The sequence below is a fragment of the Cynocephalus volans genome, chromosome 3 (assembly GCF_027409185.1).
Source record: "Cynocephalus volans isolate mCynVol1 chromosome 3, mCynVol1.pri, whole genome shotgun sequence".
NCBI classification, from domain to species: domain Eukaryota; kingdom Metazoa; phylum Chordata; class Mammalia; order Dermoptera; family Cynocephalidae; genus Cynocephalus; species Cynocephalus volans.
Genome location: NC_084462.1, coordinates 169,775,039 through 169,919,217, shown reverse-complemented (window position 1 = coordinate 169,919,217; position 144,179 = coordinate 169,775,039). Strand labels below are relative to the sequence as shown.

Here is a 144,179-nt window from a genome sequence, read left to right as displayed (position 1 = left end):
TCCTTAGACACAGAAAATGTTTAGCCTCTAAAACTGAGAGAATAAGTTTCTGTTTTAAGTCACCTAGTTTGTGGTAATTTGTGACAGCTTTAGGAGACTAACACAGAGAGGTTAAGTAAGTTGCCCAAAGCCACGCAACTAAGAAGCAGACCCCCTGGGATTCCAAAGCAGAGTCTGATTCCAGAGCCCCAGCGATGAGCAATGACTCTATATTAAATGAGTCAGTCGTGTTAGTCAGTGCCTGGCACATAGCAAGAGCTAAAGAGGTGCTGCTGCTATTATTGTTGCTGTTATTAGTTGTGTATTATCATAAGCTTTCTCCCTCCTCTGCAGACTTCACAGGGTTGATGTGAAGATCAGTAAGATAATGAATACTTTGTAATCTTTCAAGATCCAGACAACTGTAAATTATATTGTCATCAATATCATCATCAGAGACAATGAAGGAAAGAAAAATTATAGTTAATATTTTTTCACGATCTATTGAAGTGTGTTTCGTCAAACCAACAGCGATTCATCTTAATGAGGGGGAGGTGGGAAGTTAGCAAATCTGTTGTCCTCTGGGAAGAATAGAGATTTTCCTGTGCTTCATTTATGTCACCAAAATGCTGCCAGGTAAGAGGGAAGTGGGAGAGAGAATGACCACAAATCTCCACTCCTCCCTGAAGCCACACCTTCTGCATGTGACTTTGCAGCCCCCTGACTTCCATGGGTGGCATGTATTTCCCTGCTCTTGACTTTGGATTGGTCATGAGGCTTGCGTTGGTCAACAGAAAGTGATGGAAGTGACGGTGTGCTTAGTTCTTTTGTGTTTCTACCTGCCCTCTTGTGCCTCTGCTTTCACCATGAGAGAATGTTCCAGGCAGCTTGCTGATTCCAGGAGGAGGTTGAGAGATACCTGGTGCAGAGCCACCTCCAGCTGGCTCCAGAAGGACCAGCCAGTCCCCAGCTGCAGACATGTGAGCTAAATCAATGCTCATTGCTCTGTGCCACTGAGGTTTTGAGATTGTTTGCTGGGCAGTACAACTGTAGCAAAAGCAAACGGATACACACCTGTAAGGACTTCCTCCTTTAAATCCAGGTCTGCAAATGACCCTGTAGTCACCTGGAGCTATGACACACAATGAGAGTCAAATAACAGTGAGGATGTTCCCTTGAGCATCCATGGGGACTTGTGTGTTGAGAGGATGGTCATATGAATGGCACCTAATGACTGGGTGACCTTAGATGGTTCTCTGCCTTAGCTTTTCATCTGTAATATGGGAATAAAAGTATGTTCCCTTTAGGACTGCTTTGAGTACTAAATTAAATAAAAAACATAAAAGGGTCTAGCATGGTCTAGCACACAGTAGATCTCAATAAATGTTAGTTCTTTAGCAAACAGAATGGTTGGAAGCTTCACATGGATATGACTTCCGCGTGTGGGTATGGGGGTGTGTCATTTTATCCATCTTCAAGATGTGGAAACTGAGGCTCAGTGCCAGGCCCCACAGAAAACTGAGGGAAGAGGGAGGGGGAATGCGAGGAGGTCACTTCTGGTTAACGGTGGCGGTGGTGGGTGGGGCTGGGTAAGCCTCAGGAAAGAGAAGATTTAAAGACAGAAGATGTTTGAGAACGAGAGACAGAGGATGCATGCAGGTGTCCCAGGAGATCCCTGTCAGCAGGAAGAAGAATGACACAGGGATGGCTCTTATGAGCCATGGCTCCAAATGGGATTTTGCAGCTGATACAGGAAAAGCTGTCCTTATGCTGTTCAGCTAAAAAGAGAGATTCCTCTGGGCTGTGTAGTAACTCAACAATTTATGAAGTACCCTTTCGTTAATAATAATTACAATAGTAATTATGATGGCAGCTGGCTCTGCTGAGTGCTTTGTTCCAGGCACTGCTGGGTGCTTCCGGTTGTCTGTGTCTAATCCCTCAGCCACTTGGGAGTTACGTCTTCTCCTGCCCATTCTACAGATGAGGAAACTGAAGCACAGATGATCGTATAATTGGCAGTGAGTGGCAGCATCGGGACTTGAACTCAGGTTCAAGGGTGACACTCTGAGAAGGATGACAAACGATGGTTAGAGTTTGAGCAGGCAGAGGCCACGCCCACCACCTCCACTCCCCCAACCATCCCTTCTTGGAGGCCCGGGCCAGGCTCCCATCAGCATTGTCTGGGTGGGTTGCAGGCTCCCCAGAGTTAGGTCTGGCTGATGTCAAAGCTTAAACACCTAACAGTGTAATGCATTTAACCACCGTGCTATACTCTAGTCTTTCCCAGTAAAACAAGCAGTGTTTAGTATTTGGCGCTATGATCCATGGCCTCCCCAAACCAGTGTCCCCTCTAGCCTGTCTGCTGGTTTTGGTCCCCCTTCCTGGGCACCCCTCCTCCAGGGCTCTGCTTCCTTGCCCAGCCTGTAAACCTTCTCCAGGGCTTGCTCTCATTCACTGCCATGGCTGAGGATGCTATCCCCGTGGTCACTCCTGCGCTGTGGGACACTACTTAGCTCCGTCGATGTCATTCACTCTTCCTGCTGGTTGTGGACCAAAAGGCAAAGCAGGTTTCACCCCGTGCATGGGGTGCTTTCTTTGCAGACACCTGTCTCCTGTCGTATTATAAATGCTTCAGTATAAGTGTGCTGGGTCAGGGTGCGTGCACAGGTTAATCCCAGCCGAGAACAGTGCCTCGGGGCTGGTTAATCTGCATAAGGAAAGACAGAAGCAGCCTTTGATGGGTGGAATCACAGGCGAAGTATCAGAACCCACTGTGTGGTGAAGTAGGAACATCAGAAAACCTCTGAGGTCTTGTTGGACCACGGGGCTTGCCCTCTGGCCATAAGGACATTGTTGTGAAGCATTTGTGCATGGGGTACATTTGTGTCCCCGACACAGACACCTTTTCTGAAATTCTAACTGTATATTAATAAATGTCTGCATGTTTGGCAGAATTTAGAGTCTTTCTTTCATTATGGCACAACACCTGATAGCAAGATTGTGGGGCTGAAGCCATGTAGTTTCTCTCTGACCCAAAACACCAGATCTGCCCAGATTCATCCAAAGAACCTGACATTCAATGAATTAAAAAATTAGCTTTTGGTTTACAACGCTCCCTTTGGGAAGGATAAAATCTGAGGTTGTAAAATTATCCACCAGTAAATTTTTTAAAAAATTTTTTAAATACATTATTTCACTCGGGTATAATTTTAGATTTACAGAAAAGTTGTAAAGATAGTACAGAATTCCCACATGCCCTTCACCCAGCTTTGCTGAATGCTTATGTCTTACACAGCCATGGTGCTAATGTCAAAACTGAGAAGTTAACATCCATTCATTACTATTAACTAAACTACAGGCTTTACTTGGATTTCACCGCTTTTTCCACTACCGTTCTTTTTCTGTTTCAGACTTTGGGTTGTATAATATTGAAAGTTGCCCTCCAATTTGTGAAGCATTTCAAGCCAAACCATACCCACAGCCATATTTTCCTCTTGGAAGAATTCCGAATAGTGCATGTAGATACCCTTCTGTCTAGGAGGTGGAACTTAATTCCCCTCCCCCTGTGTGTTGGCTGGACTTAGTGATTCCCTCCCAAAGAACAGGGTATGGAAAATGAAAAGTAGTAACTTCACAGGGCAGAGACATGGCAGACACTGTCTTATCCGAGGGACCATGGTTATCAGCGGCAGTGACAGGCCATGTTGATATCATGCACCCCATGATATGATGCCACGAGAAGCATGTATCACCTCTGTGGTCTTCTTCTCCCAAACCCATAACCCCAGTCTAATCCTGAGAAAACATCAGGCAAACGCAGAGACATTCTGCCAATACCTGAAGAGTAGTCTAAAAAACGGTCAAGGTCATGAAAGCAGAGAAAGACTGAGAATCTGTCATAGGTCAGAGGAGACTAAGGGGACATGAATACTAAATGCTGTGATGTAGCTTCAATTTACCATTTTAACCCAGAGGTTCTAAACCTATTTAGGCAGATTTTCATTTTTTTAAAAAAGTCAAAAATTTTATTGTACCTTGAAAGGAAGATGTGTGTACAAGGGTATTCGTTGAAGCATTATTTATAATAGTGAAAAATTGGTTCCCATCTATGTGTAGATCTATAGAAACCTAGTTCAATAAATAATACTATATTCACATGAGGAACACTTTACAGCCATTAAAAAGGAGAGCTAATCCTATATTTCTTATTTTGAAACGATCCCCACAGAATACTAGTGAGTTAAATAAAACACATTTAACAGAACAGCACCTAAGTATGATGTATGATTTCTTCTTTTTTTTTAATTCGGTGGCTGGCCATTGCAGGGATCTGCACCCTTGACCATTAAGTATGATTTCATCTTTTGAAATTAATGTGTGTTTGAGTGTGCATGTGAGCATTCCTAGCGAAGTACTTGGAAAGATGTTTGCCAGAAGGTTTTACGATGATTACCTCTTGATGGGGGGATTGGGGGAGATTTTTAGTTTTCCTCTTTATAATTGAATTGCTTAAAGTTTTAAAAATAGACACTTTATTATTAAACCAAAAAATATAGGCATTTTCATTTTGGAGAAATAGCACGTAAAGGGTTAAGCTTCATTTAGCTTAGGAGATTCACTCATGAAGAGCATATCGTTTTTTACCGATGACAGATAAATGAGGCATCATATAGATTTGATTTGATTTTGGATGCACTGGTGGGTGTCTGTCCTTGGATAGCCAATATGTGGACTATTTTGGTGTATTTTCACTCCAAAGGACACCAAACGAACAATTAAACTGTTAACAAGCATTTACTGAGCTTGTGTTTTGTGCCCAGCACTGTGGACACATGTGAAAAAATCCAGATCCTCTTTCTTTAATACAAAAGGGAAATGTTTGGCCCATGTAGCTACAAAATCAGCAATGTCACCGTGATGCCAGCAGCAATAGGGTGTGGGGACATCCTCTCAAGCAGCATGTGGGTAGCAGGCATTTATAGGGAGGCCACAGCAGGTGGACATGGGTGGATACGCTCATGAGCACCTGTGAGGCACTCCCTACAGGTGTCCAGAAATAACCAAGTGATTGGATAGATGAGGAAGAGGCTGGGATCCTGCAACCGGGCAATTGGGAGCTAACGAACCAATCAAATCTGAGGATCACCATTATCAGGGCTTCTTTAATACCCATAGGCTGGCAAGTCCTGAAGATGACTGGGTTACATGTATATGTAGATATAGGTATCTGTATATATGTGTACGCACATGTGTCTCTATGTTTGATATACACACATATGTGTAAAGCTATAGGAAAAGATTTTTTAAAAAAGTTATCATGAGCCTTTGGAAAGCAAAAAATCTTTTTATTATGGGGACAATCTTTTTTCTTCCCCCCACTCTCACCTTAATCCCCTACTACTTATCCGTTTTGTAGGTTTTATAGCTTGGATTTTCTGCAAGTGAGTCACAGCTTTTGTTATTTACACTGGAACTGAGATTACTCAGCTCATTTTCACATTGACTGCTTATCTCCCATCCCCCTAACAAAGTTATAGCACCTCTCACATAAATGAATGACATTTTCAGAAGTTTGTGTAGCCCAGTACCTTGGGTGGCAAAGGGCAGAAGTAACGCTATGCGAGGCACCCAGGGTGGGCCACTGACATATGGCAGGCAGCCCCCACAGCTGAGCTTAGACAAACTTCAGACACCCCAATTCACACATATCCTGCCTTGTCAATCCTCACCCCCAAATACTTACAGCCAGCCTCACACTCACTGGCACCTGTGCACATACTGTCTCCTCTTGCCTTCTAGTTACTGTGGATTGGGTATTTTGCCCTCTTTATAAAAGACTTGCTAATGGAATAGGAGTCAATATGCTAAGGCTACAAGGTACATTTTACCATTGATTTCATTCTATGCTTCTAACCCTTCTGATATTGTTGTACCCCAGTATTTTTTTTTAATATAGACATACCATTGAAATATACTATCTTGAATTTTTTTGCCTTGACATTGTTTTCTATACATTTTGTTATTTTCAATGGCTATGTAATATGTCATTGCATTGCTGTTACACCACTGATAGATTTTACTCATTATAGAGAAGATAGTCATGTTTTTGTACAATTCCATCATTTTTTCTTTTGATTATCTCTTTGGAAATACACCACAGAATAGAATTTTCAGGTTGGAGGGAGAGAGAATTTTCATGACTCATATCTGCTTGTCTTCATGCCAGAACCACACTGTTTTGACTCCTGTAGCTCTGTAGTAAGTTTTGAGATCAGGAAGTGTGAGACCTCCAATTTTTTTTTTCAATATTGTTTTGTCTATTCAGGGTCCCTTGAGATTCCATATGAATTTTAGAAATAATTTTTACATATCTGCTAAAAAAGTTGGGAGTTTTGAGGGGGATTGCTTTGAATCTGTAGATCCCTTTGGATACTATTGACATCTTACTGATATTAAGTTTTCAGATCCACGAACATGGAATGTCTTTCTATTTATTTGTGTCTTTAATTTCTTTCAGCAACATTTTGTACTTTTAAGTATACAAGACTTTTGCCTCCTTGGTTAAGTCTATTCCTAAGTATTTTATTCTATTTGATGTTATGAAATGCAATTGTTTTCTTAATTTGCTTTTTCAGATCATTCATTGTTAGTGTACAGAGAAGCAACAAATTTTTGTATGCTGATTTTGTATCTGGCAACTTTGCTGAATTTATTAGTTCTGACAATTTTGGTGTGTGTGGAATCTTTAGGGTTTTCTACATATATGTTCATGTTATCTGTAAACAGAGATAATTTTACTTCTTCCTCTCCAATATGGATGCCTTTTATTTCTTCTTCTGGCCTAATTGCTCTGGCTAGAACTTCCAAGACTAGGGTGAATAGAAGTGACAAAAGTGAGCATCCCTGTCTTATTCCTGATTTTAGAGAAAAAGCTTTTGGTCTTTCACCATTTAGTATGATATTAGCTGTGGGTTTTTCCATATATGGACTTTATTGTGTTGAAGTAGTTCCCTTTCATTTTTTTTTTTCAGTGATGAAAGGGTTTTAGAATTTTGTCAAATGCTTTTTCTGCATCAATTGAGATGATCATGAATTTTTTTTCCTCCCTTAATTCTGTTAATGTGGTATATTATAGTGATTGATCTTCGTATGTTCAACCATCCTTGCATTTCACAAATATTCATAAGTCCCACTTGGTCATTGTGTATAGTACTTTTAATAAGCTGTTGAATTCTGTTTGCTAGTATTTTGTTGAGGATTTTTGCATCAAGGTTCATAAGGGATATCAGCCTGTAGTTTTGTTTTCTTGTATGTCCTTGTCTGGTTTTGGTGTCAGGGTAATGCTGGCCTCATAGAGTGAGTTAGAAAGTATTCCGTTCTGCCTGCCTGACTGACAGCAGCATACCTGGGGACCTCACTGGTTGCAGGAAGCCACCACCCACCTGGCTGATGGCAGCAGCAGCCACCACTGCCTTATAGGCAGCCTGCTAACTATTCAACAGCATTGACAGGAAGATAGTCACCAGTGGAGCCTGGGGAAAGAGGTAAGCAAGAGCAGACCTGTGACTCAGTGGCCCAAAATCCCACTGGCTCATTGAAGCTGAAGGATTCATTCAATGAAATAAAAAAGCAGGTTAGAGCAAGCAGAAGAAAGAATTTATTCCACAGAGGGAATTATGCTGCCACATGTGGTAACACACCTGGGGGTGGGAGGTAAGTGCACAGCCCATGAGAGTGCTTTGATCTGGGGAGAGACACACATGGGGGTACAGAAACCCAGGATACTTGTTTTAGTCTGTTTTGTGTTGCTATAACAGAAATACCTGAGACTGGGTGATTTATAAAGAAGAGAGTTTTATTTGGTTTATGATTCTGGGACAGCTGCATCTGGCATGGGCCTCAGGATGTTTCTACTCATGGCGGAAAAGTGGCAGGCAGCCAGCAGGTACAAGCAGATCACATGGCACGAGTAAGCAAGAGAGAGAGAGAAGGTGCCAGGGTCTTTTTAAGCAATGAGCTCTCACAGGAACTGACAGAGCGAAAACTCATTCATTAATCCCCCCTCCCCCAGGGAGAGCATTAATCCATTCATGAGGGATCTGCCCCCATGACTCAATCAGTTTCCAACACTGCCACATTGGAGATCAAATTTCCACATGAGTTTTGGAGGGGGCAACACATCCAAACTCCATCATTCTGCCCCTGCCCCCACAAAACTCATGTCACTCTCACATACAAAATACAATCATTCTATCCCAACAGTCCCAAAAGTCTTAGCTTGCTCTGGCACCAACTTAAAAGTGCAAAGTCCAAAGTCTCCTCTGAGACCAAAAGCAAAAGTCCTTCCAGCTGTGAACCTGAAAAACAAAACCAAATTTATCTACTGCCAAGATACAATGGTGGAACAGACATTGGGTATACACTCCCATTCCAAAAGGGAGGAATAGGCCAAAAGAAAGGAAAAACAGGCCCCAAACAAGTCCAAAACCCAGCAGGGCAGGCATTAAATCTCAAGGCTGGCAAATCAGGTACCTTGATTCCATGTTCGACTGCCTCTGCACACTGGTGTGGGGGTCGGGTCCCCAAGTCCTATGGCTTTCCTGGTCTCAGGCCACACTTCACCTCTCCCAGGCTGGTGTTCCACTCTGGTAGCTCCACAGGTCTGAGGTCTCCATGGTGGTCCCGCTCTCACGGCTCCACTAGGCATGCGCTGTTTGGGTTTCTCTGCTGCAACTCTGACCTCACATTTCTGCTCGGAATTGCTTTAGCGAAGCCTGTCTGCGGTGACTCCACCCCCGTGACAGATCTCTTCCTGGGCCCCCAGACTTTTCCATACATACTTTGAAATCCGGGTGGAGGTTCCTAAGCCTTCCCAGCTCTGGCATTCTGTGAGCCTGCAGACCTACCACCACATGGATGCTGCCAAGACTTCTGGCTTGTATTTTCCAAAGCTGCAGGTCCAGCCACACCTGGGGCCAATTTAGCCACAGCTGGAGCAGCCAAAGCAGCTGGGGTGCTGGTGCTGGAAGCAGCTTCTTGAGGTGGCCCTGGGCATTGAGCCCATGGAGGGTGCCTTGAGCCTGTTCCCCAAGACCATTCTGTCTCCCTAGGCCTTTGGGCCTGAAATGGAAGGATTGGCCCCAGAGCCTTCTGCAATGCCTTCAGGGCCTTTTTCTTCTTCTCTTCATAATCCCTTTCCTTTGTACTGACCTTTTTAGCTAATGGTTGCTGAGCTGCACCGTTGCATGCTCTCTGCTTTTTTACCACATGGCCATGCTGCAAATTTTCCAAATCTTTACACTCTACTCCCTTTTAAAATTCTGGCTTCACATCATGCTTTTTCTGCCATAACTCAGCATAGGCTGTTAGAAATAACCATGCATCCTTAATGCTTTGCTGCTTGGAAATTTCTTCTGCCAGATACTCTGGTTCACAACTCTTAAGTTCCACCTTCCACAAAGTCCAAGGGCATGGACACAATGCAGCCAATTTCCTTGCTATGGCATAGCAAGGGTGATTTTCTGTCCAATTCCCAATAAGTTCCTCATTTCTATCTGAGACCTCATCATCCACATGGCCTTTACTGTCCACATTTCTATGAGCATTCTGCTCGCCACCACATAAGTCTCTAAGACATTCCAAGCTTTCCCTCATCTTTTTCTCTTCTTCTAAGTCCTCCAAGCTCCTCCAACCTTTGCCCATTACCCAGTTCCAAAGCTGCATCCACATTTTCAGGAATCTGTTTAGCAACACCCCACTCCTTGGTACCAATTATCTGTTTTAGTCCGTTTTGTGTTGCTATAACAGAAATACCTGAGATTGGGTGATTTATAAAGAAGAGAGGTTTATTTGGCTTATGATTCTGGGACAGTTGCATCTGGCACGGGCCTCAGGCTGTTTCTACTCAATGGTGGAAAAGTGGCAGGCAGCCAGCAGGTACAAGCAGATCACATGGCGAGAGTAAGCAAGAGAGAGAGAAGGTGCCAGGGTCTTTTTAAGCAATGAGCTCTCGCAGGAACTGATAGAGTGAGAACTCACTCACTAATCCCCCCTCCCCCAGGGAGAGCATTAATCCACTCATGAGGGATCTGCCCCCATGACTCAATCAGTTTCCAACACTGCCACACTGAGGATCAAATTTCCACATGAGTTTTGGAGGGGACAACACATCCAATCTCTATCAATACTCAAATAAGTAAGGAAGAAAAATCCCCATCACTACCAATCCATCCCACAAGCAGAGGAAACAAGGTTCCAGGAAGAGCCTCTTCCTATAGGGAAGAGGAAAGAGAAACCCATTCAAGGTCACCCATTCAAACTGAGGAGCTCCAGCATACCACAGTGCACCCATCAGGGTCATGGGACACTAGCCAGAGTGCCAAAAAGCCCACGCAGGGTCACTCACCCCAGCTGAAGAGGAACAGTGCACTCAGGCGTTTCTCTCGAGAACTCAAGAGCTTGCCCATGTCCTTGATGAACAAACACAGTGTCACTAACCTCAGCACGGAATCACTAAGTGCCCCAGTGAGTAGGCCATGGAGGCACTCACATGCAATTACAACACTGAATATGGCCAAAATACCCACACAGAGACTACACTATTGCATCTACTTGGAACCAATACTAAAACACCCCACACAATGGTCAATATAAAATATCTCCACAAGAGGAAATCCCTAACTTGAAAGCCCACTCCAGAGTAATAGAAGAAGCAACTGCTCTACCAGGTGACCAGACATCAACATAGGGATACTAGAAAAATGATAAAACAAGGAAATGTGACACTACCAAAGGAATACAATAATTCTCAAGTATCAGACCCCACAGAACAGTAAGCCCATTAAATGACTGAAAAGGAATTCTGAGCAACAATCTTAAGGAAATGCAATGAGATACAAGAAGACTCCATTAGATGACACAACAAAATGAGAAAAAGTATCCAGGATCTTAAGGAGGAAATTAAGAGATAAATACCATAAAAAAGAATGTTGCAGAACTCCTGAAGCAGAAGTATTTATTCAACAAAATAAAAAACATGACTGAGAGTTTAAGCAGCAGGTTAGAGCAAGCAGAAGAATGAATTTATGATCTTGAAGATGGTCTTGTCAAAATAACCCAGGCAGACAAAAAAAAAAAAAAAAAAGAATTTTAAAAAATGAGGAAAATCTAAGAGAGCTAGCAGACAACTTTAAGCACACAAAATCTGAATCATAGGTGTTCAGAAGGGGAGGAGAAAGGAAAAGGCATTGAAAACCTATTCAATGAAATGATAGTGAAAATTTCCCCAGATATAGGGGGAGCCATGGACCCACAGATCCAGGAGGCTTAAAGATCCTTGAACAGATTTGATCCAAAAGGTCCTCTCTGAGACACATTATAGTCAAACTGGCAAAGCTCGAAGACAAAGAGAGAATTTTAAAAACAGCAAGAGAAAAGCATCAAGTCCCCTATAAGGGAATCCTCATCAGACTAACAGCAAACTTCTCAACAGAAACCTTACAGGCCAAAAGAGAATGGGATGATATTTTCAAAATACTAAAATTAAAAAACTGCCAGTCAAGAAAGATAGCCAGGCTGTCCTTCAGAAAGGAGGGTGAAATGGTATATTTCCCAGACAAACAAAAACTGATGGAATTCACTACCACACGACCAGCCCTACAAGAAATCCTCAAGGGAGTCCTGCATCTGGAATTCAAAAAATGATAATCACTACCATGAATACACCACAAAGAGCAAAACCTTCTGGTAGAACAAAAATGCAAATGAGAAAGAAAAATAAATTGTATCTTACCACCTCAGAAAAACAACAAATACTGAAGTTAAACAGTAAAAGGGAAAGAAAGGAACAAAAGCTATTTAAATCAACCATAGGAAAAGCAATTAAATGACAGGAGTAAGACAGTACCTCTCAATAACAACCTTAAATGTAAATGGATTAAATTCCCCACTTAAAAGACACAGACTGACTGATTGGGTTAAAATACTAGACCCAACTATATGCTTTCTTCAAGAGACTCACCTCACCTGTAAAGATACACACAGACTAATAATGAAGGGATGGAAAAAGATACGCCACACAAATGGAAACAAAAAGGAGCAGGGGTAGCTATTCTTATATCAGATAAAATAGACTTTAAACCAAAAACCATAAAAAGAGACAAAGAAGGCCAATCTTTGACTAAGAAGGGATCTATCCAGCAAGAAGACATAACAATCATAAATATACATACACCCAACACTGGAACACCCAGATATGTAAAGCCAACACTATTAGACCTAAAAAAAGAGATAGACCCCAACACGATAATAGTTGGGTATCTGAATACCTCTTTTTTGGGTATTGGATAGATCATCAAGGCAACAAATCAACAGAGAAACACAGTATTTTAACTATACTTTAGATCAATTGGACCTGGCAGACAGCTACAGAACATTTCATCCATCAACTATAGAATACACTTTCTTCTCATCAGCACATGGGACATTCTCCAGGCTAGACTCCATGTTAAGTCACAAATCAAGTCTCAGTGAATTTTAAAAAATTGAAATCATTTCAAATATCTTTTCAGACCACAAGAAATTAAAACTAGAAATCAATGTCAAATGAAACTCTGGGTACTATACAAATACATGGAAATTAACCAACCTGCTCCTGAATGACCTATGGGTCCAAGAAGAAATGAAACAGGAAATCAAAAAATGTCTTGAAACTAATGAAAATGACACATCATACCAAAACCTGTGGGATACTGCAAAAACAGTACTAAGAGGGAAGTTTATTGCAATAAAAACTTACATCAAAAGAATAGAGAGATTTCAGATAAACAACCTAATGCTACACCTCAAGGAACTAGAAAAACAAGAATGATCCAACCCCAAAATTGGTAGACAGAAAGAAATAAAGATCAGAGCAGATCTGAATGAAAGAGACCCAAAAAATGATACAAAAGGTCAATGAGCCAAAAAGTGGTTTTTTTGAGAAGATACACAAAATAGACAAACCATTATGTAGGCTAACTAAACAAAAAAAAAAAAAGAAGAGAGAAGGCTTAAATAATAAAAATCAGAAATGAAAAAGGATACACTACAACTGATACCACAGAAATACAGAGAATCGTTAGAGACTATTATAAACAACTATAAGCCAAAAAACTTGAAAACCTGGAGAAAATGGATAAATTTCTGGACACATACAAACTACTAAGACTGAACCAAGAAGAAATAAAAAACTTGAACAGACCAATAACAAGCAATGAGATCAAAGCAGTAATCAGCAGTCTTCCAACAAAGAAAAGCCCGGGACTGGATGGCTTTACTGCTGAATTCTACCAAACCTTTAAAAGGAAATTGATACTAATTCTCTTCAAACAATTCCAAAAAGTTGAAACAGAGGCCATTCTCTGAAACTCATTCTATGAGTCCAGCATCACCCTGATACCAAAATCAGACAGAGATACAACAAAAAAAGAAAACTACAGGCCAAAATCTCTGATGAACATGGATGCAAAAATCCTCAACAAAATATTAGCAGCACATCAAAAAAGTTATACACCATGATCAAGTGGGATTCATCTCAGGGAGGCAAGGATGGTTCAAAATATGCAAGTCAATAAATGTGATACACCATATTAGCAAAATCAAGTACTAAAACCATATGATTATTTCAATAGATGCAGAAAAAGCATTTGACAAAATTCAACATCCCTTTATGATAAAGACTCTCAGCTAATTAGGCATTGAAAGAAAATTTCTCAAAAGCTATGTATGACAAACCCACTGCCAATATTATCCTGAATGGGGAAAAGCTAAAGCTTTTCTCTTAAGATCAGGAACAAGACGAGGATGCCTGCTCTCACCACTCCTATTTAACATAGTATTGGAAGTATTAGCCAGAGCAATCAGGCAAAAGAAGGAAACAAAGGACATCCAGATTGGAAAACACAAAGTCAAACTGTCCCTGTTTGCAGATGACATGATCCTATATATAGAAAAACCTAAAGATTCTACCAAAAAACTCTTAGAGCTGATAAATGATTTTGGTAAAGCTGAAGGATATGAAATCAACACGCAAAAATCAGTAGCGTTTTTATACTCCAATAACGAAGTAGCAGAAAAAGAAATCAAGATAGCAAGCCCATTTACAATAGTCACTAAAAAAATAAAATATCTAGGAATCAATTTAACCAAAGAAATGAAAGATCTCTACAATGAGAACTACAAATCACTGCTGAAAGAAATTAAAGAGGACACAAAAAGATGGAAAGACATTCCATGTTCTTGGATCGGAAGAATTAACATTGTGAATTAACATACCACCCAAAGCAATCTACTGATGCAATTATAATCCCTATTGAAATACCAATGACATTCTTCACAGAAATGGAAAACAAAAACAAAAACAAAAACCAATGCTAACATTCATATGGAACAGCAAAAGATCCCAAATAGCCAAAACAATCCTGAGTGAAATAAAATAAAATAAAGCCAGAGGCATAACACTACCTAACTTCAAATTACACTACAAAGCTATAGTAACTGTATTAGTCCATTTCTACTGCTTATAATAAAATACACAGAACTGGGTAATTTGTAAGAAAATGAAATTTACTGCTTACGGTTTTGGAGGCTAGGAAGTCCAAAGTCCATACAACACATCTGGTGAGGGTCTTGGTGGTGGAAACAGGGACCCAGGGGTCTCACATGGAAGAAAATGGCAGAGCAGAAAAAGACTAACTTCTCATGTGCTCTCCTTTTAAAGCCCTCAGAGCCATGCCACTGACTGCCATTATTAATCAATTCACTATGGCATGGTCCTTGTATCTTATCACCTATTCTAGGCCCTACCCTTCAACCACTGCAATAGGATTTCCCACCTTCAACAGTTACAGTGGGGATTTAGGCTTCAATGAAGTTGGTGGGGGAGGTATCCAATGTATAGCAGTAACCAAAATAGCATGTTACTGGCATAAATCAGACACTTGGACCAATGGAACAGAACAGAGAACCCAGAAATCAACCCACATACATACAACCCACTGATCTTTGGCAAAGGCAACAAGAACATACATTGGGGAAAAGAATGCCTCTTCAATAAACAGGACTGGGAAAACTAGATATCATATGTAGAAGGATGAAACTAGACCCATACCTCTCACCATATACCACAAAGAACTCAAAATGGATTAAAGACTTAAGTGTAAGATGTGAAACTATAAAACTCCTGAAAGAAAATAGGGGAAACACTTCAAGAGGTAGGATTGGGCAAAGACTTTATGAATAAGACTCCAAAAGCAAAGACAACAAAATAAAAAAATAAACAAATGGGATTATATCAAACTAAAAAGCTTCTGCACAGCAAAAGTAACAATCAACAGAGCGAAAAGAGAACCTACAGAATGGGAGAAAATATTTGCAAACTATGCATCTGACAAGGGATTAATATACAGAATATACAAGGAACTCAAACAACTTAATAGTAACAAAACAAGTGACCTGATTAAAAAATGGGCAGTGGAGCTGAAGAGGCATTTCTCAGAGGAAGAAACACAAATGGCCAACAGACATGAAAAAATGCTCAACATCAATCACTAAGCATCAGAGACATGCAAATCAAAACCACACTGAGATTATTGTCTCACCCCACTTAGACTGGCCATTATCAAAAAGACAGAATAACAAATGCTGGAGAGTCTGTGGAGAAAGGAGAACACTCCTGTACTGTTGGTGGGACTGTAAATTAGTGAAGTCATTATGGAAAGCAGTTTGGAGATTCCTCAAACAACTACAGATAGAACTGCCATACGACCCATCAATCCTACCACTGGGTATTCCCAAAGGAATGGAAATCATCACGCTGAAGGGATACCTGCACTCCCATGTTTAGTTCAGCTCTACTTACGATAGCCAGCAGTTGGAACCAACCTAAATGTCTATCAGTGGACGACTGGATAAGGAAAATGTGGTATATTTACACAATGGAATACTACTCTGCCATAAAAAAGAATGAAATTCTGAAATTTGCAGTAACATGGATGAACTTAGAGATAATTATGTTGAGTGAAATAAGCCAGTCACAGAAAGAGAAATACCACATGTCTTCACTCATAAGCAGCAGTTAAAAAATAAACAAATAAATAAAATTAAAAAAGAAAGAAAGGAAGATACAACAATCACCATAATTCATTGGACTTTCAAAAGGAGAGAATAGATCTGAGGCCATCAGAGGTTGGAAAGGGGGATTAGCAAGAAATTGGTAAAGGGCAACAAGAAATGATTTTATAGTGCAATGTTAAACCTACTAATTATCCTGACTTGAGCATCTCGTTGCGCAGAGGTATTGATATTCAATACTGTACCCCACAGATATGAACCATCAGTTGTGTTTCAATAAAGAAAAAGTATTCCTCTCTCTTCAATTTTTTGAAACAGTTGGAAAGGACTGGTGGTAATTCTTCTTTAAGTATTTGATAGAATTCACCAGTGGAGCCACGGTCCAGGGCTTTTCTTTGTTGGGAAGTTTTTGGTTACTAATTCAATCTCCGTACTAGTTATAGGTCTACACAGATTTTCTGTTTCTTCATGATTCAGTCTTGGTACGTGTTTGTTTCTAGGAATTTGCACGTGACATCTAAGATATCCAATTTGTTGGCATTCATAGTACTACCTTTTAATCCTTTTTCTGTCTATAAAATTGATAGTAATTTTCCAAATTTATTTTCTGATTTTAGTTATTTTAGTCTTCTATTTTTCTTACTCAATCCAGCTAAAGATTTGTCAATTTTACTGATCTTTTTCAAATAACCAACTTTTGGTTTAGTTGATTTTTCTCTATTGTTTTTCCATTCTCTATTTTGTTTACTTATTTATGTATTTAATTTATTTATTTTATTTGCTTTTATCCCAGTTATTCCCTTTCTTTTGCTAGCTTTGGGTTTAGTTTGCTCTTTTTGTAGTTCCCTAATGTATAAACTTAGGTTGTTGATTTGAGATCTTTCTTCCTTCTTATTGTAAGCATTCACAGCTATCAATTTCCCTTGTAGCACTGCTTCTGCTGCATCCCATAAGTTCTGGTAAGTCATGTTTTGATTTTAATTTATCTCAATATGTTTTCTAATTTCCCTTGTGATTTCTCCTTTGACCCACTGGTTGTTCAGAAGCATGCTCTTTAATTTCCACATATTCACGAATTTTTATTTTCCTTCTACTATTGCTTTCTAGTTTCATTCCATTGTGATTGGAAAAGATATTTTGTACAATTTCAGTCTTTTTAAATTTATTAAAACTTGTTTTGTGACCCACCATGTGGTCTATCCTGGAGAGTGCTCCTTCTGCACTTGAGAATAATTTACACTCCGCTGTTGTTAGGTGGAGTATTCTGTATATGTCTGTTAGGATTAACAAGTTTTGTACCTAATTTAGCAATCTTATTCCGACAGCCTTTCTTTCACTGTTTGTGTGTTTGTGTTATGTACCTTATATCACCCTTTGAACCAGCTTCATTATCCTGACAGTTCCCTCACTGAGTTAAATAAATCCTTTTTTTCTCACTATATATTTGTATTGGAGTTACGACCTTAATTTTTGAAAATTATGCTTTGACACATGAACTGAGAAGGGTGTGTAAGGGGTCTCTCCAGGAGATAGGGGTGGATGTCTAATCTGAATCTCTTACTGATGCCCCTCTCTAGGCTGAGTGAGGACAAAACCACCTCTCTCCTGAGCCAGGCTACAATTTTTGAAAGAAATCTCACTAAAATAGAACTCAGGAAAAAATTTTTAAAAATATGTAAATACAATATATGGTATGTTTTAGAATGTAAATTTAGAACTTCATGTAAATTTCTCTTGTAACAATTTTGCAAGCTGATGGAGTTTGGATGTGTTGTTCCTTCCAAAACTCATGTGGAAATCTGATCCCCAATGTGGCAGTGTTGGAAACTGATTGAGTCATGGGGGTAGATCCCTCATGAATGGATTAATGCTCTCCCTGGGGGAGGGGGATTAATGAGTGAGTTCTCGCTCTATTAGTTCCCGAGAGAGCTCGTTACTTAAAAAGACCCTGGCACCTCTCTCTCTCTTGCTTCCTCTTGCCATGTGATCTGCTTGTATCTGCCACTTTCCACCATGAGTAGAAGTAGCCTGAGGCCCATGCCAGATGCAGCTGTCCCAGAATTGTGAGCTAAATAAACCTCTTTTCCTTATAAATTACCCAGTCTCAGGTATTTCTGTTATAGCAACACAAAACGGACTAAAACACAAGCTGTTAAAAAATACTCATGACTGAGGGTCATTTCAGACCGATCGAACCAAAATCTCTGGAGATGGGAATGGGGCATCACATTTTTCAAAGCTTTACATTGATTCTAATGTACATCGAGAGTAGAGAATGCTCCCTTCTAGGGGAAAGGCTGGAGTAGAGTCCTATAGACACCAGCTCCCACTCTTGGCAAAAGGCAGTATTTTCTATTTTCTCTCCTCTTCTTTGGTTTCCCAACTGTATTAGGGAAGGGAAGCATCACTGGCTGTTTTTTCAGGGCTTTTCCTCTGATTTAGTTAGGGTCCAATTCAGCGACAGAAACCTCACCAGCCACTAAAACAGAGAAAATTTTACATAAAGTAATGTTACCTGGTAAAAGGTGTTTAACTACTCAAAGGGGGAAAAGAGGACTCTAAGAGGAACAGAAGTAGCAACTACAGAAAGCAGCCACCACCTGCAGAGCTGAGCACAAGCAAACAAGGGAGGACCTTAGAAACTTAGAGGAGCACTCACCCTTCCCCCAAACCGAGATCCAGACCTCTCCCTTCCTGTCTAAAAGTAGGGCATCAATTTCCCTTTGTAAAGTGTCCTCAATCCCCAACTCACCTTCTGTACCAGAAATAGAAGACAACTCTTATTACTGGAGACAGCATTGGCTTGAACTACACAAACAAACCTTTATGAAATAATCCTTATTTTCCATTAGTTTTCCCCATATATTTCCCTTCTCATAATTTACCACCCCTAGAAGATCAAACCCCTTTTCCTTCATTTTATCACATCTCCACAATTTATTGCTCATTGTTAAAATGGAATATAAGCTCTTGAGCCTAACTGCTTCTTTTCTATGAAGACTCTCATGCCATGTAATAATATTAAATAATTTCATATCAAATATAATTTGTATACCTTTTCTCCTGTTAATCTGTCTTTTGTCCCTTTAATTTGCAGAGCCCCAATTACTGAACATAAGAGAGAAGAGGAAAAAGTCTTTTCCTTCCGTACTGTGAAGATGCAGGCTAGATGCCAGGGACGGGTTTCTTTCCTGTCCTTTATAGCTGATGCTCAGGAGCTCATTCTTTAACAGAAAAGTATCTTTATTTTTTCATCTCCACCCAGTTCTGTGTTAAAGTACAGTCATAACTGAGAAAGCTTCAAGCACAGCTTCCAAAACTCCAGTCTGGGTTTCCTAGATCCTTTCTTCTTAGGTTGAATAAAAGACTACTTACCGGTTCCTACCATGTGCTAGCGGGAGAGAGGTAAAACCCAGTAATAACCTTCAAGGAGCTTAGGGAGTCAAAAACCAAACCCCTGAGATATTAAACAAGAACATTTCAACAAAAGTCAGATACGACAATAAATCAATCATCACAAGGCCATATACGACTAAGGCAGGACGTGCCTTAAGGTAACCACTAGCAGGAGGCCCTGCAGTCTGAAGTGTGCAAGGTTGGTTTAATGGAGAGCAGGCAGGCAGGAAGAGGTTCCGAAGGGCAGACAGGGAGGCTCAGAGCTGGTAACAACACTGCAGTTTGTCAAAGGCTGGTTCTAATTGCTTCTGTGTTGCACATTTGCCTGCATTTAGGTATACCTTCTTTTTTTCTTTATCAGATTCTTTAGTGCGTTTTATCAGTGGTTCTCAAACTTTAGTGCACATCAAAATCACCTGCAGGACTTGTTAAAAAACATTTTGCTGGGCCCTACCCTCAGAGTTTCTGATTCCTTAGGTCAAGTATGGGCCTGAGAGTTTGCATTTCTAACAAGTTCCCAGGTCCGCTGCTGCCACTGGTCTGCAGACCACATTCTCAGAACCACGACTTTAGATCAATGGCCAAGACCTGCTTGGGACGTGAGAATCAAATTGGTGTCTTAGGTATATGCTCAGGTCATGGCCCAAGTTGAGATGTGACTAGCTGTTCAATCCTAAGAAAACCTTGTTTTTTTCTTTCTAACTTTTTATTTTGAGATAATTTTAGACTTACAATCAAGTTGTAAATACAACACAGAGAGTTCCCATATACACTTTATCCAACTTTTCCTTATGTTAACATCTTACATAAGCACAGAACAATTGTCAAAGCTAAGGATTTAACCTCGGTACCACACTATTAACTAGACTACAAAATTTATTAGATTTCACTCCAGTTTTTCCACTAATACCGTTTTTATGTTTTAGTATCCAACCCAGGATCCCACATTGTATTTAGTTGTCATGCTTCCTTAGTCTCCTCTAATCTATACCAGTCCATCAGTCCTTTCACGATCTTGAGACTTTTGAAGAGTGTTAGTTATTCTGTAGAATGTCCCTCACTTTGGGTTTGTTTCATGTTTCCTCATGATTAGGTGGAAGTTACGTGTTACTGAGAAGGATACCACAGAGAGGCTGTGCATCGCACTGGGGCATGTGACGTTGGTATGTACAACTGTGTGATATTAAAACTTGGTCACTCAATTAACGTGGTGTCTGCCAGAATTCTCCACTGTAATCTTACTATTTTTCTCTTTGTAATTACCAAATATTTTGGTGGAGATCCTTTGAGATTGCAAACATCCTATTTTTGCTTAAATGTTTACATCAGTAATTTTAGCATCCATCCATAAGCAATTATTACTTTGGTGTTACACACACACACACGCAAGCACACACACCACTTACACCTAGACAGATCATATTCAAACTGCAGAAAACAAAAGATGAAGAGAAATTCTTGAAGGTAGCTAGGGAAAAAAGGAACGTTCACAGGAACTAGACTAGAATTGTAGCAGACCTCACATCAGAAACCACACAAGTCAAAAGACAACAGTGTGACATCTTTAAAGTACTGCAATTAAAAAAAAACCAACAACCTGTCAATACAGAATTATTATCTGTAAAAAATACCTTTCAAAAATGGAGGAGAAACAAAGACTTTCTTAGACAAACAAACACTGAAGGACTTCACGGCCAGCAAACCTACCCTACAGGAAATGTTAAAGGGGCTGGCTGGTTAGGTCAGCTGGTTAGAGTGTGGTGTTATAGCACCAAGGTCAAGGGTTTGGATGCTCTTACTGGCAGCTGACCGCCCTCCCCCGCCAAAAAAGAAAAAAAAATTGTTAAAGATAATTCTTTTTTAAAACAGTGGGGGAGAAGGAAAAACTCTTCCATAAGAAGAATTCCAATTAATAAATATGGAAGGAATTGGGGAAATAGAGAATTACCAGTAGAACACCAAAACAAATAATTTCAAGTTGATTGTTAAACCACTGTCAAACTGAACCCTGGTTAACTTGTATGTAAAATAAGATCATTATTCCTTTTATTTCAGAAAAGATTAAAGTCAGTGTGAGGATAAGGGCCCTGCACTCTTCACAATGTGGTTATGAAGGTCAAAATATTACAATTATGAATGGGTAAGCCTTGAAACTGTAGGATGCTAAGCAAGATACAAGATATTATTACAGCTTTTCCAAAACATTTTACTACATCAGACAGTTCAGCTGGCTCAGCTGATGCTGATACTGAAATGAAAGGAGTCAGAAGAACAGAACGTTTGGTTTGGTTTACAACTATCAGCAAGAATGACACCATTTAATAATCAAGAAGCACTATTGAAACCCAGCATGGCAAGTGCTGGGCACCTGGTGCAGAAACAAAACAAAATCTTCCTCTGTTGGATGTAGATCTCTCCACCCACCAGCGTGGTGACCATCAGGCCCACTGCCTGTGCAGTTTCCAAGGGTCCCCAGAGCCTTCCCTGAGCATCACCTCATTTCATTCTCTCAACAGCTTTGTGAGGTAGTCGATATTGTTACCATCTCCATATCAGAGATGCAAAGGGCCTGGGGCACAGTGAGGTTGACAGACTCACCCGGCCTCTCCCACATTGGAACTATCGCGACTGGTGTCAAACCCAAGTGCTGATGCTGAGAACTGTTCTTCCCTGTGCAGTTGGCTTGGCCTCGGACACTGTGCTGTACTTTGTTATTTGCATGTTGTTACCCAAAATGTGGGTTGTGTGCCAGTGATTTGGGTGGAACCTGAGATGATCTTAGGGGCCCTCAGGTGTGGAATTAATTAACAATGAATCACATAATGAGAAAGCTATTGCCTTTCCAACTGTCTTCCAGTTCTTTTGGTTTCATCACAGAGAAAGTCTCTGTTTGGTGGTAGTGTGTCTTTAACACCTTCCCTACACTTGCTAATCTGTTTTTAACAGAGAGGGAAAAGACCTCAGGCTTAGAGCCTTACTAGGATACAGGATCTGTCTAGAATTTAATAGCATAGTTTTATCTTCACTTTATTTTTACAATTACTCCATTTTTTACTTATAGCAAGTGATACCAGTCTTCCATTTAGTTACTATGACAAAGTCTCTTTTTAACACAAAACTGAAATGATTAAAATATGAAGAAACAAATATTAAGAAGATACTCTTTCAGGTAGTATGGAGATACAGCAAAGCTTGCCAAGTAGTGTAGGATGATGGTCACATGGGAAACTCTGTGTCTTGGCTTCAAGGCCCCTGCGTTAAAGTCCAGTTTATGTTTACAGCATCACAGAAAACTCCAGGATTGCCTAGCTGTGAGCCCAGCCATGGATAAAGCCTGAAAGCTTCATAGATGTCATGTCAATGGGTCCCTTTATTGCTCCAGAAGACTCCGGGATCCTAAATAGAGGAGCCTGGGCCAACCTCAAAGCTTTCCACAGTCACTTTCTGCTTGGCTTGTAAGCTACCAGGGAAGCAAAACATGATTTCTGATGGGGAGGCCACATGGTGAAAATCAGATGACAGAACAGAGAGAATTGATGAGAAGGGCCAGAGACATGCCGAGTGGAGACAAAGGTGACCAGAGAATACAGCAGTAAATGTTCTTATTCTGGTGAGAATGTGAGGACTCCTTTGGAAACATGATGAAAACCATGACTCCACATGCACACATGTGCACTCTTCCTTTCTCATCCTTGCGTGCATACATGACATTAGGGGACTTGTGGGTGTCAGGTTTTAAACTCAGCTTTGATGTGACTACTTAGAAATCCCCTTGTTGAGCAATTCATACCTAAGAGCAACTGCAGAGAGACTTAACTAAATAAGAAATTCCAGTTTTGCAAAAGTTTTTTGCAGATGTTACTCCTGTCCATCCACCCATCCACCCATCCACCCATCCAACCATCCATCCATCCATCCATCCACCCACCCGTCCATCCGTCCATCCATCCAACCATCCATCCATCCATCCATCCATCCATCCATCCATCCATCCATCCACCCATCCATCCGTCCATCCATCCACTCAACATAAATGTACTACACTTGTCTCCTTACACTTGTTCTCAAATGTTCCCCCCAGGAAACCCCTAACCCAGAGGAGAACAAACTTCTCTGAGACCCTGAGGCAACTCCTCAGGACATAAGCCCCAAATTTGTTTTTCATATTTAACTTAAAAGTTTATGCCAATTTTGGATCCTTCTTAAAGGAAGCCATGTGTTTCAACATAACATCTCTCTGGAAAAATTACTTAGCAAACCTGACCCTCGAGGAAGATGTGCCTTGCTTATACTGATGCTCCTTGGCTTCCTGGCACAACTCCAAGGTCTCCAGGGACTTGGGTTGGAGATGCAAGGACTTGCTTTATATCAGTCCGGGTACCAGGAATATGGAGGTGAAGAAATTCCCCAAGGGCCGGGACCCAGCTGCTCTCCCCATGCCTGCAGCACCTAGTACAGTGTAGAGCCCATGAGGAGCTCTGTTTGTGGTCAGAGATTCCTAACAAGGGTTTTGCAGTAGCTCCAGCATGCTTTCCCTCTGAAAATGGTATAGGTAATAGTTCAAAATCTCTGACTTTGGAGCTGGGCAGCTCTAAGTTCAAAACCCAGTGTAGCTGCTTATTGGACTTCTACTGTCAGGCACTTCTGGTATTTTAAAGAAAATGTTTGGGTTTGACAGCTGGAAGAAAAGGCAACTTAGCCTGAAGAGGGACCTGTTGAGGGAGGGCTCAATGGCTGTGTGGCATAGGGGCCAAGAGCCCCAACCTCGGCATCAGGAGACCTGGGTTCTTCCCCCGGCTGTGTACCATCCAGCCCCAAGACCTCAGACAAGGAGCGATCCTTGTGCCTCTGCTGCCTTGTGTCAAAAACAAGGAGGTTGCAGGAGATGGCTCCTAAGAGTCCCTCCAGTTCTGATGTTTTCTGCTCATCATTTCATTTTGCTAGGGACAAGTTTTTGGCTTCTTTATGGGGTCTGTCTCTCCTCACTTCTGAAAGTTCTGTGTGTACACACCAGTCTCATCTTATAGAAACAAGAGCTATCTCTTTTGATGCTGCTGTCATCCCCCCAAATGTACTTTCTTACATATGCAAAGAAGGTCAACAGACTTCGTTCCAGTATGGAAGTTCCAGCTGCATGGGAAGCTGTGTATTGAGACTTGTTACAGTCCCAGAAGTCAGAAATGGACTAGGAAAAAAAAAAAAAAAGCCAGATTCCATTATCTGGCCTAGAACATTCCTCCAGTCAAGACTCCAAGATGATGTTCATATCCCTAAAGGTCAGTTTCTCATTTCCTTTTTCTCTGAGTGCAATCAATGCCTGTTTAATTAGGTGCTTGCCTTCCACTGTCCATAATGATCACTCATGGAATCTTAATTAATAAGGATTTATTAAGTTTTCAGTTCTAATAAATAGTCCTTATCTTTGCAATGGGCCCTAAGCCCTGGTAGAAATGAAATGGTCTGTGACCATTCAAGGAGAAAATGTTAAGCTATGCTCTTTAGTTACAAAAGGAGTCCCTCCCCTCCCCCACCCCTCCCCCACTCCCTTGCTGCAGTTTAAAGGCCTGAAGTTGAATTTAGTTTTCTTATCACATTGAGGTCCCACAGACAGCTTGGTCAGGCATTAAGATCTTAAAAGAAAGGGAAAACAAGAACCAGAGAAGCAGGTACAGAGTAGAACAGATACTCTCCTTTCCATGGCACCACTGACAAATCCGCTCTGAAAGAAGCCTGATGAAAAGAAAGCCCAGACACATTCATGACCCCCCCCTTTTTTAATTCAGCCATTCAGAGTTCCAGGGAAACATGAGGGTCCTCAGGATTTTCATTTCCAAATGAAGAATAGAGCAGCAGGGAATCAAGGCTTAAGCGAAACCTTTCTCTCTCCCTTAGGCAGTTAAAATGCTGAAGCAACGCCAGTCTAGAGACAATGCCATGTCTGCTGCTGCTTTTGTGATTCATTTTTAAAAGACTGAATTTAAACTTAAGGAATAAAGATAAAGAGAAAGGCCTTGCAGCTTCCGGTTCCCCCAGCCCTGGAAGGTGGCTGTTGGCTGGAGCCGAGATTAGATTTCTAAAGCTGGGCTGGAGAAGACTCACAGGACCAGCTCCAGAATGAACCCAGCCGGGTGCAGAGTTGAGCTTGTCCTTTGCATGCTGGTCCTTCGCCCTCCACTCTGCTCCAGGCCTCCATGCCCGGCATCTGCTCCGCGTGTCTACCTGTCCCCACTCGTCTCTGCCAACCTGTTGTTCATTATTGCAAAGGCTCCTACCCCCGCGGAGAACTCATCCTCCCGGGAGCTGGCCTGGTGGGGACAGCCATTGGCCATTTCTGACAGCTGCTTCTGGAGGATGGCTAGCGAGACCTTGTTGGCTGCCAAGAAGTCCTTCATGGAGATCATCTCCCCCGAGAGACGGCGCCCGTCCGTGTCACTCTCCACCACCCCCTCCGTTTCTATGGAGATGTTGCCCTGCTTCTGGACGTTGCCGGGCATCACCGCGTTCCTCCGGGACGGCCAGAGTCTCCTTTGGCACTGTCGGCAGCACCTGCCATCCATCTTCCTCAGGATCCAGTTCACGGACTGTTTGATAAGGATGGAGATGACGTTGAACAAGGAGTAGATGCAGCAGACACCCATGAGGATGAAGACAAAGTTGGCAAAGCGATAGAGGCCTTGGCTCTCGTACTGGACATTCTGGCTGCTGACGAGGTCCCCGAAGCCGATGGTACTGAAAGCCACAAAACAGAAGTAGAGCGAGTCAAAGTAGCTCCACCCTTCGATGGGGGTGTACATGGCCGAGGCAGAGCAGGAGATGAGGACGGAGGCCGTGCACAGGATCAGCATGACATAGTACACGGACGGCTTCCAGCCAGCCAGGCTGTCGGCCTCGCACTTTCTCGGGTCCTTCAGGCTCTCCCGGGGCAGGGCCCCTCGTCTCCGGAGCTGCCGCTGGTGGCACGATTTCATGAGGTAGGCGATGACGGTGATCAGGCGCTCCAGGAAGAGGTTGAAGAACAAGATGGTGCTTGAGCAGCCGATGAGGCCGTAAAAGATCAGGAAGATCTTTCCTCCTACTGTTGCTGGAGTTGTCATCCCAAATCCTGCAGGAGACAAAAATCAGAGGAGAGAAAGGTGAGAGAGGCCTTTGCTGGGAATGGGGTCTGGAACTTGGCTGTGATGGCAGGCAGAGGACCTAAAGAAAGCTTCATAAGTCACTCATTCCTAGCCTTCCTAGAAAAGAGCTGGAGAATTCCCATCTCCTTTTGAACAAACTAGTTTTTGTTCAGAGTTGGGCTACTGAAAGCCGGTGTGGTGCTATTGTGCAAATGAGAAAAAAACCCACCTTTTTCTGTGGGTGGTTACAGCCAGCAAAAAATGGCTTGGTGTTGAGAATGTAGGCAGAATTGTAACCTCCCTTCTCAAACTCTTGGCTAGATGTCCTTGTACAGTACACAACCTGAACAACTGTATTCAACAGACCTTGTTCAGAGAGATAAGCAAAGGCTCATACAAAGAAAAGGCTTATACAGATTCATCAGAATTCATTTATTTTACAAACACTTATTGAACTGAAGATAGAACTGTGGGAAGGACAGATCTGGTCTCTGCCCTCACGGAGCTCTAGTCCAGTGATATGGTCACGGTATTGTGTGATAAGTGTACTGGAGAAGTACAGGGCTCTCTGGGAGCTGCTAAGAAGGGAACCCATCTCAGACTTGGGGCTCTGGGAAGATTACCCAGGGAGGCCTGAAAGCCAAAGAGGAGTTAGGCAGTAAGGAAAAGAGTGTATGTGAGTGCTGGTAAGGTTGGGGGTGATGGGGGGGGGGGGTGTTCCAGGCAGAGAAACAGTAGATGCCAGCATGTGTACAAATGAGAAGATTTTCCCATCCTTTAAATAAAATCTGTCAGATACATACTATGTGCTTTCGGAATGACAACGGAGGTACTGGATATTACAGTTCGTAAAATGTAAAATGTTTCTCTTGCTTTTGCTTCTTACTGTTCACAGTGTTCGCCTTCTTTCCTTTCTGCCCGTGCACACAGGCATGCTGCTGAGAGTGCACATTATTGGACAATGGATATCACTAAGAAAAACAGAAACAGAAAAGAGAGCAGTGATACACTTGTGTTTCTCACGAAGGGGTAACGAGGCTCAGCCCACCCCCACTGGAGGCAGGTGGACTCCTTCCAAGCAAATGGTTCAGTAAGCAGGAGAAGGCTGGTCTGTGGAGGGGACTGGCATCAGAGCCACTCTGAATGCAAACACCACTAAAAAGTGAGTATGCCTCCCTGGGTTCAGTTTCTTATTCAAATCAAATCACCTTCTTTCCATTACTTCTTTATCTTCAAGTTCAGTTTCTTAACTTGGGTCCCATTGTTGGGATCACAGGACTCACCTGTTATCCTCTTTTCTGATAATACCCCACTTGTTCCCAAGCCAATACTTTTGCTCGTTGCTGCAGCTCAGACAGTGGCAACCTCTCAGTGCACCCCCAGGAAGTGGTCAGATCAGACCTCAAAACGTGTGGGCTTCTGGGATTATGACCTCCTGCCTCTGCTCAGGTCAAGCCACGGGGCCTCCTTTCCCCAACACCTGGATGTGCAGACTGTGTTGCCATTTAGTTTTCCAACTAAATTCAATTTTCCTTTTTTAGCACACAAGGAACCGCATTTCAGTAGAAAATTAATGGCATGTAACCTTGAAACTAGAGGAAAATACTGAGTTTAGGTTTTTGGCTGGATGGGATGGAGTGGAACAGACAGGATGATTTGGTAAGGAAGGATTGAGTGACAGGAAATAATCCCACTGAGAGTTCGTCATTTGGTAGAGAGAAAATCGTACCATCATCTCTTCTCTGGGATCTCTTGTTTTCAAAACTAAAGCCCCTCAGCAAGCCCCTCACTCCTCTTGGCAGTGTGGATTCTAATTTATGAGATATCTTCATTATGTGAAGAACTACTTTGTCTTTGTTGTCTTTTCTCTTTATTAGTACCATTTATCTCCAAGCTGAAGCTGAAATAAGGTAGTTGAAGTAGTGGAGAATGAATTTAATGACTCAAGAGCATTAAGTTTAATGACTGAGCCGAGTTTAGTCCAGCTTGTTTTGAAGTTTAGCTGAACTTCATTGAATTTAATAAAGAACAATGTCTTTTTCTACCCAGTCCAAAAGAACACCAAGTATTAACCAAGATGTCCTGATTATTTAAGGAAGCTGTGGTCACCTCCACTGGCTCAGTCACTTTCTGGAACCAGGAAAGCTTGCAATCAATTGTTTCCCCACTAAGAAGATAGAAAAATGAAAGCTGGAGCCGCCTGCCCCAAAGCTGTAAGACCAGAGAGTATTGCTGCTATAGTCACTGAAAACAGATAACTGAGGCAATTCACAAAAGAATAGGAGAAACATTTACATGGGGCCATTTATTGACCTGATAGTATTCCAGAAACTGGATAAAGTCAGTGCAAATGGGGAAGGCTCAGAAACAATAAGAGGGATGTGTGGGAGGGGGGCACTTCCAAGCAATCTCATGTATGTTCCTCCCCAGTCTCAGAGGTGACTGTTATTTTACTCTGGAAAGCAGAACAACAGCACTTGTTATAATTTACTGAGCATGTGTTAAGTTCACTCTTATGGTCTGAATGTTTATATCCCCCCAAATTCATATGTTGAGATCCTCACCCCCAAGGTGGCGGTATTGGGAGGTGGTGCTTTTGGGAGGTGATTAGGTCAAGGGGGTGGAGTGCTCATGCATGAGATTAGTGCCCTTACAAAAGAGACCCTGGAGAACTCCTTCACCCCTTCCACCATGTGAGGACACAGAAAGAAGGTGGCATCTATGGAGAACAGGCTCTCACCAGAGACCAAATATGCTGGTGCCTCGATCGTGGACTTCCCAGCCTTCAGAACTATGAGAAATAAGTTTCTGTTGTTTATAAGCTGCCCAGTGTGTGTTATTCTGTTATTGCAGCCTGAATGGACTAAGACAGCCTCACAAGATGACCTGGACAAGGTCCTTAACCTCAAGGAGCCCAGTATCCAGGGCTGGAACATGTAAACTGCTGTCTACAAAGCAAGCCACAGTGAGTGAAGGGCCAAAATAAAAGCACGATTAAGTTATCTTGGCCTCAGGGTCCCAACTGCAGCCTCACTTTGGGATGAGTGACAGACAGTACAGGTGCAGCGCTAAAGGCAGCTGACAGGCTTGAGCTGATTTTTCCAATGAATCAGGCTTCTAGTAATTTTGTGACATGTTCCAGTGATTTAAAATTTTTAGATTCTGTCTTTTTCTGTATTTGGTTTTAAAACACTCAACTTTATTAAAGAAGGGATAATTGTGAGTTTTGGTTACCTACTGTATTTGATTGATCACTGCCATCTCTTCAATCAACAAAAACAACAGAAAATGGCACCAGTGGTGGTGTTCACAGAGACAACCACCTAATGTTTGCAGCAGAGATGTTTCGGTAGCTTTTACCACTCTCAGAGCTTGAAATTGTGTAAGCTAATAATACAGACTGTTTCACAGAAAGCTTCTTTTTCTCTGAGTCCCACAATACTGAGCATTAAGGATACCTCTGGCTGTGAATAATAACCCTCAGGGTCCTTCTGGGTGGAGGAAAAGGACACAGGCATTATTATCAAAGGCCTTTCCTCCGCCAGGCTGGGTGTTTATCACCAACTCCTCACACCCACACGGGGGAGCTGGGTATTACTGGTCTACTAGTCTCATTTGACAGATGAGAAAAAGAAGACTACGGAAGCTGAGGAGCTTGCTAAAGCCATAAAGCCAGCAGATAAACCCAGAAAGCTATAAAGCTTGATTGTCTTCCCTCCCAGGCCAGTGCTCTTTTCACCTGACTATGCTAACTGCGTGTAGGCTACCGTCCGGTGTACAAACCATAAGCAGAATTGAGGGAAGGGAATTAACCAAGTGTTCAGAGTTCCATACTTTCTTATAAGATTCCCAGACCACAGCGGCCACCAAATCTGGTATCAAAATCAGGAGGGATTGGCTGGCATCAGAAGCTAAAACCCAACAATTTTCACTTACTAAAACACAGGTTTCTGAATGTGTGTGTGTTTCTTTCAACAAATGATATAATTAAATCAGTTTAAAAGCCTGTTATACCTCATGCACTTCAATCTTCCTATGTTTCATAGGCACGCCAAGGAAACTGATTGTCACAGGTGGAGCTTTTCAAGACATAATTTATTCCATGACCTCAGGCCTGGGGTCATCTGATTTGTGTTCAACACAAGTCTGGGAGCAGATGAGCTGATCGAAGACCCAGGGCACATGAGCCTGGTTTGGAGGCCAATGAAGCTGGCAGTCTTTAAATCATTTCAGACCTTTGTTAATGTGACTGTACCTCTCTCTAGGGCAGCTTCTGGGGCCAAACCAGGTTCCCTGTTGTTCTTGGGGCTAAGAATGAAGCTACCAGGTAGAAACCCAGTAGAACCCTTCATTGAGACCATGAAGAGACAGCAAGCCTGCAGTCTTCCAGCCTTTAATGTGTATGCTTGTCAACTATGTATTCTTTTCTAAAACTCAATCAAGGTAAAAAAATGTGAAAGCTTTGTATCATGATATTTTTCAAGCATACACAAAGGTAGAGAGACATACACATAGGTAGAGAGAAACATACAGAAAGGTAGAGAAAGGTATAATGAACTGTCATTTCCCAGTTTCCACAATTATCAACATTTTGCCAATCATGCTTCTCTTATCCAACCCACCCCCTTTACTTGCTGAAGCATTTTAAAGTAAATCCCAGATAGCACAGTATTCATTAATAAAAATGCACCTGTAACTGCCAAGGAATTTATTTGCCCAACATAACCATTGTACCATTATGACACAATAAAATTAACACTAATTCCTTAACATCGAAAATACCCAGTCCACATTCTAATTTCTCAAAAATATCTTTTTACAGATCATTTGTACGAAGAAGGATCCTAACAAGGTGCACACATTTAATGTATCTCTTAAATTTTTTAACAGTCTCCATTTCTATATTTTTATGCTATTGATTTGTTGGGTAAATGTATCATGAAGACTTTAATAAGAATATTTTCTAGAAATAATTGAGGGGGGAAGAAGCATTGCATATTATAAGAGTGTCCTCATGTGCAGTGGCAACTGTCAGATGCTACATGGGGACAAATAAATTGGCAAAAGCCAGAAAGCAACTGGGAATACATATCAGACATCTTTAAAATATATCCTTTTCTCTTTTTTTTTCCCCCTCTTAGGAATATATCCCCCAAATCATCAAGATTGTGACTAATTATGCACATGGATATGCACCATGTCTTTACTTTTAATAATGAAAATCTCCAACAACCTAAATGTCAGGTAATAGGAAAATGACTGAATAAAATAGCCATTAAAATTGTATATCCAAAGAGTTCTTAATGACTGGAGAAAATGTTAGGTGGAAAAAAGCAGATTCAAAGTATGTCTGCGGAATGACTCGAGCCTGACATGTGGGACATCCTCATTAAATATTTGTTGGATGAAGGAATAAACTTTATAAAATATATTTACATAGCTATATATGTTGCAGCAGTTAAAATTCTTTTGGCTGCCAGTAACAGCAAATCATAAATAGAGGTGGCTCCATTTATGAAGGGGTGTATTATGTTTATGAAGGGCATGTATATTCATGAAGGGGATATATTCATGAAGGGGATATATTATGACATGGAACATGAGGTTTAGAGATAGGGCAGCCCCAGGATTGGTTAATCTGGTAGATTTAGAACTTGATGTATGAACCAAGACCAATTCACCTTTCCAACTCTGGCCCCACTAACATGTCATCTAGCTGCCTTCATGCCAACAGTTTCAGGTGCCCCCTCCTCCAACTCCAGTGTCCACAGACAGAAAATGTTTTTTCTCTACCTGTGTATGTCTTCATGAGAACAGAGAATCCTTTCCAGAAACTCCATGGCAAAATTCCTCTATACCACTGACCAGTACAAGTCACATGCCTACTTCTAAAACCAACTGTCCACAGGAAGAAGGGATTTCCTCAGACTTGTCAGGATTTACCTGAGTCCCCCAGGAGGAAGAGATGGACTCCAGAACTGACAATGTCTGACACAAATATACACACACACACACAAAAAAACATACAGGGAAATACACAAAATTATTAATCAGGTTATTTCAGGGTGGTGATAATATGGGTGATTTAATTGTTTCCTAATGTTTTATATCTTTCATTACTGTTAAACTGAAAAAAATATGTGAAAGTATTCTGGCAGGCCTTGTCAAGTTGTAGGCAAACACCTGCCCAGAAGCAGCAAGCCTTTGGATTCATCTTCTCAGCACACCGGGAAATCAAAGCTTGACTTGCATGTACTTTTGCATAGCTTTTTTGATTCTAAAGTTTTAAGCCTCTTTGTGTGGAATAAAACCACATGGGAATTTCCAGGCCTTTTTTGTAAAAGACCCTTCAATTTCAACTGGGATGGAAAGAAGGAAGCAAGGATGGACCCTATGAATTATTCTTGGGTGGGGGGATTTGTGGGCTGGGGAGTCAGGGTCAGCGGGAGACTCTGGTCCTCACTAGGCACACTGTATTTACTTGGATTATGGAACCACAATTGTTGGAACTGGGAAGGACTTCACAGCTTTCTAGTCCAAGCTGTTCATGTCACAGATGGGGAAAGCAAGGCACCAATATGGCAGGTGACCTTCGCAAGGGGTGGTGACTTGGCTGAATCTGGGTACCCCATTCCCCATGCAGACCTCTCCTCTCCTCTGGTCACCTGTGGTAAATTATTTCCAAAGATGATTTTGAACAAATTGCTCCCATGCCTGTAAGCACTTGCCATTCCTCCCATGAGGAGATGAAGCCTGTTTTCCCTCCCCTTGGTCTTGGATGACCTTGAGACTTGCTCTGACAACAGAACGTGGTGGGAGTGATGCTGTACCAGTTCCAGGCTTAGGCTACAGGCAGCCCAGCCGCATCGGCTTCCTCTCTCTGGACCCCTCATCTGGACAGAGAGGCCCAGCCCACCACCAGCCATTCCAGCCTCCCCGGAGGAAGTGCCAGATATTGAGGAAAGCCACCATGGACATGCCCCACTCAAGCTCACTGCTGAATGCAGTCGCGTCAGTCAGCAGTTGACACTGTGGGGAGCCAAAGACCACCAGCTGTGTCCAGGAAATTCACAGAATTGTGAGAAATGTCCATGCATGTTTAAGCCACCACCCTGGGGAGGTTTGCTACATGGCAATGGGTGATGAAACATCTTCACTCTGGGACTTGCCATTTTTCAACAGGCACCTCTTTCCCTCTGTTTCAGACCCCCCCCCCCATTCTTCCTTGGTAATTGGGTGCAGGGGACGTAAAGGAGCTTCAAGGGGAGGCCTAGGAGGGATGTGGAATGTAATGGAAGTTCAAGTTGCTAACCAAGCAGGTTGGGATCAGCCACCAATGGGGGGAGGAGGCAGAGGAGGTGGAAGGGGGCGTCCCACTGTCCATACACATCTGGGTTGTTTCCAGCGCTGGGCTGTGTGAGTAGTGTTCCCATAAACATTTCTGTACGGGGCTTTTGGAGAGTGTATGTGCACATTTTTCCTGGATACACATACTTAAGAGTGACTCATGAGACAGGAGCAAAGCAGACGTTCCCATTTACACTCCCCGCATCGGTGCTGGAGAGTCTCAGTACATCATCTTCAGATTCTTGCCAACATTCATTTTAACATTCTGGTGGATGCCTGGTGGTTTTAATTTGCATTTCCTTGATGTCCAATGAAGTTGAGCATCTTTTTACATGTTTCAAGGTCATTTTTATATCCTCTTTAGTGCCCGTTCACTTATTTTGGCCATTTCTTTTGTTTTTATTGATTTCTAGGTGGCTGAGAAACAATAAAGCTTTAGGCCCGGAGTGCTGCTTTGAAGGGTCTGCTGGGTGAATTTACTGCCTCAGTCATGCAAGGGCAGTGGGTTTTGTACTCTCTGTTTGGCCAACCTTATACCTTACACAGCACTTATTTCTCTGACTGAGGATTATTTCTAACATTTTTAACCCGGGCCAATACACTCTATGGTGTAGGTTCTCATGACAATATTTATCATGCTTAATAGTAACCTCTTGAGAATAGATTCTAGAAGAGACACTTCCTTTGTTGGCTAATTGCCTCTAGGGTATAAATTGAAGTGAACTTACACAAACACACTCTTACCTGTTTATACTGAAGTGTTTTGTTGTAAGTGATCACTCAGACAATACAGTAACACCAGAAAATGCTCATGTTGACACCCCGTCAGGATATAAATGTGACAAACCAGGGCTCGAAGCCTATAATTAGAAGCTAGAGTTGTGCACCAAGGCTGACATGCTCTGCAGGAAATTTAGTTTCTGTTTGCCTCACACTTGAGTTACTCCTGCACACCTATAAATCTAAGGCAAAGGTACAAGGTGACGACTCAAAATCCTTTTTCAGGTCCTTCTAATCCTTGTTAAAGTAACTCTCTCCCCATCCAGAACACTGTCCACTACTTTCTGCAAGACAGAATGATGCCATAAACAGAAGTTAGTTTTGTCTCCATGGAGCTCACGTTGCACCATGTTTCTGTTCACCATGAACTTCCTTATACAGATACAAAAAGCAGTTGCTAGTACTGATTCAAGTCAAGCTAAGAATGTCTCTCCTTTGGCATAGTTCTTTGCTCATAAACGCCACCAGAAAACTACCCAGAAGGAAAAATGGGGTGTGAGACTAGCCTTCTCTGGCCTCTGTTGGTTTTCCTTCATAGTCCATCAATGTGCCGTGGGGCTCCTGTAGGAGTCTAATAAGTCACAGCCTCAGTCCTGCAAGGAAGAGCCGCCCCAGGTGGGGCTTGGGGTACGGCAAGCCCTTCAATCCCGCCTGCGTGCTGGTGTTCAGCCCGTCTCTTCCTCCCCTAGTTGGAAATGAGCTACAGGCACAGGTGACATGACTAGGCAAGTGAACTTATACTTACTAGATGGTCATAGAGGTAAATTCTGGTCTTACCTCTTTATGTGAAATGTTTGGAAGATTGGATCCACCCACACAGAGAAAGTACAGCATGTTAGTAATTAAAACAAAACACTTTTGGGAATGCCAGGGTTGTCATGAGGGTCCCTTGAAGGAAACGTGAGATGATGAGAAACTGGGACAGGTAAGTACCTAAGGACAGGTGTTCAAGGGGATCTGTGAAGAGGAACACATTCTAGGTAAAGAGGTGGGGAGCTGTGTGTACTGCACGGTCCGCCCACAGCACATCTGTGGGTAAAGTTCTGCAAGTCTCCTAAAGCAAAAGCTTAAAGACAGAGGTTTAACAAACGAGGGTCAAGTGTTCACAGTCAAAACTTACTTCCTCTGGGAACTCATCATTTCTCGCTGTGGAAGAGAGAAAGCCATGGGAAGGCCAAGGTTGCCACGACAGTGAAATAAGTCAGTATTTCAGTACTAGGCTTCAAACAGTGTACTAAGCATGGCGAGGTGGCAGGGTGGTGGTTGGGGGGAGGAATTAAAAGATAATTTGTACCCTCCAGGAGCTTCAAACCCGGTCCAGGAAACAAAGTACATACTAGAAACAACACACAAGATTAAAACCCACAAAAGCTAGTTTATAAAACCAAGTCCCTTCTCTGAGTCACCTGCTGATGACATAAAAGATGGGTAGAAAACTGCTAAGGCCAGAAAGTCTGATTACACATTTATTTACAATATAGAAATAAACTGAGAGGTGAATAAGGTAGAGGGAAACTAAGATGACCTAGGACAGAGGTCCTGAACTTTAGTATGGCTGAAAATTTCCTGAGGAGCTAGTTAAAACTGGTATTTCCAGACTTTTCCCCAGATATCCTGATTCAGGAGGTCAAGTGGGGCCAGAACATCTGCATTTTAAGCCAGTTCCCATAGTGACTCCGAGGCAAGGACTACAGATCCCACTCAGTAACCAGCCGCTAGCTAGGGTCGGTGCCCTGGGGCAGGGAGGGTGGGCTTGTGGAAGGAACAAAACCCATGTCTACCTGGGGAAGATTCTAAAGCAGGGCCCCCCAATTTCCTCACCAAAACCAAGTAAAGATATGATACCTCTGGGGCAAAAGTATCATTTACTTCTTGTGCATTTTAATATACAATGCAGAAAACATTTCAGATGGTACATTATGTCAACATGAGCTCTCTTCAGAAGTTCTGGGTTAACTGTGGGCCTCATGGCAGATGCGATGGTACTTCCTCCTTTCTTCCTCGGATTGAAATGACTTCCAAAGTATTCAAGGACTTTTTACTTCTCACATTATCATGGTGACAGAGGAAATGAATAGAAGGAAGTGGTACGTCCCAGCCAATACATCTTTTGCAGGTGCTGGTCTCAGCTTAATTTTGTAAAATGAGGTTTTAGATTATTGGGGGAGCTGGAAGGAAGGGGAAGGGGGAAGACGCAGGAGTGTGACAGAGGGTTGAGTTGGTCACTGGTTTTCAATCAGCTTTCCACGTGGGCATTACCTGAGCACCTGCCAGCCTGTGGTGAAATAGAGCTCCCTACACCCTCAAAACGTACGCTGTCTGCTTCTGTAGAATTGCTTGCTTAACCTAAGTAACTCCATTTTGCCCCTGTCTGACCTGCAAACTACCCCACCTTCTGCATGAGAAACTGCTGACCTCATAGAAACAAAATACAATTGCATAGAAACAGGAGCCATAACAGTGAACTATTACATGGGAACAGGAACCATACACAATGAAAACTTGTATACTTGATTGCTCTAACGGCTCATTCTCGGCCTCTGTGACCTAGCTCCCTACCTTGCTTTGTGCACCTGGACCAACCCGTGTACCAACGGGATGTAGTTTTTGCCTTTAAAAACCCCACAAGACCAAGGCCTGACGCCTCTCTTCCTTGGTTGCTCTTTGGGAGATGAACGCTGGCCAGCTGGAGTGAATAAACTGTCCTTTTCTGCACGAGTGGCGTGTAAGTGCATTTCTTGTGGGAGGGTGCCTCACAACAGTGGCCCACGTGGTGAATGAATGGGCCTTGATCCTGTGTTCTAGGTGGTATTTTTCCAGTTTGGTACCTGAACCACCGATAGATATCAAAACCACGCGAGGAGTTTGTTGAAATGCAGATCCCTGGACTGGCCCCGTGGCTCACTCGGGAGAGTGCGGCGCTAGTAGCACCGAGGCCACAGGTTCGGATCCTATATAGGGATGGCCGGTGTGCTCACTGGCTGAGTGCGGTGTGGACAACACCGTGTGGAGGGTTGCGATCCCCTTCCTGGTCAGAAAAAAAAAAAAAAAAAAAAGAAATGCAGATCCCTGAGCTTTACCTGCAGGATCAGCATGTCCAGGGCTGAGCCCAGTTCCCTGTGTGGATAATGATTACCCTAGAGCTGGAGAATGGTTCTAGAATTTTCCATTCAAGACAAACTTGCTCAGTGATTTAATAGACCAAAGGAGGACTGGCAATTAAGTGATTAAATAAATTAAACTTTCTGCTTTCAAGAAGCTGATAACTGTACTTTTTATTTCTGCATCATCTAGTGGTGACAAAAGCAATGAAAATAGATTGATTTTAGGAATTTCCTCCTCTGTCCTATGGCTTATTGCTTCACCAGTGCTATACAAGTGTTAAACCTCTCTGGGTCCCTGAGCACAAGGCTGTTGTACTGTTGGTTCCAGCTCCTCGAGGCAGGCAGAACAGTGTCATGCTGGGGGGATAGCCATGCTGACGGCTGACACGCACGGAGCTCTCAGTGCTGAGAGCTTTACACAATCCTCATGCCAACCTTGCCAGGTGGAAACTATTCCCCCCGCCCCCCACACTTATACCTGAAAAATCTGAAGTACGCAGGAGTTAAGTAACTTGCTTGAAGTCACACGGCTATCTAGTTAGGGGCTGGGTTCTGGTCCATACTATTAATAACCTAAGAGTGTCATGGCCACAACTTATGCTGGCTGTCCCTTTGGTAAAATAAGTTAGGGTGGCCCAGATGAGTTCTAAAGACCTTCAAATTCCAATATTCTGTGATTTGGGTGTGCAGGACATGAATCTGAGCTCATGCTGCTCATTCGATCATTCCCGGGTTCTGGGGAGGACTCACCTGGGGCATCTGCAGCTCTCCTTCCACAGACCAGGCAGGGAGATCTATAGGTTTCCTGAAAAAAATTTCTATCGGTAACATTTCTCAACTAAAGATGTCACAAGCTGGTTTAAAGCACTTCATAATGGGCCAAGTAAGCTAAAGAGAAATGGATTCCCACTCTATACCTAAGCTATGGTTTTGCAGCTGTTCCTGCTGGGTATGCAGAAGTTGCCAGTTCTTCCGAAGTCACTAAAGCTAAGGGTATTTTTATTATTTATTTATTTATTTATTTATTTTTGGTCATTTTTTCGTGACTGGCACTCAGCCAGTGAGTGCACCGGTCATTCCTATATAGGATCCGAACCCGCGGCGGGAGCGTCACCGCGCTCCCAGCGCAGCACTCTACCGAGTGCGCCATGGGCTCGGCCCCTAAGGGTATTTTTATCAATATTTTTAGGGTTATGAATCCTCACTTGTTTTATTAATGGTAAGGTATCTTTGATAAAAGATTTTGAAATTGTATGTAGTACAGATTAAACTATTTTCCAGGTCATTTCTGAACTAGGGGATGCTTCTAGACTCTTCAGCAAAAAGTAGTTTACAAGTAAAAAATAAATTACTGCTATTCTAACTATAAAAGCTGAAAACTGGGGTGTGACAAATAAGGATCCTTTAAATCATTTGCATTACTATAAATCACAGCACTTTTTGTACTGAAAAGTAATAAAAATTGGCCTCATGAGAATCAGAACTCATCAGCTCCCAAAGAGGAATTTCTAAAATTTCACGTACTTGAGAAAGACACTGAATCACAGGGGCTTTTAGCTCTGAGTTTTATGCTTTCTCAAGCCCTTTTCCTCCTCACAAACATTTAGCTGGTACGATGGTTAGAATTAATGCTGGAAGAAGTAAATGCTGTCATTATTTCTGATTTTACCCTCATTTAAGAGGGAAAAAATAATGTGATTTACATATATCTCAGGGAAGTATCCCAATTCCAGTGCTTCTTAACTTTTAAATCATGAAACTACTCCTTAAAAGCAAGCAGATATAATTATGCTCTCTCAAACTACATTGCCCTCCCCCAGATGAAGAAGGGATGGTTTAAGTAGAATGCTGCCACAGTGCAGGGCAAGGTGCTTTCTCTTTAACACGAGCGAGAAAATCTGGCTCCAGGACATTTTGAGGAATTATGAAGATATCTTTAGTTTGATGGACTCCTGGGCAAAGCACAAGTAAATCTGCCTGCCTTTTCGAATTTCTTGCTGCAGAGGAGAGGTGTGTAAGACTTCCCTCGAAAGCTGGTAGTCAGTGTGCAAAGCAGACGAAGCTGAGCTTTTCTGCTGCACCTGGGGTGGGTTTGAGCCCCACCCTGCTCAGCACCTTCCCTTTCCCCACAGTAGCCCCTCTTAAGCCCCTTGGTGGGACCCTGAAACCCAGTTTGAAAGCCAAAGACCTACAGAGTCTTGACGGCTCTCTCACCTTTCATGGTTTTATTTACGTGCATGATATAAACAAGAATGAAGCATAGCCCTGGGATGCTAAATTACAGAGTCACATGAGACTTGAAATAAATGTGTTGTATACAAAATCATAATATATAGTCTTCCACCGTCTTCCCTACAAACTCATAAAATTTGCTTTGTTACTATTGTACCACTAGAAATTTCCTAGAAATGTTTGGCAAACCCGAAATTTCCTAGAAATATTTGGCAAACTCCCTCATGTTCACAATGAAGGTAGCTCTAGGGAATTAAAGTTCCTTGTAGAAAATTAAGTTTTTCTTCCCTTTTCTCCCTTCTCTCCTAGTCTCCCTTCCTCCCTTCCTTTCTTCCTTCCATTACTGTACAGGAGTCTAAGAGATACACAACTCAAACCTCATTCTTTTTAGATGCACCTTCTGGGCTGGTATCTAAATTAATCACTGCTCTGTAATAAACTATTCCTTGAGCGGGTCTTTTGGAGGCTTCTCTTTAAAAAGTTTAATTTTGATATTACTAGTTGCAGAAAGCAGTTGTAACTTTCCTTTTCCAAAAGCCAGTATAGATCTCATTTTAAAAAGTATTGTGACGTTTGTGGCACAATTGGCATTCAGTATAATAATGTAATTGCCAGAGGAAATGTTCAAAAATAATATAACACAATGGTATTTTACCTAGTCACGGGGAAAGAATGGTCTGATTCATTAAGATTTATTTTTCCAAAGATGCAACAAGTACTGAAGATAAACACCTCCCGTGAACTTCAGGCTGTTAACTCAAATGCCAGAGTATTTAGTATGTTACTCTAAAAAATGAAAATGTGAAGTTACATGGAACTGATGATTCAAAGAACAAGTATGAGGCATCTCATGTAAACTGGATTCAGGTTCACCCTGAATCTAATGCTCTTTTGGTCAATCAAGAAAAGGGTGGGGTCAGATTTGGTAGCAAAAACATGTGGCCAGAAAAGGGCAAAATCATTGTTTTCAGCTGGGGAATAGAAAGAGGAATGAGCAGCTGCAGGTGCAGACAATGGGCATTGAGGAAAATGGTATAAACCATAGAGTATATCTCAGAGACTCTCCTGAGTGTGTTCTCACTGGAGGCTTCCAGGAGTTGAGGTAATGGGATTTTTCTCCTGATGACATCATTTCTAGTTTTATTAGCAAAATGGGCTTTAAAATGAAAGTTGACCGAACTTGCCCTTTTCTCCCTTAAAATAGTTCTGTACCTCTACTTTTCTCTCCTATCTCCTTGATAGGTCATCTGTATTCTTCATTTCCACTTATTCATTCATTCAACAAACATTTACTATGTTATATAATAAGCATCCACTATGTTCCAGACACTGAGTTAATTATCATCAGTAAATAAGACATCACCTCTCAGCTTCCTTCAACTATATTTCTTCTAGAATTTGTACTTTATTTCTCCACCAGAAGAAAAGAAATAATAAAAATCAAAGCAAAAATAAATGAAATTGAGACTAAAACAAAACCAAAATATCACTCAAATGAAAATCTGTTTCTTTGAAAAAATAAACAAAATCAAGAAACCATTAGCCAGACTAGCCAAGAAAAAAAAGACCCCCAAAATAAAACCAGAAATGCAAATGGAGACATTACAACAGATAGCACCAAAATACAAAGGATCATGAGAGACTATTATGAACAACTAGACACCAATAAACATAAAACCTAGAGGAAATACATAAGTTCCTGGAGATACATGCCCTACCAAGACTGAATGAAGAAGAAATAGAAAACCTAAGTAGACCAATAACAAGTAATGAGACTAAATCAGTAATAAAAAATCTCCCAACAAAGAAAAACCCATGAACAGATGGCTTTACTGTTGAATTCTACCAAACATTTAAAGAAGACCTAATACCAACACTTTTTAAACCAGTTCAAAAAATTCAAGTGAATGGGATTCTTCCAAAGTCATAAGGCCAGCATTACCCTGATACTAAAATCAGGCAATGACACAACAAAAAGAGAAAACTACACACCAATATCTCTAATGAACACAGATGCAAAAATGCTTAATAAAATAACAGCAAACTGAATCCAACAGCACATCAAAAATATTATACACCATGATCAAGTGGGATTTATTCCAGGGATGCAAGGATGGTTCAACATATGCAAATCAATAAATGTAAAACATTGCATCAACAGAATAAAAGAAAAAAACCCACATGATCATCTTCATACATGCAGAAAAAACATTTGATAAAATTCAACGTCCCTTCATGATAAAGACTCTCAGCAAATTAGGTATAGAAAGAGAGTATCTTAACACAATAAAGGCTATATATGACAAACCAATAGTTAACATCATACAAAATGGAGAAAGCTGAAAGTTTTCCCCCTAAGAACTGGAACAAGACAAGGATGCCCATTCCCACCACTTCTATTCAACATAGTACTGGAAGTCCTAGCCAGAGCAATTAGGCAAGAGAAAGAAATAAAGGGCATCCAAATTGGAAAGGAGGAGGTCAAATTGTCCCTGTTTGCAGATGATATGATTTTATATAGAGTGAAACCTAAAGACTCTACTCAAAACTCCTAGACCAGATAAACAAATTCAGTAAAGTTGCAGGATATAAAATCAACATACAAAAATCAGTAACATTTATATGTACTAAGAACGAACTATCTGAAAAAAAAAAACCAAGAAAAACTATCCCATTTATAATAGCAACAACAACAACAACAACAAAATACCTAGTAATAAATTTATCCAAGGAGGTGAAGATCTCTACAGTGAAAACTATAAAACACTGAGTAAAGAAATTAAAGAAGACACACATAGACACAAATGAAAAGTCATCCCATGCTCATGGATTGGAAAAGTCAATATTGTCAAAATGACCATACTATCCAAAGTGATCTACAGATTCAATGCAATCCCCAACAAACTACCAATGACATACTTCACAGAAATAGAAGAAACAATTCAAAAATGTATATGGAATAACAAGAGACATCAAATAGTCGAAGCAATTCTGAGCAAAAAGAACAAAGTGGGGGGTATCACACTCCCTGACTTCAAAATATACTACAAAGCTATAGTAATCAAAACAGCATGGCACTAGCAGAAAAACAAACACATAAACTAATGGAAAAGAATAGAGAATTCAGAAATAAGTCCATGTATCTACAGCCAACTGATTTTTGACAAAGGAGCCAAGAACATACATACATTTTTTGGGGGGAAAGACAGTCTCTTCAATAGATGGTGCTGGGAAAGTTGGACATCCATATACAGAAGAATGAAACTAGACTCCTATCTCTCACCATATACCAAAATCAATTCAAAATGGATTAAAGACTTATATAAGACCCCAAACTATATAATTTCTAGAAAAAAACATAGTGGAAACACTTCAGGACATAGGTCTGGGTGAAGACTTTATCAATAATACATCAGAAGCACAAAACACAAAGGGAACAAAAAGCAAAAATTAACAAATGGGATAATATCAAACTAAAAAGCTTCTGCACAGCAAACAATCAACAGAGTGGAAAGACAGTTTACAGAATGGGAGAAAATGTCTGCAAACTATGCATCCAACAGAGATTAATATCCAGAATATACAAAGAACTTAAACTCAATAATAATAAAAAAATAATCTGATTAAAAAATGGGCAAGGAACTGAATAGACATTTTTTGAAAGAAGATATACAAATGGCCAACAGGCATATGAAAAAATGCTCAACATTGCTAGTCATCAGAGAAATGTGAATCAAAACGAGATGTCATCTCACCCCAGTTACAATGGCTATTATCAAAAAGACAGAAAATAACAAATGCTGGAGAAAGGGGAACTCTTGTACATTGTTGGTGGAAATATAAATTAGTACAGCCATTACGGAAAACGGTATGGAGATTTCTCAAACAACTACAGATAGAACCACCATACGATCTAGCAACCCCATTACTGGGTATATACCTAAAGGAATGGAAATCATCATGTTGAAGAGACACCTGCACTCCCGTGTTTATCATGGCTGTATTCACAATAGCAAAGAGTTGGAACCAACCTAAATGTTGTTCAATGGATGACTGGATAAAGAAAATGTGGTATGTATACACAGTGGAATACTGCTCAGCCAAAAAAAAGAATGAAATTCTGCCACTTGCAGTAACACGGATGAGCTTGGAGAAAATTATGTAAAGTGAAATAAGCCAGACACACAGAGAAATACCACATTCTCACTCATATGTGGGAGCTAAAAAATTTTATCTCATAGAAGTAGAGAATAGAATAGTGGTTACTAGAGACTGGTGGGGAGAAAAAGAAGGGGGGAGATAGTGAGAGGGTGGTCAGTGGATACAAAATATTAGAGAGATAGGAAGAATGGGGTCTAGTGTTCTACAATAATACAGGGAGACTACAGTTAACAGCAAAGTACTGTGTATCTTGGAGTTGCCAGTCGAGATGATGTTGAATGTTCCTAACACGAAGAAGTGGCAGTGTTCAAGGTGATGGATATACTAAGCACCCTGATATGATAATTGCATATAATATGAATGTACCCAAATATCATACTGTACTCCATAAATACATACAGTTATCATGGGCCAACTAGAAAAAATAAATTAAAAAGAGAGAGAAAAAAGAGCAATAGTAGAATAGTGGTTACCAGAGGCAGGGAAAGGGAGCAGCGAGGGGTGGCCAGGGAAAGGTTGGTAGACTGGTCCAAAGTTACAGTAAGACAGGAAGAATAAGTTCTGGTGCCCTAGGGTGACAACAACTAATAATACTGTATTGTGTATTTCAAGACAGCTAGAAAAGAGGATCTTGAATGTTATAAACACAAAGAAACGACAAATGTTTAGGTGATAGATAAACTAACTATTCTGATTAGATCATTATATGATATATGCATCTACTGAAACAACAAAATGTACTCCACAAACATGTACAATGAAAAAATAAATAAATTCGAATTTAAAAAAAAGAAATAATGCAAGAGATTCTGTTTACACTTTACCCAGTGTCTTAGTCCATTTCTGTTGCTTATAACAAAATACCTGGAACTGGGTAATTTGTAAACAAAATGAAATTTATTGCTTACAGTTTCCGAGGCTGAGAGGTTCAAAGTCCAGGGAGCACATGTGGTGAGGGTCTTGGTGGTGGCAACAGTGACCCAGGGGGCTCACATGGCAGAAGGCGGCAGAGCAGAGATAACGAGAGTGCAACCTCCTCAGTCACTCTCCTTTTAAAGCCCTCAGAACCACGCCCCTGGCCACCATTATTAATCCATTCACTAGTGCGCGGTCCTACAATCCAATTACCTCTTCAAGACCCACCTTTCAATCACCGTAACAGGATTTCCCACCCTCAGCAGTTGCAGTGGGGATTAAGTTTCGGTGAGGTTGGGGGGCATCCAATGTACAGCACCCAGTTCTCCCCAGTGGTAACATTTTGAAAAACTATAGTGTGATATCACAATCAGGACATTGACATTGATACAGTCCAATAGCTCTATTCATATTTCCCCTGATTGACTCTTATTTGTGTACATGTGTATATTCAGTTCTGCATAATATTTCACGTGTGTAGGCTCCTCAGCACCAGTTTTGAATAGTCCATTCTTTCTCTATTTCCTAGAAATGTCACTTTTATCAGAGGCAAAATTCTTGTATTTATTTGCTTTTGGATTTTATATTTTGATCCATTGATCCATTGTCTGTGCTGGGGCTGGTACCAAAACATAACCAGTCCTCCCTTTCTTAATGTCTGTTAAGACTCCTCCCTTTTCCTTCTCCCCTCCTCTCTTCTTCCTCCTTCCCCCTTTTTCTTTTCAGAACTGCCCTTGTTTCTTTCATGGTCGGTTTTCCTGATGCTCTGCAGAGCCACTTGGTTATGTTCCAGAAAAGATAGTCGGATTTTGATTGGGGTCGCCTTCTATTTAGAGATTCATTTGTGGAGGTGACATCCTTACCAAGCTGAGTTTTTACACCAGGAACACAGTGTATCTCTCTCCACTTATAGAAATCTTTTAACAATGAGCCTCCGTAGAATTTTGTAATTTCTTCATATGAATCGTGCACAAATCTTGTCACATCGATTCCTGTTTCAGAGCTTTTGTAGATGATGTGGCTGTAATCTTTCCTCCCAACATATATATTTTTTGGTTGTTTAGTTTATTATTATTGTTCTTATTATTTTATTGTGGTCAAATATACATAAAATTTACCATTTTAGCCATTTTTAAGTGTACGATTTAGTGGCATTAAGTGCCTTCACATTGTCGTGCAGCCATCACCACTGTCCATTCCCAGAACTGTTCCATCTTCCCAGAGTCTCTGTGCCCAAGAAACAATAACTCCCTGTCCCCTTTCTTCCCCTAACTCCTGGCAACTTCCATTCTACTTTCTGTCCCTATGAATTTGTCTACTCTAAGTATCTCGTGGAAGTAGAGGAATACAATATCTGTCCTTTTGGGTCTGGCTTCTTCCACTTAGCATCACGTTCTCAAGGTTCATCCATGTAGTACCATGTATCAGAAACTCATTCCTTTTTTTTTGGCTGAAAAACATTCTATTGTATGTATATATCACACCTTGTTTATCCATCCATGGAGATGGGGTTGTTTCCTCCTTTTGGCTATTGTGGATAATGTTGCTATTATGGGCATAAAAATATCTGAGTTCCTGCTTTTAATTCTTTTGGGTATATTCTCTAACATATTTTCCAATGGATTATTAGTGTCATATAGGAGGAAGAAGGTGTAAATTTCTAATTAGAAAAAACATTAACATCCCCTCATGCTCCAGAAAACCAAACCAAAATATATGTACTCATCCTTCAAGGCTTGCCAAATGTCTTTCCTCTTTTCCCCAGACCCTGATCTGATAGTTATTCATGAGCTCTCACCCATTCCTAGACTGTGAGCTCAGTGCACACACCAGCTACCCAGAACTATTAAGCATAATTGAATGTGAAAAATCCGTTCTCTCTTTGTGCTTTGGAGTCTTCTGGGTAAGTTTCCTTGCAAAGGTAGAAGGGAGTTGTTAGCAAAGGTGCAATAGAAGGACTCTTTCAACCTTGCAGAAGTGGTCTTGAGGCCATAAACACAGGCAAATTTATCTGAAGTGCCAGGTTGTCCTGTCAATATCTAGGTATTTATTGTAGGCCTGGTAACGTACTTAGAATATATTTCTCTTCCGCTTTCCTCACAAGAAAAGTAATTTCTCTTTCTAAATTGGGTTTTCTTATTTTGCTGTAAACTGAAGGCGTGAGTTTGGTTCCTGATTAGTAAACCTTCATAATCTCTGTTAGTTCTCTGTTAGGTTTTAAGCTTCTTAAAAGCAGAGGCTTGTCCTGCAATTCCGTACACACACACACACACACACACACACACACACACACACACACACACACACACACACACACACACACACACACTCTGATTAAGAACACCAAGTGTCTGGGTTCAGATCTCTGCCCTGTCACTTATCCATGGATACCTAGCTAGAAATGGATATGGGGATATATGAACCCGAGTTTTTGACCACTGTCCTAACCTTAAGCAAATTATTCATCCTCTTCTGTGCCTCAGTTTCTTTATCTATGAAACAGATAATAAAAGTACCCTCTTCACAGGACTTTTGTGAGGATTCAATGTCTTAATATAGATAAAATTCTAGAAGGGTGCCTTAGAGTTCTAAGAGTTAGCCCTTTTAAAGGGCAGGTGTTATTGGTGTCTGTGGTGCCAAGCACAGTGTTTGCTAAGCAGAGCTTTCTGTGATTGGGTCTTCCATTGTGCACCTTGGGAATATTTCTTATCCAATCATTCCTTGTCCTCCTATATCTGGAATAGCATTTCCATCTGTATTTGACATGAGCCAGTTCTCAGTAGCAGACAGACCACATTGCAGTGACCCAAACTGTCCACCTCACTGGCTGCACTCATGGCCATGAGCGCAATGGGCTCTTGGAAAGAGAGGAATAGCCAGGCACTGAGTCCTGGGGCCCCACTTCCGATTTCTAACTGGAGCAGAAAGGCCATGGCTGTTGTTATGTTATATACTGAATATGTTCCCAAAAAAGTGTTTGTTGGAAACTTAACCCCCAATGCAACAGTGTTGGGAGATGAGGCCTAATGGGAGATGTTTAGGTCATGAGGGCTCCACCCACATGAATGGATTAATGCCGTTATAAAAGGGCTTGAGGTTGTAAGTTTGATCTCGTAAGCATGCTTGCTCTCTCTCTCTCTCTCTCTCTCACACCTCCTCTTTGCCCTTCTGCCATGGGATGATGTAGCAGGAAGGTCCTCTCCAGATGCTGGCCCCTTGATCTTGGACTTCCCAACTTCCATAACCATGAGCCAATATATTTCTTTTCATCATAAATGACCAGTCTGTGGTATTCTGTTATAGCAGCACAAAAGGACTAAGACAGATGTGCTGGTTGAAGGGTTCTGGAGCTCACAGGCGTGCACTCTTCTGACCAGGAGACCACTGACTCCTGCAAGCCCAGCTGGAACAACTCCAATGTCAAGTTTTGAGAAGGTCTTCCTTTTATGGCCTGCTCCAGACTGGTTATCTTGCTCATTAGGCTGTTTGCACATCTCCTTCCACAGATCATATACTGCAGGAGGGCAGGGACCTTGTGTGGGATCCCACTCTATCCTCAGAAGCCAGCCCAGGGCAGACATGAGGACTATGTTTGTTGACTATTTGAAAAGAAAGAAGGCGGACAGGCAGGAAGGGAGGAAAAGCACCTTCTCCCTCCACCACCCTACTCACCCAGTCATTTCTGTCTCAAATACTGCATTCCAGGAAGACTTCCCTGACTCGTATACACTTTTTCTCTGGTTTTTGGGAGCCACGAAAAACAAGATTGTAAACTACTCAAAAGTGGACTGTGCCCATCCATGTGTCACACCCCTGCCCCTCTGGCCCCCAGTGCCTGGGCTGCTGCTGGTCACATTTACAGGTCAAGACCTAAGTCAAATCATGAATGCTTTCTTTTAAGAACTATGACTTAGCCCACTTCTTCTGTCTCTCTGTCAGGGAAAGATAATAAACAAATAATCTGTGTTCTCCCATCTCTTTCACTGAGGGACTCTGGCTGGGAGGGCATGTCAGCAGGGGCATTTCCCACAGTCTACCAGTGTCCCTGGGGCCAGTCAGGTCAGTGCAGAAGGAACACTTCCAGCCTAGCCCTGGGGTCTTCACGCAGCTTCTCACAGGAGGCCACTGGTGCTCTGGGTGACTGCTATGGGTCACATGTGTCCCCCAAAAGTTCATGTATTGGAAACTTGACCCCCACTGTAACAGTGTTAAGAGGGTAGGAAATCCGATTACGGTATTTGAAAGGTGGGGCCTTTAGAAGGTGATTAGATTGTAAGGATCGTGCCTTCGTGAATGGATGGATTCATTCATGGAGTAATAGGAATGGTTCTGATGGCTTTAAAAGGACAGCAAGAGTAGGTTAACTCTCTTGCTCAGCCCATTCTTGCCATGTGACACACTGGTCACCATGGAACCCTGTAGAGAGCTCCCACCCAGAAGAAAGCTCTCACCAGATGTGTTCCCTGGACCTTGGACTTGCCAGCCTCCAAAACTGTAAGAAATTAATTTCATTTCTTTATAAATTACACAATTTCAGGTATCCTGTATCAGCAATAGAAAATGGACTAATATAGCGACTATTGTTCTGGGCCACTGACAGTTCTGCTCTGGCTGTGGTCACCTCCTTCTGACCTGTAGTCAGCCTAAAGGTTTGTTCAGTTCAGTCCAAGGCATGGGACCAAACCTGACCAGCAGGATTTCCCAGGGTGTGGAGCCTATGACCATTGCCATCTGATTCTTCGCACAAATGATAATTTTTTTCTTGGTTACAGTGTGCCTGAGTACTAAGACAGGACAACCCTAATGGGATAGAAAGGGCCAGCACAAGTATAGCAGACTGTTTATCCAGAATGAGTTTTAGTAAAATTAATATTCTGATTAACTGAGGATTACAATGGATAGTAGATACAAATGTGCAATTATCAAAGTACGTCAAAATGTGCTCATCACACAAATTCTGCCAGATTATATTTAAAACTATCTTTGATGGTCCAGATGGTAGTTCAGATTCTTGCAATACAACAGAATCATCAAAATGAGCACAAATCATTTTGAAATAGCACTGATGGGAGTGTCTGATTATGAGATCTCTCACTGCTTGAATTTCAGTAAATGCATTTTCTACATTTATTTGTACATAGAATAAACTCGGGTTTATCCAGAATCCAAACATACACATTTATGCTACATGAAAAGGCACAACTCCTAGCCTGGAGCTAAATACAGCGGTAAGATGCCCCGAGGCACACATGGGCAGGGCTGGCAGGATCCAGCTTGGAGAAAGAAGAGGGGGCAGCTCTAGCCTGGGAGGCCGTAGGACACCATGGTGAACAGCACGGACTCACATCCTGCCTCTGCCACTCATGTGCGGAGTGACCTCAGACATGGTATTTAACCCCTCCTGTGCCTCAGTCTCTTCATCTGTAAAATGGGATGAAAATAATAACACCTAGCCCACAGGACTGTTGGTCAGATTAAGTGAAATGAGATATAAAACGCACTCACTGCTCCCCCTTGTCTTGGACCCCCCAGATGCCTCTTCCCATTCTTTGAATATTTTGGTGCCCTGCTCACGGTTGTCAGGCTCTTCAACACTATTCTGGTCACAATTCTGGGCAGTTGGAGCATGCACATAGAATAGATGCTTCTTGCAACACCCTGGCAAGGCCTGTCAATTCTAGACCTTGTCCTTCGGCATACTGAATCACTGTCTTCATAACACAAGTCTCTGGTTTTCTTCCTAAGTCACTGGCTTCTCTTCCTCAGTCTCCTTTGCTAGCTGTCCTTCATCTTTGTCTTTGAAGTATTGGGGAGCCCCAGCTTTCAGTTCTTGGGCCTGTTCTCCACTCTCTCTCTGTTCATTCCCTTGATGATATCATCTGATGTCACAATTTTAAATATCATCTATATGCTGATGTCTTCCAGCTTTTATCTCTAGTATGAACCTTTCCCCTGAACTCCAGACTCGTATATCCAGCTACTTTACTCTTCTGCTTGGGTATGTAACAGTGATCCCCCCAATTAACAGGTCCAAAATGGAATTCGTGGCTTTCCCCTCCAAGCTGATTCACCCACAGTCTTTGCTGTTTCAACAAATAGTAACTTTCTCCTTTCAGTTGCTCAAGCCCCACACAGTTATCTTGGACTCCTCTCTTTCTGACACCTCACATCCAATTAGTTAAGAAATCCTGTTTGCTCTAACTCCAAAGTACATTTGGAACGCAAGCATTTGTCATTACCTGCTCTGTTACCACCCAGGTCCAAGATATTCTGTCTTCCCTGGATGCTTGTAGTAGTTTCCTGACTGGTCTCCCTGTCACTCTCCCAGCCCATCCCACAGCAGCCAGAGCCGTGCTTCAGAAATAAGTCAGACCATGCGCTCCTTAGCCCCAAACCCTCCATTGATCCCCATTGACATGGAGTGAAACCAAAGTTCGTATAAGAGCCCACAAAGCTGAGCCAGGGTTCCCCTCCCCAATTCTGCCTCTGCCTTCCTCTCCAAGCCCCCGGCAGTTCACCCCCTCTGCTCCAGACACAATGGCCCCCTTGCTGCTCCTCCTTCTTCCCAGGCCTGTCCCATGCCTCTTGCTTCCCGTGCCCTTCCTTTTCCCGTAGACAGCTGAAGGCTCATCTCTTCACCTCTTCAGGTGTTTGCTCAAATGCCACCTTCTCATTGAGGCCTGCCCCAACCACCCTATTGAAAATCACACCCCTCTCTCCAGAACTCCATCCCTCTTTCCTGCTTTACTATTTTTTCTGTAGTACATATCACCAGGCAATATGCTGTATATTTTATGTGTTTGTTTATTGTCTCTCCCCTCTAGAATCTAAGTTGTACTAGGACAGGGATTTTTGTCTATCCTCCTCACTGCTGTATCCCCAGGGCCTAGCATAATGCCTGAAACATAGTAAGGGCTCCATAAATGTTGTTTTTATATATACATATAGTACATAGCCTGATAACTTCAATTCTTCCAGTACAGCTTTTGCAATCATTCCCATGTAACTTTTCCAGTGCATAATCTCACATGGAAAGTGTTTGCTGATTAAATTAATAAGTAAACAATTGTTCAAGAGGAAATAATAAAATTACCTAAGAGAATAAGTGGTTTACAAATGTCCTCAACCTAGAAGCAAATATTTATGTAAGCAAGTTGATTAGTTTTGTATATGCCATTCTCATTGATGACTCTGGTAGTTCTGAATATGTCTGAATGGTCTTGCTTCTTCCCTCTTGTTATTGTGGCCATGAGCACAGTGGCAGCTGGACAGTTCTGACCAGGAACCATATTTCAGGCTAGGCTAAGCTAGTGGAGAACCACCAGCAGACAGCATGGCATTGTGGGTAGGAGAGCAGGCATTGTGGGTAGGAGCGCACAGAATTGTGGGTAGGAGAGTGCAGCATTGTGGATAGGAGAGCAGGCATGTGGGTAGGAAACCACAGTATTGTGGGTAGGAGAGCACAGCATTGTGGACAAGAAAACGTGGTGCTGTGGTAGGAAAGGGCACTTGCAGTTTTGGTAGAGATCACTCAGGACTGTTGGCAAGGGCAAAAAATACTCACAGTTTCAGACCCAATGAAAGAGAAGATATGCTGCCAAATTAGGGCTGGGCAGAAGCAAAGTACAAGAATCCTGATAGAAGTCAGTGCATAGGGTCAAATCAGAGATAAGGGCTGAGGTAGAGGCCCAAATCCAAATGGAACTAACCGTATCAGGTAACAGGATCCATGCCAAGACCCACCCACGATCACCTGGTGGAGGATCTTAAGTAGACAGGCACTTTATTCATCCATGAGATTCACTAAATGCCCACTGCATGCCAGTCTAAGTGCTACACACTGAGATCACCATGAAGTAAACATAGTTTCTTGCCTGCGAGTGTAGTGGTGAAGATGGAATTGTAAACAAGGATAATAATAACAATAATGGTAACAGCATTTATCCAGCACTTATTAAGTACCAGGCTCTGTGCTATGAACTTTACATGGATTATTCTACTTAATCTTCAGGAGACTATGAGGTAGGTACTACTGATATTAATATTCCCATTTTACAGAGAAGACTTACGAAGATAAAATAAATTGCCCAGTGTCACCCAGCTGGAAAGAGGCGGAGCCAGTATGAGAACTGCAGTCTTTCTGTCTCCAAAGCCAGTACCTTAATCAGTAAACCCTACTGATTCTTGGGGTGCTGGGAAGTACAGTGGGGAGGGGAGGGACACCTGATTCTGACTGAGATCCAGGAGAGGACAGGGGAGGAGTGTGAGGGAGGTCAGAGAAGACTTCCCCTGGGAGGTGGAGATGCCTGAGCTGAATCCTGAAGCACAAGTGCATGTGTCCAGGTAGAGTGATGGGGACAATGTTCTAGGCTGAGGGAACTTCTGGTGCATGGGACAGGGCTCAAAAAGAGCATGGCTCTACCCAATGGATAACTTTGGCAGCATTCCTAATGTAACTGTTGTTCAAATTGTACTGTGGTGAGATTTCTGGACTCTTTTAACTTAACCCAGTAATGGGATACAAGAACCAGGACCCACGAGTATATCACGAGACAGATTTGTGCCAAAAGCCCAAATGGAGTTTCTTGCAAATTGATTTCTTTTAACCTATAATAACTTTGACTCAGACCCTTAGGTAGAAACTCTTAATTTCACTATTCCAAGTAATGTATCCATAAACAACAGAACTAGAAAAAGGGTCTTGCGTGCACCCATGGGGAATACTCTTATTTGTGGGGGATTTCACAGATAATCTTATAATGGGCAACCTTATACTTTGATGAATGGGAGATGAAGGGCCAATGTGGGCTAGGAATTTTAATGGTATGTTTGTTGCTCTATAGTCAGTCAGAAACAGAACACCAGTTCACCCCTCTTAACTTATATCACAGGCTAAGGAGAACATTGCAAGAAGGTATTAACCCTTCTGGGGTTAATTTGTTTTCCCTTTTTTGGGGGGGGTGCAGCTGGCTGGTAGGGGGATCTGAACCTTGACCTTGGTGTTATCAACAACACACTCTAACCAACTAAGCTAACCAGACAGCTTTGTTAGTTTGTTTTTCCATGGCTTGGAGTAAATATAAATGAGGCAGTGATTAGAAAATCATCCCTCACAATAGGCTCTGTAGCAGATTCTTCTACAAATGCTATGATTGCACAACAGACTATAAAAAATTCTCTTGCTAAAGTTGTACTAAGTGATAGAATGCACTAGATTACCTGTTGGCTGAACAGGGAAGAATGCAGTTGCTCCTGTTGTATACGGATGAATACATCGGGTCTTATAGAGACCGAGCTGCAGAGGATTAACAAACAGTCTGCTTGGTTAAAATGGGTAGACTCTTCATCTGGTTCATTCTTTGATCTATTTGATTTTAGTTTGGTTCATGGGGACCCTGGCTAAGGAGCATACTCCAAACTGTTGATATCACCCTCCTGATAGTCACAATAGTAGCCTCCCTGGCACACTGTACTCTCTCAAAAGTTTTAAATGTTCACATGAAGCCATCTACAGAACATCAAATAGTCTCTCTTTGACTGGAATGACAAAAAGTCAAAGAAATGCATGATCATGAGGACACCATAACCTATGAATGACTTGTTGAGACTGGAAACCCAAAGTGATAGGAACTGAGAGTAGCACTAACGCCCTAAGTTTGAGTTACACTCTCACCTAGGAGACAACCTGACCAAAAGAGGGGAATTGTTAAATTAAATTATGGGAGGCTGTTGTTTTGGATTGAGCTCCTGCACTAGACCTCAACAGATCAGACCAAACCAAAATGGAGTCACTCATGCTGAGTACACATAATCAAACTGAAACTTTAAGGATGCAGATAGATCTCAAAACAGACCAGTTTTTTCTCCTGATAAGAGCAGATTCCAGCATAATAAGGAAGTCCTCTCTGCCTCACCTCTTACCAAAGAAAAGTAACCCAAAGTAGCCTGATGTTAACTAGTTTTTTAAAATATTGTTCTCACCTTATAAAACCCACTGTTCTACTATTTCCCAGTGGAATTTGAGGCCAAATAAGTCCATTTGTAATGCTGATAGAAAGTGATGTCAATGCCTAAAGTTCTGGTCAACATCTCACACTCAAGACGCTGATCAAAAGGGGGAATCATTAAATTAAGTTTGGCCTAAATATTTCTCTAGACATAGAGAACTGTAACCTAACTTGATGTATAAACACACTCTAGTAAGAAGTAGCTAAGTCTCAGCCAATTACAGGCAGCCAACTGTTCAAACTGTGTTCAAAAAAGGCAAATGCCCAGCTGTAACTAATCCAGCTGTTTCTGCATCTCATTTCCGTTTTTTGTACATCACTTTCCTTTTCCTGTCTATAAATGTTATAAATCGTGTGGCAGCCATGGAGTCACTCTGAACCTATTCTGGTTCTGAGGGATGCCCGATTTGTGAATTGGTTTTTGCTCAATTAAACTCTGTTAATTTTTTAAAAAAAGAGCATTGTGTGCCCAGGAACATGCCAGCGGTGTAGAGGTGGACAGGGAGGGGAGCTGGACAGTAAGAGGAGCTGGGAGCAAAGTTGGGGACCACCACTAACCCAAGACAGAACCCTGGGGCTAGCATGACTGCTCCCCTTTCCTCATCTGGTCAATCTTCATATTGCATTGATTCCAGCACTGGCATATTTCTCCAGTCCATCACTGCCACATCCCTGGTCCCAGCCATCTTCTCTCTTGTGTAGGGACCACTGGTCTTGCCCCACTCCTACTCATTCTCCATGCTGCAACCAGAACCTCAGCGAGCTTTCTAAAATACAAAACTGACCATATCCTTTTCCCACTCAAACCCTCCAGTGGTTCCCGGTGCCCCTAGGATAAAGTCCACATTCCTCACATGACCTGGCCCCTCTCTGCCTCTCTAGTCTTGTCTCTTGCTCTGCTCCTCTCACGCTTTACGTGCCAGCCGCACTGAACTATGTATCATCCCCAAACAAGGCATGCTCTCACCAACTTCTGGACCTTAGCCTGGGACCACCTTTCACTTATCCACTCCTCTCTTGGACTGGATAATTTCTACAGTGCATTTCAAGTCTTGGTTTAGACATCATGGTTCCAGGAAATCTTCCATGGTTCCAGGAAAGATGACTAGCTTATGTGTCTATGAGCTCCTGTGTATACACATGTGAGTAACATGTACACAACATTAGGGTAGCTGTAACTCTGTGTTATAAGGGCTGGCTTCTTTGTCTGTCTCCCCTACTAGGTTCTGAACAGTCGGAGGGCTGGGATTACTGGATCATTGTATGTCTCCAGTGCTCTGCACAAAGCCTGGCCCACATAGTGCTCTATATGCATTTGTGAAATAAAGTTAGAAACGCAGGCATCCTTCATTCTCTCCCATTTCCCTGAATCCAACATGTACCCAAATCCTTTCTCAAAAATGCCTCCTGAATTCTTTCCATCACCATGGCCCTACGGACCTTAGTTCAGGCCTTCTTCAGGTCTCACCATGCTGCTCTGATGAACTCATTGCTTGTCCTTTGGCTGTAGCAATAGACAAACCCTTTCCTGACCTCATTCACCTCTCAGGGAGGCACACTCTATGACAGCACTTCTCCAGTGTCTTTGCAATTAATACAAAACGTCCGTCTCCTGTGTTTAACTGGGAGCTGCTGAACAGCAAGGACTGTCTGTTGTTATTCATTCTTTTGTGCACCTCCAGCATCTTAGAAGTTGAGTAATGACTGCTTAGAGCAAATATGATTTATAGTAGATTACCCCTTTCATAAAAACCTCTATTAGCTCCTTGTTGTTCACAGGATAAAATATAAATTCCTTAGCAGAGCCCCAAGGGCCTGCTAGAACCTGGCCTCTCTGGGCTTTCCCTTCTACTTCCTCCTCTTTCCCATCACACGAGGAGCTTCTGCTGTCTCCAAAGGCACGATGTCACGCTGCACCTCATAGGCATATCATAGGCCTGCCGTGCCTCTTCTCTTGCCTTTTAAGATGTAGTTCAAATCTCAGCTTCTCCTGATTGAGTTAATTCTTCTTTCCTATCTACGGCAGCATTTGCTATCTGTGTGAAATGATCCATTTATAGGTTATTCTCCCTCCTGGACATCATGGGCCTCAAGGCCCTCGGATGCAGGGAGAGGACCTCATTCATGGCAGTCGTATGGCTTAGAGCAGCACTGATCATGTAGAGGGTACCCTAGATAGGGCTCCTGACTGAATGATTTGTGTTTCATGGGATTAGTGTTTATGGGTCTAATAGTGTGGTACTGGGGTGAGAATGGCCAGGCATATCCATAAAAGAGGATAAGAGCTCTGAAAGAGACCCCTGTAAATCTAAGACATACGTGTGGTAAAGACAGCATCACAAACCAGAGGAGAAAAGGAAGGCTTATTCAGTCAATGAGACTGAGAAAACTAGATCTGTTGAAAAAGAATCAAATTACAGTCTAACCTCACAGCATATAATTAATAAAGTTAAAGGTATATCAAATCATTAAATGTAAAAATATTGAGCTCTCAAAATACTAGAGGTAAATAAACATAAATATCTCCTTGACATATGGACAGGAAACCTTACTAAGCCACAATGCAATAGAAGAAATCTCAGAGAAAAATATTGTAATAGCTCTGACTGCATGTCAATTTTAAAATATCTTATACGTTTTAAGAAAGGCAAGTGACATCTAAGAAAAGTTATCTGCCATAAATAAAGTACTAATATCTCTCAAAAATTGTGTATATAAACTGATAAGGTAAACATAACTGCTCTAGAATATGGGAAGAGATATGTACAAATACTTCTTTAAAAGGAAATACAAACATTAAGAAACCAATGAAATAATTAACTTTCACTTAGTTATCAAATAAATGTAAATGAAACATTTTTACCTATGAAATTGGTGAAGATATTTTTAATGCCAAGAGTCAGTCATCCTTATATACTGTGTTAATGAGTACCACATTTCTAGAAAACAATTAGACAACATGTATACATCAAGAGCCTCAAAAACAGTCATTCCCTTAGACCTTCAGAATCGGTTCTAGAGAAATGAAAAAATCAGTTCTTGGGAAACAAGAAAATCAGACAGTGATTTCAAAAGTTTGAAAATTTCAAAAATTTTGAAAATGTCCAAACTTCTTATTCAAAATAAGAAACATAGTAGCAACATAAGTACTGTGTATTCGGGGAATCATAAAATAAATTAGTAAACAGCCAGTAGACAATGGATGAGGAGGTGGCGAATAACATAATGTAGGTGAAGAGTTTTTAATGATTTAAGAAAATGTCATTCCTTTCCATCATTTTAAGAATACATATAGCTTCATTTATGTAAATTATGTAAAAAAAGACAATATAATAAAATATTAGTAGGTGTTATTTCTGGGTAATGATCTATGGCTAAAATTTTCCTTTTAGCATTGTCTGAAAATTCCCATAGTTTCCACAAAGAAGCTAGAAAGCTGCTTATTTCGAAATTAAAAAGCTATAGCTGAAAAACCCTTAGGGCTTCTGCTGCTTTTTTTTTGTTGTTGGTGGTGGTGGCTGGCCAATATGGGGATCTGAACCCTTTACCTTGGTGTTATTAGGCTGCGCTGTAACCAAGTGAACTAACTGGCCAGCCCTAGGACTACTGCTTCTGATTATGACGGAATAACAGGGATTAGATCTACCCCCCTGCCTTAAACCACTAAAAACAATGCATGAGTATATGAAACAGCAGTTTGCAGACACTGGACAGCAGGCAGCACGTATGTAGAAGTGGCATATATGACAACAGTGGCACAAAGGCCAGGAAGGGAGAGATGGAAAAGCACTATTTTAAGGTGCTTACACTGTATGTAAAGTGGCATAATAACACTTTAAGGTAGACTGTGATAGGTTAAACACATATAAACCTTAAGCAGCCATTAAAATAACACATCAGAGAGTTTTAGCTAATAAACCAATAAATGAGATAAAATAGAATCATAAAAATACTCAGTTACTCCAAAAGAAAGTAGAAAATGAGGAAAAAGAGAACAAAGAATAGACAGGACAAATAGAAATAATAACAATATGGTAGATTTAAACCCACTTATACCAATAAACACATTAAATGTAAATCTTTAGACACCTAATTTGAAGACACTGATTATCAAATTGGAAAAAAAAGAAATCAAGTTCCAAGTATATGCTGCCTACAAGAAACCCATTTTAAGTATAAAGACACAAAGATATAAAAGGATAAAAAAAGGTATTCCACATTAACACTATCCAAAAGAAAGCTGGAGTAGTTATATCATAAAAGATAAGTATAGATTAGCAGAAAGAACATTACCAGGATAAAGAGGATCATTTCTAAAGTGATCTAAGGGACAAATTCATCCAGAGGGCATAAAAATCCTAAATGTTTATGCACATAATAACAGAGCTTCAAAATACGTGAAGCAAAAATTGCCAGAACTATATGTAGAAATAGACAAATCCACAATTATAATTGAAGATTTCAATGACCATCTCTCAATAAATGACATAACAAGCAGACAGAAAATCAGTAAGGATATAGAAGATTTGAATGACACTATCAACCAACTAGACCCAATTGACATTTATAAAGCACTGCATCCAACAATAGCAGGAAATATATTCTTTTCAAGTGCAATGGAACCTTTACCAAGATAGACAATATTGCTAGCCATAAAACAAAATTTGATAAACTTAAAAGTATTCAAATCACAAAAAGTATGTTGAGGACTGAAAAGGGCTTAAATTAGAAAACAATAAGATAAAGGTGTAAAATACCCAATTGTTTGGAAATTAAACAACATACTTCTAAATAACCCATGGAACAAAGAAGACATAAATAGAAATTGAAAAGTATTTTGAAGCAAGACAGCATGCCTGGGGTTCTAGGCAAGGAGCTGTGGGCAGCAGCCCCTTTCACCTGAAAGCAGTCAGGAGAGCACACTGAAAACACCACTTCCACATGGGTGGTCGACCACAGCTACCGCCACAGCCGTGGCTGCCAAGAAAGCGGTTCAGTGTCAGAGCAGCAGCCACAGTCACTGTGCAGGCAGCCCGCTGGACATTTGACTGCACTGACACAAGAAAAATCACCAGCAGAGACCGGAAAAAGAAGAGGATGTATCTCTCCTCAAAGCCCACTCCAGAGTGATAGAAGAAGGAACTGAAAAGTATTTTGAATGGAATGAAAATTTACATATAAAAAATTAAAAGTTGTGAGATGCATAGTAGTTCTTAGAAGGGAATTTACAGCACTAAATGCTGAGATTAGAAAAGAGGAAAGGCCTCAGATCAATCTTAGCTGTCATCTTAAGAAACTAGAAAAAGAAGTACAAATTAAAACAAAATACAGAGAGGAAAGAACACCACAAAGAGCAGAAATTTAAAAAAATTAAAAAGGGAGAACAATAGAGAAAAATCAATGAAATCAAAAGCTGGTTCTTTGAGTAGATCAATAAAGTTAATAAACTTCTAGACAGACTGATCAGGAAAAAAAGAAAATTGATGTAAATCACCAATATCAGGAATGAAAGAGGGGACATCACTACTGATCCTAAGGATGTTAAAAAATAATAAGGAAATACTATGAACAACTTATGGGTAATAAATTCAATAAGTTAGATAAAACGGTCAATTTCCTTGAAAGATGCAAATTACCAAACCTCATTCAAGAAGAAATATATAACATGAAGTGCCCTAGTCCTAAGGAAATTGAATTTGTGGTTAATAATCCTCTCACAAAGAAACTCCAAACCCAGAAGGCTGGGTTTTGGTGAATACTATTCAGATCACTGGTGAATACTATCAAACATTTAAGGAATCAATAATACCAATTTTACACAAACTTACAGAAAATCAAAACGAAAGAACTACTTTCCAACTTATAAACTGCATACCAATATCTCTCATGAACACAAACACAATAATTCTAAGCATAATTTTAGCAAATCAAATTTAACAAAATATAAAAAGGATGACACATCATGACCAAAGAGGATTTACCCCAGGGATGTATAGTTGATATAATATTTGAAAATCAACATAATTTACCGTATCAATAGACTAAAAATAACAAACCAAAATATCACTTGCTGGATGCAGAACAATCATTTGACAAAATTTAACGTCTATTCATGATAACTCTCACCAAACTAGGAATAGATGGGAATTCCATCAGTGGGATAAAGGGTAAATACAAAAACCCTGCAGCTAACATTATACGTAATGGTGAGAGACAATGCTTGTTCCTTATGATTATGAACAAGGCTAGATGTCTGCCCTCCCCATTTCTATTCAATATTCTGCTGGAGGTTCTAGTGCAATCAGGCAAGCAAAATAAATAAAAGGCAGATTGTAAAGAAAGAAGTAAATGGTCTTCATTCACCAAAGACATGACTGTCTATGTAAAAAATCCAATGGAATCTAGAAAAAAAAATTCAAGATTTAACAAATGAGTTTAGCAAAGTTGCAGGACACAAATACAACAATTGTATTTCTACTCACTGGCTACAGACAATCAAAAGTTGAACTAAAATACCATTTATAATAACATCAAAAATATGAACTACTCAGGGAAAAGTTAACAAAAGATGTCAAGACCTGCCCACTGAAAATTGCAAAACATTATTGAGAGATATTAAAGTTGACCTAAATAACTGGAGAGATATGCCATGTTTATGAATCAAAAGACTTAATATTTTATCATGATGTCAGGTCTCTCCAGACTGATATGTAGAATCAATGCAATCCTAATCAAAATTCCAGCAGCATTTTTTAGTAGCAACTGACAAATTAATTTTAAAATTTATATGGAAATGCAAAGACCCTGGAATGCCAAAGCAACTTTGAAAAACAACAATGGTAGAGACTTAAACAACCTGATTTCAAGACTTTTTATATAGCTACAATAGTCTAGATAGTGTGGCATTTGTGTAAAGATAGACATATAGATCAATGGAACTCAATAGTCTAGAAATAAACCTACACATACATGGTTAACTGATTTTTTACAAAAGTGCTAAAGGGTAGCAGAATATACCACCCTAAAATATTCCACTTTGGCATAAGGATTATTTTGAGCTGAAGGCAAGTGAGAAAAAGCAGACAGAAGAAAAGCTCTCTGCCCTCCCCCTATTTGCCTAAAGGCAGGACATAAATTTGTAAAGATGCCCATCTCCCCTTTCTATCAGGAAGGCCAGAAGTTAATCTGAAGAAACAGCTCTAGATCCTTATCAGCCCAGAGAGCACTAGAGGAATCTACATAACAAACCTTATCTTCCATTAATTTCCCTGTATATTTACCTTCTCACAATTTGGAAACTCAAAGTCCTTTTTCTTTGCCCTCTCACTTCTCTAAAATGTATTCTTCTTTCATTAAGGTGCTATATACACCCAAGTTCTAACCACCCCTTGGAGTTACTCATCTCTGAGTGTTCTCACATGTAAACATGATGCACATTTTTAAAATGAGTTTTTATTTTTATTTTATTATTATTATGATTATTTTATTGAAACATAGTCGATTGTACATATCTGTGGGGTACAGAGTTGAGTATCAATACCTGTGATGCACACGTTAATAAACTTCTGTTTGTTTTCTCTTGTTAATCTGTCTTTTGTCAGTGCAATTTACAGGGCCAGCTGGAGAACCTAGACTGGTAGAGAGATAAAGTTCTTTTCCTTCCCTACAGTGCCAAGGCAATTTAACTGGGAATGAAAAATATTGTTTAACGAATGATGCTTAAAAAATTGGACAGTCAATAAAAAAGAACAAATTATTGACATGTGGAACAATATAGATAAATCTCAAAATGATTACGCTGAGTGAAGAAAGCCAGTCAAAAAGAAAACACATTGTATAATTCCAATTATATACAATTCTGGAAAATGCAAACAAATTAGTAGTGCTAGAGAACAGATCAGAGGTTACCTGGGGATGGGGAAGGGGGGGTATGAATTACAAAGGGGAATAAGGGGACTCGGGAATGATGGATATGTTCATGATCTAAACTGCCTAGATGGTTTCATGGTTGCATACATGTGTATGCATTTGTGTACTCATCAAACTCTGCACCTTAAATATGCGCGGATTACTGTATGTCAATTGTATTTCAGTAAAGCTGTAAGAAACAAAAGCTATGGTTTACAAATCGCTCTGATCATACTATTGGGCCTTGATGTGTGATCAATCTTAGAGTCACTTCCTGGGAAAGAGGCTAGGACTGAGATTGAGAACCCCAGGGGGCTGCTAGCAGGGTCCAGCTCTCCTGGTTTTGACCTGGAGAAGCTCCGGTGTCCAGGAGGACCCCCATCGCTGGGGAGAGTGTGGTGGGTGGAGTAGTGATGCTCTCCCTCTCATGCACTGTTGATAGGAGCTTAAGTTGGTCAGCTAAGAAATGACGTGCCTTCCCATGGTGTGAGAGGTGGTGGCTGAGAGCTGCGGGAGGTTCAAACCCCCTCTGCCCCATGCTACTTTTAAGTTGTCATCATTTACAATACTTACTCCCCAGGAAAAGGCAGAACTCTGCCAAAAGTAGCCCAAGGAATGATCATAAACAATCTACTGCCCCAGGGAGAGAATGATCTTTGCTGATTTATTTCTCATCATGGAACCTAAAACCCACAGAAGTCACTGGCACATTTATCTTCAATCCCATCCAAATCCTTAACCCTCAAACTCTAGTGGGCATGATTAATCTTCCTCAGATGATTCAGAGGGTACCTCAGGATCTCACAGGGAATCCTGTGGGATTTTCAAGGAAGCAACATTAACATGAAATGGGTTTCAATTTATTTCTGTGCTTGTCCAGTTTTAGTACCAGATTTATTTCTTTAGAGAGAGGGGACTGGTATGGAAGGGACAATGACTCATAGTCCCCAGACCTCCGCCTATGTTTAACAATGAATAGCACCATTCCTTGGCTCCCTCTCCACAGTGTCTAAATCACTGCTTTGTAGTACGTCATGTTAAAATGTTTAAGTTCACTGCTTCTTAATGGACCTTCAAGAACCAGAATGTTCTTAATGGGTGGTGAGGCTTCAAGAACCAGAAGAAATGAACAAGTCCCTTAAGTCTTTTACTCTGTGGGTGAGACCAGACAGGGGAGACTGTAACTCTTGAATTTACTGAGCTAACACTTTAAGCACATTGTCACATTTTAACAACCATAAAGGTCAAGGAAAGAAAAAATAAATTATGGGATTCAATAGTTATATGATTCCATTAGAAAATCAAAATCGTAATACATTTCATGAATGCACAGAAGACTCTGGATGGGTAGATAGAAAACCCTTAATAGTAGCTATTTTGGGGGGAGTAGAATTTGCAATGGGACTTTACACTTGATATATTTCTGAATTGTTTAATTTTATTTTCTACAATGAGCACATATTATCACTTTTATAAACAAAATAATAATAAACCTATTTGCATTTTGGAAAAAAATAACATGAATAAAAAGCTGTAAATAAAAAGTTAATTGCTTTGAATTTCAGGTTTTTTACCCCACATTTTACTCCCTATTATGGGTGCTGATAAGCAGGGAAATGACCCTCAGCAACTCAGGTCATTGGTAGATCTCAGGTCATTTGCAGAGGAGGAGATACAGCCGATGGCTAACAATCAGCCCTGGAATATCTCCCCACTCCACCATGATCACAGCAGCTCCTCAGAGGCAGACCGAACCCATCTTCACACTGAAAGCTAAGCTGCTTTCCAGGCTAACAGTGGAATCAATCTCTAGTTATAAGAAGCTACAGGCTTCTGAAATGCACAATCGTGTGTATAAGCAACTCATTACCATTGTGTCAAACCACTGAGTGGGAAAATGAATTCTGAGTTCTAATGCGATAAACACGCGGCTGGGAGTCAATTAGATTGTTCACATTTTCACAACTCATTTATTTCCTCCATTTTTAGGAATACCTTCACAGCTAATAGGTTTCTTTCATTTGTTCCCAATGTGTCATTTCTAAACAAGAATAGGAACACTGGCGGTGAGGCAGAGAAGCTGAGAAACAAAAAGGCTGCTAAGTTCAGTGCGCACCTTGTTAGCAGCAGGAAACGCAGGTGGGTGAAGTAGCCCTGGGCCCCCACTGCGGCGAGGAGAAAGGAGACCAAGGCCACGGAGGAGGCTTTCCCACTTTTCTGCGTGCTTACTTTGGCTCTTTTTAAATGAGCACAAACATAAAAAGAAGAAATATGACTCAGAAGAACTCACTGAACTGCTCCATGACCTGTGGGCAATTCGTTCTATAAACTACGCTTTCACTGCCTGTTTTGCGATTTGTGACCCTTGCTTTGTTTTTTTCTTCATTCATTATCCATCTTAGCCAGAGAAATATACATGAAGATGATAATGAAAGTCGCCTTGATACTTTTATAGACCTAACCGGTGGGAGCCTTTCATTGTCCCAGATGTCATTTAAAAACAGACTGGGTCTCCAGGTCCCCTCGGTTCGGGCTGGAATGCTGGCAGGGGGACTGCAGTACCTTCCCTCTCTCCAGCCTCTCTCCACTGGGTCCGTCCTGTTCTAGCTAGACACTGAAGGTAGACAGGAAAGCCTCCTGCTGTCAAATAGCTCAAAGCTTAGGTGGAGAGAGAGCCAAGTAGGGAAAAATTTTATTACACAATTATGTGTGCTTTGTTTATTTATAACAACTACCATCGGTATTGACTATTTTCAGAAAAACATTAGACAGTTCAGCTTTTGCTAAAGTTAAACACAACCTCCCCCACTTAAAATCGATTAGTTTGTACTACGGGTCAGATGTGTCCCCGAAAGTTTCATGTATTGGAAACTTGACCTCCCTTGTCACAGTGGGAAATCCAATTTTTGTATTTGAAAGGAGGGGCCTTCAAGAGGTGATTAGATTGAGAGGACTGTGCCCTTGTGAATGGATTGATCCATTTGTTGAGTAATAGGTGTGGTTCTGATGGCTCGTAAAGGGGAGCAAGTGAGGAGTTAGCTCTCTCTTGCTCAGCCCATTCTCGCCATGTGACACCCTGGTCACCAAGGGACACTGGAGAGTTCCCACAAGAAAGCCCTCACCAGATATGCCCTGTGGACTGCTGATTTCCCAGTCTCCAAACTGTAAGAAAAAAAATTTTTCCCTTATAAACTACCCAGTTTCAGGTATTCTGTTGTAGGCAACAGAAAATGGACTAATACAGCATGTGTCCCTGTTCTAAGGGAGAGGCTTCTGTCATGCCTTCTCTGAAGTCTTTATTTAAGGACCCTCCCTTCTCACTTGGGTTCAGGATTTATTGCCAAGACAGTCTCCAGATTCCCTGTCCCCAGACACCCAACCTCAGTTACCAGCCACCTGCTCCCAGCTACCTATTCCCACCTTGAAGTGACCATGATGGGACAATGGCAGGCCTGCAAAATAGATCAGGGTCCATGTACTCAATCAGCTTCATTTTGCAGGATATGAGGAAACAGCCCAGAGGCATGAAGTGTGCACACCCTATGTGCACAGACTTCCGTGACATTCAGCTTTCTGCTTGTCCCTTCCCATCTGCTGTCATCCGCATCCTGGCCGCTTTTCATGACCTTCAGAAAAACCTGCCTCTTGGGTAACTTTTTTCTATTTCTGAACACCATCTGCTGCCCTGACTGCACTGCTGCTCTGGCCTTGACTTATCAGGCCAGGTGCTCATGTCCTGCAGATGGCGTGTGAGAGCAGCAGCTGGCCTGGGTGTGCCCAGCACCTGTGGGGCGGGTTGCCATCATGCTCAGTGAGTGGCAACAGCTGGGTGTATGTTCTCATTTCTCCCAGGGGGAGCAAGCAGCGTATCAGCATCCCGGCTATCACAGTGATTGTGGACTCTTCTGATAAGTCATTTCGGGCACTTTGGGAAACTTCATTAACACTCCATGAACAATGCCAGGTCCCTACGGTCAATCAGAAATAAAAGCTTACACACAGAGTGAAAAAGCTTCCTTTTCTTCAAGAGGCTGTCAGCACAACCTAAAGCTGCAAAGCAAGCCAAATGCCTGCACCCTTCGCCCAAGGCCAGGCACTTCTCATGCCAACCATGACGCAGGAGCCACACCCTACCCATTCCATCACAGGCCCTCTTCTCCCTAATGCCCAGCCAGGGGTCGGTGAAAATCATCCGCCACACGGTAGGGAAGGTGGGAAAGGTCTTCAAGACCTGACACTGGGCAGTGGCCACTAAATAAAAAACAATGGAATCTCAACATCTCCATATTTTGAAAACCTGAAAAATCACTTAGGTAGCATCCCTTATCAGACTTGAAACAGTTAGAGATGTTGGTGACCCTTAGCACCGCCCTTCCCTTGGTCCTCAGTGAGATAAATGTTGACTTCGTGCCATGGCCAGCCGGCCGGGCCCTGGGCGGCCAAGGAGATGCTGGCTGGCAGCACTTCCTCTCTTTCATTGCCAAGAAGTCATCAAGCACACAGAGTTTTCTTTCATGAAACCCACTTTATCCTTATCTTTGTTTTTTTTTCGAATGAGTCCCAATTGTAGGATTAGACACAGATTGTGTGTTTTCACTGGAAGGCCTAGGTCAGCTGTATGGAGGTGGGAGTCCCCCAAATGAGCCACTAGGCCCAGTTCCTCTGCGATTTAACAGTGTGTGATGTGGGGGGTCTATAGGTGACTTCAAAGGTAAGTGGGGGTGCTTTAGTAAGCCTTGCAGGCAGGTAAACCAGGCAAGGTAGAAACTCTCGAATCAGTCGTGTCCGCGGTTAACAGGCTATCTAGTGTTCCACGGTTCCCAATTCAGGGTAGCCTCATCATCTAGAAAAGTGTTTTCTTCTCCGCAGTTGCTGCTTCTTATGGTTTGTTTTAAATCACATTTGTTTATAATAATATTTAATATGTGTCATTCACAATAGCACATATTCATTGTAGAAAATTCAGAACAATGCAGAAAAGCAGGGAAAAGAAATGAAAAAACACCCATAATCTTGCCATCCAGAAAAGAGATTGAACACATCTCTCTGCAATTCAACTTCCCCGTCGGTAAAATGAGGGACAAACAATAGCACAAAACTATGAGGACTAGATGAGATTATGATGTAACACACTCAGCACAGGGTAGATAATGCCAGCTGCTGTTATTGTGAACACCCTGATGTATTATTTCCTCTCAGTCTGTGTGTGTGTCTACAACCATCAACATCTCAAACTGTGGATCTTTCTTATGGAGAAATTTAATTTTTCTTAAAATTCCTACCTCTATCCAGTTTCAGCTGGGTTCTGACTGATCTTCTAAGGCTACATCCCATAAACTATCATGGAAATGAGTAAAGCACTTATTTTTATGTCCATGTGCAAACTGATTTAAAATTGCCTTCCAGTCCTAATGTGGAAAGCTATTCTAAATGGCCATTTTTGACATGGGCTAGAGTTGGATTCCCACAGGTGCAGGGACAAGCCAGGTTTGCCTTCAACTTGGGCAACTACCTAAACTCTGTTTTCTACAGTACTTACTTTTCCTTATTCCCCAAAAGTATACCCCAAATCACCACAGAATGTACTTTGTTAAATGCAACATACTCTTGGAATATTAAATAGCTTTAATATACTATGATGAGTTGCATGTAAAGCAGAGAAACCAGTGTACAAATGAAATAAAGTGTGTTGAGCTCTACTCCCTTTAAACCACCTGAAGAACAAACACTCCCCTCCCCCAGGCAAGACTGCTCCAGGGACTGGTCCAGATCCATGTGCAGGCGGCTTCTTGTTCCCTTCAGAAAACGCAAAGGTTTGGGCCGGCCTGTGGCTCACTCGGGAGAGTGTGGTGCTGATAACACCAAGGCCACGGGTTCGGATCCCACATAGGGATGGCCGGTTGCTCATTGGGTGAGCATGGTGCTGACAACACCAAGTAAAGGGTTAAGATCCCCTTACCGGTCATCTTTATAAAAAAAAAAAAAAAGAAAACGCAAAGGTTCTTTTTACTCTACAGAACATAAATGGTCGTGGAAGAAAAACTTATGACATGTCTGATTGTTTTCACTTTTTAAAAATAAACTTTTAAAATAGTTTTAGATTCACAGAAAAGTTGTGAAGATAGTACAGACGTTCTGTATCACACCCTGCAGCCAATTTCTCCTATTATTAACGTCTTCCATGTGTATGGTACATTTGTTACCATTAATGAACCAGCACTGATCCATTATTATTAACTAAATTCCATATTTTATTCAGATTTCTTTTGTTCTTCCCTAATGTCCTTTTTCTTTCCCAGGGTCCCACTTAGAATACTATGTTACATTTGACTGTCACATATCCTTAGGCTCCACTGGTCTGTGACACTTTTTCAGACTCTCCTTGTTTTTGATGACGTTGACAGGTTTGAGTTGTATTGGTCAGGTATTTCGTAGAATGACCCTCCACTGGGATTTGTCTGATGTTTTCTCATGATGAGACTGGAGTTACAGGTTTTAGGGAGGAAGATCAGAGAGGGGAAGTGCTACTCTCATCACACCACATGACGGGTGCACACTGTCAGCGTGACTTCCACTGATGATGCTAAAACCTCGATCGCCTGGCTGAGGCAGTGTTTGGAGGTTTCTCCACTGTGAAGTCCCACTCCCCACCCTTCACCATTTCCACACTGCACTCTTCGGAAGGAAGTCAGTAAGCGTAGTCCACACTTAGGAGTCGGGAGTTAATGCTGCACCTCCCCGAGGGTATAGTATTGCTATGGTCTGACTGTGTATGTCCCTCTGACATTCATGTGTAGAAACTGAATCCCCCAATGTATTGGTATGAATAGGTGTGGCCTTTGGGAGGTGACTAGGTCATGAGGGATTCGAAACCTAATAAAAGAGGCCTGAGAGAGCTTGTTGGCCACTTTGCCCTTCGACCAAGTGAGGATACATGGAAGACTCCATCTATGAGGAATGGACCCTCACTCAGCAGACACCAACTCTACTGGTGCCTTGATCTTGAACTTCCCAGCCTCCAGAACTGCAGGCAATAAATTGCTGCTGTTTATAAATTACACAACCCAAGGTATTTTGTTATCGTAGCCCAAATGGACTAAGACTCATACCTACATAAATTATTTGGAATTCTTCAGGAGAGATCTGTCTCTGCTCCCCCATTTATTTATTGAAACTGTTATTTATATCAGTGTGGACTCATGGAGATTTATTTTATATCTGGGCTATCATCCAATACTACTTTATTTTGTTGCCCAAATCATTCCAGCTTTGGCCACTGGGAACTCTTTTAGTTGGTTCCTGTGTCCCTTTGACATGTCCCCATCATTGTATGTGTGTTTAAAGCACTTCCTTCATTGGTACATGTGATTTTACCATGAGCTTTCGTTCTAAAATTAAGCAGATTTGGGAGCTAGGGGTGGGGAAGGACAGGAATTCCTTTGAAGTCTGAGGAGCTATTATTACTATTATTTTCTTTACAAAAAGCTTATCCTTTTGAAATGATCAGTCCTTTCTATATTTTGACTACAAAAATGTCCCTTTTTCTTCAATTTACAGTAACAGGTTTCCTCATTCTCCTTTTAGCTGGAACTTCCATCAAAATGCCCAGAACTTGGGCCTCACACTTCATCTAACACCCAGGGCCATCACATTTAATAATTTTTGAGCCTAAGACTTAAATTACTACAAACTTGATTTGTTTCTCCTGTTATAAATTTTGCAAATTTGAGTTACTAATCTCCATGACAACAGGGAAGATGTCTTATCATTTTATTTTTCAGAGTTTAGCTGTGTTACTTTTCTATTGCTGTGATAACAAATTACCACAAATTTAGTGGCTTAAAACAACACACACTTACAATCTCACAGTTCTGTAGGTCAGAAGTCTGATTAGGGTCTCACCAAGCTAAAGCCAAGGTGTCTGCTGGGCTGCACTGTTTCCTGGAGACCATAGGTGAGAACCATTTCTTTGCTCATTCAGGTTGTTGACAGAATTCAGTTCCTTGGGGTTGTAGAACTGAGGTCCCCCTTTCTTGGGTGGCTGTTCCCAGCTCCACAGTTTCCAGTTGATTGAGGCTGTCCACATTCCCTGGCTGGTGGCCCTGTTTCTCTGTCTTCAAAGGCAGCAGTGGTGGGTGGGTAGAGTCCGTCTCATGCATCAGATCTTTCCTGCTCTTCTTATGCCGTATTTCTCTGACCTCTGCTAGGAAAGACTCTCTGGTTTTAAGACCTCATATAATTATATTGAGCCCACTTGGATAATCCAGGATAATTTGCTTATTCACATGTTTCAAGGAAGGGACATCTTTGAGGGGCCATTATTTGATCTGTTGCATCAGCATAGAATGTAGGACTTTAAAGGAGTCAACTAATGACTAACTACTTTAATGAATAAAAGAGCAAAAGAATACTGCAAGCCAAGTGTACAGGAATGGGAGACTCACAATTCAGCTGCTGCTCTGATATTTTGCTGATTAGAAGGTGTTCTCTCTCTCTCTCTCTCCATATATATAATTAATTGTTTGCTGGGCAGAAAGAATGACATTTTAGGATAATGAAAGCAACTCAGATCGCTCAGTGTTTCAGTTAAACAAGGTTCTCGGTCTCTCAGTCCTGGGTGCACATTAGAGTCACCAAGGAGCTTTTAAAAAATACCTATGCTAGGGCCCTCTGCAGACCAATTAAATCATTATCTCTGTGGCCATTGTTATTTGTTAAAAACTCCCCAGGTGATTTTAAAGTGCAGCTGGAGTTGAGAATCACTGGCTTAGAATTAACCGTATTTCATAACTGAGGGCTCACAATCTTTCTGATTCTATTGCCTTTTGTTATGGGGTGAATTGTGTCCCCTCCAAATCCTTATGTTGAAGCCCTAACCTCTAATACTTCAGAATGTGCATGCCTTTGGAGGTAGGGTCTTTAATGAGGTAATTAAATTAAAATGAGGTCATTAGAATGATTCAATCCAATATGACTGGTTTCTTTCTAAGAAAGATTAGGTCTACGGTCATACCACCCTGAACGCACCTGATCTTGTCTGATCTTGGAAGCTAAGGAGGGTCAGGCCTAGTTAGTACTTGGATGGGAGAAAAGAGATTAGGACACAGACACACACAGAGGGAAGACACAGGGAGAAGGCAGCCACCCGCCAGCCAAGGAAAGAGGCCTCAGAAGAAACCTAATCCTTCTGCCATCTGGATCTTGGACTTCTAGCCTCTAGAACTGTTAAGAAAATTAATTTCTGTTGTTTAAGCCCCAGTCTGTGTTACTTTGTTATGGCAGCCCTAGCAAACTGAGATCTTGGCTAAATCACTAAGCCTCAGAGTCTTCATCTGAAAAATGCCACCACCTCATGGACTACTGAGGTCATGTGAGATGGAAGAACCTGTGTGATGGGAAGTCTACCCACGTCTTTCCATAGCCTGCTAGATTTTGATTTGGATAAGAGGGCTTATTAGTTATGTATTGGATGAATGAACAGAGTCATTGAGGAAACCATGCAAACTTTTTCTTCCATCAGCTCAGCTGTGATTTTTAAAATCAGTTCTAACATTGGTCTCCTCCAAATTACATTTGCTCCCTTTTTCCGTGTTTATTGAGTGCCTTGGGCCAGTTAGTGAATACCATGTTGCAAATAAAATGCAACAATTTCACACATCATGCTTAAAATATAAAACATACAACCTTTTTGGAAAGCAATGCCAAATTATGGGCAAAAAGTCTTTAAAAAATTCGTACCCTATTATCCAGATACTTCACTTCTGTTATTCAATTCTGAAGAAAAGATGCTAAATACAGAAATAGCTTTGCTCATAAATATATTACTCCTAGCATTATACATAACAGTGAAAAATGAGCAACCATCTAAATGCCCATTAAGGGGGGGGTCAGTAAAATACAGTACATGCCCATTACAGACTATTATATGGCTATCAAAACTGTGAACAATGTTTGTGTATGGTGCTTAAGAAAAAGACACAAAACCCATAGGTTAAAAATGCATAGAGATAAAGCTGAAAGGAAATCCAGCAAAGGGCTATCAAACTGGGTGCCTTAGACAGTGGCCTGTCTCCCTCCCTCCTTATACTTCTCTGGAGTTCCTGACTTTTTTCTATAATGAGCATATACTACACTCATCATGGAAGAAAATAAAGAGTTGATACAAAACTACTAACAATAAACAACAGAAACAGGACCCAGGAGATCCATTTTGCTTAGGAATCCAGCTATCCCATTCCAACGCATGCAAATGATCAGATGCCATTTAGCTAATGACATGGCTCTGGCGTAATGATGTCTCTCCCCAGACGGTTTTCCCGGTGTGGGTGTGAAACACATCCTAAGGAAGTCACGGCACTCGAAGGGAGGCTGCCAAGTGCTGCTTCAGCAACTTCTCCTCTTTCCCCTTTAACAAAACAATCGCCTTAATTAATTTAACAGCAACCTGTCGATGAAAGTCAATATTTACATAAACCTGCCATTCTGATAAGGCACATATATTTTTCTTACACTTTGCATGTTCTACATAGCGGTTCCCACCTGGTAGTGAGCCAGGAAGCTAGATGTCGACTTGCTCCCTCCCTTGCCCTCACTGTCACATCCATCCTTCAGGTCTGCTGCTGTGGACCTCAAATCTTCCTGTAGTCAGTCCATTTCTATCTATGGCTAATGCCACCACCACTCCCCCTCAACGAGTGCAATAACCTCCCAAGCTGGAGACTCTTTCCTTCTAAATTCACCCTCCCACTCTTCTATAGTAATAGAACCTCTTAAAAGAATTGGGCACATGGCCACTTAGAAAAAAACTTCACTTCCCAGTCTCCTTGCAATTAGGTGAGGCCATGTGACTCAAAGAAGTGACTTGGCAACTTCCAGATTATAAGTGCCCTCTGTTTCCCTTTTCCCCTTCCTGTGGGCTGGAATGAAGACATGGTGATCGTGGTTTCCAATTCTTTTTTTTTTTTAACGTGTTTATTTTAAAAATTAATATTATCTTAATGGACAAATCATAATTGTATTGCATTTATGGAGTACAATGTGATGTTTTGATATATGTATACAATGCGGAATGATTAAATCAAGCTAATTGACATATCCATCACCTCACTGACAACGTTTTTTGTGGTGACACATTTGAAATTTACTTAGTTATTTTGAAATATAAATTGTTATTGACTATAGTCACCCTACTGTGCAATAGATCTCAAAACTTACTCCTCCTGTCCAGCTGAAACTTTGTACCCTTTGACCAGCAACTCCCCATGTGGTTTCCAGTTCTCTACTTACTAGGAGGACATTATGGAGCTGTCAGTGTATCGCTGTTGTAACAAATTATCACAAACTTAATGGCTTAAAACAACACCAATTTTTTCCCTTATGGTTCTGGAGGTCACAAGTCCAAAAACAGTTTCACTGAGCTAAAGTCAAGGTGTCAGGGGGGCTAATTCCTTCTGGAGGTTCTGAAGGGAGAATACTTTTCCTGGTCTTTTCAGCTTCCACACCTGCATTCCTCCTACCCCGGGGCTCAGGGCCCCTGCTGCATCTGCAAAGTCTGCAGCGAAGCGTCTTCTAAGTGTTCTCTGCTTCCATCAGCACATCACCTTCTCCTGACTCTGACTCATCCTGTGTCTTCTTGTATGGATCCTTGTGATTACATCCAGCCCACCAGGACAATCCAGAACTATCTCCCCATTTCAAGATCCTTAACTTGATCACATCTGCACAGTCCCTCTTAGCACATTAGGTAACATTCCTAGGTCTGGGGATTAGGGTGGACAGATTGCCGGGGGCGTGCGGGGGAGGCATTATTCGGCCTACCACAGTCATTAAATACAATTGTTGATTAGAATGCATATGTGATTTTTGGCATATGACTCAGAAAGCATTCAAATAATTGAGTGGCATGATAAAACAATATTTCCTTCAATTCTCATTTGCCTGTTTATATAGACAAATCTTGGGTGCTTATGTTGAAATAAAAAATAGGAAAAGAATTTATCCTAAACCCAGCTCTTTCTAGCAATAAGTAATATCTACTCACTGATACAGTAATTGGAAAAAAATATAAAGTTTTATTCATCTCATTCAGAAACGTATTTTTAATAAAATTTCACTTTTTATGTTATTAATTATCCAAATTTGTTGTGTATTCATGTGGTTTTGAACAATTGAATACTCCTAATAATTTAGGAATAACTCGTCTTAAAAATAATGAATAACTCAATCAGGAAGAAATAACTAAACAAACTTTAAGCCTCATGATCACAGGAAAATAAAAAAATTAAATTTCAATTTATGTACATATTTTTGTAGGAGAAGGGTGATTGAGGAAAGACTTAAGTATAAAATATATTGTATTATTACAAATTTCTGGAGAAATGGAATGTATACACAGGTTCCAAAAGAAAATGGAATATAAAATTTGACTATTAAAGAAAATCTTGTTCACATATTTTTAAAAATGGATGGTAGTTGGTGGGTATCAAAATGCCATGATATTTAGATTTCATTGGGTACATTTAAAAGAAAGATGTAATAGTTTTGTTTTAAATATCAATATTTATAATGTATCTAAAAATCCATCTTTATCAACTTTTTACATTTATGATGAAATTCTAGATGTCAACTTAAAAATGTTGTGAGTTTTCCAAAATTCTTTTAGGAAGTACATGGATAAAAGGATTGAGGACAACTGCTTATGGGGCCTGCTGGTCAGGAGAGCAGTACCCTCTCCAGACCCTGGTAAGGAGATTTTGCTTCAACCACAGTGCTAGAAAGTTTCCTTGGGCCCTTGGACAAAGAGGGTATCTCAATGGCTATGTCAGCTGCATCAGAACAAGAAGAAAAAAACCCAGACTCCCCTGCTCACCAGCTCACTCATTCCCTTCCCTTCTCTGCCTGGCCAGAGGTACTTGTTTGCAGTTAATTAGGTCCCCAAACCTCACACTCTGGGTTTCAACCTGGAGTGCCTTGTGGGGAGAAGAGGCCTCTTGATGGCTCCAAATGCTAAGTTCTGACCAGAAGTTGCCACAGGGCCAAACACAGAATCCTCAACTCTACCATCAGAAAAACAAAGCAAGACTCCAGTGATCCATACTCGCAGCTTGTTATGGGACTGATTTTTTGAATGTGATATATATAAGGCAATTCTTTTGAGTAAATAAGGAATAGATAAAACTCAGTGTAAGCTCTTGCAGGGATTACTTGGTCATCTTCACTGGAACGCTGTGTGTATGCAGGCACACACATCACACTCATACAACCAAGTCAACAACAAAAAGACAAGCAACTCAATTAAAAAATGGGCCAAAGACTTGAACAGACATTTCTCCAAAGAAGATACACAAGTGGCCAACAAGCACATGAAAGATGCTCAACATCATTGGTTATTAGAGAAATGCAAATACTAGTTCATACCCACTAGGATGGCTATAATTTTACAAAATGAAAATAACAAATGTTGGCCAGGACGTGAAGAAATTGGAAACTTCTATATTTCTGGTGGGATGTAAAATGTTGCAGCTGTTGTGGAGAATGGTGTGGCAATTCCTCAAAAAGTTAAACATCAGATTACTGTATGACCCAGCAATTCCACTACTAGATATATACCCAAAAATACTGGAAACAAGTACTCAAATACTTGTACCTGCATGTTTGTAGCAGCTCTATTCATAATAGCCAAAAGGCGGAAACCAAAATGTTCATCAACTATAAAGCAAATCATTGTTGAGTGAAAGAAGCCAGACACAAAAGGTCACAAATTACATTATTCCATTTAGAAGAAATATCTAGGATAGACAAATCCATAGAGACAGAAGGCAGATTGGTGATTGCCAGGTATTGAGGGGAAGGTCAAAGGGGAGAAACTGTTTAAGGGGTACAAGGTTTTCTTTGGGGTGATGAAAATGTTTTGGAACTAGATACAGGTAATGGTTGTACAACATTGTGAATGTACTAAACACCATTTAATTGTATACTTTAAAATAGGCTGGCCGGTTAGCTCAGTTGGTTAGAGCACGGTGCCAATAACACCAAGGTCAGGGGTTCGAATCCCTGTACCAGCCAGCCACCAAAAAAATTAAAAATAAAATCGTTAATTTATGTATGTGAACTTCATCCCAATTTTTAAAAAGTAAGGGTAATCACTCCCCGTGGGAGGAAAGTTGAGTGCACTTGCTAGCAGCCCCTTATAAGGTTGGCGATCTCCCGAGCTGAGGGTTGGTGGGTTGTGGCACAGATCCACGGGGCATGCAGCATCCACCTGGGCCTGCTGTGCATTGCCTCAGTGGATGTGGTGGGTAATAGGGACCTGTGCAAAGATGAAGCTCAAGCTGCTTGCTGGGCTGTAATAAACCAAGTCCACTTGGGCTTATTTCCTTTCTGGCAGAATCTATGGAAGCGTGGTGAGCTGACCTGCTGCTTAAGGACTGCTGGCTGATGAAAGGCCTTGTCCCCTGATGTACATGGGCCAACAGGGCATGGGGAATTTCCTTTCCAAGGGTGCAGTGTGCTAAGGCAACTCAATGTGCAATAGAAAATCCCACTCGCACCCAGGCTTGCTTTTGCCCCCAATGCCAATAATATTTGTGGGCAAAGCAATTTATCAAATACTGGGTCACTTAGTGACATCTATTCCAACAAAAGATAGATTTAAAAGCAGGCTTCAAAAAATGCAGGAGTATGTGCACAACTGTTATGTGTCAATTAAAAATAAAATAAAAATTTTAAAAAACTTCAGGAGGCTATTGAGTGGGAAGGGAACAAGGGCTCCTCCAAGTATCCTGTGTTCTGATCTGAGCCATAGTTACATGGATGCCATACGTGGGAAGGAAAGTGCAAACAATCCATGTCAAAGTTAACCAAGCCATACACTTAAGATTTGTACACTTCACTGTATATAGTCATATATCAATAAAAACATTTTTTTTTTGGAAGGCAGGCATAGAACAATATGCTTGGTATCCTTGCACTTGATGAAAAAGAAAAGCAAGCAAGCAAACAAACATACAAAGAAAGAAAAACCACCAGGAGCAGGTTGAACATTGTATCAGAGCAGGATGCTGCTCTTCAGAATTACTGAATGACTGTGCACTATAGCAGTGGTTCTTCATCCTGGTTGATTGAAAATCACCTGAAGAGTTTTTAATAAATACTAATCCCTGGACATCACCCACAGAGATTTTGGTTTAACTGGCCTGGGCACAGAAGAACATTTCATAGGTCCCCAGGTGGTTTTATTAGGAGTGGACAACTATGGCCCATGAGCTAAATTGGCCTGTTGCTTGTTTTTGTAAATAAAGTGTTACTGGAACATAGCCATGCATATTTGTTTATGTAAATCCATGGCTGCTTTTGTCTTATAATGGTCTGCAAGCTTAAAATATTTACTATCTGGCCCTTTACAGAAAAAAGTCTACATGCCTCAGGACTGCACATTTGAATCAATGGGGGAGTTTATAAAACATGCAAATAAATGTTCGGCACCACCTGGAACCTTCTGGCTCTGACTCTCCAGGAATGAGGCTTGGCATGACTTCCTTATACGTTCCACAGGAGATTTTCTTGAGGAACCTCCACTTCTGAACCAGTGTCCAGTGAAGCCCAAGATCTAGCAGCAGTGGGCTGGCTCCCCCAGAATCATCTGAGGAATCTTTAAAATTCAGATTCCCGGCAATCACTCTTCAGAGATTCAGAGTCAATAGGTTTTGGGGTAGGTTCCGTTTACCATTGTTATAAAGAAACCAACCAACCAAAAAGAAAAAAACAAAGCCCAGCAACTCCTCTCTGTGTTTGGGAACATTTACATCTAGGAGTTGAAATGAGACCGGGTCCCAGCCCCAGTATTTCAAAGACACGATTCCTCCTGGACACTGGAGTCTGCATAGGGTTGGTAGAAGCCATATGATTTTAATCTGGCTTTGACTTTAAGTGCAAACAAGAGTTGGTCCTGCCCGGGCCACACTTAAAGGGCACCCAAAGCAGGTGAAGTGAACCAGCAAGTACAAGCAGAGATCAGGGCCACCTAGCAAGAGAGGAAACCTGCACTGCGAGGCTGCTGCATGGTGGCAAAAGTGATGCTCAACTAGCAATGAATTCTCTCAGGAGGTCACCACTGTCTGTTTCCAGAAGAGAAACCAGCAATCTAACCCTCTCTCTCAAGGAAGACACACAAGAATATTCAGAGAATCAGGATCATGTACCTCCTGGTGGTGGACACACAAAGATGCATGGAACAAAATCCCCGCCCACAGTGCTAATTAACGTGTAGGAGAAGAGAGCAGGTGCAATATATGCACGTATCTATGTCAGAACATGCGTGACCTCCGTGGTCCTGAGCATGGGGATGGTGCTGGAATTAGGACAGGGTTTAATCTGGCTTTGCAGGAACCAACAGGATTTATAGTTGGGTTGACACCAGTTTCTCAAACTTGGCTGCACATTAAAATCACTTGGGGAGGTTTTTAAAACCCCAAAGCCCAGGCCAGGCCCCTGACCACTTAAATCAGAATCTCTGGGGGTGGGAATCAGGCATCAGTTTTTGTTAAAGCTCCTTAGTTGGTTTCATTGGGTAGCCAAGTTTGAGTGCCCAGTTGACATGCTGGGAAGTCCAAGGGGGACTGGTTGCAGGGATGAGCAATAGGAAGCTGTCTGGAACACGGGTAGAGAGATGTGGGGAGAGACCGATGGCTGGGAGTGCACAGTTTAGAAAGAGGTGCCAAAGGGCAGGTGTGGCACCAGGTATGATTCTCTAGAAATAAATTGGCACAATCGACAGGCTCTGCTGGGAAGTGAGGCACTCAAGGAAGAGGTGCAATGGGAATTCTTGTTTGCTTTTTTTTGGTCCAGGGCATTTTGACCTCACCACATTTGGAGTAACAATTTTAGACTTACAGAAAAGTTACAAAGATGCTACAAAAAGTTCCTGTGTACCCCTCAGCCAGTTCCCATAATGTTAACATCTTACATTACAACGGCACATTTGTCAGACACAAAAAACAACTTTACTATTCACTCGACTCCAGACTTCATTTGAATTTCACCAATGTTTCCAGCAACATCCTTCTTCTGCTCTGGGATCCCTTCTGTGATGCGCGCTGCATTTACTCATTGTGTTTAATTGCACCCGTCATTTCTGAATGCTCTATTTGACCCAGCTGGTGTTTTGAACTTAAACACATGTTTTTGTTCTGTCTTTATAAACATGAATATGTAGATTTTCATCTGAATTTTACCAACATGTTTCCTTTCTCTGCAGGTAAACTATAACCATGTTTTTCCATTTAAAAAAATTATTTTCAACAGGATTTTTTTCCTACAAAAAATGTTACCAAAAATATTTGGTTCATCAATTACTTTTTGTCTATATGAATGCTGTCCATAATGGCTTTTGACAATCTGAGTTTTCTTTGATGATCACATTTCTATCAAGATCAATTTTCCTGAGCCGAAATTTGCATATCTAGGTTTTACTGAAATTATTTGATTGTTCTATTGACTTAAAAAAATTCAATTTTACCACGTGCATTTTTCCTTCTGTTGCTTTAATTTTGTGTGGGTTCCTTCTATCACGTTTCAATTTTCCCAGATGTATTGTTGCACTTTTCAACTATATCAAGTTTACTTTCTTTAGTTTCTCATTTGCAACAAATTTTATCATGTGCAATGTTAACTGTTGCTAGTTTTTTTTCATTGGCTATTTCTACCAACAATATTTGCAGTGACTTGTACAAAAGATTGATAATTTGTATTTTTCTAGTTAAGCCATGGAAGAATTGAGTGGCTGTCCTCAGATATTGCAGGAATGTTCTGCTGTCCAGAATTATCTATTGTGTTGCTCGTGCAGTTCTTCTGAATGCTGGTGCTCACTTCATATGCCAGGGACTGGCAGAGCAGGGCGGATGATGGGTCAAGTGGGTCGAAAGACCTGTTTCATTAAATTTTTAAAGCTTCAGATTTTTTAAATGGCTGCATGTCAGTAGCACTGCCTTGTTCATGTAAATGGCACCCTGGAGTTGTGCAGGATCATGAGTGAAAGGTCAGAACAGCAAAGCAGCATGAGCAGAATAGGATGCCAGGCTGAATACCAGACAAAGACACGGTACCAGAAACGGGCGGAGGCAGAGGTGTGGCCAAAGGGAGGTCTTAGTTCCTGGGATCCAGATACAAGGTCAGGGCAGGGCCAGCCCCAAGGTTGATTTGCTGCTGAACTACTAGCCTGGGCTTTCTAGACTCCCCCAGGAGGAGTGGACTCTATCTCAAGAGGCTGGAGTGTGGCCCAGTGACGCATCTGCGAGGGCAACATGGAAAGGGTGGGGCAGGAAATTAGAGAGAAGTAGATTCATCTGAGGAAATCAGCAGCCATATTTATGGAGGTAAAAATGTTCTCATTGGAAGCTTTAGCTGTAATGCTCTATGGTAGCCAACTGCCTGTACAGAGGGAAGGCGGATTTATTGCTATGACCAAGCCACCTGGAGCAGTGATGGTGCAGTGACAGAAAAGAGGGACAGTAGGACAGAGGGACGCTCATCAGTGAGGCCACGAGCTCAGTGCATCACGTCACTCTACCCCATGTCCCTTGGGAAGGTCTGAGACTAGGGCCAGCAAGTGGACCTAACAGGGCCCTCCCTGAGTTTTGGGGAGGTGAGTTCCCAAAGAACGGGGCTCCAGGGCAGACTGGGCAGGAGATGCCGTGGACCCCCTGCTCTGGGAGGGGCTCGGCAGATGCCTCCTTAGCCGGAGCTTGGAACAGACTCACGGCTGCGAAGTGAGTTAGTTCTTTCTCCTTCTCCCACCCTATTTCCTTCCCCCTTCTCTCTCCCTCCCCCACAACTGCTCCACAACAACATCATAGAATGTAAAAAAAAAAATAAATAAAAAAAAATAATAATAATAAATAAATAAACTTAAAAAAAAAAAAAAAAGAAGAGAGACAGTCTGCATCCAGGGATGAAAAGACTCGGCCCCTTCTCCAGACGCTCCAGATGGCCTTTTCCAAAGAAGTGCAGGTCAACAACTCTCTGCTGGGTCTCAGGACAACAAAAGGGATCATTTCACCATGTCTTCCACACTGTCCTCTCCCACTGCCAGATTAGAACAAACAAAAACAGAAAGAGGGCACAGCTGGGAAGTAAAAGATAATTGGGCTTGAGTAGCAAATAATAATTCCCCTCATTCTTTCCCAGGGCTAAGCGACCACATCTACTATAGCCGCTGAGGACAGGCGTTCTCATCTGTGTGTTTGTGAATGCAACATGCATTCAGAAAAGGGTGGGTAAATGTATACATGGCTTGAGTATCTATGCAACCACCACCCCGTCAAGAAATAGAAAATTTCCAGAACCTTAGATGGGTGGTCAGCCCTCCAACCTCTGCTTGAAATCCCAGGGCAGTTCCTTGACTTGTGCAGCATCTGAGATTTGGATGGTGAAAAAGGGCTTTTTTCTGCAAAGGCCCTCAAGGTCCAGAGGATTTAGACACAGACTTTGGAGTTCTCAACTTTAGTGGTTTTAAGGAAACTCTCAGGGAATTACAGAATTATTCTCCACCCTGAATGACTTCCAAATGTCTCGCTGGATATTCATGTATACAGAAAACATGTCTGCATTTATCTGGGCCTAGAACCTAATTCTTGTTTTACAAATAAACACACTGCCTCTCTCTGTCTCTCTGTCTCTTTTTTTTTTGCACAATTTCCATATACACTAAAATTTCTAGTAACTGCCAAATACATTGAGGGAAGATTCCACATTTATTTTATTTTAAGCATAACCAAGAGTTGTTCATCATCTCAGCCAGTCTCATCACAGACAGTAACTCAGTGGTGCACAGTACAGCACACCTGTGTTGGTCTACCTGTAGGTATGAGCGCCTGACTACTTCATTATAGTCAGACTCTAGCATTTATGGATTAAGGTACATATCATTTTACTACAGAATGTTTTCTGTTGTTTATTTCTATATTATAATTAGGGCAGTATACTGTCTTTTTGAAATTATATGTATAGACAGTTTATTTTGTCTATAAAATTTCATTTTGGGATAGTAAAGGAATATTTTGTTTATAAAATTTCATTATAGTATCATAAGAAAATTTTTGACATAAAAAGAGGGTTGTTAGGTATGATAGGGGCAGAGAAAAACTATTGTGATTGAATCACCTCATTTTTCAGACAAAGGATTGGAAACCCAGGGAGGCCGAGTGCCCAAGGTCACAGTCCAGGACTAATTAGCAGAGCCAGACACCCAGGAATCCAGCCCCAACCAGGCCTTGGCTTCCTGCCTCGGCACTGCCAGCCCAGCCTGTCCATGTCTCTGGAGACCTCCTTGTCCTCACAGAAAACCACCTTCTTTGCCTCTGCTCTTGCCAAGGCCTGCATAATAATTTGTAACATCATGCGGCCTTATAAGGAAGCACAAAACCTTTGCTGGACCCTAATTATTATTATTATTATTATTATTATTATTATTATTTTTAGCCACACTCTTTTCCTTGGAGATGCAAAAATTACAAATTACAAAATAAATGAAGCCCTTGTTCCTGGCTTACTTTGGACACAAATTGCTGCCTGTCCTTGTCTGTTCAAAGTTGGATTCAATGGCCTTCAAGAAAAATGTCAAGAAGAGAAAAAATAACTTCCTTGATTTTGGAAAAAGGCAATGAATTTTATAGCTAAAGATCTAAAGCCTGGGATTCTAACCCATTAGTACACTAATAGCCTCAACAACCAGGGCCATAGGCTGGGTGGCACTTAATTTGTATACACAGTGTCTCCACAAACTGTATAAGAACTTGTGTTGCTCAAATGTTGGTTGTTCTTCCTCTTGCTGTATCCTACATATGAAAATTCAGTGACCCCTTTGCCTCTAATATCCATAATTTCAGGCAAGGGCTAAAGATATAAATGAGGAAGGGCTGAGGGAGGGCTGCTTCAGCAGAGATGGTAAGAGAAGACCTCATGTCTTCAGGTGAGGCTGCAGGAGGGTAACCCAGTTTCACAGAGAGCTGGGAGAAGGTAAGTCCAAAGGGCCTGAGGCAGGAAGGAGCTCAGAGAATTAGAAGAGGAGAAGGGAGGCCAGTGTGAATGACAGAAATGGATTGCTGAATGCTTTGGATGGATGGGTGGACCCAACCCCATTCCCCAACTTGTAAATAGCAAAATGGAGTTGAAAAGCAGTCACTTCCCAAGTTCAAGATAATGACATCTCACAGGGGAAGGGACTCCCTGGGACTTTCCCACCTTCCCTGCCAAATCTGGGTAGGGCAGAGTCTCCCTGGGCTTTACTTGGCCATCCCATGAAGACACGTGGCCCAGGAGAGGAACAGAGTATGCAGATCATCCTTTGAGACAATTCTGGCAGAATTCTTCAGATTCCCACACAAAGTCTTCAAAAAATAAAAAAAAGATAAAATTATCAAGCAAATCACAAGAGTCCCCAAACATGGTAATACATGTTGTGACAAGGACAATGTGTCTTAGTGCCATCTGGCTGTTTGCTGTGCCAAGGGAGAAAAACATCTTCAGAGAACTTGTGTTTTCAGTGAGGTTTCCAGAAACTCATCAAAGAGTGGCCTGTGTAATAACGGCATTGGAATAGTCTCTATAAAACATAATAAATGATACTGCTTTAAGAGAGAGAGAGGTCCAGAGAGAAAGCCCAGAAATGACTCAGTTCCTGACACTCAACAAGAATGTAGGGAGGGGCCAAGGACAAAAAAAGAAAAGGCACTGGGGTCCAGCAAGGTTTTTATTCTGAGGTGTCCTTGAGGAGGAACAAGATCAAGAGAGGCTCAGCTAAGAAGAGAAAAATTGATGTTGAAGAAAAATTGGGTGGCAGAGCGAGGTGAGTGAGTTGTCAGAAGAGGGGAAAGATCAAGAGAGAAAAAGAGATGAGAATGATATGTGGGCAAGAGAGACTGACAGAAGCAGAAGGGACAGAGATGGGGTCTTAGGAGAATCGAGAGGCTGATCATAAACACGTGAATGAGCTTCATTTACACTAGGCAGAATGGAAGAAAGGTGAACTCTTCGGAGACAGGAGATGCACTTACAGATATCTCTGGTCCAAGAAAGGGAAAACAAATCTTTCTCTCCTTGGGGATGGGCTTGCTCTAGTTTTGATGTGTTTTTCAGTCTCCAATAATACCTGCATTACTGTTCATGGGAAAAGCTCCTGGATAAAATAACGCAGGTTGTCCCTTAAAATCCCCAAAGTGTTAATAGAAACAAAATTCCAAAAGCTAATGTGTAATACCTTAGACAAAAGCTTTCCAGTTCAACTGGAAAATAGCAACCACGTAGAGAGACAGAAGCTTTGTGTTCATATCTAAGAAAACACAGTTGTACTGGCTTAGAAGCTCTGTGGGGAAGCTCCAGTTCCCAAAAGCTATGTATAGATAAGTGGAAGAATTTCACACAGGAACATGGGAGAGACTATATTGTCTGGGTAATTGATCCCTAATAACCAGGGAGGGGGCAGGACAGAAGTTCTGAGTGTGGCTGTGTAGGGTAGGGATAGAGATGACAGATTCTGGTGTCCGACCATCCGGGACTGAATCCTGCCTTTACCACTAGGCATTTATGCACATGCAAAATTCTTACATGACCCCTCTAAGCCTCAATTTTCACATCTGTAAATAAAGATACTTTCGTTGATGGACAAGCTATGTGCTGAATCTGGCATCCAGGGAGCTTTCTGTACATTGGCTGTTATTGTTACCAGGCCTACATCTTAGCTGTACATCATTGCCTTAATGAGAATTACTGGAACACTATATATCCGGAGCCTATTTCAATGGGGTATTCCTGAATATGACACCCCCCCCCCCACTTGTCTAAGTACTGGCTTTGCCATATAAGGACAAGACGCTGGGCCACGTGTCTTGGATCTCTGGCCCAGGACAAGGCATCAGAGTGGAGACATGCTGGGACTTCTGATCAAGTTTCAGAAAAATGGAGCCTCCTGCCCATTTTGTACTGGGAGGGATTTCAGAGAGACGGCGAGCAACAGGAGTGAAAATGTATTGAGTGCCCACTGCAAAGAAGGCATGGTTCTGAATGCCTTGCCTATGTCATCTCATTTCCTCCTCAGAACAACTTTGTGACACGTTATGATTATGACCTCCATGTTACAGATGGAGAAACCGAGGAGTGAAGTGGCTTGTGAGGGGTAATTCCATCTATATGCTGTAGCCCACTTAGTTATTAAGGCATCTGCTTGAGTCAAATATCTAATGCTGGGATGTGAATACAATTTTAAAAGTTGCAGCTCTTCAGAGTATTTTTCAAAATCATTCCACTGTGTCACGTGAACAATTCAAAGCTATGAACATAACTACTACTCATCTGATGAAATTACTGTTTTCCTCTGTTCAACACACTGCTCCACACTTGGAGGCCTGCCTAACATCCTTGGGGCTGATTAGGCCTTCATCTTCTATTAGGTAGGCAATTTTCTCCCCAGCAAATAGAAAAGCCTTATATCCCGGAGGTTACCCGTACCAGCCAGAAAGTGGCTTCTTAAGTGTAATTTTGTTATGCAGAATCCACTTCCAGTTTATACTTCATTAGGAACAGCATTAAGAATTGGCCAATGACAAAAAAATTAAGTCACAAAAATGTAGGTATAGCATCTATTACGGAGTTTCTTGGGTGAGAAGTGTATTCACTTCTATGCATCAAGGTTCCTGCATAAAGCTCTTTTCAGTTTCTTTTACTGTGGCTTGTCCCTAGCGATCCAGGTATAGATTATCTACACTATTAACTCCAAAGAAACTGTATTCTGGCCCTTAGGTACTTCCTAACATAGAAAATGCAAATTTTAGTTTTAATATTGGGTTGTGAAGGGAAGGGCAGGAGAAACCTGAGCCTCAGTTAATGTGGTCATAGGACAGCAGCTCAAGAATAATCCAGAGCTGCATGACTAGTCAGATGCTGTGCCTATCAGAGAAGGAAACAGTATTACATATGCATGTCAAAGTCAAATATGCACACTTTTTGGACTGTTTACACTGCTTGCCTCCCCTGGAAGGAAAAATTGTGCTTGTTTGGTAGGAGAAAGAATGTGTTTCTGCAACTTTTCTCCCTAAAGTAGATGTTCCAAATCCTTCTGAATAATTCTGCAAACATCTTGCTGCCTATTGCCCATTTATCCACTGTATGGTCAGGTTTTCACCTCTGTTGACTTGCTGCTGTGATTATGCAGGGTTTACTTTGCTCTGTAACAGCATGCATTCATCTTGGGTCCTCAAAATTTGCCTAAACAATCAGCCCTTTTCTCCCCAGTTGTCTCAAAATGGGAAACTTGATGATACATATAAGGCCAATTGTTGAGCCAGACACATCTTTCTAGTAACTCATCTTCTAGATAAACCAATCCTTAATTTCCTGAAACCCAATTAATGGACATTCTATTTTTCTTGGAATTTTTCACTTACTCGACTTTTAGGAAAAGGAGGTAATTTACAAGAAACAAGGCACATTAGAGATTTATTTAGGACATTCACGAGGTCACTAAGGGTGTAACTTGAATAAGGATGGAGAAGAGGTCCATTGCTGACACCCTCTAGACCTGCAGTTGCTCATAACAATGTCAAAGGCAAAGCAGAATCCCAAACATTCCTCACATAAAAGTTCAACTACACTGAGGAAACTCTACTTACCAAGAAATTAGAGTGGACTGACATTTTAGAAATATTTCATCTCAACTATGCTAAAACCGTATACACAGTGTTTGGGAAAAACACACCAAAGTGTAAGCAACCACTGTGGTTAGTGAGATAATGGGTAAGTTTTATTCTTTAATTTCAAAGGTAAATACAAAATTATTTTCTAAAGATTTGAAGTGGGATCCTAATACTCTTTGATAACAAGAGGAATCAATTAACGGGAAAATTTCCATTCCTAAAGCAATCTGGATGACACTTTTTTAATCTCTCGAAGGGCTCTCTTTGATGTGGTCATATCGACCTGCAGCCTTGGACAGTCATGTATTTAATATTTTGGCTCTTTAAAACTGTAACTTAACTTCATCCTAAACCATGAGAGCAAAGAAATCACAGAGTATTTTTTGTGTGCTGTTTAAATAAATTTTAAAAAATTAAAATACACAGACAAATAAATAAATGCCAATGAAATTGACTTTTACAAAAATACAGTGTTTTCCATGTGCTAACCTAAAATTATGTGTAGCCCCAGTGGTACCTGGAGAACCCTGCAGGGGAATGCCCAGGTCCTCTCAAATTGTATTTTAAAGCCTATCAGGGTTACTGCCTGGCACATGGAGCAGCAGAGAGAAACATGCAGCAGAGGCAGGAGGCCCAGAGAGAGACCGAGAGTCACCCCTCATGAGGATCTACTGAAGTTTCTGCCCTGGGACACAGAGAGAGCGCTAGATCCTGGTCATGAGTTCCCTTTGTCACTTTGAGTAGGTTTGGCTACTAACCTGGGGAATGCAAAGGGGTCTTCAAAAAGTGCATGACAAGATTTGTATTCTCTTTCAATTCTGTTTTTCCACAAACTTTTTGAAGTACCCTCACATAGTTCATGGCTGTTGCCCCCAAGATTCACCTATCATTGGACAGGGACAAACACCTGACCCACATTTGGCCAGATTCTCTCAGGAATGTAGAATTGGGACTGAGAAACAGTAGACAGTCATCACTAGTTGCTTCAACTGAGGTGATAAATACTCAGGGGCTGAGGTGTGGCCCTCAGCAGCCAAGAGAGGGGAGAAGCAGAAAGCAGAAGTCACCAGCAAGAAAGAATAAGGAGACCTGAAGAGAAAAGCAAAAGCCAGAGACTGAAAAATGGCTGCTGACCCGCTAGTTTTCTACCTCCTGGTTTAGGGCTTCCGTGAGGCTCAGCTATACCTCTTGCCCCACAGTTCCATGAACTACTTTGTACCCTTATAATCCATTCCACATTTTGTCTTCAGCTTATTTAAGCAGGTTCTTAATAGTCATGCATCACTTAACAACTGCATACATTCTGAGAAACGCCTCATTAGGTGATTCTGTCTTTGTGTGAATGTCACGGAGTGCACTTCCCAAACCTAAATGGGTTAGCCTACTACACGCCTATACTATATGGTAGCCGGTTGCTCCTGGCCAGCAGCACCGCAAACACGTGAGTAATGCGTTGTACTGTGAAGTTACTATGGCTACTATGTCACTAGGAGATAGGAATTTTTCAGCTCCATTAAAATCATTTAGGACCACTATCGTGTATGTGCTCCGTCACTGCCCAAAATGCTGTTATTTGGTGTATGACTAGTTGCAAGCAAAAGGGCTTTGACTATGATAATACAGAAAACAAGGTCGTACTTACTGCTAATAAAATTGTTCCTAGTTTTTATAAGAGAATAATAAATCACAATGTTTCATTGAATTTTGCAAGAACTAAGAATTCAGGTATCTTACCATCTGAGGAAGTTTAAGAATAACTGCTCTAATTTGTTGGAAGAAGGAAAAGCCCTTCTTGGGTCCTCACCCAAATACATCTGAGAAAACTATGACAGCTGATTAAAAGCAGCAGAAGGTATGTTGACTATAACACTGGCTCTCAGGAAAAAGCAAAAATCAGAATCACTTAAGGAAGTTTCGGTGTTTGTTTTAAACAGAGCTACCAAGGCCCCACCTCAACTTACTGAATCAAAAACTCCAGTCAAGTAGTCAACCTAGGAGATCTCGATGTGCACCCCTGTTAGAAACAGCCACTTTAAAGAAAGAAAGAAACAGCTACGTGATCCCAGCACAAAAGCATCTGAGAAAAGGAAGGATTGTAGAGTTCACAGATTAATGCTAATCACAGTTCCTTGATGGCACTGCCTTTTTTGGTATAATGCAGTGAGAGAATTCCTTTCCAGCATAGAAACACTGATTCTCTGCCAATAATGATGAACCTCAAACATTCAAAAGGGCTTAAATTATCTTCAGTACACACTTTTTGAAGAGGTAAGGTAATGTGCAATCCATTTATTTTAAATGCTTTCACCAAAACGGTTAAAAACAAGTTTGGTACAAACACATCCCTAGACAAACCTTTAATTCAACAGAAATGTCCTTGATAATGAAGTACATCATCTCCGAGGTGCCAGATCAATGCAATGACGTTGAGGTGCACGTGCTATGTGGACTGAGTCCTGCCTCCTTTGAGTTGACTCGAGACAGGACTTGATCTGGTTAAGACACAGGAAATGGAAGCAAGAACTCCATACTCTGGTGTTTCCCCTCACAGATGACAAGAAATAGAACCAGTTTTATTATTAAGACAAGGGACTTTGTACTTGTCTTGTCTGTGATAGTTCAACTGAACAAAACCAGTCCAGTGCTACAACTGGAACCCTACTCTGGCTGTCAGGAGAAACAATCATTTGGGAAAGTCATATGAATGCCCGGTTCTCATTCAATGGCGATGAAAGGAAGGGCACAAGGACATCACAGTCAAAGCGTATAGGAAGGAGTTTCCATTGATCCATCTACTCAACAAATACTTACTGAGGGCCTGCTGCATGCCAGCACTTTGCAAGGTGCAGACATACAGAAGTGAATGAGATAGACGTGGATTTCGTGGTTCCACGCAGACAGCAAGACAATCCCAACACAGCAAGTCAATTGTGTAATAAATCAGTATTCCCAAATGCCAGGCACGTATTCAGTTACAGAACAAGCACACTCAAAGTCCCAAACGTCTAATCCTGCCTTGTTCTTTCAGGTGACCAGCCATCATTCGGAAGCTACCTGGGGGCTGCCGGCCACCAGTCAATTCATTAGCCTACAAAAAACATTAGCATACAAAAAGACTGGAGATTTTGAAGATTTTAGGAATACATGCCAGGAGACAGGGATAAAGACCAAATAAATATTTCACAATACCACAGGCCTAAATGGGATGATGTGCACATATCAGTGCTTAGTACAGTGCCTGGCTCAACAAATTTAATTATTGTAATTGGGGCCCTTTAGAGTGTCTGCCCTGTACCCAGAGGAGACTTAGGACCTAGTGCAAAGTAAGTGTCTAATAAATGGTGGGTGTTTAGTCTCCCTCTCCCCTTTCTGAGCATCATGATGCTTTTTTATTTTTATTTATTTTTATTTTTTTTAAGAGATGACCGGTAAGGGGATCTCAACCCTTGGCTTGGTGTTGTCAGCACCACGCTCAGCCAGTGAGCAAACTGGCCATCCCTATATAGGATCCGAACCCGTGGCCTTGGTGTTATCAGCACCACACTCTACCGAGTGAGCCACAGGCCGGCCTCATGATGCTTTTTTAAAGGCAAAGAAATGAGATCACTCAATTCTGAAAAGCTAGTTTTCTGTATTTTGGATCCCACCCACCTTCTTACTTGCTAGTGGGTTTTCCTGCTACTTCTAAACCTTCCCTTTGAGCTCTGTCCTCCATGTTTCCTTACCTCCTGCCTGCAGACATCAACATTGTTCTTTTTAACTGTGCTTTATTGCATGTGTGTTTAATAAACTACATTTATCCTTTACAAGACCTCTCCTCTCTTCATTTAATATAAATTATTAGAAAGAAGAACCTGAACGGATGGATGTGGCTTAGCAGTGGGTTTCTATCTCCGCCCCCAAACAGCATGCAGGTGTTTAAAGAACAGTCATTAAAAATGTTTCACCTGATTAGTGTTCACAGAGAGGGTCTTTGCAGATGGAGCTCCCCTTCCCAAAATGAAATTGATTTTATTATTACATAACAGCACTCTTGCTAACATTTAAGTAAGTATGTACGTAAGACAATTCTTAACAGACCCACCTCTACCTTTCTGTCTAACTCCCCTTCTCCTCTGCCAGTGTTGGTAATTCCAAAACTTTCTACTTAGCCCCTTTCCCAAACCTCACATTCCTAAATCACCTGCAGAAGTACTCGACCCCACCAAGAACAGGGTATTGAAATGTATATTCCCTCTATGGATCCCTTAATACTCACAAATAATGACGGATTTATGGAACAATCACTCTGGTGGGGCTGGCATCTCCTCGTGTTCTACATTCCAGGTTTAAGAGCAGTTTTTCCCCAGACATTTGGGCATTATCCAAAATCAACATGGACGGTCTCCAACAAGACGTCAGAGATGCTATTTTCTTTGACTATGTTATGTCAACTGCCTACTGTACTAAACTTGATACATTTTAAATTACTGTACTGAGTTTCCTCTGAACTTGTTACTTTTCACCACTTCCGGTTACTGGGTCTTAATTTCCCCATAGGAAAATCTTTTGTCTGCCACAGGTTCATGCTTTTCTGGCTAGATTCTCATTAATTAAATATCCTAAGTGGAAAAGCTCTTTTGTCTACTTATTTGGGATGACCAGAGAGAAATCAGCAAGAATGGAATAAAATCACCGTGCACCCCATCAGGAGAACCATGACTGCCCCACGATCAAACAGGAAGCAATTTTTAAACATTGACATCACATGGGGTCCTGCCCAGCAACTCTTTCCTGAGTTTTGGATAAAAAACCAGGTGATGAGATCACTTGGTTCCTATAGCACTTAAACCACGTGTCAGGAAAGAAGTCAAACACAGAGATGAATGGCAGGTGACACTCAGCCTAGGGGGGTGGGACCAGGGGATCCAGTGAGCCGCCCAAAGAGAGCATCCGTAGCTACTCAGTGAGTGGTCGGCACATGGATTTGTGGGGCCAGCATAGCCAGATTTCCGTTTTTCTAAGAGGAATCAGAAATCTAGGTTTTGACTGGAAATATGATTTTCAGAAGTTGACAACTAATTCAAATGCTCTCAGACACTCAGTTCCACAGCAGTGTGCAGGAGCTGGCTTATGGCAGAGGCTCCTGAGAGCTGATTCGCATCTCTACTCTGCCTTCCACCTTCAGCGACTTCACATTTGTAGCTTGAAATCTGCCACCGTGGGGATATTTACACCATAGACATGGGCAAATGATATGAATCAGGGATTTTGTTTTTTTGTTTTTGTTTGTTTTGAATTGGTTGTTAAACATGTACCAGCTCATCACCATCTGTGAGCCAAATAAAGCCTGTTGCCTTTGGCTGATTGCTGTCAGTTGCAATTTCTAATTTAAACATTAAACACAAGTAATGTTACATAACCATGAAGAAGTTTTATATATTCCAAAATCAGTATTTACAACAGAGTGTACACATGATGCTGAAACCATAGGGTAGGTGGTGGGCTAAGGGTCAAGGGACACCATCCGTAGCTGACAGCACAGAGGTAAAGGAAGGAAGCAACTCTGAACAGAGCCCACTGTGCTGTAGGAAGAGTGCTCTATAAATAGGACACTTCTAAATGCTTGCTCCTTCCCCACTGCTTTGCAGGACGGTGGTAATTCATGCTCCCATAGATGACCCTCAAGACACTGCAACATCCTGAAACATGCGAATTATCAGGAAGAGATGAGATTATACACCGGGATTGAGCAACAAAAGTGTTTCAAGTCCATTTTCAAACAACTGCAAGTGGATTAACGCCCTCTCACAAGCGGTGGAGACAGCAGCAGTGGCAGGTTCCCTTTTTCTCTCCATTCAAAATCAGCCAGCCTAACCTCAGTCAGGTTCTCAATTCCTGTTCTCTGTTACATGGAGCCTTTGGCAGTCTGGCAGAGCCTAAGGGTTCCTTCTCAGAATAATATATATGTATATTTTAGTGAATGAAGTAAAATTCATGAGATTATGGAAGCAGCCATATTAAAACACAGTAAACTACAAAACGAATGTGTGCTATATGTGCTATACTATTAAATCATGAAATAACAAGATCAGGACTCATAACTACCGTGGTTTTGAAGCAGTGGGGGGTGAAGGAAGAGGCACCTGCCACAACTGTAAAGTGAGGGGAACAGATCTGTCATCTCTTATTTTTACAGCCAAATTTATGGCCACCCTGAATTCTATCCATGGGCCCAGGTTAAGAACTCCTGAAGCCAGGTGGGGCACACAGTAAGGATTCAATAAATTCCGACTGAAACAAACGGAACTTTGTGTTTGCTATGGGATGGGTACTATGTGTGGTTCTAAGGAAATAAGAAGGAGAAAAGACACTGTTCAAACCTAGTATGGGACACCCAGATGTCCTCCTATTATACAACCTGACAGCCCAGTTTCTTCAAAACAATAGCTTGCAAAAAATACTCATTGGTAATATCAAATGCAAACACAAAAGCATCCATTGATGGCAAAAATAAATACTGAACCTGAGCCATAGGTTTTATTTCAGTTTTCACTAGAATTCTGATGATCTCAAAGGCAAACTGCCCCCTACCTCCTCCAACTTCAATCATGGCTGAACAAAGTCTGAATCAAAGTTCTGCCACTACACTGGCTGTGTGACTTTGGGCAAGCTAGTTAACCTCTGTGCCTCAATTTTCCCATCCACAGAATGGGAGAAAATAAGAGTCCTACCTCATAGCATGAAAGATTATATATTCAGAGAGCTTAGTACAGGACCAAGGAAGGAGAACACAGTATAAATTAGCTGTAAGAATAACAAGATTCTTGCAAGTTGGTTAAGAGAATATTTGAATTTTAAAACTCTCAAAAACTTGGTAGTGGCTAGACACATTTACAATTTACAACTTAAATATGAAAATTAAAAATATGCTTTATAGAGCGGTTGTACTAGCAAATAATTAGAAACAACCTACATGTCCTATAATAGGAGAAACAATTAAATTATTGAACATCCATTCCATGACTGTATATCCTGGACAACCTTAGGAAGAAGCAAGAACTATGGATACACTTCCCAACTCATTCTATAGGTCTATAATTTTATCCTGATACCAAATGAGACAGACATCACAAGAGAAGAAAACTATGGGCAAATGTCTCCTTTGAATTAGGATGCAAAAACCCTCAACAAAATGCTAGCAAACTGAATACTATAACATAACCAAAACATATAAAAGAATTGTACACTACAACCAAGTAGGATTTATCCCAGAAATCCAAGGCTGATTTAACATCAAGAAATTAATTAATGCAATGCACTATATCAATAGTATAAAGGACAAAACCACATGATCATCTCAATACTTGCAGAAAAAGAACTTGGCAAAAATCCAACACCCCTTTGTGATAAAAAAATACTCAACAAGCTAGGAATAGAAGAAAACTTCTTCAACCTGATAAAGGCCACCCAAAAACTAATTTCATACTCAATGGTGAAAAACTGAAACTTTCCCCCAAGATCAGGAATAAGGTAAGGATGTCCACTCTCACCTCTTCTATTCAACATTATACTGGAGGTTCTAGCCAGGCATGAAATAAAAATAAAAGAAATATAGATTAAAAAGAAAGAATGAATATGACCTCTATTCATAGATGGCATGATCCTGTATATAGAAAATCCTAAGGAATCCACTAAAATATCGTTAGTAGTAATGCATGAGTGCAGTAAGGTCATAGGTTCCAAGGTCAACACAAAAAATTAATTCCATTTCTATACACTTGCAATAAACAATCCAAAGTAAAATTAAGAAAACAATTTCATTTACAATAGCATTAAAAAGAAAAAAATACTTAAGAATAAACTTAAGAAAAAAGTACAAAACTTATACTCTAAAAACTATAAAATACTGTTGAAGGAAATGAATGGATCTAAAAATGGAAAGACATCCCATGTTCACAGACTGGAACACTTGATATTGTTAAGATGGAAATATTCCCTAAATTGATCTATAGATTTAATCCAAGGCTTCTTTTCAGAAACTGATCTTAAAATTCACAAAGAGGTTGAGGGACAGACCCAGAAAAGCCAAAACAATCTTGAAAAAGAAGACCAACATTGAGGACTCACACTTCCTGATTTCAAAATTTACCACAATATCAAAGTAATCAAGGTACTGGCACAAAGATAGACATACAGATCAATGAAACAAAATCAAGAGCCAAGAAATCAAACCTCACGTTTATGGTCAATTGATTTTGACAAGGATGCCAAAACGATTCAATGGAGCAAGAACTGTCTTTTCAACAAATGTGCAGGAGTAACTGGATATCCACATACTAAAGAATTAAGTTGGACCCATACCTCACACTATATACAAAAATTAACTGAAATGGATCAACAACCTAAATGTAAGAGCAAAACTACATAACTCTTAGAAGAAAACATAGGTACGAATCTTTGTGACCTTGGCTTAGGTGATGGTTTCTTAGATATGACACTAAAATCTTAAGCAAGAAAAGAAAAAATTTGATAAATTGGATTTCATCCAAACGTAAAACTTTTGTGCTTCAAAGGTCACCAACAAGAAAGTGGAAAGACAACCCACAGAAGGCAGGGGAAATACTTGTAAATCTTATCTGATAATAGACTTGAATCTAGAACATATAAAGCATTTTTACAACTCAATAATAAAAGGACAAAAATCCCAATTAAAAAATGGGTAAGGGATACCCAGACATTTCTTTCAAGAAGGCATATAAATGGCCAATAAACACACGAAAAGATACTCAACATCATTTGTTATTAGAGAAATGCAAATCAAAACCATGATAAGATACCACTTCACATCTACTAAGATGGTTATAATCAAAGAAACAGGTAATAACAGCGTTGGCAAGGATGTGGAGAAACTGGAGCCCTCGTATGTGTTGGTGGGAATGTAAAATGGCACAGCCACTTTAGAAAGCAGCCTGGCAGTTCTTCCACAGATGAAGAATAGTGTTACTACATGACCTAGCAACTCCAAACCTAGGAGAAAGGAAAACATATGTCCACACAAAAACTTGTACACTCATTCAACATTGTACACCATTATTCTTAGTAGCTAAAAGTGGAAACAACCCAAATTTCCATCAACTGATTAACAGATAGATAAAATGTGGTACATCTGTGTAATAGAATATTATTTGCCAATAAAGAGGAGTTTAGCACTGGTACATATTACTATATGGATGACTTGAAAACATTTGCTAAGTGAAAGACAAAAGGTCATAAACTGTATAATCTCATTTATATGAAATGTCCAGATCAGGCAAACCTATAGACAGAAAGCAGATTAGTAGTTACCTAAGGCTGGAGGGAGTAACTGCTAAAGGGAATGGGATTTCTTTTTGCGGTGATGCAATGTTCTAAAATTGTGGTAATGGTTGCAAAACTCTGTGAATATACTAAAAACTATTCAATTGTACACTTTAAATACATGAATTTTATGGTATGTGAATTATATTTCAATAAAGCTACTAAAAAAAGAAGCATTAGAAGGTGTAAAAAAGCAATTTGCAAAAAAAATGTGTTTATACTTTCTGTTTTAAAGAAGCACGTATGTGTATGAAGGAATACATGCATGTGTGCATAGTCTTATATGTTCGTGTATGAATAAAAAAACTCTGGAAGGATACATATCCAACTCTTAGTGGTTACCTCTGGAGAGTAGAATGGGGGAGCACAGGGACATTGATCTTTTATCTTAAATACTTTGGAATGGTTTAAAAATTTATTCAAATGGGCATATATTGCTTTGGGAAGTTTTAAAAAACGGAATCAGTGTTTCTAACAAAAAATGCTACCTTTTAGTTAATAATTCAAGTTAAGAGGAGGTGGGGGGTGCAGGGAGAGGGGCAAACACTCAAAATCTAGTGTTTCAAATTTTGACTTCGGCCTGGAACTTTTCAATTAATGGAAATCCCTCCGTATTTTCACTTTCTGCAACCTGGAATTGGCTTATTCCTCTCTGTGGTCCAGCGTCCAGCACAGTACCCTTTACAGTGCCTATAAGGCTCGTGGAAAGCAGGGAACAGAGAAGGCTCTTCCTTCTGGCAGATTCTCTGTCCTGTCCCTTTAGGACAGTCATTCTCAACCACAGGGGATTTGCCCTCCAGAGGACATTTGGCAATGTCTAAAGTCAGTTTTGGGTGTCACAACTGGAGGCACTACCAGCTGGGTGGCTGCTAAGCATCCTACAATGCACAGGACAGCCCCACAACAAAGGATTATCCAGCCCAGAATGCCAGTAGTGTTGAGGTAGAGAAACCCTGCTATAGGGTTTCAGATTTTTTAAGGAACTGGATGTGGGCAGGCTAGTTTTTCAGGGTGGGGACAAAAAGGATTAGAGTTTTCTTTTTGCCCGAGGGAATCCAAATCAGGAAATACTAGACAGACTGGAGGGGAGGGGGGAGTTGGGGAGGTGTCCTAATCCCCTCGGGCTGGGGACACAAAAAAGAAAGAGGGGAACAATACCAAGTTTTATTATTGCTGCTGTTGAAAGGATGACGGTTGTCAGCATCAAAGATGAGTCTGAAGACATGTTCCTGATCCTACCCTCCTAACATGGCAGATTTTATCTTGACATCTGGAATCTCTAGTCCTAACCTCTCTCCTGAGCTCCAGACTTATTTTTTTCCCCAAGTGTTTTTCAAACACCTTCATTCCAGGGTCCCAAAGGCTCCGTAAACAATACTTTCAAAACTCAACTCAGGATCCCTCCAACTGTCCCCACTTTGGCATCCTGTTTCTGATGACAACAGCATTGTCCTCCAAGCGTCCCACATTGGTGCGTGTCTGGGTTCCAAGTTTCCTTCTTCCCGGCCCCCTTGTCTACTGAGAATCTTTTGCTTCTGTGGACTGTTCCCTTCCTCACTTTCAACTGCCTCCCCAGTGTACCCCCTCCCCACACACACCAGAGGTGGCTGACCCTGACCTCCCCTCTTGTTAAGAGTCTGTCACGCAAGCATGACACAGGAAGGGCCTGCAAGACTCTTTTCAGGGGCTCTGGAGAGACAGGGTCTTTTTCTTTTTCTTTTCTGAGTTCTTGTGTACTGTTCTCTGACACATTATTACCCATAATAAAGACTTCATTTCCCAGGGACGGCCCATGGCTCACTTGGGAGAGTGTGGTGCTAATAACATCAAGGCCATAGGTTCGGATCCCTATATAGGGATGGCCAGTTAGCTCACTTGGGAGAGCGTGGTGCTGACAACAACAAGTCAAGTGTTAAGATTCCCTTACCAGTCATCTTTTTTCTTAAAAAAAGACTTCATTTCCCAGCCACTCTTGCTGCTGGGTATGACCACGTGACATAGTTCTGGCCAGTGAATATAAGGAGAGTGTGTGGAACTCTGGAAGCCCGTGGTGGATGTTCTTTGTGCCTCACCCCTTGACCAGCTGCCTTGTAGGTCCCTCTCCCAGCTGGAGGCTTTGCTGCTACTGGCTTACACCTGTGACTGTAAACAGCCACGTGCCTGGGCCTTTTAGGCCCCCCAGCCCCCAACCATAGCCAATGATTGACAGGTGTGTGAATATGGGGGGAGACTTCAAAAAGTTCACGGAAAGATTCACATATTCACATTATCTTTTAATTCTATTTTTCCACCAACTTCTTGAAGAATCCTCATAAAAGCCCACTTCCTTTGCCTCCAGGTGGGACAAATTCTAAGGTGTAGTTTACAGTCCAGAGCTCCACAAAATAACCCCTTGCTTGGCTTTCCCCGTTTTTCCATCCTCACTTCCCTCACTTTCTTGCTGATCTTTTCTGGGAGCACTTCCTTGATAAATCACTTGCACCCAAATGCTTAGCCTAGCAGTCTGTTTCTTAGAGAAACTGAACTAAAACAGTGCCTTGAAAGGGAAGGGACACATCCTCCCCCTCCCTTCTCTCCATCCTACTGCCCACAATGTAGATGTGATGGCTGGAGCTCCAGCAGCCACACTGACCCCTGAGGACTAGGGCAGCACCGCAGAGCTGGACAGGCCCCCAACTCCTGGTTGACTTTGTACAGTCACCAACCTGAAACTGCCTACATGCAGTGCAGAACTCTTCTACAGCACATAGTAAAACCTTATGTGCTCTCACCACCACTTTTCAGGGCTTTGTAACTTAAAGGCAGACACAATTCCTAAGTGATCTACTTCCTTACTTACCGGCTATGTGGACTTGAGAAAGTTACAAACTCTGAACCTTGCTTTCTCTAACTCCTAGGATTATTGAAAGAATGAGCAGGTAATCCACTTTTCCCAAAATAACCCTTGCTTGGCTTTTCCCCTTTTTCCATCCTCACTTCCCTCACTCTCCTGCTAGTCTTTTCTGGGAGCACTTCCTTTATAAATCAGACCCCAGGCCCCACATTCTCCAGGAAAATTTTTCTTAATTAATTGAAGAAGGAAGTGATGGTTGTTGCTTTAACTTATCAATTGCCAGAATTTAATCTTCATCCATCACCCCCTGCAATAGACTCTCCCTTTGCTGAGTGCTTTAGCACAAGCACATCCCTATATGTGCCAAGCAGCCTTCACACATTTCTTTACACAGCTGTCATCATTGGGTCACAGGCTGTTAAATATCAGAAATGAAGTCTTCTCAAAACACGGTACGCTGAGAAACAGTATAGCAGGACGCTGTTCCAAGTACCAAAAATCTAACATCTGGAGCAGAAAGTACCAACAACCTGAAGCAGTAAAATAGGCCTTACTGAGGAAAATGCCAAATGTAACCCAAGTTCAGCTTTTAAATTTTGAGCCCCAAAGAAAGATGTCAAGATTCTGTTGAGAGTGGGAGTAGCTTACAGGAAACAGACAAGGAAACTAAAAAAGGAGAACCCACAGAAGAGAAAGATGGAATAGAGAAAATCTACTTTAAGAGAGAAAAGAGAGATAAGAACTATAAAGAACTGCTGGCAACTATCACATGATAATAAAGAATGGCAGCAGGAGACTGAGAGAAACTTCCGGTATTTAGACCAGTGCCTGACACATAGTAGGTGGTGGATATTATTAACAGTCTGCTGGAAACACTGTGAAGGTCAGCAGACAGCAATCAGACAACAGAGAAAAGACGTGAGCTGGAGATGAACGGAGAGTCAAGCCCGAAATATGCAACTAAGCAAAGAAAGTACCCAGCAGATTTTAAAAAACATGAATATCCAACTTGAGAATAATAAGGTCAAGAAGATAAAAATGCAGGGATTGTCTAAACTATCATTAAGAAAATACCTGAAAAAAGATTCCCACGATTGAAAGATATTATTGACAGCTCACAGAGTACCTTCCAAAATCATCCCAGAAGGAAAGACCCCAGGCAATTTTTTTTCTCTGAGAGATACACTGTTAGCTGCCTACACAATATTGTTGCTACACAATATTGTCCTTCCAGTTATATCTAATTGTGTCCCAGATATTGATGAGCTCCTGAGCAGACAGGGGTGAGAGGGACAATGTGACATGGATATAAGTGGAAGTTGAGGCTTCCAAGAAAGTTCTTTCCAAGGTCACACACTGTCACACACCTTTTGCCTATTTCCTTCCCTCTTTCTTCCTATATTGGTGGTGGCAGTGACTCTGGGAGCTACAAAAGCTGTTTTGTGAGCACAAGGAAGAGAGCCGCCATCTAAGCCTGCCAGAGCAGAAACACAGATGTCGCAGGGACACTGGTGGCCTCAGGGGACTATAATAGCAGCCCTGGACTATGGACCTCTGAACTTCTTATGTGAGAAAGATCAATTTCCACATTTTTAGGCCTTTGTTATTGGGGTTTTCTGCTACCTGCATTCCAATGCAACCTGCAATTGATACATTGGCCATTTTCTTTTCTGTTTTAATTACTGAGACAGAGAAACAGTACTACAGGCAACAAAGAGGAGCAATACTACCTTAAGAATGAAGAGCCAATCAAGGTGGCTGCAGACTTGGGAATAAGGGAAGCAGCAGGCTCAAAGCACAGAAGAAGCAGGTGACAGATGTGGTTGCTGCTTTTCTCCCACTCCACTCAGTGTTAAATGGGGTATCGTTTTCAGACCACACAGGAAAAGTAATTTTCTCCAGGCTTAATGATCTTGCCTTTACTTTTACTTTCTGTTTGAATGCAGAAGCAAAACTTGAGAAAATCCAAGGTTGTTAAGTAAATGATCAACCAAAGCCTAAAGGTCCAAAGCAATGAGAAGAAGGAACTAGAAGTGAAGATAGAGATATCAAAAAAAGAAAAACCTTAAAGAACACTAAAGAGAAAAAGGTTAAGCAGGTAATGTGCTCTCAGTTATTAGATATGATGACACAAGGTAGGTTCCAAGATATAAAAGTATCATTTAAAAAAGTGTTTCTAGAGAATAAGATACGACAAGGACCTAGGAGGCAAGGAGGCTGGAGGAAATGGGCTGAACCCAAAGATGAACGGTTCTGTATCATCTAGAAAAGGAGGTCTCAATTTTATGTATAAGAATGAAGATAGCGTTAGAAATAGTTTTTATCCTCAGGTAGTTTAGGTAAGCTTTCATTCTGATCATACTTAAAATGAAAAAAGAGAATACCTAATCCACCATAATAGAAATATAGTATTGAAAAGAGAATAGAAAAAGAAGGGAAGTATCGAACAAAGGAGAATAATACAAATGAAACCAAATATGAAACGTGCCAAATTTCCCTACAAAGAGAAAGGTTTAAACCTAGTTAAAAAATAAAAATATAAAAATGTGTTAAGTGTTTACTTAAAACAAAAATTACTAAAGATTACAACTTGATATATGGTCTAAAATCAGCAAATATCTGCTAATATAATGCAGAAATGTAATCCTATCTAAGTTTAAAAGTAGATGTTAGCATATAAAGCATTAAGAGGTAAACAAAGGCAACTAATAAAATTATAGTAAAAGTTATGAAAGTGATGAAAGCAACAATATTGAATTTATATGCCCCCAAACACACAGTGAAATATGATTTGAGGTGTATTTTACTAGTTTTGGAGGGTGGTTGAGAATGAAGTTCTTTCCAGCTCCAAAATTCTGTAATATAAGTGAAAAACCAGCTGAAATAAATACAGACCCCAGGATATAAAGAAACACTCATAAAAATAAAAAATAAAAATAAAAAACAAAAAATTCTGCAAAATACACATTCTCAAATCACTGTGATAACTTTAGAAATAACTCCAAGCATAATTATATAGTTAGCCTCACTAAACCTTTTAAAAAGCAGTCTTTTCAATAACATTGGAGATAAGTTAAAGAGCTAAATAGTGGAGCCAGAAGCCACCAGGGTCCTGAGGTGGCAGCGGGCCATGGGCCTCAGCCCCACCAGCCGTCAACTGCAGCTGGTGCAGCCACTGAGCCAGAAGACTCCAGGGTCCTCAGGTGGGGGGCCACAGGCCTTGGCCTACCCCCAGCTGCAGCCAGGCCAGCAATAAAGCCAGCTGTGGGCCAGCCCCACCCTCCTACCCCCTGACCCAACATCTTATTATTAAAAAAAAAAAAAAATCAGTTAAACAGAGTGGATGAGAATATTCATCCCATGGAAAGGAACTGAATTTATGAAAAACTATAGAAAAAAACATGCCAGTCAAAATGAATGTATTTGGATCTATAAAAATCTTTTCTACATAACAAAAAATTTAAGTCAATAAAAGGTGGCCAAATAGGGTAAATATTTTGGAGATTATATATATATATTATGTAATATATATATATATTTACATATATGTAGATAAAAAAGAGATAAGAACTTGAGAGGTCCCTTAACCCTTGGGACAGCCCTTAAGATACCACAGACAACCCAGTGGGCTTCTGGGAGCACAGATTGAAATCCAAGGCCCTGGGTGATCTGTAGGATCACTGTGATCTCCCTTAGTTGCTTAACACAAGGGAAGACCCAAGACACAGATAAATTTGGTGCCAAAATGTCAAGAGCTAACAGGCAAAGTCAGGAAGTGACTTCTGGGTTCAAATATATCTGAACTGGAAATGAAAGTGCTGGGGACAGGCACCCCCACTTGTGATGGAGACAGGAGGGATGTTGCAACTTTGAGAGGACTGTGAAATACTGCCATAGGATGCATAAGTCTCTGTGTATGGACTCCTGGGAGGTAGGCAGGACACCATCCAAACCTTGCACTCATGTCACAAACCTCCTCTGAGATTAGGCTAACCAGACCAACTGTGTCTTCTTATGTTCTCTTAGGTCACCCGAGGGCCACCAAAATTGAAAAAAGGCATCATGGTCTCTTTAACTGGCAATTCTTCCTACAACAAGGACCCTAGAGGAAGAAAAGCAAAGGAGCAGTGGTGCCAAGCGTAAGCGCTGAAGGGAGACTCCACGCCACTTCCTGCTGGGGGTCGTCAGATGATGCATGGAGGCTCTCTGAGCCTCAGGATCCTTGCCTGCAACAGGAGAATGTTAATAGCACTGTAATGGATTGAATTATGTCTCCCCCAAACTCACTGAAGCTTGAATTGTGTTCCCCAAGTTTTATGTATTAGAAATTTAGCCCCCACTGTGACTGTTAAGAGGGTGGGAAATCCTATTATGGTAATTGAGAGGTGGAGCCTTGAAGAGGTGATTGGATTGTAGGACCCTGCAGTAGCGAACGGATTAAAAATGGTGGTCAGGGGCATGGTTCTGAGGGCTTTAAAAGAATAGAGTCTGTCTTTCTCTCTCTCTGTTCTCTCTGCTTTCACCATCTTGCAGTGTGTGACCCCTGGATCACTGTTGCCACCACCAGATGGACTTTGGACTTCCCAGCCTCAGAAACTTGTAAGCAATAAATTCCATTGTCTTTATAAATTACCCAGTTCCAAGTATTTTGCTATAAGTAATGGAAACAGACTAATACAAGCACTTACCCTATGTGTTTCTTATAAGAATTAAACATATATAAATATAAGTACTGTGTTTAAGCCATGGTGAGCACTCAGTAAATTTCATAAATTTTGTTTATACAAAGTAGTAAAAAAATGTATATATAAACCCCTCCAATCCAATAATTTGAGGATACTTAAATAAAATTACATTAATATAAGCACTACATTAACATACACACATGAAATTCTTGAGAAAGTGTATAGGAAATAGTGTGAAAGGAAAGAAATAGAACAGTACATACTCATGGGTCACTACACCCATATGTCGTCATGACATCGGGAGAGTAAAGAGAATATAACTGCCCCTAGTTGCTTTTAGAAATAAGTGAGTGCACCAAAACCCAGCTAATATGCCAGGTACCTTCTGTGGGGATCAGTGTCCTGCATGAGTAGATACTTAGAGGACTGTAAAAACTAAGATGCTGCTGTTGATAAGAGGAGTTAAGAGCTTCCCAAGGGAAGGAAGCCCAGAGCTCAGGGATAATCAAAGCCTCAGCTGGGAGACTCGGACTCCTCAGACCTCGCTGGCCAGCACAACGTTGTTTTAAAGTTAGAATGTGAATGCCTGTGGGGGGGCTGCTCTATTCAGGGCGCAGCTCCCACTACCCCCTGAAGTCTCACATCCCAAGTCACGCTCATTTACATTCATGGTCTGACCCCTGGGTTCACTGACCATAGGGTTCCCTTCCAAAGAGAGGAGACCAATAGAAGAGATGCAGGGGAGCTGATCGGAGAGTGGGGACAATAAACACTGAGCGCTTAATTAGCATACTAAAGATGACTCTCAGGCAAAAGGGAGCCGCAGTGGGTGTGCTAATAGCGCAGCATGTCAGAAAAGTGCTAAAATGTCTGGAGATCTGGATCATCTGAACTGAAGGAGGCAAAAGAGGAAGGGTGAAGGAGGTGCCTGCCACCGCCCCATCCTCAGCAGGCCCGTGTGCTCTGGGTGGCTGTGGACACAGTAACGTCCTCCTCTACAGGCTGAGACGTTCCCCACGGGTAGCGCTGCTGATGTATGAGTGATCGCAATCTTCCCTCGCTTTTCCCTCCTTCCTTCTAAGTGGAAGGGATTGTGCTCGCTGGTCAGCTCCCAGGACTGTCCTTTACTATGGACAGTCCAGGTAACAGGCCAAACGACAGAAGGCTAAAAGAAGCCGGTGAGGTTAAGTCAGTCTTGACAATAGAAAGCAGAGAGAAATGGGGGGAGAGGGGACCATTGGGGACAGAAAGACAGAGGGCTGACGGTGGAGACAAACTTGGGAAGGGTTTAGGGGTAAGAGGCTCTGGAATGCCTCTGAGATATGAGAGACTGTAAGAGGAAGAAAGAAGGAAGTCTCCTTTATGTTACAAATTGGAGACTCTTTAAGATTCTCTAAAGATGCAAGCAAAAATGGAATTTACGTTTTCATTATTTTTGGCTAATGGACCATGCTTCTTTGAATGGAATAGTACCCTTAGGCAGGACTCCAAGAGCCCAAGAATTATTTGTGCTACATTCACAACAAACCCATCTCTCCTTCATAGAGAAAGGCATGGAGGGGAGGAGAGAACAGGATGGAATTTAGGAGAAAGAAGAGGAAATTATCATATTTCATAATATAAACAAGAATTTCTAATGCAACAGGTTGAGATTAACTTGTATAATAAGTACTAGAATGCTGGGCAGTGGGAAGTGAGAGCTATTTTCTGCAACATAACTCTAATTTCAAGATACCGAAATTTCCTAAGTAGGGAACAAATAATTGAATAAATTCAGGATTCTCAGAATGGACAGTTTGAGCTTCCCCATGAAATTTTAGAAGACAGATCTCAAGAAAGCTTGGCCCTCTCCCCTACCTTGAGTAAACTCTTACCAGCTCCTCCTGCTCCCGCTTCCCCATGACCATGCGGTGCCCCTCGGCTGTAATTCTAAAATGCACCCATCATTGTTCTCATGAAACAATACATTAAAGTGCTTTAAAAACTACGGCTGTGGCTGGAAATGTAGAGTAGTTGGAAAAATGCTGAACAAAAACTTGCATTCTTATGGGATCTGGATGGAAAAAGATTTTCTAATCACAAAGACAATGGAAGAAAGCACAAGGAAAAACGTGAAACTGAATAGAAATGAAAAACATTTCTTTGTCTAAGTAATAAACAATCAACATTGAACAGAAAACAATAATGGATGGAAAGTATGATATAAACATGATGAGGGACTGGATCCTAAAAATATGAAGCACACAGACACATTGATTAACACTACATCCCCCGTTCACAAAAGAAAACTGGGGGAAGGATTAGCCAGTTGATTCAGAGATGATGAACTGTGATTATTTTTAATAAATATTTTAAATTAATCTACTTCAATATAAATCAGATACATTTTAATTATGCTGAGATTAATTTTTACCTAGTTATAACAAGATGCGCATGTTATACTGGCTATATAGAAAACAATGAGATACAAAATATGACATATTTTAGTGATTTTAAGATGTACATTTTCCCAACATTTTCATATCTCTGAAATTGGGATGCATCTCACAACTGCAAGCATGTCAGAATTTAATTGGCAGCATTTTTTTCTTTCTTAATGGCACATAAAATAATTATGCATCTTAGAATCACTAAAATAGTATTTTAGGCTCAAAATATGATATACCAGAATATTAATGGTGGTTGTTGTCAGATGGTGGAATTATGGGTGATTTCTACCTTTTTTATACTTTGCCATATATTTCCAGTCTTCTCATATAAATATGTATTTCTTTTATCATCAGACACTGCACAAAACAAAACCTAATTCCTACTCTGCCTCTACACAGCTGTGTGGTCTGAAGCAAGATATTTATGTTCTCTGTACCTCAGTTTCCTTCTTTGCAAATGGAATTAATAACAACCTCCCTGCTTATATCATAAGGGTTGCACGCAAATGCCTTGTAAAATGCAAAGTGCCCATTCAATATGTGATTTAAATCTTGACACACATGTGACATCTATTAATGTAGTCTTGGGATATTTTTACTCTTTCTGAATGCCTGTTCATCTTCTTTGATGACTTTATATTGTGAAATAGTGATTTCCAACTATCTATACCCAAAACTTTTTCATCATCCCAAACTGAAACTCTACCTATTAAATGACAACTCCCCCATCTCTCCTTCTCTTAGCCTCTGGTAATTTCTATTTTACTTTGTCTCTATGAATTTACCTATTCTAGGAATCATACAATATTTGTCCTGGCTATTTTACTATGTATAAATTGTTTTTTAAGTCCATCTATGTTGTAGCATATATCAAAATTCCATTCCTCTTTATGGCTGAAAATAATATTCCATTGTACGTATACACCACATTTTATTTATCTGTTCATCTGTTGATGGACACTTGGGTTGTTTCCACATTTCGGTTATTGTGAAGAATGCTACCATGAACACTGGTGTACAAGTATCTGTTCGTGTCCCCACTTTCAATTTTTCTTGATATATACCTAGGTGTGGAATTGCTAGGTCCTGTGATAATTCTACGTTTAACCTTTTGAGAAACTGCCAAACTGCTTTCCACTCAGCTTTGACTTTTAAATCAAAGGTCTCAAATAGGTAACAGTCGTGTGACATCTTCAGTTGCATTTTCCAGGAAAATATCGTTTGTAGACATCATCTACTGTCTTATGCAATATCCCTATGCAAAATCCCAAGAGGGATATATTTTTAAGACTTAGGTACTGGGAAAACGTTTATACTTTCTCCTTTCTGATAATAAGAATTCTAGTATCATCAGGACTCTATGTGCGGTGAAGCTTGCAACCAAACTTGAAGCTTGAACGGTCATTGTTAAGGGGCTCCGTCCACACTTCTTGGGATCTCTGAACCACATCTGGGCACACTAGCCTTACTTCCAATGGCCAGTGCCTATGTCTTTGTCAGAGGGCTACCCTTGGGCTGTCCATGAAAATCAGGCTAGAAGTTCCTGGGAATTACATCCCAGTGCTCCCTCTCCCACTCCTCCCCAGACAGCTTTTTACCAATCACTGATAGGTGTGGGTGTATAAATACCCCAGCTTCCTTGCCTGGGATAATTCTGGGTTATGAGCTTTGGACTGTTTGCAAGCTCCCACTTGTGATTAAGTACCAGTGGCCCACTAGGGAGCCTGCCTTAGCAGCATACCCTAATTCGACCTACTTTCCTTCCTTGTTTTCTTCCTTCTTCACCTGCCTGTATCCCTTGCACCTCCCAATAAACTGCTTGTACCCTCATGCTTGGCTCGAGGTCTGCTCCTGAGGGAACCCAAACTAAGACAAAGCTCCTCTCTAGGAACTTCGTAGCTCTATTTGCTTTCCATTTTTCTGTTCTTTTTCCTGGCTCTGAAGTTTTATTTACATGTTATGATTATTTTACTACGCACTTTCTTCTTGTCTGCTACCTCAAAGTCTTTGCAGAATAAAGCATGGTGGAATTAATTTTTAGAAGAAATACACTATCAAGTAATGTTACAATAAAAGGGCTGGCCAGTTTGCTCCGTTGGTTAGAGAGCGGTATTATAACACCAATGTCAAGGGTTTGGATCCCACCAAAAACAACAAACAAACAAGCAAACAAGATTTGCCCATAAATAATGTTACAATAAAAAACCACAAAATATAAATGGTTTATAGAATATGATGCTAATTTTAAAAAAACGTGTATGTAAGTGCATGCATAGGGAAAAAAAGACTAGAAAGGAATGCACCGATAATATGCATTGTTATGGTTAGTTTGGGTATCATCATTATAGATGGCTTAATTATTTTCTTTATACTTTATTTTATAAAATGGGGATAATCACGCCTTCCTCCAGGAACGTGTTGACTGAAACCAAGTGTGAACGTCACGTGGCAATAAGCTGCATCACACACTTACATAATAATCATAGTCACAACATGTGCCTAATAAGGGGTAGCAAGTGCCATTATTACAACAGCAACTAATGAAACAATGCAGAAGGAATGCTAGAAATGAGAAAGTAAAAATAAGCCCACATTTATAGAATGCTTTGTACTTTTTAACTGAGCTCACTGTCCCTCACCCTGCAAGATGGGCAGGATTGGGGGAGGGAGTGGGCAGGAGGCAGGATTAACATTTACCGAACAGCTACTTGTCGTGCTGGATACCATGGCGGGCACTTTGTAGACACCTTGGATGAGAAGGATGGGCTCAAAATGGTTAAGAACTTGCCCAACATTCAGAGGTGGGACCAGAAGCTCCAACTGCAGGCTGAGTTCAGGTTTTGTTCTAGTCCACCATGCCACATTATCATATTTGCATCTCAAAGCCCGTGTTCCTACTGCCCAGCTACCCATGACGTCCTCAGCTCCCACTGCCTGTTCACCAGACCTTACACAGACTCTGCTCCTTCCACCTCATGTCCACGAGCTGCACCAACAGCTCGTTTGTGAGGATGGTCGGGAGGATTTGGCCCCTCAGTTGTCCATCAAAATCACTCCAAATAATCATTCCATCTAAATTAAAATCCTGTACTTGCTACAAAAACTCAGCAGATTCAAGGTAAGTTCCAAAGCGACACCTCCTGGTCAGTTTGTTCACCCCCAGTCTCCCTACATAGACATTCTGGAACTGTCTTCTGAGATCTGGGAGGTGATGTGGGGAGGGACTGTGCAATACTGCTAAGACAGTCCAGCAGAGAACGTGGGCTGGGGCAGAGAACGTAGGCTGGGGCAGAGAACGTGGGCTGGGGCAGAGAACGTGGGCTGGGGCAGAGAACGTGGCGGGTATCACTCCATCCCCCTCAGAGCACCAAGTCTGGTCATCGTGAAAAACGCCATGAGGGTTTTTCCTGCCACATACCCAGTTATTGTGGAGCCATCATGGCCTGCTGACAGGCAGGGTCACCTGGGATAGGATGGGGGTTGTAAGCTGGGCAGTTGAGCACAAAGCACTTGAGATCAAGTCTGCGTGTCCCTGATCATGCTGGTCCTCACTGCCTCGCCTCCTACTCGCCAGCTGAAGCCTGGGGGCCTACACTAACCTTGGGGAACCTTTCCTGATGCATCAGGCCTGACGTTGATCTCTTCTGCACTTTGTGCTCCTTCTCCTGGCAGAATGTCTACATAACACAACCACGCGCGGGAGCTTCAAGGTTCACCTTGTCACCCTGCCTCTGTGACAAGCTCTTCCAGAGAGCACCTTGTACTGAGTGCCACTGTGAGCCTCTGTGGCTGCTCTCGGTGCTCTGGCAGCTTGGATGCCACTTCCTTTCTCTCTGCCTAGCTTTCCAAAGCACCCTTCCCGCTCTAGCTCTCCTTTTTCCTCAAAATTTCTACAGCATCTTCACAACTCCGTTATCATTATGCTTCATTATGCTTCAAGGGTGAACAATCTTTAGTGTGGTGGTGTAAAGATTCTTCTTTTCCTTGTGCTGGGTAACACAGGCCTAACTGACTGTAGTCGTGCCACACTCTTGTTCAAATACTCTCAGTGGCTCCCAATTGCCCCTAGGTAAGTTCTAGCTCCTTAGTTCGGCAGTACAGGTTCTCCTTCATCCCATTAGCCAGCAGACCTTCCTAACCTTCCTCCCACTACCACAATTAGATCAGACAGCAAAGCATTTTTGTCCCCAAACCCCGTTCATGCCTAACATGAACTGGTTCAGCCCAGGGGTCACTTCTTCCTCCTTCTTCCTGGTAGGAAACACTTTCCATCCTTTGAATCTCATTAGCACTTTTGCCTCCTTACTTCCAGTCTGGTATTCTACCTGATTTTCCCTCTGTAAGTTTGAAGCAGGGACAGTCTATTTAAATTTGCATCCCTTCTGACCAGTGGCTTGTGCACAGTTCTTAGTAAAGGTCAGAACTTCCTGTCCCTATTGGTAAGCTCTCTCCCCGAAGCTCCGGGAACTCAAGCCCTGTCTCCTTAAACTAGATTGAAAATCTCCTAGAGCAGAGTCTGTCCAATGTAAAGATCAGGCAGATCCCCTCGGGACTTCGTTAACACGCAGATTCTGACTCAGGCGGTCTGGGGAGGGGACCGAGACTGTGTTTCTAGCGGGCTCTCAGGTGATGCTGACGCTGCCAGGTCATGGGCCACATTTCCAGGAGCAGGACGCCCATGCCCCCTGCTGACTGGGCACCCGTTCACACCGGTGGAGCGACGCTGGGCGCGCAGGTGGATGAATGGAAGGCTGAGGCCTGGTCCCGCCCAGTGCGGGGTGGAGGCCACCGGAGGGTGCCAGCAGGTCGGGCCGGCACACTTACCTATGGTGGACACGACGGTGCCCACGAAGTAGAAGGCGCCGGTGAAGTCCCAGCGCGGGCGGACGTTGTCCACGCGGATGCCGGCCCTGGTGGCCTCCTCGTAGTGGCGGAGGAAGCCGCGCAGCTCGTGGCGGCTCAGGTTGTGGCCGCGGCTGAAGTTGGCCAGGCGCTCCTCCCAGCGCTGCTTGGCCTGGCGCTCGTGCGCCCGCTCCAGCGCCGAGAAGACGGCGGCGCCGCCCAGCAGGTAGAGCACGATGAGCGCCGCCAGCAGCAGGAAGCGCGCGTTGTCCTCGTTCAGGTGGCCCGGGCCGCCGCTGAAACCCCGGCCGGCCATGGCCTGGCTCCCGGGGGCAGCCCCGCTTCGCCCACGCCGCCGGGGAGGTGGCAGCTGGGTCCCGGGCTCAGCCCGCCCCCGGACGCCCCATGGCCGGCTCGCCCGTGACCGCCGGGCACTCCCCCAGGCCACGCGGTTCCCCGGGCCGCTGCCTCGGCGCCAGCTCCCCACGTCCGTCTCGACTCTCAGTTTCAAATCCGCTTTGTCGCCGTTACCCCCCCGCCCCTCCCCGCCTTGGAGTTCTCCTTAACACTGAAGGTCCAAGTGACCAGGCACTTCTGCTTGGCACAAGGATGCGGGCGCTATTTCCACCCAGCGCCCTGCCAGGCTCAGATTGGGGAGGGGGCGTGGCGCGTCCTCAGGGCAAACTCGAGCGGACTCGAATTTCCGCCGAAATGAAGGTCGGGGGGCCCGGAGCTCTGCGGGTAAGTGGAGCCCCGGGGTCTCGGTTTCTTCAACCATCGCTTCTCAAGCCACCGACGGCTAGGACGCGGGATGTCACTCTGCCGGCTTTGGAGGTGCCTCCCCAGAGAGATCCTCGGTGGTGCGTCCTAGTCGCGGTGTCGCGCCAAGCCTCTGGCCTTGAGAGTCACCGACCCAGTTGCTGGGGCTGAGAAGTTGAAGCGGGTCCGGGGCGGGCGCACAGAGGGACTGTGCGGAGCTGCCCCCACCCACGCTGCGCGGCATCCGGAGGGTGGACAGGCTGGAGAGGAGACCAGAGAGGGAGGTTGGAGCGAAGCAAGTTAGGAGAATCTTCCCCCGGGCAGCCTCCCTCGCCTTGCCTCCGCCAGCGCACCCTTGGCCTCTGGGTCCTGCATGGGGGCGTCCTCTGCCCCCACGTGTCTGCTGGGCAGCGACGAAGCGTGCGCTACGAGCCTGCCCAGCTTCCAGAGAGGTGGCCAAGGACAGGGAAACTGGAGGGGCCCTGAGGCCAGGAGAACGTGACCCTGGAGAGTTCCACCTCCTCCACCCGGGCTTCGTTGCGCCGGTGCGCTCTAGAGTTTTTCCGCGGACACGGGCTCGGCGCAGAATGTTACCCACCATGCAGACCAGCTGCAAGGCTCTCCAGCACACCGCCGGGGTCCCCTCCCCGAGGCCCCGCCTTGTAGGGGCGCTGGCCCCGCGGTCGCGCTCAGGTCTCACCTCCCGGGGAGCGCCCCCTCCGCGCTGCGCCGTCGGGACTGTCCCCCGGGCCTCCGTCTATAGCCGCGGCCCTGCGCGGGGAGCAGAGGTCCGTGCCGAGCGCTGCCTTCCCAGGCGGTCGCACTCCAACGCTGCAACAGGTGGAGCCGCGGGGCTGCCAGCGGCGGCGACTCCACCCCGTCGCCCGCCTCCTGGACGCGCGGGGCCGCCCCCTGCGCTGGTCTCCGCGCGCCGGCTCGGCGGGCCAACCTCGGGGCTGCCGCGCTACCACTCCAGGCGCGGATGCGGGGAGAGGGTGCGGAAAAGGCAGGTCTGGGGCTTAGCCAGCCTGCCTGGGCTCCTCTGGGGCCACGAGAGGGCGCTCTGCCACCTCAGACACATCTCCCCCCACCCGCGTGCACAGCAACCCACCCACCCACACACCGATCCCCGCCCCTCGGGAATCACCCGCCCGGGGTACGTGGGAGTGAATATGGATGCGTAAAGGAATGGATACACGGACATCTTCCAACTAACAATTTCCCCGCCTTCCAAGAGAGCGTCCCAGGCTCAGAGCCGCACACAGCCACCTATACTCATCAGGAGCAGAGACAGAAGGGCTTGCAGCCCTGTGCAGTAAAACCAAGTGACTTCAAATAAAGAAACAGCTCTGGAGAGTTTCATCAGAAACCCTGAGGGTACTAGTGTTCCTCTCAGCTCCATTATTCACTCCCCAATACTCCTCTTTTGTCTAGCCTGCTGGGGGCAAGAACTTTAGGGGTTAGCAAGTATAGGGCACGTGTATACACCCAGGGTCAGTGCTGCAATTATCTTTTTCCCGTTTTATCATAAAAAAGTTCAAAGATACCAAAAAGTTGAAAGAATCTTATAGTGAACACTCATATCTGCCCACCACCTAAATACTACAATTAACATTTTACTATACTTGTTTTATTTCATCTGTCTCTCTTTCCATCCATCAACTCATTTTGTTTGGATGCTTTTTAAAGAAAATTGTAGACCGGAACACTTCTGTCCCCAAACTTCTGTACTTCTGCCTGCCTATCATTACCTAGAGTTCAATATTTATTTATTTATTTTTCCTTTGGGGGTAAAATGTACATACAATGAAATACACAAATCTTAAGTGTATCGTTAGATGAGTTCTGACAAATGTGTACATCTTTGCAAACCAAACACCTACCTATCCAACCTATTAACCAAACATCACCAACCAGTCAGAGCTCCCAGTAAATCCACACACTTCCCTCCAGGGGAAACTATCCTGATTTTTTTTCTACTGTGGACTATGTTTGCCTTTCTAGAACTTAGTTTTGCCTGATCTAGATTGCCATATAAATGGAACCACTGTTAGGTATTCTTTTGTGTAAAGCATTATATTCTTGAGATTTATCCATGTAATATGTCTATTTGTTCCTTTTTATTGCTAGTTTTTCACTGTTTGGATATACCATAGACTATTTATTCATTCTCTTCATATTGATAGAAACCAGAGCTGTTAGAAAATTTTAGTTATCATAGATAAAACTGTTAGGAACATTTTTGTCCAACTGTTTGTGGATATGTTTTCATATCTCTTGGGTAAATACCCTAGGAATGGAAGTGCTGGGTCATACGGTATTTATTTTATAAGAAACTGCCTGACATTTTTGTGAAGTAGTTGTACTAACCAACAATGTACAGTAGTTCTGGATGTGCCATTTCCTTGTGAACATTTGGCAGTATCAATCATTTAAATTTAAATATAGTGCTGGATGTACAAGCATGAGATATCTCATTGTGGTTTTAATTTGCATTTCCCTCATGTCTAATGTGCTTGATGGCCATTTGTATATCTTCTGTTGAAATATTTTGCCCATTAAAAAAATTGGTTTCTCAGCTATTGAGTTTAAGGGATTTTTTACGTATCCGTCATGGCAGTCCTTTCTCAGATACATACTTGAATCTTGCAAATATTTTCTACTTGGGCTTGTGTATTTATTTTCTTAAATCTGAGGGGTCTTCAAAAAATTCATAGAAAGATTTGTATTATCTTCTAATTCTATTTTTCCACAAACTTTCTGAAGCACTCTAATACTTTTTTTTTTTTTTGGCATGTTTTCTGACAGATTTTTTAATTTTGGCAAAGCCCAATGTATCAATCTTTTATATTTGGTGCCCTTTGTTTATTAAAAAATCATTACCTCCTTCAAGATCACATACGTTTTCTGTCTCCTGCCCCTGAAATTTTATAGTTTCTGCTTTCACATTTGGGCCTATGATCCATTCTAAGTTTCTGTACGGTGTGAGTTAAGAGTCAAGGTTCATTTTGTCTATGTGGATATCCAGTTATTCCAATGCCATGTGTTGAAAACACAATATGAATGAATTTATTCCAGGGATCTGTATTTTGTTCATTATCTATTTGTTTGTCTTTATGTTAATAACCACAGTATTCAGATTACTTGTTGCTTCATACTAAGTCTTGAAATCAGGAAGTGTGAGTCCTCCAATTTTGCTCTTCCTTTTCAATATTTCTTTGGATATTATAAAAGCTTTACATTTCCATTTTAAGAAATCATAGAATCAGCTTGTTAATTTTATCAGAAAAGGCTTTGTAGGATCTTATTTGGGAGACTGTGTTGATATATTACACACAGGTATTGATATTCAATGCTGTTCCCCATAGATATGTATAATCAATTATGTTTCAATTTAAAAAAAAAAAGGATTGTGTTGAATCTATTTTGGGGAGAATATCTTGACAATTCATGAATGAGGTATATCCCTCCATTTATCTCAGTCTTAGCAAATTTTAGTACAGAAATCTTGCAATCTTTTGTAAATTCATTCTAAAGTATTTTATGCTTTTGATATTATTGTAAATGGAATTTCAAAATTTTATTTTTCAATTGTTTAGTGTAGTATTCAAAAATATGATTTTTGCAAATTAACTTATATCCCACAACCTTGCTAAATTTACCCATAGTTGTAGCAGTTGTTTTTAAAAATTCCTTTAGAAGTCTCTATGTAAATAATCATGTCATCTGAAATAGAGTTTTGTGTCTTTCTTTTTTTTCTCTTGTCTTAGTGCAATGGCTAGGACCTCAGCACATTACTGAATAGAAGAAGTGGGAGCAGATATCCTTGTCTCGATCATGATCTTAGGGGAAAGTCTTCAATGTATAGTCATTAAGTACGGTGTTAGCTGTGGGTTTTTCATAGATACCCTTTATGAGGTTGAGGAAGTTTCTTTTTGTTTCTTGTTTTAAATAAAGCATAAAAGGATGCTGAATTTTGTCAGATGCTTCCTCTGCACCAGTTGAAATGATTATATAGTTTTCTCCTTTATTTTGTTAATATGTTGAATTTCATTGATTGCTTTTCTAACGTTAAGCCAACCTTACATTTCTAGGATAAATTCCACTCTTTATTATTTTTATTCTTCTACTTCTTTTTTTTTTTTAGCTACTTATGGTGGAGTTTTCAGATCACTGATTTTAGACCTTTCTTCGTTGCTAATGCCAGCATTTTAAGGCTTTAAATTTCCCTATTAGCTCAGTACTAGCTACATCCTAAAAATTTTGGTATGTTGTATGAGGATACTTTGAAAAGTTCATGGAGGGCTGAGCCCGTGGCTCACTCGGGAGAGTGTGGCGCTGGGAGTGCCGAGGCCGCGGGTTCGGATCCCATATAGGGATGGCCGGTTTGCTCACTGGCGTGAGCGTGGTGCTGACAACACCAAGTCAAGGGTTAAGATCCCCTTACCGGTCATCTTTTAAAAAAAAAAAAAAAAGAAAAGTTCATGGAAAGATTCATATTATCTTTTAATAATATTTTTCCATGAATTTTCTGAAGTACCCTCATATTTTCATATCATCTCATTCAAACTATTTTCTAATTTTTCTTTTTTCTTCTTTGGCCCATGAATTATTTAGAAGCATGTCACTTAATTTCCAAATAACTGGTTTTTAAAAAAGAAATTACTTCTAACTTATTTCCAATTCAGTCAGAGAATATTTGGTATGTTTTCCAATCTTTCTAAGTTTATTGAGACCTGTTTTACAGTCCAGCCAGGTCACCGTATCTTAGTGAATGTACCATATGTACTTGAAAAGAATGTGCATTCTGTAGTTGTTGGGTGTAGTGTTCTACAAGGTCAGAGTAATTAATTTTTGTTTATTATCCTTTGTTTTTTTTAAAATTTAATTTAATTTAACTTCTCAAAATACATTGTACTTGATTTTCATGCCCCTTTACCTGTTCCTCTCCACCCCCACCCCCCACACATTGTATCTGTGCACTTGGCTTAAATAGTTCAAGGAATTTTTGTGGTTATTCTGTCTTCTTCCCCCCACTCTTTGTTTTTGTGTTTATTTATTTACTAATTTTTAGCTCCCACAAATAAGTGAGAACATGTGGTATTTCTCTTTCTGTGCCTGACTTGTTTCACTTAATATAATTTTCTGTAAGTTCATCCATGTTGTTGTGAATGGTAGTATTTCATTCTTTTTTATAGCAGAGTAGTATTCCATTGTGTAGCTATACCACAGTTTCCTTATCCACTCATCATATGATGGACATTTCGGCTGATTCCAGCTCTTGGCTATTGTATATAGAGCCGTAATAAACATTGGAGTACAGGTATCCCTTTGGCATGATGATTTCCTTTCTTCTGGGTATATTCCCAGGAGTGGGATAGCTGGGTCATATGGTAGATCTATCTGTAATTGTTTGAGGAACCTCCATATCATTTTCCATAAAGGCTGCACCATTTTGCAGCTCCACCAACAGTGGATAATAGTTCCTTTTTCTCCACAACCTCTCTAGCACTTATCATTCTCAGTCTTTTGGATGTTAGCCATCCTAACTGGAGTGAGATGTTATCTCAGTGTGGTTTTGATTTGCATTTCCCAGATGCTGAGTGATATTGAGCACTTGTTCATGTGTCTGTTGGCCATTCGTATATCTTCCTTTGAGAAATGTCTGTTCAGCTCCTTTGTCCATTTTTTAATTGGGTTGTTTTATGGTTGTAAAGTTGTTTGAATTCCTTGTATATTCTGGAAATTAATCTTTTGTCAGATGTATAGTTAGCAAATATTTTCTCCCACTCTGTTGGTTGTTTTTTTACTCTGTTGATTGTTTCTTTTACTGTGCAGAAGCTTTTTAGTTTGATATAATCCCATTTGTTTACTTTACCTTTAGTTGCCTGTGCTTTTTGGGTCCTATTCATGAATTCTGTACCCACTCCTATTTCCTGGAGCATTTCCCCTATGTTTTCTTTAAGGAATTTTATTGTTTCAGGGTGTATATTTAATTCTTTAATCCATTTTGAGTTGATTTTGGTATATGGTGAAAGATATGGGTCCTAGTTTCATTCTCCTACATATGATTATCCAGTTTTCTCAGCACCATTTGTTGAAAAGGCAGTCTTTCCCCCAGTATATAGACTTGCTACCTTTGTCAAAGATCAGATGGCTGTAGGCATATGGGTTAAATTCTGGGTTCTCTGTTCTGTTCCATTGATCCGTGTGTCTGTTTTTATGCCAGTACCATGCTGTGTTTTGGTTATTATAGCTTTGTAATATAGTTTAAAGTCAGGTAGTGTTATGCCTCCAGCTTTATTTTTTTTTGCTCAGGATTGCTTTGGCTATGCGTGGTCTTTTGTTGTTCCATATTAATGTCTGGATAGCTTTTTCCCTCTCAGAGAAAAATGTCATTGGAATTTTGATGGGGATTGCATTGAATTTGTACATCACTTTGGGTAACATGGACATTTTCACAATGTTAACTGTTCCAATTCAAGAGCATGGGATATCATTCCCTTTAATTTCTCTCAACAGTGGTTTGTAATTCTCTTCATAGAGATTTTTCACATCTTTGGTCAGCTTTATTCCTAAATAATTTTTTTTTTGGTGGCTATTGTAAATGGGCTAGCTTTCCTGATTTCTTTTTCTGCATGTTTACTGGTGGAATATAGAAATGCTACTGATTTTTGTGTGTTGATTTTGTACCCTGCAACTTTGCTGAAGTTGTTTATCAACTATAGGAGCTTTTACATAGAAGCTTTAGGCTGTTCAATTTATAGGATCATATCATCTGCAAAAAGGGACAGCTTGACTTCATCCTTTCCAATCTGGATGCCCTTTATTTCCTTTTCTTCTCTGATTGCTCTGGCTAGTACTTCCAACACTATGTTCAATAGGAATGGTGAGTGGGCATCCTCGTCTACTTCCTGTTTTTAAGGGTAAAGCTTTCAGCTTTTCCCCATTCAGGATGATATTGGCAGTGGGCTTATCATATATGGCTTTAATTATGTTGAGATACTTTCCATCTTTGCCTAACTTGTAGAGTCTTTATCATGAAAGGATGTTGAATTTTGTCAAATGCTTTTTCAGCATCAATAGAGATGATCATGTGCTTTTTGTCTTTGCTTTTATTAACATCGTGTATCACATTTATTGATTTGCATATGTTGAACCAAACTTGCATCCCTGGGATGAATCCCACTGGATCATGGTGGATAATTTTGTCTATGTGTTGCTGTATTCTGTTAGCTAGTATTTTATTGAGGATTTTTGCATCTATATTCATCAAGGATATTGGCCTGTAGTTTTCTATTTTTGATGCATCTTTGTCTGGTTTTGGTATCAGGGTGATATTTGCCTCATAGAATGAATTTGGGAGAAAGTCCTCTGTTTCAATCTTTTGGAATAGTTTGTAGAGAATTGGTATCAGTTCCTCTTCGAAGAATTGATAGAACTCTGCAGTGAATCCATCCGGTCGTGGGCTTTTCTTTGTTGGGAGCCTTCTGATAACAACTTCAATCTCTTTTATTGTTATTGGTCTGTTCAGATTTTCTATATCTTCTAGGCTCAGTTTTGGTAATTTGTATGCACCCAGAAATTTATCCATTTCCTCCAGATTTTCAAACTTGTTGGTGTATAGTTGTTTATAGTAGTCTCGAATGATTCCTTGTATTTCAGATGAATCAGTTGTAATATCACCTTTTTCATTTCTAATTTTTGTTATTTGAATCTTCTTTCTTTTTTTTGTTAGCCATGTTAATGGTTTACCAATTTTATTTATCTTTTCAAAAAACCAACTTTTTGACTCATTGATCTTTTGTATTGTTTTTTGGGTTTCAATTTCATTAAGTTCTGCTCTGATCTTAATGATTTCTTTCCGTCTGCTAACTTTAGGTTTGGATTGTTCTTGTTTTTCTAGATCTTTAAGATGAAGTGTTAGGTTGTTCACTTGCCATCTTTCCATTCTTCTGAAGCAAGCATTTAATGCAATAAATTTCCCCCTTAAAGCTGCTTTTGCAGTATCCCACAGGTTTTGGTATGATGTATCATTGTTTTCATTAGTTTCAAGAAATTTTTTGATTTTCTGTTTAATTTCTTCTTGGACCCACATGTCATTAAGTAGAATGTTGTTTAATTTCCACTAGTTTGTATAGTTTTCAGAGTTTCATTTATTATTGATTTCTAATTTTAATCCACTGTGATCAGAAAAAATACATGGAATAATTCTAATCTTTTTGAATTTGTTAAGACTTGCTTTACGACCTAACATGTGGTCTATCCTGGAGAATGTTCCATGTGCTGATGAGAATGAATATTCTGAGGTTGTTGGGTGGAATGTTCTGTAGATATCTGCCAAATCCAATTGGTCTAAAGCATTGTTTTTAGATCTTGTGTTTCTCTATTGATTTTTTGCCTAGATGATCTGTCCAATGATGACATTGGGGTGTTCAGGTCCCCCACTATTATGGTGTTAGTGTCTATTTCTTTTTTTTAGATCTAATAGTGCTTGCTTTGTAAATCTGGCTGCTCTGACGTTAGGCGCATATATATTTATGATTGTATGTCTTCTTGATGGATAGATCCTTTTATCATTATATATTGGCCATAGTTATCTCTTTTAATGGTTTTTGCTTTAAAGACTATTTTATCTGATATAAGAATAGCTACTCCAGCTCGTTTTACATTTCTACTTGCATGATATATCTTTTTCCATCCTTTTACTCTTAGTCTATGTGTGTCTTTACAGGTCAAGTAAGTCTCTCGGAGATGGCATATTGTTGGGTCCATCTTTTTAATCCAGTCAGTCAGTCTGTGTCTTTGGAATGGGGAATTTAGTCCCTTTACATTCAGAGTTATTATTGAAAGGTGTTGATTTACTCCTAGCATTATACTGATTTCTGTTTAGACGTCTTAAGTATCTTTTGTTCCTTTCTTTCTAATTTTCTGTTTGTCTTCTATGTTTGTTGGTTTCTTGGGGTGATAAACTATTTTTTCTCTCCTTTGTTAGCATTTTTGTTTTGCTGGTAGGTATTGGTCTTTCTTGTGTATTTACGGTAGTGATGGTTGTTTTTGTGGTATCAAACCCAATACTTCCTTGAGAATTTCTTGTAGGGCTGGTCGTGTGGTAGTGAACTCCTGCAGTTTTTGTTTGTCTGAGAAATATACTATTTGTCCTTCATTTCGGAAGGATAGCCTTGCGGGGTAAAGTATTCTTGGCTGGCAATTTTTGTCCTTTAATATTTTGAATATATCATCTCATTCTTTTCTAGCTTTTAGAGTTTCTGATGAAAAGTCTGATGTTATTCTGATTGGGGCTCCCTTATAAGTGACTTGCTGCTTCTCTTTTTCAGCTTTTAAGATTCTCTCTGTCTTTGATTATCACATGTCCTGGAGAGGACCTTTTTGGGTTGAATGTGTTTGGTGATCTTTGGGCTTCCTGAATCTGGGGATCTGTGACTTTCCCTATACCTGGGAAGTTTTCTGCTCTTATCTCATTGAGTATGTTTTCAGTGCCATTTCCTTTTTCCTCCCCTTCTGGAATACCCATGACTTGGATATTTGAACATTTAAGGTTGTGAGTCTTCTTAAATTTTCTTCAATTTTTTTGATTCTTTTTTCTTTTCTCTGGTCTGCCTGTGATAATCCAAACAGCCTGTCTTTGAGGTCAGAGATTCTCTCTTCTGCTTGAAGAGTTGAACACATCTGCTTGTTCAATTCTCTGTTGTATTTTATATTTCATTGAATGAATCCTTCAGCTCCACAAGCTCAGCTACATTCTTTTTCAAGGCATTGATTTCTTTGTACATTTCTTCTTTCAGATTCTGTATGTTTTTTCTCATTTCATTGTGTTGTTTCACTGAGTTTTCTTGTATCCCATTTAGTTTCCTTAGAATAGTTATTCTAAATTCCTTGTCTGTCATTTCAAAGACTTCCTGTTCTATAGGATTTAGCACTTGTAAGTTATTAATTTCCTTTGGTGGCGATTTTCATATTTCTGATTTCTTTCCTTTGCTGTTTTGTCATTGTGGCCGGGAGTATCACAGTTCATTCGTTTCACCCTGATGTCTTGCTTGGATCCTGAAGGGTCTGCTGCTTCTGGACAGCAGAAACTACCCCCAGACCAGAAGTCCTACCCCACCTGCCTTCACCAGCTGGTCGGGTGGCGTGGGAGTCCAGAGCCTTTCAAGTCACTCGCGGAGACAGATGGCCTGGGCTGGAAGTCCCGCTCTGCCTGCATTCACTAGCTTGTCTGTCTTGGGGCTTAGGATCCTGGAGCCTCTCAGGCTGATCACGGAGACGGGTCAGCCTGGGCCAAAATTCCCAACCTGTCAGCCTTCACCAGCTCATCTGGCTCAGGGCTTGGGAACCCATGCCTCTCAGAGCACTCACGGAGACGGGACAGCCTGTGCTGGAAGTTCCACCCCAGCCCTGCCTTCTCTGGCTGGCAGGCTTGGGGCATGTTGGCCCAAAAGCTCTAAAGTCTCTCTATGAAATGGGGAGCAACCTGAACTGGGGTCCCACAGTGGGTGGCTCCTGTCTGCTCCAGCACAGATTTAGGGTCCTCTGTCGCTACTCGTCAAAAGCTGCAAATTGGTCGCTCTGTGGGAGAGAGCGACACCAGGAACCAACTACTCCACCATCTTGACCCCTCCCTCCTGTTTACTATCCTCTGAAGCTCTGTTATTAGGGCTATGCATTTATGATTATTATCTTCTTTATATAGTGACCCTTTTACTTATATGAAATGTGTCTCTATCTCTGGAATTTTTGCCTTGAAGTTGACTTTATCTGATATTGATCCAGTCATCAGAGGCTTCTTTTGCTTGACTTGCAAGGTATCTCTCCCCATCCATTTACTTTTAACTTATCTGTTTCTTTCTGTATTTAAAGTGGATTTGTTACGAACAGCATTCAGTTGGATTTTTGGGGGAGGGACGGGGGTGGATAAGTTCTGACAATCTCCACATTTTAATTGGATTGACCAGACCAATGCTGTCCAATAGAACTTATGTGATAATGGAAATAGTCATCTATGCTGTTCAATATGGTGGTGATTACTGAGCACTTGAAATGTGTCTAGTGCAACCACGGGACTGAATTTCTAATTTTATTTAATGTTAATTAGATTTAAATATCACATGTGGCTAGTGGCTATCACCTTAGCATAGATTTAAATCATTTACACTTAATGTAGTTATTTACATGACTAGATGTCAGTCTGCTGTTCTACTGTTTGTTTCCACTGTTTTTAGTTCTTCTGTTCCTCTTTCCTGTCTTCTTTTAGTAACTGGATATGTTTTAGAATTCTACTTTATCGATTAAAAAATACATTTATTTATGGAAACAGTGGGCAAAGAACATTAGGCTCAGAGCAAAATTGAGAGGAAAGTACAGAGATTTCCCAAATACCCTCTGCCCCATACATGCATAGCTTCCCCCGTTATCAGTATCCCCCACCAGTGTGATACATTTGTTATAACCAATGAACCTACATTGACACATCATTATCACCTAAAGTCCACAATTTATATTAGGGATCACTTTTAGTACTGTACATTCTATGTGTTTGGACAAATGTATAATGATATGTATTCACCATTATAGTATCATAGAGTAGTTTCACTGCCTTAAAAATCCTCTGTGCTTTGCGTATTCATCCTGCCCCTTCCTCTGGCAATCACTGATCTTCTTACCATCTTCAAAGTTCTGCATTTTCCAGAATGTCATATAGCTAGAATCATACAGTATGTGGTCTTTTCAGGTTGGCTTCTTTCACTTAGCAATATGCACTTAAGTTTTGTCAATGTCTTTTCATGGCTTGATAGCTCATTTGTTTTCAGTGCTGAATAATATTCTATTGTCTGGGTGTACCATAGCCTATTTATCCATTCACCTACTGAAGGATATCTTTGCTGCTTCCAAGTTTTGGCAATTAAACTACTATAAAAATCTGTGTTCAGATATTTGTATGGACATAAGTTTTCTACTCCTCTGTGTAAATATTAAGGAGCACAATCGCTGGATTGTACAGTAACTACATTTAGTTTTGTAAGAAACTGCTATACTGTCTTCCAAGTGGCTGTGCCATTTTGCATTCCCACCAGCAGTAAATGAGGGTTCCTGTTGCTGCACATCCTCAGCAGCATTTGGTGGTGTCAGTGTTCTGGATTTTGGACATTCTAATAGGTGTGTAGTGGTATCTTGTTTTAATTTACACTTCCCTGATGACACACGATGTAGAGCATCTTTTTATATGCTTATTTGCCATTTGGGTATCTTCTTTGGTAAGGTGTCTTAAGGTCTTTGCCCATTTTTTAATCACGTTCTCTTACTGTTGAGTTTTAAGATTCTTACATTTTGGATAACAGGCCTTTATCAGATACAAGGATACTTCAAAAAGTTTGTGAAAATGGAATTAGGACAATATAAATCATTTCATGAACTTTTCGAAGACTTTTCATGTGTTTTGCAAATATTTTCTCCCAATCTGTGACTTGTCTTTTTATTCTCGACAGTGTCTTTCTCAGAGCAGAAAATTTTAGTATCTATTGACTTTCTTACTCTCTTCGCATTATTTTTAAGTGGTTGCCCTAGGTAAACTTTTCACAGCCTTCTAAGAGTTAATACTGTATCACTTTGGGTAAAATATCGAAAGCTTGCAACTGTATAGGTTCATTTCCCACCCCTTCCCCACATCTACAATGCTATGGTTGTCCAAATCACCACCTACATATTCTAAAACCCCATGTTCTTGTTTACTTTAAACATTAATACGTCATTTAGAGAAGAGAAAAAAGTCCTTTGTGTTTACTCAGATATTTACTATTTTCAATGGCTTTCATTCCTTCCTGAAGATTTGAGTTTCTCTCTGGTACAATCTTTCAGGCTGAAGAACTTCCTCCATTTCTTGCAGTTCACATCTGCAAATACCGTTAGCTTCCTTTTATCTGAGAATGTGTTTTTTCATCTTCATTTAAAAAAAATTTTTAACTATTATTTTTTACATTCTAGGATGTTATTGCAGAGCAGTTGGGAGAGAGGAGAGGAGAAAGGGGAAGGAAATGTGATGGAAGAAGGAAGGAGGAAGGAGGAGGGGCAGGATTGAGGCCTGTGGCACCCCCCTCATTCCCACAGGGGAGACCAGGGGGCTTCCAGCGGTGGCTTGGTCACTGCCAGGCTGGGTGTAGATGTCAGGGAGGTGCGGCAAGAGCCCTCGCCTCCCACCTCCCCAGCTCAGGAACCCAGGAAGCCCTTCTTGCTGTGGCTTGGAGGTCATTGCTGGGCTGGTTGCTCATCATCTTCATTACTGAAGGATGTTTTCCCTGGATATGGATTTCTGGGGTGACTTTTTTCCCCTTTCTACATGTTAAGGATGATGTTCCACAGTCTCCTGGCCTCCAGTGTTTCTGAGAGGTCAGCAGTCATTTGAATCATTGTTCCCTGGCCATGATTCAAATAGTTTCCTCTAGTTACTTTCAAGATTTTCTCTTTAAGTTTGGTCTTCAGCAGTTTAACTATGATACACTTAGCAGGGGTTTTCCTTGTGTTAATTCTGCTTATTATTCACTTAACTTCTTTAATCTGTAAGCTTATGTCTGTTACCAAATTTGGGGATATTTCAGCCATTATTTCTTCAGATATTTTCTCTGCCCTGGACTTCTCTTCTTCTCCTGGAACTCCAATGACATATAAGTTAAACCTTTGGATATGATCCCACAGGTCCCTAATTCCCTTTACTGTGTTTTTCTTCAAATCATTTTTTGTTCTTGTTGGATATTTCTATTGACCTATCTTCAAGTTCCCTGACTCCTCTGTCAAATTCATTCTATTAAGCTCACCTAGTGAAGTTTTATTTCAGATATTTTTCAGTTCTAAAATTTCCACTTAGTCCATTTAAAAAATCTCTATTACTTTGCTGTGATTTATTATCTTTCATTAATTATTAGAATCTTTTTTTTTTTATCCTTGAGTATAGTTTTAATAGCTGCTTTAATATCTTTGACTGCAAGTTCTTGGGATTGGATCTCCTTTGTCTTTTTCCTTGAGAATGAGCCATGATTTTTTGTTTATTCATATACTGAATAATTTCGGATTATACCCTAGACATTGTATTTGATGTGTAATTTACGATGTGTTGCAGAAAACTCTGGATTCCTTTGAAAATAATTTGTTATTTTTAAATAGGCAGTTAACTTGAACTCAACAGCAAAACTGTCTCATGTGCAGTGGGAACTACCTCAAATTTTTAGGTTGGTTCTGTTAGCCTTAGCTGTGCACATGTAGTTCAATGGTCACCCAGAAATTTGAGCTGAGTTTATATAAAGAATTTGGGAATCCCCTTTCTGGCTCTCTCTTTTCTGTTATTTCCCCCTTCCCTCTAAAGAGGTTGCAGTTGCTCTGAATCTTCTACTCTGATTCTTCAAGTCAGCAACACTGCAGACTTTCCATTGGAGGTTTACCAATCCTGCATGGTGCAAACTGAGACCTGACCTCAGGGTGAAAGTGGTAAAAAACAGGAAACTCACCCAGTGGAGTGCCCTTCTTCCAGTGTTTACTCCCCTCCAGTTTCTGACTTTTGATCATTTTCAGTACCTTTTTAAGCAGTTGGTTTTTATTTATTTTTATTTTTTAAAGATGGCCGGTTACATGATCTTAACCCTTGACTTGGTGTTGTCAGCACCATGCTTCCCAAGTGAGCTAACTGGCAATCCCTATATAGGGATCTGAACCCGTGGCCTTGGTGTTATCAGCACCACACTCTCCCTAGTGAGCCACGGGCTGGCCCTTAAGCAGTTGGTTTTTAAAGCTTTTCTTCCCCCTCCCCCCTTAGGATTATAGGGTTTTTTTTGGTGAAAGAAGTGGTCCAATAGGAGAAATTTGGCTCTGCCAGAAACCTGAAGTTACTTGGTTTCTCCCCAACACTTTATAATTAAATTGTCAAACACATCACATGTTGGAAGAATTTTACAGTGGCAACTTGCAAATCCACCTCCTAGATTGTATAATTAAATTTTCCTATGCTTGCTTTATCATGTTGATCCATTCATACACTTTACATTTTATGCATTTCAAAGTAAACTGCAGACATCAATAGTTGCCCCTAAATACTTCAGCATGTATATCATTAACTAGAGTCCAACAATTCTTGAGTTTTTTCCCTTTCTGATGTAGAGTTTACATACCATGAATGCACATATCTGAACTGTACACTGAGTTTTTAAAAGTCATCTTTATGGAGCTATACATTACATACACTAAAAATCACCAAATTTGCATGTAACTTATGGGGTTTTGTAAAATGGAGCCAATGCCACAATCATGATAGAAACATTTCTATTACACCCAAAAGTTCCCTCATGCAGTGTATCCCTTCTTCCCACCTCTACACTTATTTTTCAAAAAGCCACGCAATTCTCCCCGCTTCAAGTGGAAGCCACGGTGTCACTCCCAAGAACAGGAACTGGAGATCACTGCGAGGGACCATCCATTGCCAAATGAGTCCTGGAAGAACAGAGAAGGGAGGGATGGAAAAGTGGGGCCAGGGCTCAGACGGCTCTTCAGAAGTGTCTCCATGTTGTGTCTAGGGAGGTGTGAAGTGGCTCATTAAGGCCACATGGTTCATTCCCCTACCTAAAGGCAGATTCTGCCAATCTAAGCACAACTAAAGGTGTCCATTTCCTGAGCCTGTTATGGTAACAAAGGAGTTCAGGAAGCAGGAGGTTGTTCTTATGATTAAGAATGAAACCTCAGACAGGATCACATACTTCTTTGAGTCTGCTTCTCCATTTATAAAATGGACTGTCTCCCTGGGGTGAAGTGGGGTGTGCCTGGCACATAATAGACACTCAAATATTTACTGCATGAATGCATCTTACAAATGGTAAATCTCTTGGCCAAATAATTGTTTTTAATCCTTACCATGTGGTCTCTGATATTGAAGGAAGATGGTTATACATCCTTTTTTGCAAATTGGGGAGCTTATGTCAAATTTAGACATTTTCAGAATGTCTAAAAGAACTCAACCTACACCCTGTACCACATAGATGACTCCTCTCCTGAAGCAACTTCTCCCCAAGCTATTCAGTATTCAGCCGCCAGCCAGCCCGTTCCTCAAACCCCAGCCAACTGTGCACAGCCTGCCCAGGCTCCCCTTCTCCTTTGGACATCCCACCCTCACCCAGCACATCACAGCCCCTTCCTTCCTTCCTTTTAGACATGCCCCAGAATGAAGCTGCCCTAGCAACTTTCCTCGCTTCTTCCCAGCTCATCAGATCATCCCTTCACATCTCAATGAGTTTACATCAGGCAACTGAACAAATGCTCAGTGATACCCTACAAGGGAAGCCCAGTTCTTCCCTCTCCAAACCTAAAGGTCCTCACCTCCACCATCTCCCTCTTCTCCAGCTGTCAACTCAGTCCTGGGGTTCACATTAACATGGACTCCTCAGTCCTCCCCACTCCCACCCCAGGTCCCACCCAACCAGATGCTGACCCTTCTTTCTGGGAGGCAGCAGGCATTGTAAATGCAGTACTTTCAGGGCAGGAAGTATGCAGGTCAGCTCTGCAGAATAGTTTAGGGTGTGAAGACTTCCTTGTGAACAGAGCCCCTTCCTGGGGGATCCAAAAGCCTCCTGGCCACTCTCGTGCAGCCAAGACTTTTAAATCTACCTGTCTTCCAGAAACAACCTGCATTTAGTAGTCTGGTAGCAATATTTGTGGAAAGCTTTATTTTCTACACTTGAATTACCATTCTTAAAGTGCCCCAGAGACTGCAGGTTCCAAGAACTTTTACTCATCTATAACAAATAATGATTAAAAGTTACATTTCTGGAGTTCTTGCCATGGTTCAAGAGCACCATTTCATTTGATCCTTACAACAATCCCATGAGGCAGGAAGGATGGGTAGCAGTCTCACCTTACAGATGAGAAAGGAAGATTCAGAGGCATTACTTGTCTAAGGTCTCAGCTCAGAGGAAGCAGAGCTGGACTAGACTATCCTAATAAATCCCAACTGCCTTGTAGTTGATTCACCTCTCAGGCTTGAGTCAAATCTCAAACCATTACCCAGGCCAACTACCTGTCTTCATTCAGAGTGGATGAACTAGCGAACGTGGGAATGAATTCACTTTTACATTATAACCATGAACACGCTCATAGATACGTAAATTAAAACAGAAATATCCCTACTTTGTGCTACACAGACATTTTCATTAAAAAGTGGTGGTCATGACCTACTAAATTGATCTCATGATTCACTAAAGGGTTGTGACCCATGGTTTGACCCAGCAAGGGACACGCACTGGCTTAGCCAGGACAGACCCAGCACCACAGATGAGGCATAGCTCTAAAACACCCAGATCACAGGGTTCATTTATTTATTTATGCAGCTTTTTTGAGAAACAGATTTTTAAGATTTCTGTACTTGGGCTCCTTTTGCTTTTAAGAAAATTCTATAAGCTTGCATATATTATTTAAGAAACAGGCATAAAAAGGGTTCTGGGACACAATACTTCACCTACAGGTACTTCTTGCTCTGGAGTAGACATTGGGCATTTTCTGCTTGTCTTTGGAGAACTCTGTACCTGCTCCATCTCTCCCTACCAGGGACAGCCCCAGTATCTGGAGCAATTGCATCAGGAAGGGACATGTACTCAAGCTGGCCGGTCAGACGCACATGGGGATTTTTGCTGGAGCTGTTGGCATTTTCTTTTCTCTGTGATGACTAGCTAGAAGGAAGATGGGATCCTAGAGCTGTGAGGAATTTTGGCCTCCAGGTGGAGAGCTTGCATGAGAATAATGCCCATATTCTAGAAAGCAGAGCTGAAACTTGGAGATAGTCTTAGTTATATTATGGATCCCCTGGCTCCAGTACATTTGCTGGACTTTTGTTAAAGTCTCTTTTATTGCACAGATCTAAATTATCTTGTTTCTTTAACTATAAAAGAATCCTGACCAAAGTATTCTTTCATAAATACATTGATAACACAATGAATAGCAAATATTGACAGAGGCTTTTAAATTTTAGCAATGTCAGTTACCTTATGAAAACAAAATCAGCACTTAATTGTCACGTTAATTTTTAAAGAACCTATGAGCAGACAGCCATTACGGGAGGACACTGGCATCATCTGCATCCCTGAGCCAAGCAAGGGAGGGATGTCCACTGGCTTAGCCAGGACAGATCCAGCACCACAGATAAGGCATAGATAGCTCTTGTTCATTACCTAGTTGTGTGACCTTGAACCTTATTTTTCTCTCACATAAAATAGTATCACTGGACCCACGGTGTGATGAAGATGTATATAAAATTTCCTATGATCACAACTGACACATAATAAATGTCCTGTGGATGCAGTTTCTCCTTTGCCTTTCCTCTCCTTTCTGAGTTTCTCTTTGTTCATGTTTATTAAAAAAGGAGATTGGTCCAGATGCCTTCTAATTCCTGACATACTGCAATAGAGTTCTTTGCAAACCTTGCTACAAAGAGAACAAGAGATACTGAACCAAGTGCCTTAGATACATGAGATATAAACATCGGTCAGACTGTGGTTTCAGTGGGCCTTCTTGTAGGCCTAAAGGGAATGAAGTGTAATTTATATGCATCAGTTGGATTCTGCGTGGAGACAGAATTGCTTGGAACTCTGTAAAATGACTACAGATTGTACCAAGACTTGCAGTGCTTTGATCCCAGTGTTTGCTTGTGCTTGTTACTGCAAGAGGTGTCTTTGTTTTATCATATCCCAAAACTCCATTTCCTGGGCTGCCTCTTGCCTTCCCCCTCTCTCCAGCATCTCCTATGCTGCCTTCTCTTCTGACACCCAGTCTGATTCTTCCCGCTCTGTGCTTTAGATCTAGTGGATCACTAGAAATGGCAGCTTTCAGTCAGAGTATTTAATAGAATGTACATAGCGGTGCAGTTTTCAGCCTTTGCTGCTCTAACTTGAAAGAAGCCTGCCCCACTGGCAGTTAGGCCTGGCTTTAATGATTTAGCGGCTCAGTCCTGCATACTGGTGAGACATTTAGTGGTTGGTTTTATGTGCTAATTGGTTTTGTCATGCCAACCATGATTTGCTACTATATTAGATGAAAGTGCACCCAGTCTGGTATCTACGGTTACACATTATACACACAAAACCTGCTCTCTGGCTGGAGCTTGCAAACATCTGCCACATTTGCTGCCTGGATCCTCACAGCAATACAGCATGACTCTGGAGGTAAATGGCCTGAGTTCAAATCCCAGCTCCACACTTGCCAGCTATTTGATTTTGGACAATCTTCCTAGTTTCTCCATTTATACATGGGGATAATAGTACTTCCTTGACAGGGTTATTATGAAGATTAAATTAGCTGATAAACACAAAACACGTAGAACAGTTCCTGGCACAAAAGTACTCAGTACTTATTGGGTGGATGTCATTGCTGGCATTTCCCAGAAGCAATGGCTGCGTAGAACTCCTAAGCTGATCTCTGTCTCATCTTTTCTTTGTGTGAATCCTATTATATAAGCAATAGCCACCTAAGATATAACTTTCTAGATGATAGAAATGCAATAATTGTGATTTGTAGTATTTTTTTGTCCTAGATATTGCTTGAAATAAATGATCTAATAAACTTAGAAAACTTGTCAAAGATTTTATCATAATGAGATCTGACCTATGCATATAATCAACAGAATTTTAGATTTAATCCTACCTATAGTTAATCTATTTTATTCCTGCCAGTCACTAAGTTCCTCTGCAGACTTCTGTCATACTGTCATGTACAATATCATTAATCCATCAATACAATTACTAAGTTCTATAAATGTAAATAAAGAACACCTATCTCAACCTTTGAGGTATTCATTAGTCAAAAGCAAACATTTTCAAGGAATTCTCTTCCTTGAATTCTTAAAGGGGTAAAGGCTCTGATTATTTAGTAATGAAGGAGAAAGTCAAATGTCCCAAGATTTGAATGAATAAAAACACCTAGATCATCCCCAAATGATTTCACAATGGATCAAGTAATATTAGACATTGTTTCCCTACATCAACTTTTAATTTCACATGGGAAAAAAGATAAACAAAAACCAGATCTAAGATGCAATAATTACTTTAAGCATACTGAGTCTGACATATAAATCATATTCATTTGAAAATTCACTTTAATATTAGTACTCACGTGATACTAATAATTTCTATTAAGGGTAACTGTATAGCTTCTAACGAAGAATACAGGAAGATAAAGCTTAACGCATGTGTGGTGGAACGCACGCACTTTCGAGGCAGTAGAACCATGTTTTAGTTCCGCTGCTTACTGTGGGACCCAGTGTCATTTAACTCCCTTGAACCTTAGCGTCCTCATCTGCAAAATGGGGCTAATAATGGTCTGTTCTTCAGAAGGCTGATGTGAGGACTAGCTGTAAAGCACGTAGCACAGGAGGTGAAATACAGGAAGAACTCAGGAAACGGCTGCTACTGTTACATGGAAAAATACAGCCTCCCAAATCAGCGCACTTTAAGGTGGGTTTATATCACACTATGGTTAAAAGTGGGCAGCTTTTCCCAAGAGTATACTGATAAAAAATAATTTAAAAATCCTATCTCCCTCCCTCAGCCCAAGAAGCTGGTGGCAGACCATCTCTCCCTTCTCACGAGGACTCCTGAGAAGTGGAGGGGACCCTCCTGCCAAAATGGCAGGTGAATTCCCTTAAGTCACACGTGTCAGGGTTGGCAATTCTCTGCCTCAATATGTTTGAGGTCTCTTCAATGCTCAAGCATTGAGCATGTTCTATGGAAATTCATCGTCTGGTGTGAAAATCTCGTTTAGACTTTAGTCTACATGTCCATCTCCATAAGAGGATGCTAGGTAAGACTGAAAAAGAACAAGATACAACTTTTTATTAAAAAAAAGAGGCAAGGCACTGGTTCCTTTTGCCCACATGTAGAAAAACTCCCTACTCAAAGAGTCTCCTATACTGGCAGTTTACAAAGAAGCAAGAGATTGGATTCTTTTATGTGGGTGTTTGTCCTCGGCAGGTATAAAGCTACTGGACAGTGTTTCCATGAGATCTGAAAGGTGGGAGAAGATGGGGGAAAAAAAGGATAAAAGGGGGAATGCAGTTTCATCCAGACAGAAGGGAGGTGAGGGTTTCTGCAGGTAGGGAGAAATAACTGTTAAACCCCAACCTGAGAATAATGGAAATAGTTTCCTCAAAAACATTGTCATATTTTAATCCCATTATAAAAAGGACCAGATGAGTAGAACTGCTTGTTTTCAGTGGTCCCACATGTTCTTGATTATTCCTGGGACATTACTTCATTTCCCATGTGTGCTATCAGCTGTGGCAGACAGCACGCAGTAGTGACCCTACCTCCTCTGGCTGAGCCCATGCTCACCATGGCAAGGGCCACAGTACTGATGTCAGGTGTTAGGCCTGGACAGCTACTGAGTGCAAACTCCCTGACATGGTCTTCCCCTAACATCACTCCATGTTATCTATCCAGTGCATTCTATAAGAACTTCTGTCTTTGTTTCCAGAGGGGCCCTCCGGGTCCCCAGTGGGTCTAGAGGAGCACTACTCCAAGTGCGGAGAGTGGGTCAGGGCTGGTCTGTGCTGAGTACAGAAAGTAAGAGCAAGCACCGAGAAACTTTCATAGTAAATTGACAGTGTTGTAACATCCAAGCACCTACGTATTCTAAAAAAGTAGCTATCTACAATGGATTGGGGGAAAAAATGGTCCATCTCCCCAGATGCAGTCTACTACACTGCCTGGGAGCTTAGGCAGCCTGGCAGTTCAGCCCAGCAGTTGAGAGAAGAGGCACTGGATGCTCCCTGACCTGGTACCAGATACTGGTAAGAGCACTTTCTAGAACCGTGACCCTAGACAAGCACTTTAGCTTTTTGAACCTAAGTTTCCTTATCAGGAAAATGAGGGTAAATAATCCTAATGAATTAACAGTGGCAGTAGCAATCATGTGTACTGTCCTCATCCTGTACATGCACAGCTGTACACACTTCATATGTACTAACTCACCAGCCTCTTACATTAACCCTCTGCATTGGGTATTATTAACACCACCCTGGTCAAGGCTACACAGCTAGTGAGTAGCAGAGCTGGATTCAAATCCCGGCCCCCTGATTCCAGCTCTGAGTGTTGACCCACTTGCCACTTTGCCTCCTTGTGCTGGTAGGCAGATCAGATGAGCAGTGCACCCACGTGACCCCACATGGCCAAGACTGCATGAGCTGTGGACCCGCCGCCATCGTCTTGGTTGACTGGGTCCTGTCCCAGAGCAGGCCCACTGCTGCAGCTGTCCCGAGGATGCCCTGCTGACTAAGGCTCGCCTGGCACTGCTTGGTCCCCATCCCCAACCAGGATGGGACCACCATGCTGGCGAGAATCACAGGTTCTTTGCCACAGTCCTTTGGACACCTGCTCTGGGCCAGCCCCACTGCTATGCTGGCTCCTACTACCAGCCCTTCCAAGACAGTCAGCTCATCTGACACAGGGCTTGAATGTTTTGGCATGCACAAGGTGGGGTCAGAAAAGACTTAAACCTTGGTTTCTTACCTGTGAAATTAATTGGTTAAACTCACTCAGTGGCTTTTCAACTTTCTTTTTTTTTTTAAAGCAGAACATCACCCTCCCTCCCACCCCCATAACATCCTTTAAGTAATCCCAATGTATAAAATGGGTTAAGCAGAGCTTCTCTGCTAGAAGGTGGGGGGGACCCTGCTACCTTGTCTTCCCGGCCTCCTCCTCTACCACAGCACCCCCACCCCTCTTCTCCAGGTTCCCAAGGTACTTCTGGAAAATCCCAGGTCTCTGAGAAAGAGTGTGAAAGACTATTTTAAACCGTCTCCTAAATGGTAAGATGAAGAGGCTTGTGACACACTGGAAACCTGCCTCACACAGCAGAAAACAGTGTCCCAATCACTGTGGGAGAGCCCACCGCACATGGAGCAGACAGACACAGCTCTGACCCTGCCAGCTGTGTGACCTGGAGGCATCCTGAACCTTTCTGGGCCTGTTTCCTTACTTGTGAATTGAAAGCACCAAATTAAGTCACCTTTTAGGGTTTCTTTCAATTAAAATATCTGTGTACTTTTGTATGATTCTATGAACTGTCTTGTCTAGAAATTCCTGGGGATGGGAGAGAGACTGATCTACACTGGGGGACAGGTGAGGAAATGGCAGGTGGCTGGGTCCAGTGGGACCTGTCCCCTGTCTGTAAGCAACAAAGCATCAGCATGGTGCTGGAGAGGGATGAAAAACCTTGTAAGGCTGAAAGCTTTGGAAAGCTGCAGAGTGACAAGTGTCAGCAGGACTCATCCTGTCTGAAGGGTGACCAGATTCTGCAGGGGGCTGAAGGAGCCTCAGCAACAAATCCCAGGAACATCTGCAGACTCACGTCCAGTAACTCTCCTGAGACACACTCAGAAAGCTGAGAGAGCATGAGTGAAAAAGCAAGTGATTGCATTCTTGCTCTGAAAAGTTCTGGTTGAAGGGAGGGTGCTCTCCAAGAGACAGAGAGTAGAAGCACAATGCACAGTCATACTTCAGTTCAGAACGGCTGACACCACTGTGAGACTCTACATCGCCAGGAGGGTAATTTTATATCTATATATTTCAACACTGTGAAGTTTCATAGTTTTCTTCCCAAAGCACATAAAAGTGAATTTAAAAAATAACTTTTTTTTTTTTTTTTTTTTAGTGAGATTGTTAGTAATGACCATTAAATGTACAACCAACATCCATTTTCATAAGAGTGACATCTGCAGAAAGTTTTGTAGGGGTGCAAGTAAGACTTTAAGGGAAGTGAACATCCAGTACAAACACAGCATTCAGCGTCTGGGGCTCAACATCTCACCCTTCTTTCAGTGCTTTAGCTTCTCAGGACGGCACCCACATGTTCCCATGTGTATCTGGTGCTTTGATATAAGGAATGTTCCAAATCCACGGCCGATCTGAGGGAAAGAACACATTATATAATATTTATTTCAATAGGATCACAGAAAATTCACTCACCTGCTGGGATAAAAGCACTTGTGTGCTTGATTCTCCAAACTTTTTTTTTTTTTAAGTTTTTAAAATTGAGATGTAATTGATTGTGGGGTACAGCGTTGAATATCAATTCCTGTGTGCAACATGTGATGCTCAAATCAGGATAACTACTATATTCATCATTACACAATGTCGATTCTCCAAATTGTGAAGAATATTTTCTGAACCAATCCCAGGTGATATCCCCCTCCAGGCAAGGACTTATAGTAAAGGTTCATGTTAGGACACAGGGGTGAGTGGATGAGAGAGTAGCAAGCAGGAACCCAGGCTGAATCCTGGTGCTGCCACTTACTCTAGGTGCTACCTGGCAAGTTCCTTCACCAATCGGAGCCCCGGTTTCCTCATCACTACCTGTGTTGTGGAGTGGTCATGAGGATTAAGTGAGATAAATCCATAAAGCATGCAAGATATAGTGCCTGGCACATAGAAAAGGCCTACTGAGGAGCAGCTATTCCCTTCTTCCTGGAAGCTTAAGAAAGTAACATTAATACTTGCTATCATCAAGGGCTATGTTTCTGCTCTCAGCTGGTTACACATAACCAAGAGGCCCAGATCACATCCTAAAATGTTTTTGTTCTGTTGTTAAATAATTGATGAGACACAAAAGTCTCCGTATAAGTGACTGCAAACCAATGTCGAAGGAAGCAATATGCCTGGCATGGTACAACAGAAAAACACTTGAGGACCTATGTTCAGATCCCATCTTTCCCTCCCAGCAGCCTAGGGAAGGCATCTGGGTTTTGGCCTCTGGTTCTTCCTTTGTGAAATGGGAATTAATTGCAACTGCAATCGCCAGGGATTCCCGTGAAGCATAAATGAGAGGAAAGGTGTGAAAGTTCCTGGCATGTTATAGGTGCTCAGTAGAGGTGAACTTTTACTTCTTTTTAATTGACATTTCAGAAGTTTAAAAAATTTCAACAAATCACTTATCACACACCATTACTGCTAGAGTCAAACCATTTCAAAAGAACCATAATAATATGGACATAGTGTAACTATATCACAAGGATTAAAAATAAATCCCTGTGTTATTATCTGGATGGATACTTTGAAGGGCTGGAGAGCTTATTGTAAACTGTTGCTCGGCGGGTCTAAGATGGACCGCTAGGTTAAAGCAGTGTCTCAGAACTGCATACTTGCCTTTGGGGGAGCCTTACCCCTTCTCCTGCCAGAGGCAGATGGTGGCACAGAGGGCGACCTAGCAAACAATGGTATCTGCTACTCTCTTCGCAGCCTCACTGTGCTGAATAATCTCAGAGCAATCACGCAAATAGCACCACCCAGCAGGATGTGCAGGAAAGAATACCAAAGATGGCAACAAACTATCAAAACACCGCTTGCTGGTCTTTGGCCTTGGGATAGTTTGAAAGCATGAAATCAAACACTTTTTTGTTCAACAGCTTGTTAGAGAGCCCTAAATCTGGGTTTTTTGTCTTGTTTTTGTTTTGGTTTTTTTACGTTTCATAAAAGGCTGAGGGGCTGACAGGGCTGATAGACTGTCTCCCACTAGCACTTGTTGGCCTTAACGATACTCTTGCTCTCCCTCACTGGAAGCACCATCTAATAAGCTCCTCTGTTACTTACCCACTTTACTATTAATTTGTAATTATTAGTTGTAATTTTATTTTTCCACGAACTTTTTAAAGTACTCTTGCAGGAGTAGCTATTAGAGATACTCTTCAGCAATACAGGATTTGTGATGCAAACATTTACCAATGAGCTGGTAACTTCAAGATCAGTACTGCATTTAGTCCTCTCCTTCTAAATTAGGCAAGAATGACCAAACAAGGACTTTGTAACCACCCTATTGGTAGACCCCCTGCTGGTTTGCTTTATAAATGAGCAGAATGTCTACACCTGTGGACTGATCGTTTCCCAAACTGGCTGAAAGGTCCACTCCACCCAGAGTGAAAGCTAGAAAAAATGGCCACAGGCAGGAGAAGAGGGTGGTTGTGATCCTGTGACTTTATACCCATTACTACGGGAAATCAGCATTAATACTCACTGGCTCAGAGGAAAACCTGTTTTAAGCAATTTTCCTACATTGTCCCATGAGAGAACAACTTGCCTTCTAATACATTCATGCACGTATTCGAAATATTTGTTGAGTGCTGGCTAGATTCGAGAGACTTATGCTAGGTTCTATGGACACAGTGGGGTATAAGCCAGGTATGGACGCCTCAAATGGCTTATATAGCCCAGTGCTATATAAGTTTAGACAAGTTTAGACTGAAGTAAATATTCTGCTACTGTTTAAATGTAAGGAACTATTTTAAATGAATCAGACAGTGGGTGAATAGTCAGACCATTTAGGAACCAATGGTTTTCAAGCATTTTAGAGGATTATTACACTCTATATGTGCTAAATCTATAGCATGCATATCTCATATGCCACACAGGTTTTAAGGACCAATTTTACTAAGCAATTTGCATTTGCAGCTTATTAGCTTAGTTCCAGCTACTTAATTTTTTAAATTTTATAATATGTCATACCTGCAAAAGACTCTCAACTTAACCAACTGATCAAAGTCAGCATCACCAGTAATCAGGCAGATCAATATCATGTGCCTCCTGATATGATGCACCAAGAAGAACACAATTTTAGCTCTGTGTTATTCTTGGCAGACATGCAAAACCTGGATCTAATTATGAAAAAACAGTGGATAAACCCAATGTAGAATGTTCTTCACTGTTTACAAAATAAATAATGGCCTATGCTCTGCAAAGTGTCAATGTCATAAAACACAAGGAAAAAATTATGGCTCTGTTTCATATTAATGGAAGCTACAGAGACACGATAACTGAATGTAACATGTAATCTGCAATTTCTCTTTTACTACAAAGGGCATTATTGGGGGAACTGATGCAATTTGAATATATTTGGTAGACAATAGTATTGAATCAATGTTAACCACTGATCTTGATAACTGTACTGTGGTTATATAAGAGAATGCTTTTATTTTTAGGAAATATACACTGAGGTATTTAGGGAATAAAGGGACATCATGTTTGCAGCTTTCAAATGGATCAGAAAAAAGTCAACATGAGAAAGGATCAAATAAAAAACACTGACATTTGGGGAACTTGGGTGAAGGAATTCTTGGGTATCAGAATTCTTTGTAATCTTGCAACTTTTCTATAAATCTGAAATTACGTCAAAAATTTGAAAGAATACTATATATGTACACTGTGTATCTAAAAAATAATGAAAATAAAACCTACTTAATAGAATGTAACTAATGTCTTTGAAGCTTTGTATATTTAGTGTGACATACAACTTATCAAGTCCAAATAAGATAGGCTTTACTTTAACCTTACCTTGGCTTACTTTCTCAACAATACATTAGATAATAAAAAGAAAATGAGCTAAAAGGGTAGTGTAAAGCAGACGCCCATGGAAGAGCGCTCAGGAGACATTACACACTGATCTACTTCACTTTCTCTTCAGGGTCAGGGTCACACAGCAAGTGGGATGTATGGAAATAATTTGTGTTAGATTTTAGAAGTTTTTGATTTTGTTTATAAAAGACTTCTTTTAAAAATATCACTTCTATTAACATCATGGGTTTGGTTAAGTACAACTTTTCAGGAGAAGAGCACAACCTAAGCTTGATGATGGCAAGGATTTGTGTCTGTCTCATTCATTGATATATTCTGAGCACTTACTGTCTGCATACAGTAGGCTCTCAATATCTATCTGTGGAGAGAACAAATAAACAGCAACTACTTCATAAAGTAAGGTATACCCGTAGCTGAGTCTTAGTCTTTACTTTATTTGATAATTTTCTTGGTTTCAAGATACCTGGTGGTTATTTCTCGTGTTGAGCTGTAACTGTGTTCACAGCAGTATGCTTCTTTGCTAAGTTTTTTGCATGATCTTCTGATTTCAGAAAGTACTGAATAAGATCTTATGTGTTACAATGGTTTGAAAATCACTTTTTAAAACGAAGTACCTCTGAAACGTTAACCACTCACTCTTCTAAATCTTCGTAAAATGCCTCTCTATAGTCCACATGGTTCCCCTGAATACAGACTATATAAAGTGGTGATATCTGAATTACTGGCATTATTCCACATGCTACTGAAGTAGTGCAGAAGATAACATAGTACCAACATAAAATAAAAAGCTCCAGTCTCTCTTGTATGCATCTTTCAAAGGAAATGCCAAAGAAACAAACAAAAAGCTCAGCTAAACATTAAAAAGCATTCTGCTTGCTGGCTGGATAAAAGATTTATCTTTCCATGGTCTAAGATACTACCCAGTTGTAAGCTTTTAAGCTCTTGGGAATGCTCTTTCTACTGGAAGGGAAGGGACCTTAGGACATTTTTAAGGTTCTTCCATTCTTGCTTTCATAGTCTTTTTGAGATTAGGACTAAAGGGAGAGGTAGAATCCAGCCAGGGTTCTGGGGTGGGGAGTGCAAGGCCCAAGGCCAGACCCTACGAGGTAAAGTCTAGGGCAATCATGGTCACCCACCTCTCATGTTTATAACCAAGGTGAAAGAAAGAAAATAAAAGAAAGACAGGAAGGGAGGGAGGGAGGGAACCCAAAGAACAGAGAAAGGGAGAAAAGACACAAGTATAGCACAAAGCCTGAAGGTAGAAGATGAGAATGTCATACGGTCACCGGTCTTGCCACAGTGGGCAGGTCTAGGGACTGCCCTGCACAAGACTTAACGTTTTAAAATCATCAACTCACCATGGAAAAGGAGAGAAAATCCACAGTAATTCATTGTCTATTATGTGCCAGGAACTGAACTAGGCATTTTAATAAAAACAATTGTGATAATAAAAAAGGCTAAAGTTTACTGACTTCTAACTCTGAGCTAGACCCTGTGTTAGTTTATCAGTATCATCTCAGTTAATCTTTTCAACAACCCTATAAGGTAGGCACTCATATTTTCCTCATTTTGCACATACAGATGCTAAGGCCTAGAAAAAATAATCAACTGCCCAGGGCCACGTAGTAAGTTGTAAAGAGGGCACATGCACATGGCCTGTACACACAGCCTGGCTTTAAGGCAGGGTTTTCCTTCTTTTTTTTTAAATTAAAGCAGGGCTTTTTTTTTTTTGGTGGTGGGTGGGGTGCTCACAGGTTGAAATTCTGATAAAACCTATATAACGTTGCTAGTGAAAAAGGAATATGCATGAACATACAACAAATTTAGAGGACTCAACAGACTGTACATGCTTTGGAAAGAAGGGGAAGAAGAATGCCTTCTGAGACTTAGTATCAATGCAATTGATTAGAGAAATACAAAGTCACCTGCAAGAGGCAGGATGGCACCCGAGACAGCATGACATGAGATTAACTTTGTCAGATGTGTCAATACAATCTGAAAAAATGGGTCTACTAGAAGGGAGAGTTTTAGTTCACTGCAAAAGCTGAAAAGGGTGAGAGAGGGTGGGGAAGCTGCTAGAGCCCATCCAGCATTTTCTAAGGAAGAGACGGACCTACTGGGCAAGGTGACCCTGTTAAGGAATTGGAGATTTTGGAATATTAATAGTGATGTCATTAGAACTTTTCAATTAAAAAATGAATTTTCTCTGCTCAGATTTAGCACTTACTCAGAAACCTGCAGATTATAATCTGGCTACCCATGTAGGCCCCTACCTTCCAGGGAAGGATATGCTGGTTATGGTGATGTGAGCATTTGCCATTTTAAATTATTGTGTCCTGATTATACATCTCATTCTCTGAGAGTCTGGTAAGTGTGGACTCACCTCAAATACAGATATTTTCAGGGCTAATAACAGCGGCTCAGCAGCCTGTGAGGCTGGGTCACAGCCAGGGCGGATGGAGGGATGCACCTAAGCCAGCCAGCCTTCCTCTGAGGACATCTGAGCCTGCTGCAGATATTCCTATTGACTTTCTATTGTGAAAAATACTTGGACACTGCCCTTAAGAAAGTCATAGTCATAGTCTGTTGCAGCAGTTTTCAAAGCACAGCCTGGGGTTTTCCCTTTTGGGGGCATGGTATGTGAAGCCAAAATTATTTTCATTATAATACTAAAGTCATCATTGTTTGTTTTCACTTTCATTTTCATGCAAGCATACAGGGGCTACTATGTGATGTGATATCAAAGCAGACTGAATGAGAGAGCAGCACTGAGATCCAGCTTTCATCTTTTAAGCTACACAATTCATTTTTTTGGAAATAGTCATAAAATACATGTTATAATGGGTTTATTATTGTTATGTTAAAACTATAATCAATAAATACTACAACATTTCTTAGTTTTAATTTCTAATACAGTAAATATCAATGGATATAAAATCCCACATAAATAAAAGCTCTTTGTGTTTCTTGGTAATTATAGCAGTGCAAAGGGGTTCTAAGACCAATCAGTTTGGGAGCTGCAGCTCCAGTGGTCCCCAGACAGGGCAGCAAAGTGGTCTTTGCAATCCTGAGCTTCCAGAGGGTTCCACGAGCCAGGCTCCTACTGAGAGACCAGTGGCCTTCCCTGGGCTCTGTTTGTGTCCACTATGGCACATCCACCCATGGCTTTCCTCCATCTGTGTCTCACCTTTACTTCCATAAAGTTCCGGAGGCAGATCGTATGGCACGGGAAAAGAGGCCATTGGCTCCTGGCTGCCAGAGAAGAATTTCTGTTTCACCTTAAAGCTGTCCAGACCCTGCAGAGGGAACATATAATTGCATCTCATTTTCTGAAAAACAAAACACCCCCAAAAAACAACCTAAAACATCCCAAGAAGTGATCATATCATTGTGGCACCCAAAACAAAATTCAAGTTATTTCAAAGCTATTTTCAGTGCTTGACTGGCAAGTTTATTTATAATCCCCCACAATTATTTTCTTTCCTGAAAAGAGAGGTTTAAATTTCAGGAATTAAATTATAGCGAGGTTTGCAAAAGTTTAACAAAGGATATAAAAAAATAAGAGAAATGATTTTGAATAGTATAGCCCATTTCTACCAAACACTATGTACAGTCTGCAGGAAGTCTGTAGAACTCATGGCATAAAAATACCTCAAAATACTTTCAATATTGCTATAGTAACAGGCTGCCTGCTCTGGAATAAGAAGAAATAAAAAGTTGCTTTCATGTATAATGGAGGTGTTCCAATATAATATGACAGGAACATAAAAATGAAAATTCTTCAAGACCTACCAAAATGGAAAGTTTATTCCAAGAATTCCAGAATAGGGTACTAATTTTAGATCTTAATCAGGGTGGTACTTCAAAAAGTTCGTGGAAAATGGAATTAAAACATAACACAAATCTTTCCATGAGCTTTCTGAAGTACCCTTGTGTATACAGGCTGATGTACATGCTGCCATTTCATCCTAACGCAGGGCCTACTGCACTGCAGGTGGCACGTAAGACAGCAGTGCTGTCCTCCCTTGCCTCCGTGCATTGGTCATCTTCCGGCCTTTCCTGGATTATCCTGACACTCTGCTCATTAGTCTGTCTGCTTCTCATTCCTTCTGTCCACCCATTCAAACACATATGCACCCTTCATATCCTAAGTACCCACATACCAAACAGTGCTAATATCT

The 144,179-nt window shown here is 41.3% G+C and overlaps 2 protein-coding genes and 1 non-coding gene across 6 annotated transcripts in view; 1 reads left to right on the top strand and 2 right to left on the bottom strand.

Moving 5' to 3' along the window:
• Positions 1-25,700: 25,700 nt before the first annotated feature.
• KCNK13 (potassium two pore domain channel subfamily K member 13) lies at positions 25,701-112,181 on the bottom strand. Its single transcript, XM_063088295.1, has 2 exons — positions 111,848-112,181; positions 25,701-26,587 (listed from the first exon to the last, which is right to left on the bottom strand). Exons 1-2 carry the CDS (start codon positions 112,179-112,181, stop codon positions 25,701-25,703), a joined length of 1,221 nt encoding a protein of 406 aa, XP_062944365.1.
• TRNAI-AAU (transfer RNA isoleucine (anticodon AAU)) lies at positions 77,044-77,118 on the top strand. Its single transcript has one exon. It is a non-coding gene; the product is annotated as a tRNA-Ile (tRNA).
• Positions 112,182-127,822: 15,641 nt separating the features above from the next.
• TDP1 (tyrosyl-DNA phosphodiesterase 1) overlaps positions 127,823-144,179 on the bottom strand; it is a 92,746-nt gene continuing 76,389 nt past the window's right edge. For all 4 annotated transcript variants that reach the window (XM_063090760.1, XM_063090759.1, XM_063090763.1 and 1 more), the window contains 3 exons: positions 143,186-143,294; positions 136,466-136,562; positions 127,823-128,113 (listed from right to left, as the gene is read on the bottom strand). In XM_063090760.1, coding sequence (XP_062946830.1) covers positions 136,489-136,562; positions 143,186-143,294 — 183 coding nt within the window. In that variant the 3' untranslated portion in view covers positions 127,823-128,113; positions 136,466-136,488. The remainder of the gene's footprint in view (positions 128,114-136,465; positions 136,563-143,185; positions 143,295-144,179) is intronic.

Coding starts and splice junctions, on each gene's coding strand:
- KCNK13 (XM_063088295.1), bottom strand. CDS start 112,181: ATGGCCGGCCGGGGTTTCAGCGGCGGCCCGGGCCACCTGAACGAGGAC. Junction 26,588..111,847: donor CACCGTCGTGTCCACCATAG/GTAAGTGTGCCG, acceptor TGTCTCCTGCAG/GATTTGGGATGACAACTCCA.